Consider the following 121,896-nt stretch of genomic DNA (forward strand, 5'->3'; position numbering starts at 1 on the left):
AGAGAGCTCCAGCATCACACAGTCGTGGAGAAGATTCTCTTACAGAAGAGACTGGAAGGAAGCCAAGCCTGCCACAGAAAGCATCTAATACAAGCACGGCCCTTCAAGCCACCCACAGTAACCAGGACCCAGAGGCAAGCATAGCAAATTCCATAAAATAGGACCACGTGGAACAAGAGACTCCGAGTTAGACCCAATTATTTTTTTAACCACACATGCTATAAGGATTATTGTCTTTACTCCTCATTATGGAGAACTCCTAATATACCGTCAGATCCTACTGTATAACGTTTGCGAGACAGAATACACAGATGAGAGCTGGACCGTATTTGATACTAAAACTCTGACCCACATCCTCTGCAGTAACCTGCCCAGGTCGGTCAGCACTTGATCAGTGACTGCCGGCTTCCAAGTCAGGACCAAACAGAGAAAGCTGTAGGAGATCAGAATCCACCACCCTGAAATACATCACTTTGACATAACAATTATTTTGAGTTGGAGGTAAATGAGAATAAACAGATTCAGAAAAAAAGCCTTCTCAGAGTTTCCCTTATCTGACAAAAAGCAGAAACTTTTGAGAAATTGAGGATGCTATAAATTCCCTCTGTCAAAGAAGTCTTATGGCCACGAAGAAGACGGAAATTTGATGCCAAGATTTCTCTGCACATATAACCCTTTATCTTCCATTAGTTTCCCATATATTTACCTTCCCACAACTTGATGCCCTTAGAAGCCTAAAACCCTTCTCCTTTGTCTTGTTTCTTCTCTACAGATATATTGTTGCTTTGTGAAGATGCTAGATAAGCCCAAGTTCTAACCACTCTGAGTTACTCATCACTGAAGATTCTCCCACATATGTGCTGCGTGCATTAATAACCTGTTTGTTTTCCTCGTTTTTTTAATTAATTAATTAATTTATATTTGGCTGCATTGGGTCTTTGTTGCTGTGTACGGACTTTCTCTAGTTGCGGGGAGCAGGGGCTACTCTTCGTTGCGGTGCACAGGCTTCTCATTGTGGCGGCTTCTCATTTCGACAGCTTCTCTTGTTGCAGAGCATGGGCTCTAGGCACGCGGGCTTCAGAAGTTGTGGTACACGGGCTCAGTAGTTGTGGCGCACGGGCTTAGTTGCTCTGTAGCGTGTGGGATCTTCCCGGACCAGGGCTCGAACCTGTGTCCCCTGCATTGGCAGGCAGATTCTTAACCACTGCGCCACCAGGAAAGCCCCTGCTTTTCTCTTGTTAATTTGTCTTTTGTTGGTCTCATTTATAGGACCCCAGTCAGAGAATCTAAGTTGGATCAGAGGAAAAATATTTTTCCCCTCCCCTCAAATCAATTACTTAAGATGTATACTTCTAGTTAGCCCCACCTCCAGCTTCCCCCAAGCCAACAGCCTCCAGCCAGAGCACACCTAAAGCTTTCTCCTTCTTTTCACTGTATAACTTTCCCATTCCCCTGCCTGCCTTGGAGTCTCAGCCGGACGCAAATGATGGAGGTTGACTCCCTGCTTTCTGCAAGCTTTGAAGAAGTAGCCTTTGCTTGTTCTCATTTAGATGGTCTTCATTTATTTCCACATGTTAGAGTTCACTAGAAAGCGGAACTTTGATATGGGCTAAGAGACCTCTCTCCCTCTAGCCCTTTACAACTACCCAGCAGTGCAAAGGCCATGTTTTCTTGAGTTACTTTCACACCAGCACTGGAAGCTGATTGTGAAATTAAGTTCTCATCGCTTTACCTAAGTTAAAATGAGTAGAAAGGGGAAAGCAGAACTGGGCTCACCAGTTAAGGGCCAGGAACTGAACATGACTCAAAGACATACCTCAATGTACTTGTCTATTTAAGTTCTATTAATACAGAACCTATTTTGTAGGGTCATTGTGAGGACTAAGTGAGTTTATACAGGTCGAGAGCTTAGGTCAGTGCCTAGCACATACCAGTGCTCTGTTAAGATTGCTGCTTCAGAGTATGTGCTTATTAGCCTTAAGTTAGACTTTAGTCAATGTGATACAGACCTCAGCCAAGGCACTCCTATGAATTCTGCAGATTTGCACACCTGGACTAGGTGGGCCCTACTGGACAGGTAGAATTCTCTCAGGGGAATCTTTCTCTGGTTTTGCCCAGTATGAACACAGGTCTCTTGAGTTCATCTCAGTTTGACTTAATTCTTTCTAGGTGTGCTCCATGTCACGCAACTAGAAAGGGAAAGCACTAATGCTCTCTCACTGGGTGGCTGAGTCAAACGTGGGACCTGCCGTTAGACACAGGGGACAAGAAAAGAATTCTGTCCAGAGTGAGACAAAGAAAGTATTCTGGGGGCTTCCCTGGTGGCGCAGTGCTTGAGAGTCTGCCTGCCGGTGCAGGGGACGCGGGTTCGAGCCCTGGTCTGGGAGGATCCCGCATGCTGCGGAGCGGCTGGGCCTGTGAGCCACAACTACTGAGCCTGCGCGTCTGGAGCCTGTCCTCCGCAACGAGAGAGGCCGCAACAGTGAGAGGCCCGCGCACCACGATGAAGAGTGGCCCCCACTCACCGCAACTGGAGAGAGCCCTCGTGCAGAGGCAAAGACCCAACACAGCCATAAATAAATTAATTAATTAAAAAGAAAGAAAGAAAGAAAGAAAGTATTCTGTTGTGTGTTTTGGAGTGGCATGTTCTTATCTGTAACACTTGTTGTTATGGGCTGAATTGTGTCCTCACTCCAAATATTCAAAAGTTGAAGTCCTAACCCCCAGTACCTCAGAATGTGATCTTATTAGGAAACAGGGTCTTTGCAGATGAACTTAGTTAAGTGAGGTCATACTGGAGTAGGGTAGGCCCCTAATCCCATACGACTGGTGTCCTTATAAAAAGGGGAAATCTGGACATGGGTACGCACACAGAGAGGATGCCCTATGAAGACTGGGGTTATGCTGCCACAAGCCAAGGAACTACCAGAAGGTCGGAGAGCGGCCTGGAACAGATCCTTCCCCCAAACCTGCAGAGGTGGCATGGCCCTGCCATCATTTTGATTTCAGACTTTCAGTCTCCAGAACTGCCAGGCAATTAATTTCTGTTGTTCTGAGCCAAAGTTTACAGTACTTTGTTGTGGCAGCCCTAGGAAACAAATACATTTGTAGAAAACCTAGGTTACTGCAAAAAGAATCTGCCCACAGTGTAATAATATACTGTCTGAGATCCTGTTCCACTCAAAGGGAGAAAATTCATAAAAATATGAAATAAAACTTGCCACCAGCCTTTAATAACCACTGTATAAAGCAGGACTTCCTGCTCCTATAAATTGTTGAGGGGAGTATGCCCTGATACAGGCTTCTTGAAGGGCAGATTGACAGTATCTATCAATAACATACACATCCCTTTGACACAGAAATTTCATTCATAGGACTCAATCCTACACACATACTTGCGTTAATTGCACAAAGATATTAAATGCAGCATTTGTTGATAATAGCCAGAACATGCAAAAAAACCCCAAAAACATGTAATACATGTAATTTAGTAATTATGACCCACCCACACAGAATAATATGCAGTGGATAGGCATTCCCAGAGCAATTTCTAGGCTAATGTGGAAAACTCTCCAGGCCTAGTTGTTAAGAGGGGAAAACAAAGAAAATTGTAGATCAATAGGTATAGTATGTAACAATTCATGTTTTTGAAAAACAGTAACAAGGGGTTAAAGATGGTGGTGGACGGGAAGGGCAGAGGTGTGACTACAAAAGTGCAGCACAAGGGACATCTTTGTGGTGATGGAGCAGTTCTGCCTCTTGACTGAGGCAGTGGTCACGCAAACCTACACATGTGATCAAACGGCATAGAACTAAGTTGTACAAATGTCATTTGCCTGGCTTTGATATTGGGGGTGTAGGGTGGAAAAGTTTTCCCTTTTTCCCTTCTAGTTTCTTTGGCTGGTCTAATAGTTGAATGTATACAAGACAGATGAACAGGAGAAAAACAAATTTAATTTTGTGTATATGGGAGCCCCATAAAAATACGAGACTCAAAGAAGTGGCCAAAGCAGGTAACCTTTATATCTTTTAGACAAAGAAACAATAAATTTGCAAAGAATTGACAAGACAAAGGGGTTTGGGCTTGAAATAGTAAATTAATGAAGAAGTAACAAGGTTTGTTTTTTTTTTTTTTTGCAGTACGCGGGCCTCTCAGTGCTGTGGCCTCTCCGGTTGCAGAGCACAGGCTCCGGACGCGCAGGCTCAGCGGCCATGGCTCACGGGCCCAGCCGCTCCGCGGCACGTGGGATCTTCCCGGACCGGGGCACAAACCCGTGTCCCCTGCATCGGCAGGCGGACTCTCAACCACTGCGCCACCAGGGAAGCCCACAAGGTTTGTTTTTATACAGCTTTCTCGGACCTAAATTCCAGTCTCTGTTGATAAGGATGCCTTCCACCCTCCTGGTACAGGATTGGTATGTTTCACAGGGGAGATGTATTTCCTGTTTTCAGGGGGGCAAAGGAGGTCAGAGTGTCCTTCTTGCATCAGCTGTTTCCTAAGGAACTTTAATTCAAAATAATCAATATGCCAAAGTGGCATATTTTGGGGACTTCCCTGGTGGTCCAGTGGGTAAGACTCCACACTCCCAATGCAGGGGGCGTGAGTTTGATCCCTCGTCCGGGAACTAGATCCCACGTGCATGTTGCAACTAAGAGTCCACATGCTGCAACAAATAGCCCACGTGGTGCAACTAAGACCCAGCACAGCCAAAATAAATAAATAAAACATAAACAAACATCAAAGTGGCATATTTGGGGGTGGTATATTCTATTCCCCTTCAGGGGAAAGTGGGCTAGGGTACAGGGGACCTCTCTGCACTGACTCTGCAACTTCCTATGGATCTGTAATTGTTTCAAAATTTTTTAAATTTGTAAATAAAATAAACACAAAATAATTTTTAAATCATGTAGAACAATAGAAAAATAATAAAACTATATACACGTGTATATATACACATATGGATATGAGTATCTGTAAATGCACAGGAAACTGAAAGCATAGTCATCTATTGTTGGCATTCCTGAATCCTGGGAGAGGAATGGAGACGCATTTTACTCTATAATTCTATAATTCTATCAACTTCAGTATTGGTAGAATATTTTACAACAAAGCATGTGTCACTTATGTACTATTTGAAGTTACCTTTTCCCAAAAAAGTACGTCTTCCAAAGAGCCCCCTATTTGTCCATCTTTGAAGAGCACTACCTTTTGTTTTCCATCCTAGAATTTAAAATAAAGCAAGTTAAGAAAAGGGGCGAACATTTGAAATTGAAGACCATCACTTCATACACCACCCCTTCAGGGTTAAGTGAATGATGGGGCTTTTATCAGTTCCATAGAGAGGAGATTCAACACAAAAGAGACGAAACTAGGGCTTCCCTCGTGGCTCAGTGGTTGAGAGTCCGCCTGCCGATGCAGGGGACACGGGTTCGTGCCCCCGTCTGGGAAGATCCCACGTGCCACGGATCGGCTGGGCCCATGAGCCATGGCCGCTGAGCCTGCGCGTCCGGAGCCTGTGCTCCGCAACGGGAGAGGCCACAGCAGTGAGAGGCCCGCGTACCGAAAAAAAAAAAAAAGAGAGAGACGAAACTAGCCAGAGGCCCAGCCCAGCCCATCAACAGCACACAGGCCTCTCCCTGGGCATCTGTGATCATGAACTGCTCCCAGCTAAAGCTTCCCTGTGTATTATACTAATTGAGAAGAAAGTGTTTGCTAAACAGAACTATGCTATGAACAAGAAAGCAGAGAACTTGTTTTAATCTACTTCAAAGAAATTGTTTGTAAGGACTCCTGAAACCAACTGCGCACAAAGAAGAGTAGAGCTCCCTTTGTAAGGTAGTCTATGGTGCCAGCTTTGGGTTATGACAACTCAATGCTATATCGTTTACCTTATCAGGACCTCAACAATTGGCATTGGTAAGAATTTCCCTTTAGAAAAGTAGATCTTTCCCAGAAGAATGATACAGGAGTAAGTTCTCCCCCAACACCACCTTTTTTTTTTTCACTTGTTCCCTAATGACTTGATACCTTATGGAAGACTGAAAATCCTTAGAACAACTCTGACTACCTAACCGAAAGATAGCATTCCCTGCACGAACAGGATGTTGTCACAAATAAGAAGGGGTCAAAATAAACAACTGACCACGCTAGATAAGGACTAACCAAAGGACTAAACATCAACCCTCCCAAAGTTAACCTTTCTTTTTCTCATCAAAATCATTTATTGAGCACCAACTGGATATATGACACATTGGTCACCAAGATGTGACCCCTGCCCTCACAATTTCTTTTAATTGAGATATAATTCACACAGCATAAAATTCACTGTGCTGCCTCCCAATTTTAACTATAACTGTTATACTAACCAACTTGGACAGTGAATTTACTCATTGAGTTCCCTAAGGACATACTTGGCAACTAAGTCATTTTAAAGAAGACACAAACAAGATACAATGCTTAAAGTTGTAGACAACCAAGACTGTCTTGTGTCCTGCTAAGGTCCCCTCCGCCAGGCCTCCACTGCCTCTCAGCCTCATCTCACGCCTCCCCACACAGCTCCTGGGCTCCGGCCACACAGGTCTGTCCTCAGTGCCTTCACCATCGAGCCCTTCCTGGCTCTGTCCATACTCTTGTCATTGCTTCTTCCTGAAGGCTCTTTTCCCAGACCCTTGCAAGGTCAGTCTCTTGTTCAGTGCACAACCTAAGCGTTCCCTCCTCGGAAGGGCCTCCTCACCTCATCTTATCTTCCTCCGTCCAAGCCCTTAGCACAGCTTGTAATTATCATTTTATTTATTCATTCATTTACGTCAATGCTCTCCATCTTCCATCCACCAGAAAGCAAGCTCCATGAAGGTAAGGAGTTTGCCCTTATCATTAACACTTAGCACAGCACAGGACCTCAAAAATGCACACAGTGCATAGATCTGCTTTAAAGGCTCTCCTAGCTAAGACTGACATAAAATTTGGGGCCTTTACTCACCCATTATCCAGGTGTTAGAACACATCCTGAATTGCTTTCTAAAGAAAAATTTGGCCCTGCTGACAGGTACTTCTGTGACCCACCTCCGTGGGCAGGTGGACCAGCGCCAACTCAGGCACATGTCCTGGTCAAACTCTCAGTTTTCTTAAGAGGATGCCCACCCCATCTCCAGTCCAGGAATCTGCCCTTGAAGGATGACTTGGTCGATGCTATGTCACTACTTGTCAGAGGACAGACCATCAAACTCACTGCTAGCCTATACTTAGCAACTCTAACTTAATTGCAAGAAATAATATTGATGAAGGACTGCTTAGAGAACACACTGTTCATTCGTTCCTTTAATTTTAAATGCAACCTTTTGAGTCAGCCAGACCCTTAAAGAGAATAATTGAACCATTTTTGCTTCCCATATACAAGTTTTTACTGAACTATACTTTTCCACTATATTTGACTGACGTTGAAAGATACCGTGAGAAACAACCCTGGGAAGCGCATTATTATATATTATTATATATTCTAGCTGAATGTTTTTGACGACATTATCTGCTACATCACACTGGGCCTCCTACTGAAGACCCACAGGAGAAATGTCTCAGCTCTTGGTAACAAAAATAGGTGCACTTCTCCGAACCACTGGTTTGTTTTTAATCTTTTACCTGCCATGAATCTTGTTTATTCCTGAGCTTTGGAGGCTAAGAAGCACAGCCACACACTTGGGATCATAACAAAGGGCACTTTATGTGCTAACCTCACCTTGGGCTTTGTCATATCTTTCATACCCTTATTTTCCTTTGACCTCAATTTCTTTACTCATCTTTTTTTTTTTAAATCTTGTTAAACTAAATGTTTTATTATAAAGGTTCTAGTATCTTTTCTGGAATAAGGCAGGGAGTCTACACTTTAAAAGTTAAGATTTTGGCAGTTTGCTACCATGTTATACAAAAACAGTGATACGGGGGCACATTTGGGTGGCCTGACTTAAAATAGCATTCGTAGCATTCCTAGGGTTTGATTATGAGGTTCCTAGGGTCACCCCCCAAGACTACTGAGACTCAATCCCAGCAAGAAGTCCATGGGGTGATCTGTTGTAAAAGATGTTCCCTGAGGACTCCCCTGGCGGTCCAGGGGTTAAGACTCCGCACTTCCACTGCAGGGGGTACGGGTTCAATCCCTGGTCAGGGAACTAAGAGCCCACATGTCACGTGGCTTGGGCAAAAAAACCCCAGATATTCCATGATGCCACAAACACAAAAAACACACAGTGGCTTCTAACATGAGGACCAAGTCAAACTTTTTAGGTTGGAGGCTATAAGTTGCAGCTGTTGCTTTGTAAAAGGGCTGCTTCTTACACGGGCAACTCTGTGTTTAGCAGAGGCTCCATGTAAGTTTCTACATTCATTCTGCTCCATGCACGCCCCTCAACTCTCCATCCCTCACCTCACTGCCCCCTCCAGAACCCTTCTTCTCACGTCCATTATCAACACACCCCTAAATCCCTCAGCCTCTTCTCGGAACACTTCCTTCTTGTTCCTCGGGGAATCTGATGGCCTCTAATAACACCCCTTCCCTGAAGCCAAGCCCACCATTTGAGAAAGTTCAGAGGGTGCCATTCCTAGAGATGACAATGTGGTACGATGATGGTTCCACGTGACCCTAAGGAGGTAGCCCTGTCTGCAGCCCTCTCAAGTGGAGACCGCTTTTCCTCTGCACTTCACATCCCACAAAGCCTGGAGGTGCTGAAGCTCTTGGGAATAGAGCATCCATTATCAGACTTTACCTTTCCTTATGGCTTTCACCTACCAACCTCCGGGTCGATCCTCCCCATTCTCTGATGACTTGGGCATTTGCCTCACGCCCTTTCTCCTCCGCCTACTGTTACAATTATTCTCAGTGACTTCAACATCTATCTGGATGACCCACCCCACACTCTGACCACCCAGTTTCTTTCTTTTAATCTTAGTTTCAATCATCTGTTCCTCTACTGCATCGCAGTCTCACAACTGGAATCATCACCAATAATGCTGCCCCCACCAAAATCTCAATGTAACATCCAAACTCTTTGACCACCCCCTCTTATCCTTCCCCTCACCTTCTCTAGTGCTCCCTCTTTAGCAAAGACCTCGGGCAGTCCATTCAGCTGACCATTTTTTTCCCTATCCAGAACCCTCATCCTAACCTCACTTCCTTGCCCAGGCTAAATTCCACAGTCCAGCAGTAGAAACACTTCCTTGCAAATACCCTTAACTCCCTGGTTGCTCTTTCCTTCCGTTGTACTCCTCTTGCAAAACCCCAACCCTGTTTAACCCAGGTACATAGTGGGACATTTCTGGAGAGACTCACGTGGCGGGGATGACCGGACTCACTCCAAGTTTTTATGATCGCAAATATCAAATGTGCAGTCAACAGTGACAGGCACTCACCTACACTTCTCAGGTAAATGCGCTTTCCCACCCTCTGCGGTTACGTAAACTAAGACAATTCAGGCTATAACTAAGCATCACTTCCCAGGCTGCCCAGGCTCTGGCTGGCCACCAGTGGGGTCCAATTACAATATTCACTCAGATTTTGCAGGCTAGCGTGGGACCTCAGACTCTTCTGCATTTCTGGGGCTCCCTAGGGGTATCTCACGTGTGCTCTTGTATAGTCCTTGTAACATCATCTTCTGCATCCTCCTGTCATTGATATCTGCTCTCCAAAAGCCCCTTGAGGTAGCTCCTCCCTAGGGCGGGCCATTGACAGGACGCCCTTCAGGACAATGCTGTAGTGGAAATGTGTGTCTTGTCTGCTCAAGGCCCTTCCCCCATTCCCTATCGTGCTGGTAGAATTTCAGTCACAGCCACAAGACGGGGCAACCTGCCTGGACTCAGCCAACCACAGATCCCATTCCCCAGCAACAATGATTGGTCCAAAAGTGGGCACAGCTCCAACCTGGCCACTCAGAGTTCTTCTCCACAAATAACGGGAGAGAAAAGGTAACTTTCCACTGAGTTTTTTACCCTGGAAGGATGTTCACCTGAGCACAGCATGTTTCCTTAAAGGTGGATAAAGCCTTTATTAACGAGGCCAATCCTCAGAGAGATGGAGAGCCCAAGGGTCATCATTTGAACTTCTTCATCCATCCAGGCCCAAAGATCTGTCCTGGACTCGACAGATGCAAGCACCGGTTAGTCCCCTTTTGTGCTGGAGCCAGTCTGACGGGGTCTCTTCCGTTTGTAACCAAATCCAGCTAATGGAGTTAGTTGTCAATATGCCAAGAGTGCCATCACCTGGTGCTCTCAGTCCTGTGTCCCTGGAGGCGTCAAATCTGCTTGAAGGTCGTTGGGGTCTTCACCACATCCACGCCACACTGTTCCATGCAGGAGAGGGAAGTGCATCACACACTGAAGTGCAGCTTGCACCCCAGGGCCTCACGAGTTCCTACAGCTTCTGCCGGCAGCCACACTCTCTACGGGGCTGAGACTAAGTTCTTGATTCTGAACTGGAGACAAATCTGCAAGGTGTGAGCCTTGCTGTCCTCCTCAACCCAAGTTCTCCCTCTGCTCCAATGCAAAAATCTCTCCTCCCCCCACTTCCAGTCTATAGCCCTTTGCCCACCCATTATCACACATGCTCAGATATGTCTGAACACCAGGTTCAGCTCAGTCTGCAAACACACACACACACACACACACACAAATGCATGTACTTCTAAATTTAAAGTAATGAGAAAAAGCCAAGGGAAAGGATCGTAGAATTTTTTGACTGGAAGGGTCAAGGGAAAGGAGATACATGCAAAGAAAATGAAGAGAAGAATAAATATCAATATAATAACTTGAACGACTTTTACAAGACTCAGTAGGACAACAAGTTCTTCTTTTCAAATGACAATGACAACAACAAAATTCCAGCCTCTATTTAAAAACATAGCCAAACTGTACTTTCGTGTGGTCAAATTCATTGGTTTCTGCCCGGTGCCATTCTTGAGGGATTGCCCCCTCCTCTCTATCCATAGGCTTGCAGTGGGAATGGTCATGTTGACACAGAATGACCTCTCTCCCATCCCCCAACCACAGACCAAAAGCCTCTACCCCAGGGATTGGGATGAAGACCAAGAGAGGCCGCTCAGCCTTACTAGGGTGGGCGTGGGGAGTTACAAATTGCAGGAGATGTTGGCAGCAACCTGGCTCTAGTCTCTGCTGAGACCCCGTCATGTCCCTGTTCTTGGGTTGGTTCTGCCACAGGCCCCAACGCCCTTCCAAAGAATTCTGCCTGCTGAAACCAGCTCAAGTGATTTTTGTTACTTGCAACCAAAAGAGTGTTAATTAGAAGACATCTAATGAGCCAAAGATGATTATGAGAAGACCATGAAAGGAAAAGAGCAAAGGATCCTAAATAAATAAATGATAGATAGATAGATAGATGATAGATAGATAGATAGATAAACCAAATCTGTGTCTAGAAGGAAGCAGAGATGCTGGAGGACCATGGGCACAGAATTCTCCCCAAAAGCTAGAAATGTCAAGATGACAGAAAGGCGCAATTACCGTAAGAAAGGAAACCAACACTTGACAAGTGTCCTGGGAACATGCAGAAAGGGGCCAATTTTTAAAACTGAGGCTTGGGAAGGAATTAATAACTTCCTTATAGTAAGTGACCTGCTTCTAGGAAAGCAAAGAGTCAAATGAATGACATTTGATCTTGTGTCTACTCCAGTCAAAGGCACTGTCCCAGGTGTGGCCTCCCTTACTTATACCTCAAAAGCTCATTCCCAAATCTCTCAGCTAACAGCACTGTTCCTGGGAGGAGCCCATGACGCAGCAGATGGGAAGTTGCTTTGCAAAGCTGCAATCACTCATGCAGTGCAAGGGAGAGAAATCAAGTTAATTTTCATCACCCCATTTTCTTACTGAACATGTAGAAGGACAAAGAGAGAGAGGGAAACTGATGAAAGAGAAGCAATTTTCTAAAATTGAAGCAAAAAATTAACAGCGTCCAGAAATCTGACCCCAATGTTCCTGTGCGTAAAGCTTTTCTATGATTTCCTGTCACCTATGGATAGAGTTCAGGATTTGTACGTGTGGTCCCTGCCACTTGGCCCGCTTCCACTGTCACCACCCCAGCCTACCCGCCCTGTGCACCAGCAACACCAAATGCGCAAGGTTCACCTACTCACCACGATGGTCTTTGCCTCTGTTCCCAGTGGTCAGCCTCCAGCACATCTCCCTCCTTGGTAATGCAGATTTGGTTTTCTTTTTCTTTTTTTTTTTTTTTGAGCACTTTGTTCTTTTCACTTCAAGGTCCTCGAACAATCAACTTTTCCTCTTTGGATGCCTCTTCTAATTAATACTCTTTGGGCTGCAACTAACAAAAATTGCTGAGCTCCCTTCAGCAGACAGAGAATCCACTGGAAGGATCCCGCCTCTCCAACCCCCCGGCTTATTTACCTGCTTCTTTTCTTCAACCCTCAGCTCACCGGTACTGTTGGAGCCCAGAGTAGGCTGCCCCAAAATGTGCCTCGTGACATATTGATTATTTTGAATGAAAGTGACCTAAGAAACAGCCAATGCAAGAGGGACACACTGACCCTCCTCTCTGTCTCCCTGAAAGGAGGAAATAAATCTCTCATGTGAAAGGGACACTCGCCGCATCTGGAAGTAGAAGGACACTCTTATTGCCAGAGATAGGGAATTCAGGCTGAGAAGCCTATATAAACAAATAAACAAACCTTGTTACTTCTTTTCATTTACTACCTCAAGACCAAATTCTGTTTAAATTCATCACTAATTGAGCACCCAAAACCTAAGTTTTTGTGTCCTGTCAATTCCTCTCAAATGTACTGTTTCTTTGTCTAAAAAACATAGAAGCTTCCTGCTTTGGCCACTTCTTAGGTCCTATTTCTATAAAACCTCCATGCTCATGAATGAAAAAGGTTCTTTTTCTCCTGTTAATCTGTCTTCTGTCAATTTTATTATTAGTGCAGCTATAAGAACTCAACAGGGGTAGAGGGGAAATCTCCCCCTTCCCTGTGGTACCCTGCCTCAGGCAGCCAGCGGGGCCCTGCAGGGTTATGTGTACCACCGCTCTGTTCCAGATGTGTTCTGCACACAGTCAGATCACGAGCTCCTTGAGGACAGGGACTCTGCTCCCCAGTGTCAGTACTTGGCATGGCCGGTCTTGGGAATTCAATAAATGTCTGCTGGACACATATATGAATTATCAAAAAGGTAAATTCCTGCTGGTAACCTATGTAATGGCTATTGATCATTGTCAACCATATATTTTTTAAATTCCTGAGCAGTTGCTCTTGCCCATGGAATCCTATTTCTCAGTAGTCAATTTCACACACATTCATCCTGCTTAGAATCTCTTCCAGCAAAGCAGATTTTCCATTTGAATTTGGGATTGCTCCATTTATCCACATTATGTTGTTCTGGAATATAAAGCTACACTTGTTGTCATGGTCTTGATGTTACCTGGTAACACGAACACTTAATTATGAACCATCTCATGTGTTTCAGACGGATGTTTTTCTCAAAGAACTGAAGTTGAGTGACATGTTTGGCATTTACTTGAATAACAATAATATAGACCTTTTTACTGTACCTTGTTTAAGTAGCTAGGACAGGGCTAAGCATTTTACATATATGATCTCACTTAATCCTCACAATAACCCCTAGGAATTATTGCCACTTTATAGATGAGGAGGTTGCCATTTCGAGCGGCTCAGTAACTTGCTCAATGTGACGCAGATGGTAAGTGGTAGAGCTCGGAACCAAGGACATCAGATTCAAAATCACCCACGGTCCCTATCAATGGGCGCCTAAGAAAAAGATGGGCTGAGAATGGGTGTGATGAGAACCCAAAAGGATGGTGAGAAAACTGACTAAATATAAGTGACTACATTTCATTTTGTTCCCATGCACATTTTTAATTGCTCTAAGAATATCTGTTTCTTTCGTTATTCTCTTGTTACCTGTCATAAAATTGGAAAATGGAACCCGAGGCTAGGAGCGATTGGGAGAGCATTATTCCTCGTTTCTCCACTGGAATTTGACATGAGACCATATATCTAAGACCACATTAGGAATCTCTTGAAAGCAATAACTTTGCAAACTAGATTACCAGCAGCAAAGCAAACCACTTTGGGGTTCATGAGATCTGTGTTCTCTGAGACTAGAATGCAAACTATAAATCACCAAGACTTAGGAAGATAAAGAAGACTCCTTGGGGGCTCCCTCTGGAGCCGTAGACGAAACACTGTTCTATGCAACCCCACCTGGGATTCCTATGGACACATCCCTAAAAATTCCTATGGACAGACACATCTCTAAAAATTACAGTAATAATTACATCCCTAAAAATTATGCTCTAACAAATGGCCAGTGAAGATTTCCTTCAGATTAACTGACAAAGATTGGTAAAAAAGCAAAAACAAAAACAAAGAACACCGCGTCTGAGTCTGACCATGCAATCTGCCTGACTGGTTCTTATCGAGGTGGATTTCTCCATTGGGTCAGAAAAGGAAAATTTCTAAAAGCACTGAGTCCACGTATCTCAAATGAATCAAGAGAGTGTATCAAAATTTGACAGCAGAAAATAGGCCAGCTCCTATATTTTTTTTTCAGGGAAAAGTTCTCAGTGGTAAGGTCTTGGAATATGCCACACACTGAAAAATCTTGCCGTTAGAGGAATTAAAACTGAAGCCTAAGGGTTCCTCCATCTTCGACTTTCTGTCTCCATAAGTGACAGGAAATGTGGTTTATTTGTTGAATTTCACCGTGGATTGTTCGAGGAAAGTTGACTTGGAAAAAATCTTGAAATAAAGACAAATGTTTTGTGGCAGGCAAATATACAAATGAAAAGAAATGTTTAAGTTCTACTGAACTATGGATGATTTTTTTAAATGGTAACTGTGAAGCAAGGCAGGGCTGGAAATATTTCTAATTAGTGTATATTATGCCTTGTCTAATCAATCTTGAGAACCAAGGTAAATCAGGGGTGATAAAGCAGAGCCATTCCAGTCTTCATCATGGACTAGACAATTACCAGGAACGTTCTTCTCTTTCTGTCTCCTATAGAATTATCATTTCTCCCTTGCGTTGTGTACCATGGAGTGACTCTTCCATCAAAGAATCTTGCCACCATATGAGTTGCCACTTAGTGTCATATGCTCTGGTGTCTAATTCCCAAACAAAGCATTCAACCGAAGGTGGGAACAGCCCAAATGTCCATGAACAGATGAATGGATAAACCAAATGTGGCAGATCCACACAATGGAATATTATTCAGCCATAAAAAGGAATGGAGTTCTGATACCTGCCACAATGTGGATAAACCTTGAAAATATTATTCTAAGTGAAGGAAGCAACCTAAAAGCCACATATTATATGATTTCATTTATATGAAATATCAGAATAGATAAATCCATAGAGATAGAATGCAGATTGCTGGCTGCCAGGATTCTAGGTAGAGGGGGGAATAGAAAGTAACTGCTTAATGGGTCCAGTGTTTCCTTACGGGGTGATGAAAATGTTTGGAACTAGACAGAGGTGGTGATTGTGCAACACTGTGAATATACTAAATCCACTGAATTTTTCACTTTAAAATGGTTCATTTTATGTCCTGTGATTTTCACTTCAATAAAAAAATTGCAATAAGACAAAGCTTTTACTTTAAAAATGCCATGTGGAAATTTTAATACAAAAGTAAGAGTTACGACAGTGTGATAAATGCTTCTAATAAAAACAAAATTATGAGAGCAGGCCTCCTGTCCTCCCCAGCACTCAGAAGTGAAGCATAAAGCCTTCTGGATGGGTCATAATCTTCTGAGGAGATATGGATTTAATCAAAGAACCATGACTTTAGTTGAGCAGGAAAACTCCCAGCCACAATATTCTACCCACCACTTACTATGCAAGAAAAAAAAAAAAAATTGCAAATGGCAACACTTCCGAGAAGGTTCTTTCTTTGCTATGTCTGTCTCTTGTTGAGCCAGTTGGGGGTGGGAGGTCAAAGCTGTGTCCTCACCCCAGATGGCTCTTCTGGTTCTTGGAAGCACTGGGTACCACAGCACTCACAAGTTCATCTTAAGGCATAAACCTGGCTCTGTGCTCAGGGTCCAACTTCCCCACAGAGAGAAACCTGACCTTTAACAAATCAGGGAATCTGAGAACCTGGAAAGTTCACTTTGTGCTGTTTCAGGCTTCATAAGATTTGCTTTATGGCATGCCTGCACAAAATCCTACTCTAAGGAAAGGGTCTATACAAGAGAGGTGCATCGATTATGAATCCCAAGCTACTACTCCCATCTCTTCTCTCCCCACAAAGTAATACCCTGCAGTGCGAAACTGCTTGACTTGTAAATTGATTTATCAGGACTTTAATATAACTGCTGACCATGATCAGAATAGCAACAAATTGGCTTAAGCAGGTTCAAAGCTGAATCAGTGGAAGAAACAGTGGGTGTGTTTTCTAGTGGAATTCTTCCCACATGGAATGATCTGGGAGTGTTATCCAAACATGCGGCCTTATACACACACTCTTTTCAAGTCGAATATTTGCACGGGCAGTGGCTGGCAAATAGACATACCTGAGAGTACATACAAAGTAATCCCTAAGTAATTATACAAAGTTGAAAGCAGGAATGCAAACCTGAAAGCTACCAGGGAAGTCCGTGCACTCAGTTTCTTAAACAGAGATGGACCCCTGAGTTTATAAACTCTCTGGAAATTCTTTACAAACTGTCGTGTTTAACTGCAACATTTAAAAAGAGGGTCAGGGCTTCCCTGGTGGCGCAGTGGTTAAGAATCCGCCTGCCAATGCAGGGGACACGGGTTTGAGCCCTGGTCCGGGAAGGTAGCACATGCCGCGGAGCAACTAAGCCCATGCGCCACAACTACCGAACCTGGGCTCTAGAGCCTGCGAGCCACAATTACTGAGCCCACGTGCCCCAACGACTGAAGCCCACGTGGCTAGAGCCCGTGCTCTGCAACAAGAGAAACCACCGCAGTGAGAAGCCCTTGCACCACAACGAAGAGTAGTCCCCGCTCGCTGCAACTAGTGAAAGTCAGCGCATAGCAACGAAGACCCAACGCAGACAAAAATAAATAAATAAATTTAAAAAAAAAACAAAAAGCTTTCCATTTTGTACAACCTTCTCCGAGTCTCCTTCTAGCTGGTAGAATGGATGCTGCCCGACTCATCAGTCACTTAATAAACTCCATTAAATCTTCAAATTTACTCACTTGAATTTTGTTTTTTAACACTTCACAGATAGATCTAGCATTGTGAGAAGGTTAGAATTTAAATTTACATCACATGTATGCAGATACTCACAAAACTAAATTCAGTCATTAACATATGGTGGTTTCCCAAGACTCTAGTCCTACATACAGTTTTTTGACAAGCTACTGTTGATTTGTCTCACATGATTCCAAGCAGAACCAGTTCTGTTCTCCAGAATCTGCTCTGGCTAGTTTCTGTTTTATCCACACAAACCCAGCAAGCATGAGTCAGCTCTACATGGGCATAGTTTATAAAATCATGTTCCAGCATGGAGAATTCAGCTCTCAGTCCTCAGCATGTAGGTCCCATAGAGATCTCTCCCCATTCCCCAACCCCAGTGTGTTTCTCTCATTCGCTGCTGAGAGATTGTCTAGGCTTAGAGATGCTCAAGTTCACACAGAAAGCATCAGAGCTGGACGGGAACGCCAGCAGTGCTGCAGCTGCAAAACCCACATTCCTAGCCCAATGCCATCCTGGAAAGCTGCAGTTAGGAAAATAGAGGTACATATTTGTCCATAAAATGACTTAGCCACTCATAGGCCAGTTCTTCCCATTCCTCCATAACTGTTAGCCGTAATAATGAGTCAACCCCAAGGCAAAATTTCCAGGTAAGCCCCAGGCAAGACGGTGAGCCTGGCCACCTTTGGCTTTTCTCCCCCTCACCCCGTCCAGTCCCTCCCCTTTCTTCTTCTTCCCAATGCCGCCCCCCTTAACCAGTCACCAGAAGCCCATTCTTTAAGCAGATCCTCTGGGCTCTGAAAACTGCCCCAGCCCCTGGTGTGTCCTGACTAGGGTTCCTTGGGGCATATTCTCTGTCACTTCATGGGAAGCAGAGATGTCCTCCACAACCGGCCCTTTTCCCTCTCTCTCCCCAAGTAAAATGTGTGCATCTTCACCATGACCTTGGAGACCAAGCCAGCAGAGCAGGGCGGCAAACCCCCTCCGTGCATCTAAGCCACTGGCTCCAATCTCGCTCCTGCCATCCTTCCCTCTGCCAAGTTCCACACTAGGTATTAGCTTCTTTCCTCTGCCTTAAACCCTGAGGGAACGGTTAATGAATGGAGAATTGCCCAGAGAGCGTCAGCCACAGGCCGGGGAGAGACAGGAGCTGGAGGACTTCCAAAGGGAACAGGCTCCACCGGGCACCTGAAGAGGTGACACTTCCAGGGCCAGTGTGGGGCAGGGCCAACTGCCTGACGGCCCGAGGCTGTGGCACTGTTGGCAGGCACATGACTGAGTTTTGCATCTTACCAAGACAGTTTCTTGGCCAGAAATGTAGATGGTAAAAATTAACTATAATCCATGTAAGTTTCCACTCCCAACACCATGCTCTTCAAAGGCTCCCTGAAAGATAGCTGTACTCCCACGGGGGCTGTGTATTCCCGGAGAGGCTCTAGGCAATGGCTGGGATTAGAGTGAGGTGTTCAAACCGAGTCCCCCCTAAAGCCGCGTTTAAGATGAACCTCTCTATCTAAAACTTTATTCCCCTTCTTGTCCCCTCTGACCTCAACCCTGGGATAACTGAACACTAATCCACAAGTCAGATGACTAAAACTGCTGCTGTCGATAGTCATTATTGTACGAAAATTGCTGTTGTCAATAACATCGTTAATGTGCTAAAATTGCTGTTTAGATATCACCCTTAACTACAAATTCAGGTTGTTTCTCCAGGGCAAGATGAACTAACAGACCCCCAAGCCGTGGACCACCCCGCCAGAGAATCGTAAACCACAGACATCTTTACTCCAAAACCTCAAATAAGGAATGTCAAAGAAATGTCACAGGACATGATTAATCCCAGCCCCTTTGTTCTTTCCCTTTAAAAAAAAAAACCCCTAACTCAAAGAACAAGTTGGAATGGATCTGAGGCTTGTCTCCCACTCCCTTGCTCGGCGCCCTGCAACAAACCCTTACTTTGCTGCAAACTTACTTTGTAGCTGCCACGGGCATACAAGCTCTAGCCTGGTTACAGTGTCAGAATCACCCCGTGCCTTCCCAGGTGGGAATGAGGCTGCCTGGATTCAAATCTAGCTCTGGCGCCATCTGCTGGCCGCTCTGTGTGCATGGTCTCTGTACCTGTAAATGGCATGATTGTTAACAGCAGCCCTCTGGTGGGGTTGGGGGCGGTTGGATGAGTCCCGTGCTTAGAGCAGCGTCTGTCTGAGCAAGCAGTAGAGAAAAGGTTTGCCATTTCTATCGTTTCCGGTTTCTTCTAACAAACGTCGTGTCAGCTGTGTCCATCCCGTCACAAGACAGCACTACATTTTACTTAAAGTCACACAGCTAAAAATGAGGTGCCAACAGTTCACTGATTCCAAAGAGAAAATATCGTTTATTCACAGATACACAAGGTCGAGATGAAATAGCACGATTTACGTGATCACTAAGATTCTTAGCCTCAGTTGTCATATTCAGAGAAAACCCAAAATTCTTATAAGGTTTGTTAAGGTGAGGAACATTTCCTTGGTCCTCCTCAAGGAAAGTTCTGTCCATACTTCAAAGAAATCTATGTAAGTTTCAACCTCTTCTAACATAAATGGAGAAAGAGCAACAGAATTGAGAACAAAGGAAAGGAACTATACCACTTGGTAACCCTTGTTATAGGTTGAATGACATCCCGACCCCCAAATTCCTATGTTCAAGTTCTAACCCCAGTACTTCAGAATGTGACCTGACTTAGACTCATTGCAGATGTAGTTAGTTAAAATGAAGTCAGGTGTCAAGCAAGGCGGACAGGCAGCTTGTTGTCAAAAGACCCAAACTCCCAACGGCTTTCAGGGAAGGGTTTTTAAAGGCAACATTTGGGGTGAGAGTTGCAGGGTACATGACTTTCTTCTGATTGGTTGGTGGTGAGGTAACAGGGTGGTGTTTCAGGAACCTTAATCATCAGTTTCTGGTTCCAGCCAGTCTGGGGTCTGCCTGCTTGTGGTCAGCATGCAGTCACCATCCTCCACCTGGGTGGGTGTCTTAGTTTCTGCAGAACAACTCAAAGATAAGCATCAGATTGTTATATATATCCCTTGAGGGGGAGGCAGGACTCTGTTTCATTATCTGAACTATTTTTTATTTTTTAATTTTTTTAAGTTTTTCATTTAATTTATGTTTTATTTATCTGAACTATTGTTTAAGCTATCATTACTTTTCTTGCTTGACTGATTTCCCTTTCTGTATTCCCTCACTTCACTAATTACTTAACTGTTTGAGCCTGCTCTCTGAAACTCAGGGAAAGCCTAGGAGACTAAAGGCTTTTTTTTACAAACAAGAAACAGGCAACACAGAAGGGCTTTTGTACCCGGAAAACCCCTACAGGGCTCTGCTCAGTTTCATGGCCTCCAGAACTGAGAGACAATTTCTGTTGTTTAAGCCACCCAGTTTGTGCTACTTTGTCATAGCAGTCCTCGAAAACTAATACACCCTTCCACAGCAAGAAAGTGTAGAAGGTTATATGGAGGGTAATATATAACACTCAGCAGTCGATGGATATACATGGATTTGTTCCACAGAAATTTGGGGGTAGCTTTCCTGGGTAGGTGCAGCGCTGGGTCCTGGAGTTACAATGGCCCCATCACACAGGCACTCAAGCCTCCGCACTGAATTCCCTACCACCAGGGCGAGTGCTTGGAAAGGGTGGAGGGAGCTGTGAAGAGCTTGGACATGGCCCAAGAGGGATCTGCATGTAGCCAGTAGCAGCTGCACATAACTGAGGAAGCCAGAGGTGGCCAAGGCAACACATGCAACATTATCAGGAGTCTGGCAGTGACAGAAGAGGCTCCTGCCAGCTTCACATGCCCACGACAATGTTGCTGATGCAAAAATATGGAGGGAAAACAGAATCTCGTAGCAACTGGCACGACATCTTCTCTTGTGGAAAAAATGTTTTGCTAAGAATTTGGCATGGACCAGTATGGTAAAGGCCCTAAGGTTATGCTCTAGTAAAAGGATAGGGTTGCCAAACTGATTTCAGGTGAGGACAGGGTCTATTAACCGCAGGTTTTTACGTGGTTGAGCCAGTTAGGCTGAGCTCTGCCCAAGGAGGGAGAAACCCCTACTGGCAAGAGAGGAGAGATTTGAGGGACAGAATAGAAATGTCTAATCAGGTTGTTTAAGTTGTTTATGGGGTGAGGGAGGTACTTAGAGTCCTCTCCCAGTCTCCCCTGGGCACTTTCCAGTGACTGCCCCACTGCTGCTTGGTGGTTTGAGGAGGGTCTTAGAGGGGGCAACCCAGCAAAAAGGAAAAATGAATGGCCAACAGCTGGGTTAACCCAGAAATTACTTTATGATACTTTCCTTATTATCACGCTGAGTGCAACCCCTGAACACAAGGAAGGACACAGTCTGACTCCACTTGAAAACTATTCCCTGGAATAACACATTCCCCAAACGGCAAGCTGTTTGCTATATTCTGAAATCCACCCTTCTTTGGCAGGGAAACTTATCTTACTTAAGGCTCACAAACACCATTTAACAAACACCATCCTGCCCATTTTAAAGAAGAGGAAAGAAGGCCCAGGAGAGCCCAAGTCACTTGCCAAAGAGTGCAGTGATGAACCTGTGACCTGCATTCTCACACCCCCGACCTCCCATCCTCCCCCCCAAGCCAGGTCCCCTTTGTTCTGGAAGGTGCCTGGCCAGCCCTTCCTGCCCCACAGTCAGTCCACCAAAGTGGGAGTCACAGACGGTATTGTTTAAAACAAACATCCCAACAAATTTCCTGGGGGGATGGGGGGCGGGTAGTTGGAGTGACTATAGATTTTTCTAGAATAAAAGCACCTCGGGTTTATGGACTTTGTAGTCACGTTCTCTCTGTTGGGTCACATCCCCAGAAGCACTGCTGAATACCTTCTCCTCACTTTTGGACCCGTATACAGAAAGATGACCTTCAAAAGTTGCTTTTGTCACATTCACCCAAATCTCAATTCACAGGGTGATGATTTTACAGCCCAGAGGAGCCCAAATTTTTCCTCAGGTGGTGGAAATCTACTGAATGTCCAGTTTTTTTTGTTTGTTTGTTTTTGTTTTTTTTGGCGGTACGCGGGCCTCTCACTGTTGTGGCCTCTCCCGTTGCGGAGCACAGGCTCTGGACGCGCAGGCTCAGCGGCCATGGCTCACGGGCCCAGCCGCTCCGCGGCATGTGGGATCCTCCCGGACCGGGGCACGAACCCGTGTCCCCTGCATTGGCAGGCGGACTCTCAACCACTGCGCCACCAGGGAAGCCCTGTTTTGTTTTTTTAAGTAATTCAGTGAGGAAGGCAGAATAATTCTTTATTTTATTTTTGGCTGTGTTGGGTCTTCGTTTCTGTGCGAGGGCTTTCTCCAGTTGCAGCAAGCGGGGGCCACTCTTCATCGCGGTGCGCGGGCCTCTTCACTATCGCGGCCTCTCTTTTTGCGGAGCACGGGTTCCAGACGCTCAGGCTCGGTAGTTGTGGCTCATGGGCCTAGCTGCTCCGCGGCATGTGGGATCTTCCCAGACCAGGGCTCGAACCCGTGTCCCCTGCATTGGCAGGCAGATTCTCAACCACTGCGCCACCAGGGAAGCCCAGAATGTCCAGTTTTTTATGTTATATGGTTTTCATTCCATCCAACTCAATAATAATTCTGTATGTATTAAGAGTTGCCCTCAGTCTTCAGGCTGCTGAACTATGTTTTCTTAACAAAGTTCATGAATTATGGTTTATATACAATGGATTTCTATGTGGCTATTAGAGTGCAGTAGATCTATGCATATTGAAGAGAAAATATGTCTATAGTAAGTATGTCAAATGGAACTAAGTAAGGATGAGAACAGTATATATAGCATGTGCCTGTTTTTATTTACAAGACTTTCACACAACAGCACAAAGCTGAAACTCGGGAAAGGAGCCCCAAAGGACAGAGGAGTTCTGTGGTCAGCTTTCAACAGAGCATCAGGGAACATCCTGAGAAACTGCTACTTAGCCAATGGGCCGGCCAAACTGGCATCGTCAGTCTTCTGTTCACTAAGAATTTTTTTTTACCATGAACAGAAGTTTCATCAAATGCTTTTTTTGGCATGTGTTGAGATAATCCTAAAACTATGTTCCTTTAATCTGTTAATATGATAATTTATATTATTTTATAATGTTAAGTCAAACCCAACTTGTTCATGATTTACACATTTAATTGATAAAGGATTTTGCTAATATTTTCTTTGGGATTTTTATAACTATGTTTATGAATGATTTTCCTTTCCCATTCAGTCCTTATCCAAAGTTATCCAACTTTCAAAATGAGTTGAGGATTGTTCCCACTTTTTCTATATCTGGAATAATTTGTATAAAACTAGATTTATTTGTTTCTTGAATATCTGATAGAGCTTGCTAGTAAAAACCATCTGGAATATCCTTTCGGGGAAGATTTTTAACAAATGGTTCAGTTTCTTTAGATCATAAGCCTATCCAGTACACATTTCTTCTTGAATCAATTTTGGTTAGCTCTACCTTTCTACAAGTTTTCCATTTCATCTAAACTTTCATTTTTATAGACTTAAAGTGGTTTATATTATTTTATTACATTTTAATGTCTGCATTTATAATCTTTTTCATTTCTGATACTATTTGTGTTCCTCTTGTTTTTTTCTAGATCATTCTTACGAAAAGCTTGAAAATTTTTTAGCCTTTTCAAAGAAACAAATTGACTTTGTTGATCCTCTCTATAAAAATGTTCTCCTATTCTTATTGTTATTCTAATGTTTTCTATGTTGTTAATGTTTGTTCTTATGCTATTACTTCCATCATTGTGGTTCTTCCTATGAGTTTATTCTACTTTTCTTCTATTAACTTAAGTTCAATGGTTAGTTCATTCATTTTGAGCCCTCTTTTTTGTATATTAAATATTAATACATTAAATATATGATATATCATGTATTATTAATACATAAAATATATGACTATAGAAATATATCATATAAATAAACTATATTAATATATTATATTAAATATAGTATATTAAATATTAACACTATCAACTTCCTTCTAAGAAACACTAAGTAAGTTTTAATATTTTACCAGTTCCTCATGCACCACTTACCCCAAGTTGTTCTGGGGCAGCCTGCTGGGTAAGACTGACATCAGGGCATTTGGAGTGTCCATCAATGGCGTCCAAGTGCTTTGGCAGATCCTGATGCTTTCCCCTGCCCCTTCCTTGCTAACAGACCCCCAGTTTTGTTCAGGTATTGAGTGTCCTGGGCTTCACAGGCCATTCCCCAGCCCCAAGGGGTGAATGCTGATTCGTAAACCATAGTGGGAAACCAATTCCCTCTGCAGCAATTGGTACAACCCTGAATATGAGACTCCATCATGGCTGTTAGGATTGGGGGAAAGTCCAGGGTTGGAATGGGGGGATTCACAGAAAGTTTTCCTTCCAATAAAAAGACATGCAAGGGAGAAAACGTTGCTCCCCTTTTCTGAATGTTGTTGCATTCAGAACCCAGACCTCCCAAGGTTAACTTGCAACTATGGGGAGAAATATTACCAACAAGCTGAGAATGGCAGAGCTGAAAGGTAGGAAGCAACAGAGACTTGATGACTTCACTGAAGACCTATGTCTGCATTTCTTGTTATGTAAGATAAGAAGCTCCTTATTATTTAAGTTATTATTTGCAGCCAAAAGTGTCCTGCAGGTGCCACATGAGGCCAGCCTCCTGCCTGCTGAATGTCACTTTATGGCAGAGAGTTTTTCAGTGATACTGCAATGTGACCTTTGTATGCTTGCAATGGATCAGGCAGCTGGACAAGATACTCACGTGTTATTACAGCACTCCTTCTGTCATCCTGGGAAAAGCACATCATTCCACATTTTTCCTTTGTTCTTAGGAACTCAAGAAAAGTTTTCTTTCGTAAATTCATATTAAAATGATAGAGGGTCAGATTAAGCCTGTGAGAAGAAAAGAAAAATAAATGAAATGAGGCCAGAGCTTGTGCTTGCTACTGTGGCGATCCAGAGCAAGTGGGCATCTCCACGTGGCCTGGAAGGTGGGAGCTGTCCCTTCATGCACACGTCACTACCTGCCAAGTAAACACAGGCACATTGGAGTGAACTTGGCTAAGTCGCTTTCTGGGAGATAGCGTTTCCATTTTAGGGTCTTTCCTCACAAAATCTTAGAACATCTTTAAATTGTATTATTTAGGGCCCTTTGGTTGTGAATGACTGAAAAATTATCTCACACGTTTTAAAATAAATTTATTTATTTATTATTTTTGTCTGCGTTGGGTCTTTGTTGCTGTGCGCGGGTTTTCTCTAGTTGCGGCGAGCGGGGGCTACTCTTCATTGCGGTGCACAGGCTTTTCACGGTGGTGGCTTCTCTTGTTGCAGAGCACGGGCTTTAGGCACACGGGCTTCAGTGGTTGTGGCTCACGGGCTCAGTAGTTGTGGCTCGCAGGATCTAGAGCCCAGGCTCAGTAGTTGTGGCACATGGGCTTAGCTGCTCCACAGCAGGTGGGATCTTCCCGGACCAGAGCTCGAACCCGTGTCCCCTGCATTGGCAGGCGGATTCTTAACAACTGAGCCACCAGGGAAGTCCTCAAACATGTTTAATGGCTCATGTGAGCAAACCAAGGAAAGGTGAGTCTGGATGTAATGATCTGAACATTGTCAAGACTGTCTCCTCCTCTCTCTGCTTTTCTCTACTCCTGGGCTCCATTCTCTCAGACAAGTTTCTCCCCAGGCTGGAATCATCATGGCCAGCAGCACCATCACGATTCTCTCAAGCAAAAAGCAAGAATGTCCCCCAAAGCTCCAATTAGAACCTTCATGGTACCCAGTTTGGGTACCATGCTTATCATTGGACAAATCACTATGGGAAAAAAGGTGTGGTGGGTTGAATTGTGTCCCCCAAAAGACATGTTCAAGTCCTAATTCCTGGTATCATGTGAATCTGACCTTGTTTAGAAACAGGGTCATTGCAGATCTAATCAAGTTAAGATGAGGTCATACTGGATTCGAATGGGACCTAATCCAATGACTGGTGTCCTTATAAGATGAGGGAAATTTGGACACAGATATACACACACAGGGAGAACATCATGTGATGACAGAGGCAGAGATTAGAGTAATGCATCTACAAACCAAGGAATGCCAAGGATTGCCAGCAACTACCAGAAGCTACATGAGAGGCGTGGAGCAGATTCTCCCTCAGTGCCTCCAGAAGGTGCCAACCTTGCCAACATCTTGATTTCTGACTTCTAACGGTGAGAGAGTAAGTTTCTGTTATGGTAAGCCACCTGGTTTGTGACATTTTGTTACAGCAGCCCTGGGAAACTCATACAGAGATGCAGGGCCCAGGTTGACCAGGTGCCCACTGCAGTGGTCAGGAAGGTGGAGTACTATGAAGGGCAGCCCCCAGTATTACGGTTGCAGGGGAGAAAGGGCTGTACCCCAAGGAAGGGGGAGGTGGTCCATTAACAGAGGAAGAGGGTAAAGGGGGCCAGGCAGGCAAGAACAGCGGCCACTACATTAACATACACTGTCATAATTTTGGCTGGATTTCTTATAGGTGAAGAGAATGGAATACGGTCTTGCATTGCAGAAAATGTTTATTCCCTCTTCCAAAGACAGTACAGATTCCTTCTTCCAAAGTCAGGAATTTACAAGCCACTGCAATTTGAACAGTTTTATTCCTTAGATAAGGACTGAAGTAGTTTGATTTGCTTTGACACACACACACACACACACACACACACACACACACACACACACACACCCTATACAAACACATACCTATGCACATCCATACGAAGTTTTCTTATTTTAGGGGAAAACCTCATGCTACACATTATTTTTCATTTGAGATATAAATTCATTGGAAGTATACTCTAAGATAAATTTACTACTTGGTGGTTCTTTTTTCACCATGATTCGCTCAGAGTTTTAATGTTTCCTAATTTTACTTAGCCAGTCTTAATCAATTTCACAAAAAATGGGGGGCGGAAATGCCTTCAGAATAAACTGATTGATAACAATCAAAAGATAGTTTTCAGGAATGGTAACCCTCATCTCCCAGACATGCGCCTAGGGAAGGCTAGATAAGATAGGACAGGACACAAGCAACAATGGGACTCTGCTCTAAAGAACAAGGCCCCTGTTAACTGTGCTACCACGTTGCCACTTGAAGACGGGAGGGTAGAATTTTGTGTAATGGATTGATTGGTGAAGGAATGCAGTGCAGGACAATTCAAGTCAACAAAAATCTGTTAGCACGCTTCAATAAGTGGAACAAAATGGTTGTGAATGCTCCATTTCCCATGTTGATGTTGGGGAAGGGAACAGCTGAGGCTCAGATAACTTGCCAAGTAGTATATCATGTGACCCACCCACCTTTCCTGTGTGCCCTGCCGTGACACTCTTGCTCTGTGTTTTCCAAAGGAACCAGCGGCCAGCTTGGTTAATCATGTCTTTGTCTCCTGAAATAGACCATGTGCTCTGGGGAAATAGATTCAGACTATGAATACTGATGCCCTTCTGACCTGACTCAGCTTTGTACTCAGCTCCTGAGTTCAACCTGCTTCTATGGAAGGCAGGTGGCAAATAAATACACAATTATGTTGTCCTATCCACTGAAACTGGGATGCATCACAGGTAAGGGTCACACTGTCAATCAAAGACCGTAGAATTGGATCCTAGGCATCTGGTAAACAGAGCAATAAATATTTTTACTGTTCATATCAGCAAGAGGGATGCCTACTCCATCTTTCTTTACTTGCTAAGGAGTCCTGCAGAGAGATTGCAGTTTAACCCCAACACATCCCCTCTGATGGGCAGCAATCACTCACTTCCTGCCGTTGCATATCTCCAGGCTCAGTGTCATTGTTTAAGGTTTGATTTATTTTAGGTGTCCCTAAATACACAGGTACCCCTGAGTTTGGATGTCACAGAGCCCCCTTATAGAAAAACGTACCTGAAGGTTTAATCCCAGACTAGAAATTCTCTTCACTGCAAATGAGATCATCAGTGTGATTTGGGATGCCCCAAAGTACACACTGGCCACTTGTCATTCATTCATTCGAGTTTTATTTCTGAGGTCCCTGAGGCTTTTTATTCTCCTGTTTAGTATCTTCCCAAACTTCAGTCATTTAAGATAGAGTAGCATTTTCAAAAGGATAAACATAGATATCAATGAAATAAAATACTGGTCAGAATTAGACATATACATATATGATCAGTTGGGTTTTAACAAAGTTGCCAAGGTAATTCAATGGGTAAAAAGAACAATCTTTTCAGAAATGATCCTGGAGCAGTTGGTCATCCATACACAAAGAAAAAAAAAAAAACGCACACTTCAAACTTTACCTCAGACCACACAGAATAAAATAACTCAAAACATATCATAGACCTAAATATGAAGGCTAATGCTATAAAACTTATAAAAGAAAACACAGAAGAAAATTTTAGGGTTTAAACTAGGCAAAGATTTCTTAAGACACAAAAAGCAAGAACTGTTTTTTAAATTTTTAAAAATCAAGGGATTTCCCTGGTGGTTCAATGGTAAAGAATCCTCCTTACAATGCAGGGAACTTGGGTTTGATCCCTGGTCGGGGAAATAAGACCCCACATGCCGCGGGGCAACTAAGCCCACATGCCACAACTACTGAGCTACACACCACAACTACTGAGCTCTGCGCCTCAACTAGAGCCCGTGTGCCACAAGCTACAGAGTGAACGCGCTCTGGCACCCTCACTCCACAACTAGAGAAGAGAAAACCCGCACGCCACAACTAGAGAGAAGACTGCGCACCACAAGGAAAGATCCCGCATGCCTCAACAAAGATCCCACGTGCTGCAACTAAGACCCGACACAGCCCAAAATAAATAAGATAAAATAAATAATAAATACATCTTTTAAAAAAATACAGCAAACCATTTTTAAAAAATCGATAAAGGGGACTGCATCAAAAATTCAATATTTTGCTTCAAAAAACACTTTAAGACAATAAAAAGATAAGCCACAGGCTGCAAGAAAATATTTACGAAACTTATATCTCCCCAAATATATAAAAGAGCCCTTACAACTCAATAAGAAGAAGACAAATGGTCAAAAGATTTGAATAGACACTTCACCAAAGAGGATATATGAATGGCAGATAAGCACATTAATCATCAGGGAAATACAAATTAAAATCACAATGAGATGCCACTACACACCCACTAAACGGCTAAAATTTTAAAAGATTGACAGTAACAAATGTTGACAAAGATGTGGAGCAACTTAACACTTACACATTGCTGATGGGAGTGTAAAATGATATAAGACAGCTTCTTATAAAGTTAATATACCAGATACTATAAGAACCAGAAATTCCAATCCTAGTTACTTACCCAAAAGAAATGAATGCATATGTCCACACAAAACTTGCATGCAGATGTTCAAAGTAGCTTTACTCACAAGAGCTCAAAACTCATCATACCCAAATAGCCATCAATAGGTGAACAGATCAACAAATTTTGGTATACCCATGCAAAAGACTACTACTCTGCAATAAAAATAAGCAAACTTGGGAGTCTGGTGGCCTAGTGGTTAGGATTCCGGGCTTTCATTTCCGTGGCCCAGTTTCAATCCCTGGTAAGGGAACTGAAATCTGAAATCCTGCAAGCTGTGTGGCGTGGCCAAAAAAAAAAAATTAGCAAACTACTGATACACACAACATAGATGAATCTCAAAAATATTATGCAGGAAGAAAGAAGCCAGGCACAAAATACATATATCCTGTATGATTCCATATAATGTTAAATTCTAGAAAATGTAATCAAATCTATAGTGATAGAAACAGATCAGTTATTGCCTGGGGCTTGAGGTAGAGAGAGAAATTGACAATTAAGGGCACAAGGAAGTTGGACGTGATGGAAACGTTCTGTCTTGATCTTGGTGGTGGTTATTTGTATACATTCATAAAATTCACCACAATTAAAATTGCTGCACTTTATTTTATGTACATTTATCTCAATAAAATTGATTTAATTAAAAGAAAACATTAAAATCTGAAAATTAGAATTATTTTTATGGTTTCAAAATAGGGTTTTTTAATAAAAACATTCCAAAGTGGTGGGGGAGTAGGGTATATACAGACAAAATAAAACTTTTAATTAATGAAGATAAAATTTTTAAGTCAAAAGTTCTTAAAACTAGTCATTTGATTTTTTGAAAATGCAATCAAAGCATATTAAATATATTTTATAGAAGTAAAACTATTCATAATTCTAGCATTCAATTTCCATCTAGTTGCCTATATAAAAAATAGACATGCTTCATGATGTTATATCTAGACCTCCGTATATACAAATTCAAGAATATATGCATTGTTTTAATATTGCAGAATATTCCTCAGCTGCCGTGCATAACTACTGCAAATACTGCGCTAATTTGTGAGTACCTCTGGAAGCAAGAATTGGAACAGAAAGAGAAGCAAGAAAACAAATGTTGGCACTACTGGGAAACAGTAACTCTTTATGCAAGAATCCATTATAAGTTAATTAAAGACAAATTAATTAAATTGTCTCTTCTTTACCTCACTGCTCTGCTGCTCAAATCATCCTTAGGCAACAAAGCAGCTCCCACACAGGCAGCAGCACAAGCCTCACCCTTCCTAGCGTTTGGGGGCAGCTGCCTTTGTTCAAGGGCAAGAGGCATGGAGAAGCATTTCCCTGGGGCCTGAATGGAGCTAGTCACAAAAGCAGGTGTTTGGGTTTTTAATTAGCACTAAATCATACCATACCCATGTTGGGTACCAGTTCCTAAGTGACAGAGCTGCCGATGTGTTCTCTGAGATGCAGGACTCTCTAGAACACGGGGCTCAAGGCAGGATCCCCTCTGCCCAGGTCCCATGGCAGCCCTGCTTGTGATATCTCTCTTAAATTTTTATTCAATATATCTGCTTTTATGTTAAGATCTATTAAATTCCTTTTTAATTCTACAAGTAATTTGTGAACATATTTCTTTATTGCACAAGTATTGAAACATTAAAGATCAGGCTACAGTCCAATTCATCCACCTACCCCACCCCACTGTTACAAGTTTGGCTACAAGTTCAGTACAAGTCATTCTAAATGCATTACATCATAGTAATAGCTAACACTTGTGACATATTTACACTGTGCTAGACATTGTTCTAGGAATTTTATACCCATCATCTTTTTTTAATCTTCATAACAACCTCATGAGACAGCTACTTTGCATACATATATTCAAGTATTTACTTACAGAGGATCTATAGCAGTGTGTGTGTGTGTGTGTGTGTGTGTGTGTGTGTGTGTGTGTGTGTATCATACTTAAGGCTTAGTCCTGAAACTTATCTTGTTGACTTAATATATCTTGGAGATCTACTTATGTTAGGACATTTAGATCATACTTTCCTTCATAACAGAAAAAGGTAAATGTAAGCAAAATTTGCCTAGGGAGGGAACCAAAAGTTTCCTAAAGACTTTCAGAATGTCCCATTTACTGAGATTTCTAATTAGCTTCAGCTTCTGAGATCCACAGGCAATTAGCCACCAGGTGAAAGGTTAATGGCACAGCTGGCCAGGGCAAAAGCTTCCCTGTGCAAACCTCTAATTTGCTGTGCATCATTTTTTCCCCACCAGACAGCTCTCTAAATGAAAGGACAAAAGTCTCACAAGGCTATTTCAGGAGGATTTTCTAATAAACACACAGGATTACTATACATAGGATCTAATAAATACAAAGGAGCAGAAATTATAATGTCCATACAATTATTTCTTAATTAAACTTACGCTGGGCTAAATCACCAGCCTCCTCAACCCCCTCCCAGCGCCAGCATACCAGCACCACCAGCAATTCTCTGGTGCATTCTGAACTGCCAAAAGCTCCCCTATGAGCCACAACGACCCCTTCCCCACTCACAAATAGACAAATCTCTTCCTAAGTGTAGCTTTCAACTTGGTATTGGAAGAAAAATAATCTAAGTATTTCACACTAACAAGTGAGTGTCTGATACTTCCCTTTTCAGAACTGTCTCAAGGATGGCTTGGTTTTCTTGGTTTTTGTTTTTAGTTTTTTATTTTTATTGGAGTATAGTTGATTTACAATGTTGTGTTAGTTGCAGGTGTACAACAAAGTGAATCAGTTTTATATATATATATATATATATATATATATATATATATATATATATATATCTCCACTTTTTTGGGGATCCTTTTCCCATATAGGTAAGAACGGCTTGTTTTAATCCAAAGCCTCTATTTGGTGAATTGAGACTCATTTGGGGAGACATTTAGAGACAGAGAGAAGACCCAAATACTTCCTCCTCTTCATTATTTTCAGTAGGAAAGATTAGCTCATTAATATTTATGATATATCAAACAAGTTGGGCCCAGAGAGAGGTACAGAGTGGAGCTCAAGATAAATAAACAAAGCGAGCATCAGGAACTAATCAAGGCTGCTGGGACCATACACCTGCAGGCAAGAGAGGAAGAGAGAAATGGGGCACAATACGCAGAGATTTATTCAAAATGGATATTTTTATCCTTTCTTCTTTGCAATAGCAAAGTAGAATTCAACCCCTTTATAAATCAGGGGTTTGGTTTTTAGCATGCTAGAACCTTTCTGTTTCTTCATGAAAAGAAGTACCAGGATAATTTTTCTAACACTTATTTGCCCCCAGATTCTCACTGGGTGAGTTTTCCACCCTCACCCAGAGTCAGTTAGGAAAAGAAAATTCCTGAACACCTCAGCCATCTAGGTCCTGTGTCTAGGTAATTCTCCATGGTTTTAAGGCTCTCTCACCTTTATGCATTGTTGGGGAGGGAAAATTTCCCCCTCTACCCCTCTTGAGTCCTTGTGGCTGCACTAATAGTAAAATTGACACAAGACAGATTAACAGGAGAAAAAGAAACTAATTTTAATTTGTGCACATCAAGGTCTTATAGAAATGGGACCTAAGAAGTGGACAAAGCAGGCAGCTTTTATACTTTTTAGAGGAAGAAACAATAAATTTGTGAGGAATTGACAGGACAAAGAAACTTAGGCTTTGGATGCTTAATGAGTGAAGAATCTAAACAGAATTGGGCACGGGGTACTAAATTAAAAGAATTATTCAATACTACCAACCTGGGCAATTTGGACAAGTTGGTGAACTTCTGTACAGCTCTGTGAGAGAAAGAAAGAACAAGAAGGAGAAGATAACTCAACAATACCTCAGGGCTTCCCTGGTGGCACAGTGGTTGAGAGTCCGCCTGCCGATGCAGGGGACACGGGTTCGTGCCCCGGTCCGGGAAGATCCCACATGCCGCGGAGCAGCTGGGCCGGTGAGCCATGGCCACTGAGCCTGTGCGTCCGGAGCCTGTGCTCCGCAACGGGAGAGGCCACAACAGTGAGAGGCCCGCGTACCGCAAAAAAAAAAAAAAAGAAAAACAATACCTCAGGCTTCGTCCAACTCTAAAAACTCTACAATTCTCCATGTAGCCCTACCTAAACAGCTACAATCAAAAAACTCTTCAAGTTTGGGGTTGACATGCACACACTACTATACTTAAAATGGATAACCAACAAGGACCTACTGTATAGCACAGGGAACTGTGCTCAGTAGTATGTAACAACCTAAATGGGAAAAGAATTTGAAAAAGAATAGATACATGTACGTGTATAACTGAATCACTTTGCTGTACACCTGAAACTATCACAACGTTGTTAACCAATTACACTCCAATATAAAATAAAAAGTTAAAAAAAAGATTAAGCATAAAGTCAAGCAAGTAATAAACAGATTTTTAAAAATACTCTCCCAGGTAAGAATATATAACATGCTTAACTGCAAAAAATTTGATATCTTACAAACTTTTTTAAGAATGAAATTGCATCCTATTCAGGTGGTGCTAAAGAGAATGGAAACCAAAACCTCATTTTCAAGCGCCCTAATCTAGCGTTCCTCTAAAAGATTCCCAGGAGAAATGTAGTTCTTTTTCTCGATATACAGACTATCATCCTAAAGTATTACACATACTGTTTGAAATATTTGCCTTCAAGAATCCTGAGCTAATTTACATTACCATGTGAAGTAACTTTCTTTGTGCCAAGTCATAGTGAGAACCAGTGAAAAGAAATGCCTGTCAAATCTTATAGGACTTAAATGTTTCCAAGAACAGCCTCACATTCAACCCATTCCATCCAAAAATACAGATCTTAAAAAGCAGTACATTTCACAGTAATTCTTTGCTTCACAACGGGGCTCACCAAGCATTTCTTTTCTTTTCTTTTTTTATACATTTATTTATTTGGCTGCGTTGGGTCTTCGTTGCTATGTGCAGGCTTTCTCTAGTTGTGGCGAGCAGGGACTACTCTTCGTTGTGGTGCACGAGCTTCTCATTGTGGTGGCTTCTCTTGCCGTGGAGCACAGGCTCTAGGCACGCGGGCTTCAGTAGTTGTGGCATGCAGGCTCAGTAGTTGTGGCCCTCGGGCTTAGTTGCTCCATGGCATATGGGATCTTCCCGGACCAGGGATCGAACCCATGTCCCCTGCATTGGCAGGTGGATTCTTAACCACTGCGCCACCAGGGGAGTCCCTAAATAGACTCTTCTGTGGCATGATAAATGAAATTTTAGGTGTAAACCACTATATTTACACCACCTTTCAGAAACGTAAAATAATAATAGCTAATATTTATTCAGTGCTTCATGAGGTAACAGCCTAAATCCTTAATGTGTTTTCATTTATTTAATCTTTAGAAGAAACTCCCAAGCCTGGTACTATTTTTTCCCCATTTTACAGGTGAGAGAAATAGATTCATAGCAGTTGAAAAAATTTGAGTTCACACAAAAATTAAGTGGTAGAGTCAGGAGTCCAGAGGGTACACTATTATATAACATAAGGTGCCTACAACAATAGAACCTAAGATGCAAGATGGTAAAACGGGAAGCTAAGCTCAACAACTGACTTATTCTTTTCAGGCTCCATGTTAAATCATTAGGATTATCTATGTTAACCTTTGAGGTCCATCTAATCCTAATTTGATTGAAATTTTAAAGTTAAAAGGTAGTATCACGCTGACAGACCCAGTGAGACTTCATTAATTCAGTTTCTCATGCTTCAATCATTTCCGAACCATCCATATGATTTTTTATTTTTTTTTAGGCTGCGTTGGGTCTTCCTTGCTGCGCACAGGCTTTCTCTAGTTGCAGCGAGCGGGGGCTACTCTTCGTTGTGGTGCGCGGGCTTCTCATTGCTGTGGCTTCTCATGTTGTGGAGCACGGGCCCTAGGGCGTGTGGGCTTCAGTAGTTGTGGCACATGGGCTCAGTAGTTGTGGCACATGGGCTTAGTTGCTCCGTGGCATGTGGGATCTTCCCGGACCAGGGCTCAAACCCATGTCCCCTGCATTGGCAGGCAGATTCTTAACCACTGCACCACCAGGGAAGCCCCATCCATATGATTTTTGCTGTATTCGTGTATCACCCAAACCATTATTTACTTAATAATTTCATTTAAATCATCTACTTTATGTCAAAAGAATGATATAAGATCTGAATTCACTGGTTTGGTGTGCTAGTTGTATTTTTTTCAACTACCTTAAAATAAATATATAGCCACTTAAATTTAAAAAAGCATTCATATATCTCCTAAGATCATTTCTTGTTATATTAGTGGCAATATATATCACAGTAGGAACACACTGCAGTTGAAAACCTGTGACTTCTAGAACTATGATAGAGTTAAAAGAGCAACAAGAAAGTCTTCATTGGATGCTGATAGGAACCTTGTATTTAGAGAACGTCTTTACCAATAAAGAAAAGCGCAAGCACAAGTTCAGCCCAACCATCTGTGACTTTTAAGCCACAACTGATTGTCATGAAGAACTGTGAAAAAATAAATATGGTTCCAAGGAACAGGTTTTGTGACCCTCTAATGTATGGTTTGTCCTTACGCTAAATGTAATACTGCATATCATTCGGAATTAGATATTATTAAGCTCTACCCACCCCCCCAAAATTAGAATTTTTTTCTAATTGTCAGATATTCGAGTTGACTTTGGAAGGGAAACTTCCCATTGTTCAATAGAGGGGCACAGATTCAAGGTCTCCACTGATCTGGGAACTGAGTTACTGACACATGGAGCCTCCAGACTCCTGTAAAAAAAAATTCCCATAAAAGAAATGGATTTTATCATAGCGTGTCACCCCAGTGACAAGAACATAAAGCAGTGAAGCCAGCAACTATCGCCAAATACCATTCACTCATTTTTCTTATCATCTTACAGAATCAGACTTACTCTTAGTTCTTAGAGTCCTGAGAGCTGATTAATCGCTCCGAAGAGAAAGGTGATGAGCCAGAAAATAGATAAATCAGTAGTTAGTACTGACAGCTTGGAGACCACAATATATTTCCTGTGGACCCTGCAGGCAGTTTAGAATGTACTGAGGGGGACTTCCCTGGTGGTCCAGTGGGTAAGACTCCGTGCTCCCAATGCAGGGGGCCCCAGGTTCGATCCCTGGTCAGGGAACTAGATCCCACATGCCGCAACTAAAGAGTCCGCATGCCGCAACTAAGAATTCTGCATGCCACAACTAAAAGATTCCACATGCCACAACAAAGATCTCACGTGCCGCAACTAAGAGAAAGATATGGGGGTTGGGGAGCAGGTAATAGGGAAAGCGTCTGATGTTTTTCTGTATAATTGACATCTTTGTTCCACATAGAAAAAGGAGCTTTAGACTCTAATAATGGAAAAAAGAACTGAACAACCTTTCAACTTTGTCATGTATACTACCATTTTACTCTGTTCAAAGAGATAGCATCATAACACTCTTAAATCAGTGTAGGCTTGAATTTATATTATAGGAAGGTAACCATGCTCACTGATATTTCTATAATAAGTTTAATTTCCATTTAGCCTCTCTTTACAAAACCACAGAATTTGTTCCTTAAACCAAAATCCCTTTAGCATACATTAAAAGTATATCCAAAACAGCCACCTTTTAAGTGTTTTAAAGTCAGCCCCTTAATCCTCTTAAAGAGTCAGCTAAAGGGTGTTGAATATAAATAACTACTTAGCTGATTGGCCTATAAATCCCATGAGATAGGCAAGATAAGGACTTTGGGATTTCAGAGATTTTTTTGAAATTATGAAAAGACAATGTAACTTGAAGGATAGGGTGGAATTTAGCCCGCAGGGCCATAGATGCCAAATGTAGCCCACAGATGCGGGTTTTTTCTACCTGCATGGAGTTTTGGAAAATTAAGTTAATGGCTTGCATTTAAAAATTGGGAGAGCATACAGAAAAATGTGGATTTCCAACTACACTACCCTCCAGCATGTCAGAGAGAGGAAGGGAGGGGAAGCGGGGAGGGGCGGGGGGCAGTGAGAGAGAGAGAGAGAGAGAGAAAGTCACCAGCTAGTGACAGCATTAAGAGAGCGCTGGGAATCACCCGTTCTTCTGTCAGTGGCCAAGCCAGCATGAACACTTGCCACCATCCTTCTTAGGAGGTGGGTAATGTTTGTAAACAATGTGTTACCAGGAGATATTAGATTGTCCAACTTCCCCATGCTTCCAGACACCACCAATACTTTTCAGACACGTTAGACGTCAACTCAGAAGCTACCTTTCTAGAGTTTCTGAGAAGCTGTACAAGTTTGGAATACATACGAATGTGCAGCTACAAACGTTGAGACATAACATATCTTTCATTTCTTTAAATCAACTTAACTGCAGGTAGCCTCTGCTAAGCAAGCCACAATCACCACACAGAGGATCGCTGTGACAGGGTGGGAATTACTGAGCACGATGGCCGTGCACAGGGAGGACGGGGGTGGGGGACCTACCTTGCTCCTGGGGTCCTCTACAGACATCCCCGTGAGAAGTTCTTTCTCCCAGAAAGGAGAGTGGACTTTTGCTCTCTTCTCATGCCCTGGAAACCAGCCCATCCATGTTCGGTGGCCAGGCCACTGGGAGTGCCCGTATGGGCTATGATTCCAAAGGGCCCTAGCTGGGTATGGAACCAGTGGCCTCAGTCTGTTCAGCGTGGTGAGCTCGTTAACTGAGCCAGTCAGGCACCAGCACAGGGAACTGGAAGAAGATATTGGAAATCTAGGGCCAGGTGGCTGTGAGAAAGAATAGATAAGTGAATAAAATAATTTGCAGAGAGTACATGTGTGGACAAAACATCTGGAAGGATGCACATCAGATGTTGACGCTGACCCTCCAGGAGGTGGTAGGGGAGACTGCTGGCTTACACGGTCTGCTCTGCTTGAGTTTTCTACAGCAAGCCTGCATCGCTTTCATCATTATAAAATTTCTCTATATAAAATATTTATAAAATATTAAGTATAAGATATTCTTATATAATATAATATATGCTACATGTAGGAATATGTGCATAGATAAAAGCTTAGCTCTGGGTGGTGGAATGGTGGGTAATTGCTTTCTTCTTTATAATTACCTGTATCCTCCAAATTTTCTACTTTTATTATCTGGGGAAAATAATAAACATTAACAGTAAAATTTAAGGTACGTTTTGTACCTTAGATCATCTCTCAGCTTCATCCTCTCACTGCTAAAGATCTTCATTAAAACGGAAAGCACCCATTGGCCTCCTCTTGCCCCACGCCAGTGACTTTCAAATCCTGTGTCCCCCTACAACAGGTCATCATTCGCAGCTATCCGTCTCGTGACAACCTCTGTCGACATGGCCAGCAAGTGACAACTTTCAAACAGAATCTCAGCATTAAGACGGGCACAGAAGTAAAGCTTTAGAGGCAACTGGCTCAGGAATGTAGGGCTCATCAGGCTCTGCTCCTTGTCCCAAATGTCCACAGCCACTGTGTTCAGATCTGCGACTCAAAGCATATACTGAAGATGACTACAGACCATCAGTAAAAAGCAAATCCCCCCAGAGCAGTCCTATTTTGTGATATCCCCCAGTCAGGGGCTGTTGGAGTTTCACATGGCTTTATCTAGAGTAGATTCTGGATAAAAAGTGTATGGTAAACTTGCACTAGATGATACGGCTGAACGATGCACTACCCTCACTCATGAAACCTGCTGCTGGGGCTTGTCCTACATCCTATAAAGCTCTGACGAATGTGTTTGGTATGAAAGATGGCCTGTGGGCTCTTGGGAAAATGCCTCCAAAACTCTTTAACACAGAAAAATTCCTACTGGTTACAAAGTAAGAGAAACATATATAGCCACACTCGTTTCTGTACAAAGCTGCGGGACTCGGTGGAATCTGTCTCATCATTTTAAGGATCTGTGAGGCAAAGGAAGAATTGAAACACACACACACACACACACACACGCGTGCGCACACACACACACATACACACTCCAAGCAAAGAAATGCAGCAGGATGATCTTGTGAGATAGGAATCACGCCCTTTGGCCCCAGGCTCCCTCTATACAGTCTCTTTGGATCGTGAAAAGTGGCCCATGTTCATGTCCCAGGGGCTGTGATCAGGTCACATCCAGAGAATGGAGACAACAAATTACTTGCTTCTAAGTGCAAAGGGCACAGTCCAAGTAAAAGAAAAAAAAATCTGAAAAGAGGTGCCACCTGGCAGAAGCGGTTCCCCGTCCCGTGCCCTCCGCAGCCCTCACGCACTCTCTTACCCTGGAGCTAGAAAAGGAGGGTGGCAGAGCGCTGGAGAGAAAGGAAGGGAACCGAAACAGTCTGGCTTTGGGGTCTGCTCCCAGAAGACAAGGTGCTGAAATCTGCTGGCAGAGACCCAGATGGATTAGAAATCCCAGAGTGGAGAGAACGAGCGTCACCTGTCCCACCTGGAACCCTGGGCACCTTCTACCTTGTCCTTTGTGCCATAACAGCCAGGAAACAACAGCACAGGGAGGGCAGAGAGAATGGTTAGGAACTGAGAGGGTCCTCACAGTCCATCACAACCCTCCCAGAGACCCAGAAAGGCAAGAGAAAGAGAGCCATGCTTTCAAAGAGCTCCGGAAAAGTGTGGCCAACTCAGAGTGCTCTTCCCTATGATTGCAATGCTCCCAGTGACACCACGAGACTGTATGTGCCCCATGTGGGAGACACCACAGTAAGAGTTCTCCCACTCTAGCTGAGGAGGGAAAGGAGGTGCTTATCCCTAAATGACTGAGAGATGACCAGGGCCTGGAAGATCCAGGGGAATAGCCCCCAAGGGATCATCACAGGGTCTGGGATTATTTCGCTTGGGCACCTTGTGGGACAGTCGAAGGCTGTCAGAGGGGCGGGGGGGGGGGGTCTGCTGACACCCACAGGTGGGCAGGGACCTCCAGGTGAGTCAAGCTCACCGTCCACCATTCCTGCCTGTTTCCTTGGCCCTGCTATTGGCACTTCAGCCAGAACGAGACTGAACGGTAACTCAGAGGGTGTGTACAGTAAGTTCCAGGCCAGCTGGGTTACCTTCTCTGAACCTCACTTTTCTTGACCGTCAGAAGGGACACAGTCACCTCCCAGGGCTGTGGTGAACCACAGAGAAGGCCTCAATGAAGGGCAGCTACTCCTATTTCCCTCCCCTGACACCAACTGAAATTCTCTGTATCTTTGCCGCAAAATCCTTACAAAGATCGCCAGTGCAGCAGGGTGTTTAGCCAGACACTTACTATTTCACTTGTGCCCATGGCTTCCTCCCTCCCTCAAGTCTGCACTTAACAAAACTGCGTGTCTCTTTATTTGCCTTAGAAGTACATAGGAAATGTATGGGGAAATATACTTTGGAGACTTACTTCAAAAAGTGCTTAATAATGTGTTGACCCTACTGTTAAAACCTGGCATTTTGCAAGTGCTTTATAGACATAATCTTATGACCCTAATTTTATGACAAGAAGATTAGTATTATCACCTTTGTTTTACACATGCATAAAACTGAGGCCATTAAATCACAAGAAGTTGTGTCATTAAAAACAACAGTCACAGGTAATATTCATCGAGTAGTTACTATATACTAGACACTATTCTCTTTATATACATTAAATAAATATATAAATATATTTGTGTGCCTGGCACATACTAAACATTAAATATGTGTTAAAGACAATATTATTGGACTTCCTGGTGGCGCAGTGGTTAAGAATCCACCTGCCAATGCAGGGGACACGGGTTCGAGCCAATGCACGGGACATGGGTTCGAGCCCTGGTCCGGGAATATCCCACATGCCGTGGAGCAACTAAGCACGTGCACCACAACTACTGAGCCTTCACTGTTAGCCCATGAGCCACAGCTACTGAGCCTGCATGCCACAACTGCTGAAGCCCGTGTGCCTAGAGCCCGTGCTCTGCAACAAGAGAAGCCACCACAATGAGAAGCCCATGCAGGCAATGAAGAGTAGTCCCCGCTGGACGCAACTAAAGAAAACCCGCACACAGCAACAAAAACCCAACGCAGCTAAAAATAAATAAATTAATTGATTAATTTAAAGAAAAAGACAATATCATCAGGAGTTCTCCCTTAATCTCCTCAACACTCCTCAACCAGTCCTAAGAAGTGGGTACTTTCATCCCACGGGAAATCAGGTCACAGAGAGGTTAAACAAATTGCTGTAGTCACATAGGTCCTAACTGGTGGAACAGAGATTTGAACCCAAAGAGCCAGATCTCAGCTCCTACAGTCTTTTGCTCACAGCTGGGAGGTAGTATAGGCAGAATCTAAACCCCAACATTTGTCTGACCCCAAACCTCCTGACCACCTCGATAATTTGCGAGGGCTGTAATTCATTTACCTAGAGAAAGCTCAGTCGGCCTCTTTGTCCTGGTGCAGGCTGAGTGCACACTGACACCACCACCCATCACCCCAGACCCTCAGGAATATCTGTCTGCTTTTCCCAAGTCTGAAGGTGGCAACTGTGTGCCAGACAGACAAGGTAAGCCAGGCAGTTAGGGTACCATGAATAAGAATATCCATGGCCATCAGATACTAGAGTAATGCTCCTCTCAAAATTCAGATATCCTAGTATCTAAAGCACACCTGACTTGCTCTCCTGATGGATGTGGACCCTCCCTCTTCCAAACCCTCAGAGCATTTACTGAGCTCTCATAGAATTTCTCACATCCTGGCTTATATTATGGTTATTTGAGAACTTCTAACCCCTTCTAGAATTAAGTGCCTTGAGAACAGTATGGTTAAAAGACAGATCCGGCTGCTGCATAAGAAACACCTCCAAATAACAATGGCTTTAAAAAGATGGGAGTTCATTTCTCTCTCACATAATGGTACAGATGCAGTGTGTGGGGCTGGAGAGCAGGGATCCAAGCACCTGCCACCTGTGACTCTGCCATCCTCAGAGCATGGCCTTTATCTGTCTACAATGGCTCTACACCTTGTCTACATTCCAACCAGTAAGAAGGGGGAATGGTGGCAAGGAGAGGGAAAGTCCCTTCTTTCTAAAGGCAGAGCCAAGGTAAAAGTTCTTTCACTATCAAAGAAATGGAGAACATGTAGTGAAAGAAAATGAGCATCTCAAGTGACCATGGCTTAGGAAATACATTCAAAACGATGTTGCGTGCATGCAGACAATATTTTTTCATCCAACAAATATGTATCCAATGCCACTATATGTCAGACACTGAGCTAATCAATGGGACTCCAATGTAAAGCGTTTGCAAACAATGGGTGAATAAATGAATGAGCCCTTTTATGGAAGAGCAATCTGCAAGTAAGGCCATGAAAATTTCATGAGGGAAAATAATTTAAAATACGGACACATGTAATTTCTTCCCATAGAAGGTCATAGATGAAAACAGACATATTGAAAGATGAATTTTTGTGGCTTGCTGAAAAATATGGAAAATCAATTATAAAGAAACTAAACAAATAGACCTGATTTATTGGGCTATGCTGCTACTAGCAAAATATATTACAGAGTCCCAATCCTGAATTTTTACTTTAATGACTTTTCCTGTATTTTGCTCTGAAGCACATTTTTACTTTTCCCTACACACACACACACACACAGACAGACAAAAAGTGGTCACTCACTGCATTTAGATAAATATACAGGTCTAAAATTGAATTCTTTGTGTGTCTTCTATAAGATAAACATTAAACACTCAAGGGATTTAATCTGGGAGAGGAGCCAAAAGTCCAACTCCAATTTATTATTATTTCTGAATTATATATGAAGCACCATGTAAAGCTTTTAGTAATAATGTCAGTTGAGCTGCCACTGGAAAGCATTATTGTTTTCCGCCGTGGACACCACCAGCTCAGCTTCTCGTATTTCCCAAATTCCATTAAGATGGAACTTCCCAGATGGTGCCATCCGCCCCCCACAAGAAAGTCCAACAAATGATTTGCACTCTTATCATTTTAACTAAAACGCGAATAGTAACATGAATAGCAATACTAAAGAGTGAAATCTTAAAATTCAAACGTTAAGAGTTGGATGAAAGTTTTGCAGTGAATTAAAATGAAGTTGCATTTAATTAGAATAAAGTTTTCTGAACTTAGGCGTTAGGTTTCAAAGTGGCAGAGGTGAGTCCTAGGAATTTGTATTTTCTTCCCTTGTGATGTTTTTCTCTGCATACATTGCTCCTGAGAAACCGACAATTTCTCCTTCCACTCCGTGGCACCCGGACACACCATACTTAGTGTGCTCTTTCTAGGAGAGCAGCCGCTGTGCCCATTCTGACATCTTTCTTCTCTTCAACTGCATTAGGCTTGACTGAAAGGAACAATTCATGGGCATTAAATAAGAGCTCCTCATCTGGAAGAGGCAGAGTATTGTCTCTTAGAATTTTGCAATTCTCATTTTATGTAACTTAATTGTATGCTTATTTATTCAGCTAAGGTAGGTAAAGCATTTGGCAGTGTGTATGGCAAACAGTTATTATTTGTTTAGGACTTACTATAATTAAGGCACAATTCTAAGTCCTCGGAGGACTACTGAGGCTCATTGATTCATTAAAAATGCTTATGAGGCTTCCCTGGTGGCGCAGTGGTTGAGAATCTGCCTGCCAATGCAGAGGACATGGCAGGACATGGGTTGCTCCCACATGCCACGGAGCAACTAGGCCCGTGAGCCACAATTACTGAGCCTGCGCGTCTGGAGCCTGCGCTCCACAGCAAGAGAGGCCGCAATAGTGAGAGGCCCGCGCACAGCGATGAAGAGTGGCCCCCACTTGCTGCAACTAGAGAAGCCCTCGCACAGAAACGAAGACCCAACACAGCCAAAAATAAATAAATAAATAAAATTAACAAGCAAACAAACAAAACTATAAAAAAAAAAGATTCCTGTTCTTTAAAAAAAAAAAAAAAGTGCTTATGATGCGGGCTTCCCTGGTGGCGCAGTGGTTGAGAGTCTGCCTGCCAATGCAGGGGACACGGGTTCGTGCCCCGGTCCGGGAAGATCCCACACGCCGTGGAGTGGCTAGGCCCGTAAGCCATGGCCGCTGAGCCTGCGCGTCCGGAGCCTGTGCTCCGCAACGGGAGAGGCCACAACAGTGAGAGGCCCGCGTACCGCAAAAAAAAAAAAAAAAAGCTTATGATGGGATTTCCCTGGTGGTCCAGTGGTTAAAGTGTGGGTTTGATCCCTGGTTGGGGAACTAAGATCCCACATGCTGCGTGGCCAAAAAAAAAAAAAAAAACTTAAAGATCATTAACTCTGGATGTGTGCCAATATGTATAAGTGAACATATTCATTCAACATGTATTTATGGAGCAACTACTATGTGCCAGACATCATGCTGGGTTTACAAAAGCAAACATAGCCCCTACCATCATGGATCTTCCAGGCTACTGGGGAAGGCAGACAAACAAAGAATTGCACAAGTAAATACAAAACTAATTATCAAATGGGATAAGTGTTGTAATTCTTATAAAGCTCGGGTTCCTGTTGTTCATTTTCCTAGCAGTGTCACAAAGAAACACAACCCAACAAATGAAAGTAATTTCAATATAGCTCAGATCTCTGTCAAGGTGATGAAAAATAAGGAAAGACTGGGAAACTACATTTGGAGGCTGCAGGGATGTGATAACTAAGTGCAATATAGTATCCTGGATTTGGATCCTGGAACAGAAAGAGGATATTCATGGAAAAACTGGCAAATCTAAATAAAGTCTGGAGTTTGGTTAATGACAATGTACCCAAGTCAGTTTCTTAGTTTTGGCAAATGTACTGTGGTGATGTAAGATGTTAACAACAGTGGAACAGTTAACAACTGGGTGAGAGGTAGATGGAAACCTTCCCTGTCTTTGCAACTTTTTCATAGATTTAAAATTTTTCCAAAATAAAAAACGTATTTAAAAAAATAGTTCATATCTTTACTTGAATTCTCAAAAAATTCATGATGGTATCTAAATATAGGGATAGTTAATATTTATAAAAGTCTCATTTGTAATTTACCTCTTATATTAGTTGCCTGTTGCTGTATAACAAATCAGCCCAAAACTTAGCAGCTTAAAACAGCAAATAATTATTACCTCACACAGATTCTGAGGACGTGGAATCTGAGAGTGGCTTGGCTGAGTGAATCTGTCTCAGTGTCTCTCATAAGGTTGCAGTCAAGCTGTACACTCATCTCCAGCCTCAACTGTACACTCATCTCAAGCTTCAACTGGGACTGGAGAATCAAATTCCAAGCTCATGTAATTGTTTTTAAGTTTCAGTTTCTTGCAGCTGTTGGCTGGAGGCATTAGCTCTTCACCACGCCAGCCTCTCCATAGGGATGCTCACAAAAATGGCAGCTGACTTCCCCCAAAGCAAGTCATCCAAGAAAGCAAGAACACATATCCAAGACAGAAGCTACAGTCTTTTTATAACCTAATCTCAGAAGTGACATATCATCACTTCTGCCATGTTCTACTTATTAGAGGCAAAATACTGAGTCCAGACTACATACGAGGAGAGAGGAATTCAGTTCCAACTCTTGAAAGGAACAGTATCAAAGAATTTGTAGACATGTTTTTAAAACTACTGTCTCTACTCCCTCCTAGTAGACTCACTAAACTTACAGAAAAGGATCCAAAAAAAAAAACCCAGTATAAATCCAGAAGGACAAGGAAAACAGAAGAGACAACAGCAACAAAAATTCAGAACCGGGAAATCAGGAAATCAAATCCAACAGCAGATCAAAGGAAGTTGAATCCTAAGTCAACACTGGGAAAAACAATGATGCCACGTAATTTGTGCTTCAGAACCTCAAAAAGTCTCATGAATTGGCAGCACCAGGTACTCGTGGAAGTGGAGTAGAGGTTGAAAGTCTGTTTAAGAACTAGTGAGGGTAGCTTCCACTCCATAGGCCTGGGCTGTGCACGGTGCCTCCCTTCCCAAGTGCACAGTATGGAAATGGGGAGGGGTCAGTGGAAGAGTCACTTTACAGTAAAGAAAGCTAATAGGGACTAGCTCATCCATGTGATCACGGGCAGCAACAACAGTGACAAATCATGTTAATAGTACGTACGCTTGATATGATGCAATGAAAATGGCACTTTACCTGTGGTCTTCCTCCCAATAGCCAGTAACCCCAGCCTTATCATGAGGAAAACATCAAATTTCAATAGTGGGGCATCCTTCAAAACAGCTTACCAGCAGTGTTTATTCGAGGTCATCAGAAACCAGCGAAGTCTGAGAAACTTCCATAGCCAAGAGGAGCCTAAAGAGATATGACAGCTAAATGTAACATGGTATTTTAAATGGGATCCTAGAATGGAAAAAAGACATTAAAAAAAAAACTAAAGGAATCTAAACTATGGACTTTAGTTAATGTACCAGTATCAGTTTATTAATTGTAACAAATGTTCATACCAATGTAAGATGCTAATAGTAGTGGAAACTGAGCGCTGGGTATATGGAAACATTATACCACCATCTCAGTTTTGTTCAGGTCCCCTGGATGCTCTCCCCCACTTGATGTATTTCAGCAGCTGCTCCTGCCCCACCCTGGCAGAAAATGAGAGGTTTATTCACTGGAGTGGGTAAAAAAGATGGAAGCACCAACCATAGTTAAGGGACAGAGTAAGATACTGAAAATAAGATTAAGTAAGAATTTACATATTAATGTTGAAATATTCAGCTCCCCTCCCTGACTCAGAACCGAGAGGAAACAAGGCTTCTACACCCCAAGAAGGGTATTTGAAAATTCTTCTCTGGCCAACTCAAGAGAAAAGACACAAAGATAGTTAGGAGAATAGGAGAAATTCCCCGATGAAATAGTCCCTCCACCCATGGTGAGGCTCTCAATCAACAAGCCCAATCTCACTGGGGTTCTTAGTGTCTCAATCTTAAAAATAATTACCAGATATGTGAGGAAAATCCTTAACATGAAAGACACCCAAAACAGTAAAAAGCAATTGAGAAGAAACAGACACCACAAGAACAAAAGCTTCAAAGCCATATTTAATATTCTCAGAGCAATAAGAGAATAGTTTGTCTCCATGAAATTAGAACAGGATGCTATAAAAATGAGCACAAAGAAGAAAAAAGGGGAGGTGCTCTTGGAAATTAAATTTTTAGCAGCCAAAATGAAAAACTCAGATGAGAAAAAGCCAAAGGGATGAAAAAATATTAGAGAAATAGGAAGAATAGTCCAGGAGGTTCAACACCCAAATAAGAGGGGTGCCCTCAGAAGGAGAGTACAGAAAAACCAAAGGGAAGAAAATTAAGTTATTTATGTTTCAAGAACATTTTCCATAATTTAAAGAATGAGTCTGCAGGTTGAAAGGATCAACTGACAATGGATACAAATAGACCCACACCCAGACACAGGATCATGACATTCCGAAACATGAGAGACATGGTCTAGCCAAACATGTTAATTCCACTCCCCTCCTTGCCAATGACTGGCTCAGGACTGGGTGTACAGTGCAATTCTAGTCACTGAGACATGAAGGGAAGTGTGCATTAGCTTTCTGGGAAACGTCTCTTAATAACTCACATAGATGCGGGAAGAATGACTCCCTTTTGCTGCTTCTGGGTGTTCGGAACTGCCTTAGCCATCTTCGAACCACAGAACACACAGCGCAAGAGGACACACATTTGATAAGTGGAAACACTAGGTCTCAAGTCTACCTCCAAAGCCCACGTTCTTTTTTTTTTTTTCCCAAGGGGAATAAAAGGGGGAACCCCCCCCTTTCTTTTATTCTCTGTGCTCATAGTTATAGCATCCTGTTCTAATTTCATGGAGATAAACTATTCTCTTATTGCTCTGAGAATATTAAATATGGCTTTGAAGCTTTTCTTCTTGTGGTGTCTATTTCTTCTAAATTGCTTTTTTTCCAAGCAGCATGTGGGAATCTTAGGTCCCTGACCAGGGATCAATCCCATGCCGCCTGCAGTGGAAGCGCAGAGTCTTAACCACTGGACCGCCAGGGAAGTCCCAAATCCCATGTTCTTTATTTAGCTCATAGTCTACACTGAAAGACTATCCCCAGAAAACAGCCTGAGGGAAAAATCATACCTGTGGCTCCTATTATGTCACAATAGTTTATACATCAAGTGCCTCTAATTAGCTGTTGGCACTTTTCTGGAACCTCTGCAACTTGAATTTGTATACTTATTAGTGCTAGAAAGTAACCCTAGATCATAAATCTTTGAATATCAATAGCCTGGAAGTTTCAGCAACAGCAATTATCAGTTTAACCTACAACTCATTCAAAATGTCATCTAATAAACAAGTACATTAAGAAGGCTCTTTCACTTTCAAGTTCACTTATTTTCATGCCAGATACTGTATTCAGATATTAAATCTCTGGCTTATTAAAGCAATAGTAATAAAGAGGCCAAAGTCATGAATTTGAACCTCCAGGTAAACTGGTTTAATTATCTCCACCACTAACTTCAATCAGTAATATTTCAAAGAAATGAAGTTTGTTTGAAACAAGAGGCAAGTTTTATCATGTTACCAAAAAAAAACAAAATGAGGAGATGGTCAAATTGGGGGTAGAGAATCATCGTATTCCGGCAAAAAAAAAAAAAAAAAAAAAAAAGTCATGCCAGTAATCAGAAAGCACCTTTATGAACAAAGGGAGCTATTGTGTTTTATGGTTCAGGCAACAGTCTCACTGAATCAATGGTGTTAACCACTTCCTATGGAGTGATGACACCCGTAACCAACACCTCTGTCCAGATCACCCTTCTAAATGCCAAGCCTTCATAGCCAACTGCAGCTGTACATCTCCTCCGGAAGTTCCTATGGCTGTCTGAGCCTCAACAGAGTGAACCCTGATCTAGACTTTCTCCTTTCTCGATGCATGGCACCACCATGCAACAAGTTGCCCAAGACAAATCTTAGAAGCCATTCACAACCACTCCCTGCCACCCAACAAAGGTCTGTATATCCTTCCTTCTCTCTCAGTGTTTCTTCGCTTTGACCCCTCCTCTGTATCCCAATTCAGGCATCTCTTTCCTGGTCTATTTCAATGGTCTTCTAAGTAGTCATTCTTTTTCTAGTATCTTCTCTGTCCAATCTCCATAGTTATTAGAGTTATACTAAAATGCAAATCTGGTGGGAGGAAGCAAAGGAGAAGAGTGGAGAGGTGGGTGTGTGGTCCATCACACAGGCAACATGGGTGTGTGTTTTATCTCCTAAATAGGGAACCTCTGAAAGCTTTTACACAGGGGAGTGACGTAAGCATAAAGATTTTGTTTGTTTGTTTCTTTGGGGCTTTCTTTGCTATCAAATGGACATAGGATCCCATTACTATTTAAATTTGTGTTTTTCTGACTGATATTGAGCATCTCTTTGGATACTTATCATTCATTCAGGCTTCCCCTTCTGTAACTTGCTTATTCATATAATTCCCTTTTTAATTTTTTTCTCTGTTTCCCTTTTTTCCATACTGATTTTTAGATGTCTTTCTCCACACTCTAGAAGCTAAAGCTAATTTTTTTTCAGTCATAGATGTTGCACATACATTACCAGCTGTCACCTATTCATTTACTCTGATGATGGCATTTACCTGTTAACAGCAGCCCCAAAAAAGCCTATTTTTAATGTATTCAAATCTATTGTTTTCTTTATTGTATACACTTTGAGCTTCTATTAAGAAATCCCCCCCACCCAAGATCACAAAGAATTATCTACATTTTTTCCTATAACGTTGCACTTTTATCTTTAAATTTAGGTCTTTAATCCACCAGAAGTTTATTTCTGGATATGGTAGAGATGAGGACCCAACTTTATTTTTCTCCAGATAACAACCCAATTTTCCCAAGATTATTTACCAAATAATCCACCTCTTCCTTAGCTCTATAAAATACCAAATCCTCATTTATACAGAGTCAATTTCTGGATGCTTTTCTGTTCCATTGAGCCTGGTTTTATGCCTGGTTCTATATTAATATCTGGTAGTGCAAGTCCCCTTTCTTTGTTCTTTTTTTCCCCAAAATTGTCTTAGTTATTCTTGAAGTTTTATTCATCTATCTAATTTTCAGAATCAGTTTATTAAGTCCCCTTAGAATACTCTTGCAATTTTAATTTGAGTTGCATTGAATTTATAGATTAAGTGGAAATCAATAGTTTTATAATGTTTTCATCCCATCCACAGCTTTTATTTACATTTTATTTTATATCCTCTAATAGAGTTTCAGACGTTTCTTCATAAAGGTCTTGAGAATTTTTATTATGTTAATTCCTAGAAACTTTATAGGTTTGTGGAGTTTGAAGTTTTCTTCTGTATTTTAATTGTTTTTTTTTCATTTTATAATGAGTTATTTCTAGAGTAAGGGAGATGCTATTAATATTGATTTTGTACCCCATTTCTTTCAAACTCACTGAGGCTTTCTTTGTGGTATGATACATAAATCTCTTTGTGCCTGCTCTGTGTGTGCTCAAAAGAATGTATATTCTGTGTTACTTAAATTTATCTCTGCTAATCTGGGTTAAGTAATCATGTTATTAAACTCTTCTGTATCCTTGGTTATTTTTTCTGCTTAATTTATCAGCTTTTGAGTATATGTTAAAATCTCCAACTATAATTCTTGATTTATCTATCTCTCGTCTTAAATCTACCATATGTTGCTTTATATGTTCCAAAGGTATAATATCAGGGGCATATGTCTATGATCATTAGATCTTCTTGGTCTATTGTGCCTTTTATCAGCATGCAACACCTTGCTTTGTCTTTGATTTTTTTTCCATAAGTTTGTTTTGTCTGACACTAAAATTGTTCCTTGAGCTTTATTTGTCTGGTGTATCTATTTTCACCTCTTTATTTTCAGTTTTCCTGTGTCCTTTTGTTTCAAGTGCAACTTGGTAGATAAAATGTCACTGGATCTCAGGATTCTCTCATTCAGCCCACCTAGAGTCTCTGACTTCGGCAGTCATCCTTCTTTCACAGGGCTCCTGATCCCCAAATGTCTCTTAATTGTTCTTCTGCATTCACCATTATTCCCTTAAGACTATTCATTGGCCAGTGATGGCTCTCTGGTAGTGAGAAGAGGCCCTACCTTGAGCTTCTCCAGGTGAGTTGGAGGTACAGACACAGAAAGCCCCAACTTCGGCTTTCCAAGCTCAAGCAATTCCTGCCTGGGCACCCTGTGGTGTGATAGAAGCTCTGGACACATGGAGGTGGGAACTCAATCAATCAGTGTGTTCATCTGCCTGCTAGTTTATGAGCTGCTTTAGATTTTAGGGTTTCAAGCACCCAAAGTTCTGGTCCAGCCATACAATCAAAGGTTTGCTATTGCCCTGGTTTGGTGGTGTAAGAGAGAGAAAAAGCCCAAGTATAACCAGTCCCAGTCCAACCCTGGCTTTGGTTTCCTGCCCTGAACCCAACTCTCCCCTTTCTCCTGAGAGTTTAGGGTCAGTTGTAAAGTAAGGTTTTGAGCACCATTCCCTCCTATCTCCTCTCGGCATCTCCAGTGTCGGAATCAGAAGTTGTTGGTTTCCCTAACCAGAAGACAAATTCTGAATAGCCTGTAACAGACATTTGTTTTTCTTGCAAGATACTGTGCCACTGTTCGTTGCCTATAAATCAACTTAATTTAGATTTTGAGCCTTTCCCATGGTCAAGCTGGTGGAAAAATACAAGCCCTTTCTCTCTTGATTTTCAAAAGGTGATCTATTCACACGGCTCAGGAATATCTAAAAAGTGACACTGTGAAAACCTCCTTCCCACCCCCAAATCTAACCACCGATATTGGTTTATTATGCATATTCCAGAGTTTCACTATATATATACAAGAAGCATAAGAATGTATTATATGTACACGCACGCACTGTCTTATTTGCTCCCTTTTTCTGCGAAGGACAGCAGAAAAGGACAATCTACTCAGCATTTTGCCTTTGTTATTTCACTTAACTTTCTGGTAGATCTTTCTCTACTGAAAGGTTGAGCATCCTTTTTATAGCTCTACAGTCTCCCACAGTATGGAGGACTGTGATGTATCTAACATCTCCCCCTGACAGACATCGAGGTTGTTTACGGTCTCCCCTATTACCAACAATGCTGCGTTGAATAAAATAGAGCGTTTAAACAAAGGGGGGAAACAAAAAAACAGCCAAGGCATTTCATTTTGTGAGTGTTTCCCAGTAACTTATTTCTCCTGCTGCTGTTTCTTCCTGCTGCATTTTTATTTTCCTGGAAGCTTCATGTTGATGCTTGATTGCAGTTTCCACATTGTACAGGGTCATTTTAGCAGTTGGAATTACACAGTAAAATAGAAAAATGTGCATTTGTGGGTAGCAACGAGAGCAGCAAATCTTGCATTTGTCCAATGCCTTCTGCAGCCCCGAGTGCTGAGACAGCAGGCTGGTGGAGACTTCGAAAGCTCAACACACAGTGACAGTCAGCTGCAGACACCTCCTTTCTGCCACAGCAGCCTAAGATGCCCAGGGTGTGCTGGTCAGGCCATTCTTCCAAAGGCTACGGAAACCACAGAAGGCACACAGGAATGTTTTTCCTCAGTGCTTTCAAAAATCCACTGGCATATATACTGAAAAGAATTGAAAGCAGGAGGACTTCCCTGGTGGTCCAGTGGGTAAGACTCCACACTCCCAATGTAGGGGGCCTGCGTTCAATCCCTGGTCAGGGTACTAGATCCCACGTGCCGCAACTAAGAGTTTGCATGCCACAACTAAAGATCCTGCATGCGGCAACAAAGATCCCATGTGCCGCAACTAAGACCCGGCGCGGCCAAATAAGTAAATAAATATATTTTTAAAAAAGAATTGAAAGCAGGGACTCAAAGTGATATTTATACACCCATGTTCAAAGCAGCTCTATTCACAATAGCCAAAGGGTGGGAGCAACCCCAGTGTCCACTGATGGATGAATGGATAAACAAAAGGTAGTATATACATAAAATGGAATGTTACTCAGCTTTAAAAAGGCAGAATATTCTGGCAAGTACTACAATATGGATGAACCTTGAGGACATTATGTTCAGTGAAATAAGCCAGACACAAAAGGACAAATACTATACGTTTCCGCTTACTTGAGGTACATGCAGTCATCAAATTCGTAGACACAGAAAGCAGAACAGTGGCTGCCAGGGGCTGGAGGAAAGAAAGGAGTAGGAAGTTATTGTTGATGGGTACTGAGTTTCAGTTTTGCATGATGGAAAGAGTTCTGGAGATGGATGGTGGTGATGGTTGCACAACAATGTGAATGTACTTCATGAGACAATATTGTACTTAAAAATGGTGAAGATGGTAAGGTTTTGTTTTGTTTTTTGGTGGGGTCTTAGTTCCCCGACCAGGGATCGAATCCATATCTCCTGCAGTGCAAGCGCAGAGTCTTAACCACTGGTCCACCAGGTTAAGTCCCTAAGATGGTGAGTTGTATGTTATGTGAATTTTACCACAATTTTTTTAAAATTTAAAGGGTAAAAAAGATAAGCTATTGGCAGCCCCTTGATGGATGTCAGTCTCTCTGTATCAGCAGTTGTAAGCAGAGCCTTTTCCGATCAAATCATTTCTCCATGATCCATTTCTCCACTATCAGTGGAGTCGCACAGAAAAAGATCTTATCCTGAGGACGATAGTAGTGAGACCACAAGTTAATATTAATCAAGCCCTCACTAAGCTCGGCTCCTTTATCTCATTTAACCCTTATTAAAGCTCTGCAAGGTCAACACTATCTGCATTTTGCAAATGAGAAAACCGATGTTCGGTCAATCCAAAAGATAAACAGCAAAACTATTAGCACTCATTAGAGTGAGGAGTTAGGCAAGGGACATGAGATAAATGAAAAATAATCAACACTTTCCCATGTACCAAAAATTTCCAACTCAAAATTGTTTTTAAAAAATCATCCCATCCACAGCAACAACAAAAACTTCAAAATACTGGGGAAATATTGCAAAAAATCTACCGAAGAAATATAAATAAGAGAGGAATTGGGACAAGGGGACAGAGTGAAAAATTCACTTTTTACCTGGTGCAATGAACTGAACATAAATGTTCCCCCCAAATCCATATGTTGAAATCATAACCCCCAATGTGATGGTATTAGGATGTGGAGCCTTTGGAAGGTGAATAGGTTACGAGGGTGGAGCCCTCACAAAAGGGAATAGTGCCCTTATAAAAGAGACCCCAGGGAGCTCCCTCACCCCTTCTGACATGTGAGGATACAGTGAGAAGACAGTCTTCTATAAATCAGGAAGCAGGCTCTCACCAGACACTGAATCTACTGACAGCTTGATCTTGGACTTCCCAGCCTCCAGAAATGTGAGAGATAAATTTCTGCTGTTTATAATTCATCCAGTCTGTGGTAGTTTGCATAGCAGCCCCAACAGACTAAAACACTCAGTACTACCTCTGTATAATTTTATATTCGTGGGGACTTCCCTGGTGGTCCAGTGGTTAGGACTCCGCGCTTCCACTGAAGGGAGCATGGGTTCAATCCCTGACTGGGGAACTAAGGTCTTGCATGCCATGTGGTGCAGCCAAAAATAATAATAATAATAATTTTATATTCATATTAAAATGAAATTTCTGCCTAGTGAAAGAAAAAAAATGATGCCCTGGGCCTAAAGTAAAAACCTCTCCAAGTTGCTGTGAGGACCAGATTTCCAATCTTCTTCAATGTAGTTAAAATTACAATTTGATTTGTATAAATATATATTTACCTAAGGAGAAGGAACACAATGAGAATAAAATACATTGCAGTAAAATACCTAGTGTGTGTATATGTAAAAAATTATAGGAAAGATGTATGAATTCATATGGATATTTAAAATGCATTAACCAAGAACTTAACAGTAGTCAGAAGGCAGTTGAATCGGGAATACAGGAGTTAATTAATACAATTGTTAATAAAGAATTTTATGATAGAGAAAATGGTACATTTTATGCATTTTTTAAGGCAGAAATAGTAACTAAATTTAAATTGGGTGCAAACTCGATCACTAGCTCTGCATGATGTTGCAGAGGTGAGGGGAACCAGGTTTGCTAAAGTAATTGTGGTGATAGAAATGTATTAGCCTTGGATGCTACAGAGGTGGCCCATTCTATCCCAGTACATTGTAACTGTCAATTACTGCATTTTTTAATAGGCTAAGGAAGAGAACAGGTGGAACCGTCCCAAAATGTCACTTGCCCAGAAGAAAGATAGGGTAGCTAAGAAGAAGGCAAGCTTCCTTAGAGCTCAGGAATGGGCTGCTGAGAGTTAATAAACGAAACCACAATTTCTATGAAGATTTTTCAGATAAAGACAGTAATAAACTTATTGAACAAGTAAAAAAAAATTTTTTAATTGGGTCAGGGTAGTGAGAGTGGCAATATTTACTCTAAGGAAGAAAAAAAAAAAATCCTTTAACCCATCCAGGTGTTTTATTTGATCCAATCAGGGTCTGATTTCTCTGGTTCTTCAGAAACTTTTCTACCTTTAATGTTTACTTCTTCCTTTGAAGGGCGAAGTCCACCAACTCTTGTACATACTTAAGGAGATTAATTTTTAAGCTCTCTCCTCTGATATAAAATGTACACCACCTCCTCTCCTTTCATGTTAGTTCCCACTGGGGCAAGTCAGGCACAAAAATTTGAAGAAGCCTCAGCTATTATTAAGGAAGGAATACATGGCTACCAATCAGGCTGAAGACATGGGTCAAGGAGATTTAAAAAGAAACTCATTCATTAATTCCATTAATTCCTGTATGTTAAACACTTTACATCCATGAGCTCATCTAATTCTCATAACAACCCTAAAAAGTGTAAGTAACTATTTTAATCCTTATTGTACATTTTAGGGCTGTAAAGCTTCAAGAAGTGAGATTACGTGATGAGTAAGTGGTGGAACAAACAAAGGCAATCTCTTTCCACAGCCTGTGCTCTTAGCCATTACCCTATACGCCATCCAGCCCCTCAGTGGGAGACCTGCCAGGGCACACTAGGCAATGAGTGTTTTTCTCCTAGGATTATAGACAAAAGTGCAGCGAGAGGAGAACTCCAGCTCTGGGTGCACAGAGACCTTACTAAGGGCAAAAGCTGGTCCTTGGAAAATATTTCCCCAAAGAGAGATGTGTCTGGTAAGAAATTAAAGGCAAAGCTATGTAAGCAATTGTGGAAACTCATAGCCATGGTGCTGCCCATTGAGGTGAAGACATTCCTGTCAAGTAGTGACTTAAGCAGTGATTTTAAGCCACCCAGCATTTTACCACAATGTGCCTTAGTGTGTGGTTTTCTTTGTATTTATCCAGCCAGGGGTTTGTAGTGCTTATTGAAACCATTCATCACTTTTGGAAAATCCTCATTATCTCTTAAAATATTGCTTCTGCCCTATTCTCTGTCCTCCTTGCCTTCAAGGACTCCAATTACACATACTTATATCTTCCATCATATTCCATATATCTCTTACACTCTTTCCTGTGTTTTCTATCCTTTGCCTCTGTGAGCATAAGTCTATCTCTTTCTGACCTACCTTCCAATCCACTATTCCTCTCTTCAACTATGTCTTATCTGGTGTGAAACCCACTGCTGAATTCTTATCTTCCACTGCTATATTTTTCAGTTCTAGAATTGCCATTCAGCTTCTTGTATATCTCCAGTTCTGCAAAATAAGTCTCCAAATTGTCATCTAACTTCTTGACAATATTAATCACTGTTATTTTAAGTCTGTGTCTAATAACTCCAATGTCTGGATCTACTATACATCTGTCTTTACCATTTATTTTGTCTGTTTGGTTTTGGTTTTCAGTCATATAGATTGGTCATTAGGTATGAAAAATTATACAGAAAATTTGAAGCTCTGGGTGATGTTATCTTCCTCTCCCCAAAAATGTATTTTTCTTCTTGCAGGTAGTTCGGAGAGGGGTAGATCACCTTACAACCAAGGATTAAGCTGATTTAAACCTGGGCTTTAGTCTTTGTGAAGGCTGCTCTACTTCTGGTTCATCCCTATCTGATGGAATAGACTGTCAGAAGTCCCAGCTGAAATCCTGGAGGTATTTGTAAGAATCCCTCATCCCTGGTGTGCCTTAAACTTTAATTGTTGTCTCCTCAGTCATAAGAATGCCAGAAGAGCTCAGCTTAGTAGCATCTCAGTTGGCACTTTCTGCATTGGCAATTACCTCGAGGGGAGAAGTGGCACCAAATGTCAGCCTTCCCTTCTCTCTGGGATCTTGATCCCTCAAGTCCTTGCTTCTTTGGTACGTCTCTGCTACCTTCAAACATTTTCCCCACCTATTATATTTTCTAGTTGTTTTTGGTGGAAGGGCTGGTGTACAATAAGCTAGTCCACCGTTACTGAAAGTAGAAATCTCCCTCATGGCATTGCAACTGAAAAATGTGATGAGTTGGGTACTAAAAAACTCGGTGGGGAAAAAAGCCAAAAAGTAACAAGAATATTCTGGAAGGTAAGATTTCTTGTCAAGAGGCAACATTGGATGGGCTACTCTGCTCCCCCTCTTCCCCTCTCATACACATAAGTTGGATTTTTAAAAATTTTGGAAGGTAAATAGAGAGTCTGAACAGGTTTGTGAGGAAACAATACCTAAAGCCAATTATTACATTTCCTGAAATTAAAGTTTTATGTCCAAAGGCAAATTTCATTTTTAAATAAGTGAAATGCCACAGGTACTACAAAAGGAATTTAAAATATTGCTAATGCTAACACTGGCTACATAAGTCAGACCAAGTTCTAAAGTAAGACATATGACCTGAATGAAAACAAATAAATGCAATACAAATCATATACACAGCATAAACAAGACAACTCAAAACTTCCTGAACTAGGGAGCCTTTCCGGAAGATTCAGAAAGGTTCAGAAACTGGATCATTAGGTTTACATGGCATCCACTGATCAAATCAGTTTGTGGTTTAGACACAAAATACCACATTTGGTTAAAAAAAAAAAAAAGCCAATGTGTTCTAACAGAGGAATGCCTTTTAGAATTCACATTTCCTATAACTGTTTCATTTTTTTTTTAATTCAGCTTTTTAGCAGGATTTATTTTTGGCTGAAAAATAGAAAAACCACTTTACTAGATAGCTCAGTGACTGAGAGTTAAATCTACTTGAAGTGTAAGTCTGGGGGGATACAAACACTACCATTTAGGGAACAGAATCTTGAGGGTGATTTTGAGCCTGCAAAGAGGTTGTACAAAGACTCAAATAAAATCAAGTGAAGGAAAAAAAATAATAAATCAAGTGAAGAAAGTCTGATTTTCTTAGCAACTTCCTATTTCATTGGGCCTCAGAGAAATCTTATATCTGTTCAGTGATTGAATTTAAAACCTAATTCAAATGTTCACAAAGCTTTCTCTGAAAGGAGGTTCATCAAAAGGTTGATCTATCTGATGTATCTTTCTATCCATACACACACACACATATATACATACATATTTGGAAAATTGGAAACAATCAAAAAATAGGTGCCTAAGTAAAAACTGATTTGATTTTATAGAAGACTGTTTTCATAACATAGAAAAAACTCAAGATAATAGTAAATGAAAAAAGCAAGTTCCAAATATTATAATGTGATCCCATTTTTATTAAGGAAAAGTGCAAAATGGTGAGGGTGGAATACGTGTGATTGTTATCTTCTCATTTATGCTTCTTTGCATTTTCCAAATTTTCAAATCCAACACAATGCCAAGAGCTATTTCATATTTATACTTTTTTTTTTTTTTTTTTTTTTTTTTTTTTTTTTTTGCGCTATGCGGGCCTCTCACTGTTGTGGCTTCTCCCGTTGCGGAGCACAGGCTTCGGACGCGCAGGCTCAGCGGCCATGGCTCACGGGCCTAGCCGCTCCGCGGCATGTGGGATCTTCCTGGACCGGGGCACGAACCCGTGTCCCCTGCATCAGCAGGCGGCCTCTCAACCACTGCGCCACCAGGGAAGCCCCCATATTTATACTTTTTAAGGCCTGTCAGAGTTACCTATATTGATAAATGTACTTCCACACAGAAACAAAATGGTGCCACAGAAAGAGGACTGGACTTGGAGAAGAGTTGAGTTCAAGTCCCAGCTTCACCGCTCACTCCTCAGAGTCACTTTGGACAAGTCATAGCACCTCTGGGAATCTCGGTTCTCTCATCTATAAAGATGGAGGGACTTCCCTGGTGACGCAGTGGTTAAGAATCTGCCTGCCAATGCAAGGGACACGGGTTTGAGCCCTAGTCTGGGAAGATCCCACATGCCACGCAGCAACTAAGCCTGCGAGCCACAACTACTGAACCCACGTGCCACTACTACTGAAGTCCGTGCACCTAGAGCCCATGCTCCTCAACAAGAGAGGCCGCTGCGATGAGAGGCCCACGCAACACAATGAGGAGTGGCCCCCACTCACCGCAACTAGAGGGAGCCTGCGCGCAGCAACGAAGGTCCAACGCAGCCAAAAATAAATAAATAAATAAATTTATTAAAAAAAAAAAAAAACGATGGAGATGCTTATCCCTGTCCCGCCTTCCTCCCTTAATTAGTGCAAAGGTCAAACACAAAAAGTTCATGGAAAAAAAGAAGAAAAAAAAAGTTCATGAAAGCCTTCTGCCAAGAGGAAAGTGAGGTTCAATAAAAGGAATAATCAGGGCTTCCCTGGTGGCACAGTGGTTGAGAGTCCGCCTGCCGATGCAGGGGACACAGGTTCGTGCCCCGATCCGGGAAGATCCCACATGCCGCAGAGCGGCTGGGCCCGTGAGCCATGGCCGCTGAGCCTGCGCATCCGGAGCCTGTGCTCCGCAACGGGAGAGGCCACAACAGTGAGAGGCCTGCGTACCGCAAAAAAAAAAAAAAAAAAAAAAAGGGAATAATCAGTAACTACCAAAGATGCTCTTAAAGTTCTTCTGGATCTGACTCAAGCTTATAAAGTTAAAGGCTCTGTATTTTGTTTCAGAAAAAATATCCATCACTGCCACACACCTCACACACCTGTTCCCTCAGGTGGGACCCTGACAAAGCACCAAAGCAGGAGTGTTGGACAGGTAGGTAGTATCAGCCCATAGAGAGAAAAAACAAGATGTTTTCACAAACCACTGGAGTGAAGAAACAGCTGTCCCAGGTCCCTGGTGGTACCTTGTCAACAGTTACATGAAGCAGAAGAAGACAAGGTAAGGATGTAGTGGGAGAGACATCCACGTATGAGAATAAGGTAATTTTTTAAGATGATAACACACTCCCCTGCCTTCCAAATCCACTAAAAAAAAAAAGAATCTTGGGACTTCCCTGGTGGTCCAGTGGTTAAAACTCCGTGCTTCCACTGCAGGGGCACGGGTTTGATCCCTGGTAAGGGAAGTTCTGCATGCCGTGCAGTGCGGCCAAAAAAAAAAAAGAAAGAATCTTGATCAACAGGCTGAAAGAGTTTGTCCAAACATTGGAGGAAAAGTAAAAGCTTGAATTTTCATCTTATTTTTAAAATTTTGCTTTCTGTACTCTGACCACAATTCCACCAGTTACTTATTATGTAATCCTGGACAAGTCACTCCATGTTTCTGACCTCTGTTTCCTTATCTATAAAATGGGCCTGTGCCATTCCTATGCCACAAATGTCAGAGTGACCTATGAAGCTGTTACTCCACTTGGGATTCAAGGTGGACACAAATGGACTTGGGCACAGGAGACCAGGACTCCAACGCTGGCTTTGTCATTATCTGCAACGGTGACCAAGGCCCTTCCTCTTTAATCCTCAGATTGCTGGGAAGGGTTAGAAGGATTCCTGAGCTCCCAACCTAGCCACAGTTCAAGCTACGCACATCCACTGTTCTCCCAGACTGGGCTGTTTATATCAAGTGGCCACCCTCCCCCTGCAGTGGCATCTGTGCTAGGACACCACCTTTGTCTGACAAGTTGAACTTGTACAGATAGTGCTGCCATCCTGCCACTGACAGCGATTGGCTGTTTTTATAGTTACAGAAATACGTAGATTTACATCGAGCTGTCCACGGGCCCTTACTATCCGATAAGACTCCTTGTGGCCAAGACTAGAAATCTGTGAAATTCCAAGTCTTCCTCCCTTTTCTCCTCCAACTTCTTCCCAAACTGACCGTCTAATTTTAACAACACTGAACATGTGTTTCCAGATTTTCACTCTTTAACTCTCCCATGATGAACAATCCAGTGTATATAAATCTTTGTCTATTTTTTTAAGACTATTTCTCAAAGTAAAATTACTGGGTTAAAAGGTGCAGACCATTTTAAGGCTCTTGATACACACTACAACAAATTGTCTTCTGGAAAAGAACAAGCAATTGATATTCCTGCTAGCAATGTATGAAGCCGTGGGCCCATCCTTTTGTTTGTTTTGTTTTGTTCATTTGCCAGTATGAGCAGTTAAAAAAAGTCCCCCCTTTTATATTTTAATTTGTATTTTTGAGATAAGTCACAAGGATGAACATTTTATTTCAAGTGTACTGGCTTGTTTTGTTCTGTTTCAGTGAATTATCTGTTTGTGTCCTTTTCATATTTTTTAAGTTCATCAAAGAAAATCTGTGAAGCAATTCCTTCCATAGCTAAACAGGGTGGGAGACTTAACTCTAGACACAAAAATAGAAATGTGAAATTGATTAATGTGAAATGAAAACTTTAGCTAAATATCCTGTTAACACACATATTGGTTATAGAAATTAAAGCATATACACTTCCATTTTTGTAAAATATTTTTTACCTTAAAGCAATTTTAAGAAAAATTGATCTTTTTCTCTACTTTGCCATTCTAAATCCACTTTATGAAAAACTGTGACTTTTCTTTAGATGTGACACTTTCAGTCAAAATGAAATATAAAATAAAATTCAAAAGCAAAGTAAAATAAGATAAAAACTAACCACTTTAAAGTTGGCTGGGATCTGAACTATACAAAACTAAACAACATCCATAAAATGAAAACTTCTTTAAATATTCATTTCCCTTTGGGGCCTGGTAAATGGGAATTTAGTTCCAGCTTACTGCACATGATCACTCCTGCAATTCAAGAAAGCTCTTTCCGGAATTTTAAGATATGCCAAGAGTAGATGTGATGTTCCTCTTTTTTTAAAAAAAACAGTTTTCACATTTTTTCATTTAAATTTTATTTATTTATTTATCCATTGCAGTGGCTTCTCTTGTTGCCGAGGACGGGCTCTAGGCGCACAGGCTTCACTAGTTGTAGTGCATGGGCTCAGTAGTTGTGGCACATGGGCTCAGTAGCTGTGGCTCACGGGCTCTAGAGTGCAGGCTCAGTAGTTGAGGCGCACGGGCTTCGTTGCTCCACGGCATGTGGGATCTTTCCAGACCAGGGCTCAAACCCGTGTCTGCTGCACTGGCAGGCGGATTCTTAACCACTGTGCCACCAGGGAAGTCCCTTGATGTTCCTCTTTCAGTTCCAAAGAAAGTGGTGACAGACATGACTCTACAATCCAGCCAGCAGACTAGATTTAATTCTCTGCAGATCAGCAGCACATGTTGGACTGGAGACACCGAGGGTTCAGAAAGCTTCATCTTTACGTATTTCTTCTGGAGGAGACTGAGGCTCAAACTCATCAATTCAAAACTCATCAGATTTGACAACAGTCGAGGTAAACTATAATTTTCAGTTGGCAAAATATTTTACAGAGAATAAAACTCCACAGGCCCCAGGCAATAAGAAGTCATGAAAGAGGGAGAGAATCATATACAGTCATCCGAAGACCACGGCCCTACTAGAGATTCAGGGGTTTACAAAACTGATTTGGGAAAGAGGAAACAATGTGGAGACGGCGAGGGCTTGATTCTGAAATTTGTTGGAAAATGAAAAATGGCATCAGAAAATGAATTTTGAAAGAAGTTAAATGAAAAGTATTTGAGCTAAAAGATATGAGGTATAGTCTCAAAAAAAAAAGTAACTTCCTATTACAACTGTATGTTTCCAGTATAAGACTGAAGAGTTTGCCTACCGAAATGCTGAATAACAAAATCTCTCCCTTTCACGCACATGATGCAAACATGACCTAAATAAATTCTAATGAGAACTTCTAATGACAGAAAAGCTACTTCAAAACTGGCAAATTAAGAATTTCTGGAAGCCTGTCTAGTAAAAGCTATCATGGGTATTATTTGAAGAAACTAAGTATTTTGACACAAGATGAGGGGGTGGGGTGGATTTTATATGTATCTTTCCACTGGGAAAGCTTTGTTCTTTTTTATTCGGAGGAACAAAAAACATTAAATACAGATCCTTAAGGTGAAAGTGAACTTCCAGCCTAAAAAGGACACCTTGCCAGGTAACTGCACGTTTAGAAATGGGCATCTCCCTCCGTCGCCAGCTGCTTGCTGAAATCTACTCATGCAGGTGCCTTCCTCTTACCTAATGGATGTCCGCGAGGGTCCAGGTTTAACTATGAGAAACTCTCTCACGTTCTCACTGTGTTTGGGGAGGGGTGCAGGTTGAGGACAGCGTGGCAGAGGCTGTAGGTGTCAGGGAAGAGGATGGAAATGGGGTTCTTACTCGCGTTTCTGTGCCCTCGGGGTTTGCCTCCCTTTGAGGGCAGAGAATGGAATCCCGTTAGTCGTTTTCCCCTGTTGAACAGTGCTTTTTGAGTTAAGACACCTGAGACCAAACCAGGGTAAAACAAATGTCAATTGAACATCACTGAGCGGCACTGGTACAGAGGAAGCAGGCCCACTCAGGGTTTCTGGAGGGTGGAGGCTTTGCGGAAAAGGCGGGAGCCCGAGGTTCTGGTCTGCTGCAGCATCTGGAAAGGATGATAATGGAAGAGCAAATTTGGGAGGATGAATGACCAGCTTGGTTCATACAGAGGGAGCAGCAGGCAAGGCCGGAGAGAGGCTGGGGAAGCAGAGCAGGGAGGACAGGAAATTCTGAACCAGGGAAAGCCACCCAGAGGTAGAAGGGAGCTGGAGACGGCTTCTGAGGACAAGCTGGGAGGGGAGAGGATTCAGGATGGACTGCAGAGTTAGGACGGTGTCTTGGCTGCCTAGGCTTAAGGAAAGCCGGGGTGATGGCAGTGAGAATGGAGAACCAACCCCAGAGAAACAATAAAACCTGGGGTGTTCACTGAGACCCTCAGGAGGGCACACAAGCTAGGACACGTCTACAAACACTCTTTTGTAAGGACAAAAGACCATTTTTGCGTTTATCCCTTCCTTTTCAGTTCAAAGGGTAGGAAACATCTAGGTCCTGTTTAGACCAATACTGGGTAATCTTCATTAACACGAGGTTTTACGCCCCACATAAAAAAAAAAAAAAGCACTTCAGGCAAAAACAACAGAGCAAATTATAATCTACATCTCCTAAAACTTATCTTTTTCTTTCAAAGGTTATCCTTTGAAAATGCTTTTGCTTGTGAAAAAACAAGCTGGGGGGTGGGGAGCAGTGTTGTGACTGCCTAGGTGTTTCCAGAAAGAGGCAGACAGTCAACCTGCAAGCATCTTTCTATAGTAGAGGTTTCCCTTTATTTTTGAGGCTTAAGCGTACTTTATTCTCCCCTGCCATTACCTGAGTGGCCCTGGCAAGATGGCTAGCTTCTATGACCTTCAGTTCTCTCATCTGTAAAATGGGGAGAACAAACCTACCTCCATGGGGGTTCTGTAAAGATTACATGAAAGAGCTTGCACAGTGCCCAAAACACAACTGACACCCCAAAAGCACGAGTTCCCCTCCCCCGTTCTATTCCAGGGAGTAACATTCAGAGAACTACCACCTGAAGTTTCTTCAGGAGTCAGAAGTGCTGTTCAAAACACCTTTTCACCTCCTGGGAAAGAGAAGCAAACGAGTCTCAGAGATACAGCTGAGCACAGGCTTTGAGGGGCACAGGAAAGGAACGCCTCTTAGTTGGTAGTAAGCACTTCCCAATAGTCCAAACCATGCTCCTTTCAACAAGAGTGAATGCTATTAAGTGACTTAACAGAAAGAAAAGGCACCACAAGAAATGTTGTCTTTAAAACAACTTTAATGAAAACCATTCTCAACACATTCAAACAGCCCTTTTTGTGTTTCATGAACAACTTAATCTCGTCCAGTTGCCCCAACAGGTGATGCTGTTTCCCACCTCAGGTCTTTCCACCTCTTGAATGCACTTTCTTTCCCACCTTGTCCCTGGTTGCCCCTGCTTACCTGTCTTTTAAGTTACAGAGAGGCCAACCCTGGCACCCCTACTGAGGCTAGGGGAGGGGTACAGACAGGGGCATTCACTACCCATTCTCCACACTTTTGAGTATTTGAAAATTTCCACAATAAAACCTTTCAAAGTCACTCTTTAATATAAGAAATGAAAGAAAAACATGGTGGGTCATCCCAGGTACACCAATTCCACCTGTCCATGAACCTGAACTGCAGCTCACCCCCTAGCAAATACGCAGCACTGCCTACTTTCTCACGGATGCGTCCTTGCTAATCCCTGGTCTAATTTACAGGTCGCTGTAAGTTTCCTATATTGGACACATATTGTGACAGTTTACTGTCATATTAAGTGTGAATACTGCCCAAACGTGTTTCACTTGCTTTGAGACTGAAAAAAGGAAGCACTAAATGGAGAGGCTGCACTATCTCACGAGCGCCCACTAGTGTCAACAACAACATAAAGGCATTCTCAGAGTTCTGTGGGGCTGATAGGTTTGGGGAAACCTGCAATAGCGTTGATGTTTAAAGCAGGAAAATAAATACCAGGGTGAAAAGAAGGCAGAATTTAGGAAGACAAACATGTTTTCTGGATCCTTATCCCAAAAGGAACTTAGAGAATCAAGGCATGTAGAAGTTACTCAAAGTTGCTCTCCAAGAGTCCCACTGATCTGTGTGAAGACAGCCACATAAGCATTATTACCATCCCCCCGCGCCCGCCCCGACTGGCTCCACAACTCCTGTCCTCCCTTCCAGTCACCTGCAGACACCTGGGCCTCTGTGAAGGATGCTCAGCCCTCTCTGGCAGCTCTCAGGGACAAGAGACCTGGCCAACTGCAACCCAGGGAGGACTGGAAGTGGCAGTGACCTAGCAACAAAGACGTGGGTCTTCCCTGAACCTGAGTGGTCGTGATAAAAAGAGTAGAAGTAGTGACAGTTAGCTAATGTTCTGAGTGCTTACTATGTACCCAGCATTGCTATGTGATCTTCACTCATATTTTCATTTAAGCCTCACAATAACTCTATGAGGCTGAGGAATTTCATGAAAGAGGAAACTGACCAAAAATCAGAAACACTTTGACGAGAGGTTAGAGGAAAACAATCTTGCACGGGACCCACAGCTAAGAAGAGGTAGAGAGCTTGGACACAAAGGCAGGTGGGCACCAGAGCTCTTCAACATGCTGTCAAGTTTTTGGTAAGCTCACTTTAGGGGTGAAATAACAGGACAAGACTGACAACCTGTTGCAAGTCTTATACAAATATCAAGGAGACAAGTCAAGTGACAGTCCATCCAGCGCTTTGCAGGGAGACAGACAACAGCAGGAATGCCGTGTCAGCGCCTCAGCTGTAAAGAAATGAATTCTATCAACTCACCTTAGAGGACCCGCCCTGGGGAACTAACTCACACTGACTGGTAATTATTGCTACAATGAGAACCATTAACTTGGAGGAAAACCAGAACATTCAGTGTCTGCAGCTCAATTCACCCTGTTCCCAGATGGCAAAATCTACATGGGAAACAAGTCACCACCAGAACGCTGCTCGGTAAACACTGAGGCTCAGCGCTAAGGTATGACACCTCAAGTCATAAAAACCTGAAACAACGGTAATAGACCAAGATCAACCACTCTGGAATTTCCGGGACAGTCCTGATCTCCAGCACGCTATTTATAATATTGTGAGTTGCTATTCTGCATATATGATCCTCCCTGCCAGAGTAGTGGTATCTATGCTCTAATGTCCTCATTTTCAAGGGTCTACGTAGAGCACACCTTTCCAATAACATACTTAGTCAAAAATCAATATAACCTGTTAAGTCCTTCTACTATAATCACACTCTGGTTTTGAGGAAAATCCTTATCTGGTGGATTCATGAACCACACAGGCCCATCAGACTTGGAAAGGAGTTTCCTCTCGTTATGGCCACATTACCAAACCAGGCCCAGGCTGACCTCATTGGTTTTACGATGACTCCTTGACCTTCAGTTTCAGACACTGATGCTTTTTAACTCTAGTCCCAAACTCTGCACAGAAAACAATTTCAGAATAACCAGCGACTTGACTTTCCTCATCTGAGGAAGATGAGGGCATTAATCCAGGTTAGGGCTGGGTAGGAGGGTCCCAGGAGGCGACGAGCTACTGGGAAAAAGGAGGTCAAGCTTTACTCAGCGGCTATGCTCTCATCTATAGTTTATATACTGAAATTTGAAAAGGGTTCAGCTACTTTTTAAACGTTTGCAAACCACTGACCTGAATGGCCATTCTAAGGTCTATAAGTATTTAATTCTATTTCTGATTTTTAAAATTGTTTTATTCAACAAATATTTGGAAAGTGCCTTACTTTGTGACAAGTCTGTGGTAGGCATGGTGTTCACAACAGTGAACAGTACGCTAATAAACACAGACTCTGCCCTCAGACCTATGACTGTTTTGGCTTTGGTTTTGGTTGTTTTTTTTAAGATATTGAAGAGTGATATAAACGCTGTCCACAGCAGAGTTACCTTCTAAAATTCTATTTTATATTTTCCCAGGTGTTAAAATCACAAGATTCCTAAAACTGAGCTGGTACACGTTTCTACTATGGACACTGGTTCAAGTGTTTCTTCCCCTCTGCCCAATATTCAGAAGATACAGGCTGAATAATACAGACAAAACCAGTTGTAAGTTGAAAAATCAAACTGGATTTTATTAAAATATACATAAATAACCCTTATTTTTCTTTATTTCATCAGTTTGGGGAAGTTAAGAGGAAATTGGGAGGTAATAGCACTGGTGTAGAGAAATGAAGGCCAAAAGGGAGTCAGTGAAACTGTATTCCAGCCCAGATCTGCCACCCAGCAGCCTGAGAAAGGCATTTAGTGTCGTCGGCTGCATAATGAGGTGATTGGAATATATGCTGTCTGGGGTCACCTGCAGCTCAAAAACTCTACTGTCCTAATTCTGTCCTAATTATTAGGAGCAAATGCTACAGCTATGTATTAACTACAGAGCAGGTGTTCACAATGAAAAGTAAATGACCACTGAACTCACAGGAGTACTTTTAAGGAAGACAAGAAGAATACAGACGTTCTCTGCTTTAAAAAAATGCATTGATGTTACTGTTTTATTCACACTAACTAGAATATATACACAAAAAATGTGTATCATATGTGGCTTTCAAAAAATTCTATGTTCCATGAGAACTATGTAAACAGTGTAAAATGTTCCTACTGCATAACAAAAGAAAACCAGCATTTCCACGTAGTATTAGGAAAATATCTAGATAATTTGAAGTTACAGTAAAACGAAGTAAAATATCACAGAACAGTCTTTTCATGAAATAGTTATAGTCTAAAGCCAATACAGTTCATACTTTCAAATACTTTGGTAGAAGTGAAATGAATACAAAGCAAAAAAACCAAAATCCAAAAAAATTCTACTGTGGTTCTCATATTGATTGGAACTTTAGCAATGAGGCGACTGCACAGCTACCTTAGATGACAAATGGAAAAACTTCTCATTTGCTCCCCACTGCTGGTGGCAATGATGCTGGGAGAGCACTTCACAAGTCTTCTGTGAAGTGCGGAGCATCTCACTTCCTTCCACAGCTCTGCTCTCAGCAACAGCCTGGAAGGCTTCTTAAAGACAGCAGTTCAGCTTGGAATAGAAGTGATCTTGGTTACTTCCGCTAACAGATATAAATGACCCCGCATAAAAGCAGCTCAGAACTATAATTCACATTTAAAGTAGAACATAAATTTTTAAAAAACTGTATTATTATAGTTTCTCAAGAAGTCCACAGAACATACTACATTAATTAAAAAAAAATGCAAGTTCAATAGCCCACTGCCAATAGTTTTTTAAGAAACAGAAACAACCGTCTGCATGCTACAAATATTTCTTCATTGATATCACATATTACTTTGACAACTGTACAACTAAACTGATCTGAGGAGTTTTTAACTGCATCATTTTAATAATTTCTTTTTCTCATCTATACAGCCCAAATGTGGTACTGATTTATTTCACTGTCTTTTTGTTCTGTATGTTTTCTTTCAAATGAAGCCCTACATCTGAGAATTACAGCAGAGTAAGTGTCGGTGAATCACATTTCTGTCATCCATCACAGGAGCAGACTGGGGATGTCCTCTGAGGATTTTCTCAGCAATGTAATTTATACTGCAACTTTCTGTAAAGACAAGAATGTCTTTAAAAGAAGAAAAAGAATCCTTGGTCAGCTTTACAAACTTATAGTAGTAACACAATAATGCACTGTCGTTCCTTTCTGAAGTAAAAGAACAAACACACTGTCAAGTGCCAAACAAACACTGCAAACTGCCTCTGAAGAAGAACCTGCGAGCACAAGTCCTCAGACAGGCCTTCTGGAGGGATGAAAGGGCATCAGGGAGTGTTTGGTGAGATAAACTAGCCTGATAACCTTCATAACAAAATGAGTATAGAAAATAAAATACAAAATAGGAAGTGAATTATCTGTTGGGTTAATCTGAGGCTTTTTAAAGAACAATCCTAAAAAGGGCTAAAGGGCAGAAAAAAATTATTCAGCAAAATTGTCTATGCTTGAATGAACCAAGTATAGAAGGATTGTTAATATTTTAAATTAATTATTTTATAGTACCAGCATAACATTGGGAACTAACTTCTTGCCTAAATTTCACAACCACGTATAAGAAGTAAAACAATTACAGTGAACAAATCATGTGTGAAATAAAAGGTTCTTAATTTTTCATGTCAGATGTATCATAGGCCCAGGCAGGAATACTACTGTTTGGAGTTTGTTTTGCTTTGTTTTGTGCAGAGAGAATGTCAGGGGAACGTAAATCATTTCAAAATTCATTTGGAATAATAGCCAAGAACATAGTATACCAAGAACTTGCACTGCCAGATATTAAAAACTTTCACTGATTCTAAGACAGCATCAATTGTAAGATGCAATATTGTTTTATGTACCATGCAAAGAAAAGATGTCCAGGGTATGGAATCTAAAAGGAGACAGAGACCCTCACAAAAAGTGGGGATACCAAATGGCAACAGCCTCAATGAGGGGTTAAAAAAATAATAATAACAACGCTTCCTCCAGAAGAGAAGGCAAAGAAGCCTGCATACCACTTCCTTGACAACAGGAAGAGGGGGAAATAATTCCTTGATATTTGCACTGGTACCTCCACCCCAACCTGCCTACAAATTCTGTGCTCTGAGTTCACACTACCAGCAAAGGCCAAGAAAACCTCAAGCAGAGATATTAGCTTCAACAGACTCAGACTGGTAGTGCCCCCAAGTGACTAGCAGAAGAAAACTCAAACCCTCTCAGGGAGAACTCAACTTCAATTAAGGCAACAGCTGATTTTTAAGATGCACTCCATATTTAAAGATGCTAAAATGTGGAAAATACATAATATGAAATCAGATACATCAGTTATTTCTCTGGTAGGCAGATAAATAACTCAATAGAAGAGATGTCAGAAAGCCAAGAAAACAAATATTGGGCATATGATTAAAAAAAGGTCAAACAATAATAGCACATGATAAAAACATCAAGCCAACGACAAAAGGGTACACTGTCCAATATATGGCACAGACAAAAAAGATTAACTATTTAAGAAAAAAGTTCAATCCCTCTCTATACCATATCCTTCTAACCTATAAAGTTAGATGAAAAAACAAAACCATATAAGAACTAAAAGAGAATAAATATAATTATCTAAATAATAATTAATCTTAAAAGACTGGCCTACATATTTTTAAAACATGCTCCCCACCCCACCCCTCAAAAACCCAAAGCATAAAAATAAAAGGCAAATGTCAAACTGGAAAAAAAATTTGCAATGACCAAAGGTTAATACCCTTAACTGTCATAATTATAAATCAACCAGAAACAGAAATACCCCACCCCACACCGCCAGAAAAATGTACAAAGGTCAAAAACTGGCAACTGACAAAAGAAGAAATGGCCAATTAAATACATTAAACATGCTCAATTTCACTAGTAATAGAAATGCAAAATAAAACAATGATATAATAATTTCTAGCTATCAAATTAGCAAAACTTTAAAAAAAACCAGTAATACCCAGTGTGGGCAAAAGGGTGCAGCACTTATATGGACGGCCGCTATGAAACTTCAGCAACCTTCCTGAAATGCAACTTTACAACAAATACAGATCAAAAGCCTTTTAAAAATGTGACTATCCTTAGATCTAACAACGCTACGTCTAGGAATTTATGCCAAGCAAACAGTCAGAGATGTGCAGAAAGTATGTACAACTACATGTCAGAATTATTTATAACAGTGAAAAGTTGGAAAATCACCTAAATGTGCAACAGTGGTAGATAAATTAAGGATTTTAATAAATAGAACTATAAAATGAAATATAATGCAACTATTAAATATCCATGTATCTCTGAAGCACTGTTCATACTAGTAAAAGATTAGATAACCTATATGCCCATCGGTAAGGGACAGTTAAACAAATTACGGTGTAACAGTCAATGGAATACTACACAATCCCTGAAAAGATAAGGCGGCTCGTTTGTTCTGATATATATTCTTTCTGCCTGAGATGATCTTCCTCCCCCAGATATCCACCTGGCTCACTTGCTCAAATGACATTCTATCAGTGAGAATGTCCCTTGCCATTTTATACAACAGCAACTTGTTCCCATCCCAAATGCACTCCCTCTCGCCCTTTTCCTGCTGCTCTATTTTTAACCATCCGGCACACTGCCATTGTTTATTTACAGTCTGTCCTCCCCCAGAGGAAAGAAGATCCTTGAGGGCAGAGACTGTTTGGTCCACTGCTGTGAACCCCGGGGCCTAGACACTAGTACCTGGCACTTAGTAGGTAAGGTGCTCAGCGAATGATGCATAGATGATGGGTGGATGGATGGATGGGTGGATGGATATGGGAAAATCTCAAAGATACAAACATAAGAAGCGTGTCTTATTTTGCTAGTATTTGTCTTTTAAAAAGGAAAAAATCATGTATGTGTTAGCAGATGTCTGGAAGGATACACAAAACTTGGAACGCTGGCTGCCTCCGGGTAGGGACACTGGGGAAGAAGTGTAAAAGGGAGGGCCCTCTCTTCTGTCATTTCTAAAAGGTGAACCAGGGACCTGGTGTTCCAGTGGGTAAGACTGGTGTTCCAATGGGTAAGACTCCACGCTCCCAATGCAGGGGGCACAGGTTCGATCCCTGGTGGGGGAACTAGATCCTGCCTGCATGCCGCAACTAAGAGTCCGCATGCTGCAACTAAGACTCAGCGCAGCCTAAATAAATATATATATTTTTTTAAAAAAGGAAGAGTCTCTTCCTAAAAAATAAATAAATAAAAGCTGAACCAACTGTATGTATAACCCACTCAGAAAAACAAATAAAAATGGTAAATATACACACACCCATGTTGTAGGCTGAGGTGGAAAAACTATACAATATACTCGCAAGTGGAAAAAAACAGGCTACAAAATAGCGAATAATATGAAATACACCGATGAGGTGGATGGACCTAGAGATTGTCATACAGAGTGAAGTAAGTCAGAAAGAGAAAAACAAATACTGTATGCTAACACATATATATGGAATCTAAAAAAAGAAAAATGGTTCTGAAGAACCTAGGGGCAGGACAGGAATAGAGAATGGACTTGAAGACACAGGGAGGGGGAAGGGTAAGCTGGGACGAAGTGAGAGAGTGGCATGGATATATATACACTACCAAACGTAAAATAGATAGCTAGTGGGAAGCAGCCGCATAGCACAGGGAGATCAGCTCAGGGCTTTGTGACCACCTAGAGGGGTGGGAGGGAGATGCAAGAGGGAGAAGATATGGGGATATATGTACATGTATAGCTGATTCACGTTGTTATAAAGCACAAACTAACACAACATTGTAAAGCAATACTCCAATAAAGATGTTAAAAAAATATATGAAATACACCAAGACTTAGAAAAAGCTTAGAAGGATTAACTTCTAACACTTTTAGTTAGCAAGATTATAGGTGATTTCTGCTGCTTCTTTTCTACATTTTTCTTTAGTTTCTGTATGAGGCACTATCGCTTTATAATTTTTTAATGGTTTTTGAAGCACACAGAGCACTTGTTTAGCAGAGGGTCGCAGCACCCAGATCCCAGGGCACAGTGACTCCCTCCCAGCGCTGCCTCAGTGATCCTCACTTTGCGTCTCCCATCCCAACCTCTGGGTCACCCACTGGGAAACTCCTCACTCCTGTGATTCTCCGACCTCATCCTGCACTGACCTCTCGCTTTTTTCAGTCTCTATCACCTCCCTTAGCTTCCTTGTCTTTCTCCTCCTGTCTTGGTCACCCGGCAAAACCCTAATCCTAGTAAACCCAATTATCTCTTACTGTGCACCTCAACCAAGTAGCAGCACACGGCCAGAGAAAAGTCAGGCGATCGTGCTAACTGTACTCCAAATTTATGACCAAAATACCGAATGGGCACTCAAGCGTGCAATACAATCCTACCACACTTTGCTGGTAAATTCCCTTTCCCCACACTCTGAGGTGAGTGTTCTTCTGCTTCCCTCTCTCCTCACGTCTCCCACAGCCCCTGACCGTGACCTTACTCTCACACACTTAGGACAGGAGGCCAGAGAACCCCGGTCTACCCACCACCACCGTTACCCACTACCCATACTGTGCCCTCACTCTCGGCCTTCCTCCAGTCCCATGGAAGAGGCAGCCCTGCTCTTTTTCTAAGACAAAACCCTTCGATCTGCCCTGGCCCTATCCCCCATTGACTTTTCAAGTATTTCCTCCAATAATATCCCCTTTAGTTCTTGCATTCTCAACTTCTCCCTCAATACTGGATCACTGTCGTTAGCAAACGAACGCACCTTAATATCATAAAATGTCCCTGTCTTATTTCTGTTAACCTTCACAGCGAAACTCGTTCCTCTGATCCCTTACCTCCCCTCAGCCCACTGAGCCTCTGCTGTATTAAAACAGCTTTGCTCAAGGTCACCAATGATGTCCTATGTCCTCTTCAAGCCAGTGGCCCATTCTTGGTCCTCCTCTTACTTGACCTCTCAGTGGCATTTCACATGGCTGACTGCTCTCTCCTTGAAACAATCTCTCAGCTTCCCTGAGACCACGAGCCCCTGGATTTTCTTTCACTTCACAGACTTCTCTCTTCTCCACTGACACACTCCTAAGTGACCTCATCCAGTTTCTGGTTTCAGGTGGCAAGTATGTGCTGATGATTCTAAGGTTATTATTATCTTCAGACTAACATCATCCACTACCAACTCTCCATCCCCACAACCCCCGAAACCCTGCTCCCCCAACAAGCCTTCCCAGGAAAAGGTACCAGGAACCACTCATTTGTTCGCATCAAAATCCTAAGGGCCATCCTTAACTCTTCTTTCCCGCACTCCCCACACTGAACTCATCTGTAAGTCCTGGACATCGCTACCCCTGCACTAGACCTGAGTTCAATCATCTTTCACCATCCCTATCACTACAACCCTAGTCGGAGTCACCACCAGCCTCTTACCTGTTGTCCCTCCATCCCTGCCCAGCAGTCCACCCTCCACCCAGCACCCAAAGCAATCTTTCTAAAGTATAAACCAAATTATGTCACTCCTCTTCTTAAAAACGCCTGGTGTTTCCATTACTCTTAGAATAAAATGTAAACGTCCTACCAGATCCCTCGTAATCAGGCCCACCTACCTCTCTCCTCTTCTCCCCTCTGGCTACACGGGTCTGCTCTCTGTCCCTCAAACACAACACATCGGCTCCCATCTCATGGCCCTGGCAACTGCTCTTCTTTCTGCCTGGATTTTTCTCCCCGTATCTCCAGGTGTCCACCTCCTTCTCATCATTCAAATTTCAACTCACATATCATCAGCTTGGCAAGGCCTTTCCTGGAAGCACCCCCAGTCACTCTCAACCTCTTCCTATTTTGTCTTTTCCACAGAACCTATCAATAGCTGACATTTACTTTTGAATTAGAGTACAGGCTTACTGTAATCTCCTCCCAGCAGAAGGCAATTTCCTTAAAGGTGAGAATGCAACCTCATTTACCACTTATCCCCAGGATGAAAACTGGCGTCTGGCACATAGTGAGTGCTGAATAAATATCTGTCAACCAACTGAATGACTATTTCATAATTGAAAATCTGGACTGAGGTAACTCTTGACATTACATTTAGTTTATTTTAATATTATAATATCAGAAATGCTGAGAACTGATAAAACTGTATCAAAAGCCTGATTACAAAATGGCCTTTTATACCTCTTACCTACTCTGTTAAGGTTTTCTAATACACATTAGGAAATGACCTAAATATCCATGAACAGGAAGCTGGCTAAATATGATGGGGCATAGCCATACAATGGATTCCTATGTAGCCATTAAAGAGAATGAAAAAGATCTACACAAGTTACTATGCAAGGCTGATCAACAACATCAAGCTGCAGAACAATACAGTCAATGAGATCCCTTTGTTCTGACATGAACACATATTTGATTGGACATGCACAGGAAAATTTCTCTAAGGAAATCCTACTAAAAGTGGTTACCTCTCCAAAATAAGAAGGTGAAGACTGAACTTATCATTTATGATTAAAAAACCAAAAAGTGCCAGGAACTACTTTTGATTTCAGCAATCTAGAGCTCACCACTTTGCATTTCACTCTATCAAAGGCTATAAAAGTTCTTTTTAAAAAACACATTACCTGTTTTTTAAAATGATGTATAATCTAGTGAGGAAAAACTGGCGTCAGCTGTCTCAGGAGAACAGTCAGGTTACAGAGTGTGGCCAACTTGCAGGTTGGTTTATGCATTATAGGTTTAACCCCCTTCTCTATTCCTTCCCTTGATAATGACTGGGAATGCTTAAAATAAAACCTTTACAATCTTTCAAGCAGTTTGGGGTTGAGGGGGGACATGGGACATGTGACACAGGCTTAGTCAACAGGTGTGAGTAAATTTTCGGAGATGCTTCTGTTTTCCTAATTAAGATAGATAGATATAACCCATACTATCCTTTCTCACCTTCTTCATGCCCCGAACACAGATGTGATATCTAGAACTATGGGAGCTATCTAATAACTACGAGGCAACAAGAGCCAACAGGCAGGTGAAAAGATGCAAACGATCTAGTGACATCATTCAATAGACGAACCCTTCCTGTTATGTAAGAAAAATAAACCTCTATTTTTTTAAGGTATTGTGAGTTCGGTTCCTTAATGTCTCTACTCTGAATTTTAAAAAAAAGAAAGAAAGAAAGAAAAACACTCAGAGGAAACAGAAAAAAGAAAAAATTATAGTCAACATCAACTCCATAAAAGAGGCTTCAGAATGAAACATTCAGAATTTATACACACAATAAAGATAAACTCACACAGTGAAGCTGAAGTCCAATCAATGCTGGGGCTGCTCTGGACTAATGCTCATTGTTCGATAAATTTCTTTAAGTAATAACAGGGCAGTATCTTCAGATTCCCTATTACAAAGAAAAGCACATTTACTTAAGAGATAATTAGAAATTAACCTCTAGGACTTCCCTGGTGGCACAGTTGTTAAGAATCCGCCTGCCAATTCAGGGGACAAGGGTTCGAGCCCTGGTCCGGGAAGATCCCACATGCTGGGAAGCAACTCAGCCCGTGCACCACAACTACTGAGCCTGCGCTCTAGAGCCCGCGAGCCACAACTACTGGGCCCGCGTGCTACAATTACTGAAGCCCGCGTGCCTAGAGCCTGTGCTCCGCAACAAGAGAAGCCACCACAATGAGAAGCCCACGCACCCCAACAAAGAAAGCCCACACGCAGCAATGAAGATGCAGCCAAAAATTAATTAATTAATTAATTTTTTTAAAAAAAAGAAAGAAATTAACCTCTATGCATAAAGATGGAGAATGCAGCTTTGGTTCTATTCAATTCTACCTAAGAAGGGCAAATGAAAATAAAGTAGTGTAATCTCAGAGCTGTCCTTAAAAACTGGATGAATGCCAATCAGCTCCAAAATAGCTGTGCTGCAGTTCTCCTTGGTGATGGAGGATACACAAAAGGATGGCTTTCAAAGTCCCTACCATTCCCATTCTGTGAAAGGCATCCCTGCAAAAACGGTGTGCAAGTACCAAAGGCCTTTGGTCAAAGGCAGATGACATGCTGCCATCTTGTGGATAACTAAACTAAAGGGGGAAAATACTGATTTTGAATATATGGTCATTCAAATTGCAAATGGTAAATCAGCAAGAACCTCACTAAAACTGCTGTATGTGCTGCAACGTAAAGGCCACATGAATGTTATCAAAGATCAAAATACTTACCAATAGCATAAGTGACTCTGAAGAGCGAAAAGATATTCATTAAAACTCTCTATTGGCTTTTCTTGAAGAACATAGTCAATTCGGCGGCCTCCGTTTAACATTCCAACCTTTCCTAAGTAGTCCTCATCCTTGGAAAAATCTGGACTTTCAACAGTCTTTTCTGCTAGAATTTAAACCATTTCAATATCAAAGTCAATCACTTAATCATTATCCTTTGACTTTAGCTGACCTTCTGGGCTCAAGAGAATATTGCTTGACGCACGTAGCAACCTGGGGAACTACCAGGCTCACTTCCCATTCCTCCAAAGAGCCAGGGGAAGAGGGGCTGGTTCCCCGAGACAGAGGAGAAAGAGCCAACGAGCCGACAGAAGTTTTGAAGAAAAGGGGTGAGAGAGCATTGTAGAAAGAAAGGAAATAGAATTAGAATCTGAAAGAATCAAAAACATCACGGCACAACGACCTGACATCACGTGTACAGTCTACAACGACACAGTACAGTCAGACACAGTACCAGGAGAACATTTCTCACAGGGGGTTATTCAGATGCCTGAATACTAACTTAGTTCTCAACTCTAACATTCCACTCTGGCCTTATGAATCTCAACAAAATTTTAAGCCTGCAGGGTAAAAAGTTCAGCAACTATGAGCCCAAAACCTATAAAAAAAAAAAAAAGGATGACATGCATTTTGAAGTACAGTTTATCCTGATTTTCCTTTATAGGAAGAGCCTCTACACTTCAACAAAAAAGACTACAATGGAAAACCATCATCAAATAATTTATGTGTGCTATGTTCACAAATAATATTTGTACTGGAAAATGCCTCAAATGTCAAATTTACCTTCAACTACTTGCTTTTCTTCTTCTTCTTTGATTTGATTGGCTACCTTCTCCAATTCTTCTTGCAGCTGAGTTGAAGAGGTATGAGCACGGGCAAACTCATTTAATGTCTGCCAAGCACTTTTCAGTGAGCTAATGAAACCCTGCTTCAAATCAGATCCCATACGAGAGAGACTTTCTTTCAACTCTAAAGAGATTAAGAGGACATATCAAGTTATTAGTTACTGGGTTAAATTCTGCACCACAAAAATTAAAACAAAAGTTATACTGTTCTCAGACAGGATAAGACCTCTTACTCTTCTCTTTCTTTTTTTTAATTATTATTTAATTTTTTTACATCTTTATTGGAGTATAACTGCTTTAAAATGGTGTGTTAGTTTCTGCTTTATAACAAAGTGAATCAGTTATACATATACATATATTCCCATATCTCTTCCTACTCTTCTCTTAAATGTCAAATATATGGAGTTTCTCAGCCAAGAACTTCCAACGTATTAAAATGTTTTGAGGAGTCTTATTCTGTCATTTTTTTTTAACAACTAAACTTGATCCAGCCTAAACCTATACATTTTCTCTCACCAAAAAAAAAAGGAGTTCAAATACCATAAAAATATAATAAGCACATTTATGTGCTTTATTTTTACTGTAAGTTAAAAAATGGGCCCACGATATTAAAAAGATGATTGTTTTTCTAATACGTACTGGTGAAATGGTTTTGAGAATTTGAGATTCTGATATAACCACAATTTAAACTTCTAATTTAAAAATGAAGGAACTCCTGCCCCTTCACCTTTTCTGCTTTTGTCTAATAAAAAATACATGAATTCATAGTCTTAGCGTACCAAATTTCTCATTTAACTTCAAAAGAGTTAATTGTGTTTATAAAGCATGGTGCAGAAAAAAAAAGAAAGATATTTTAAATAAGAGGGCATGATCACTGTTCCTTCTTTTAAACCTATGGATAAGAAGTACTATACACCATTAGTAGGCATAAAAGAAACCTAAACCCTACTTGGAATTATTATCAATCCATTTTGTTTAATGAATTTTTTTAATAGGAAACGTTTGTTTAGTTAGCAAGGAAAAAACAGCTTGCTTGACTTATCATCAAATTTTTATTTCTTGATGGTTTGGTCATTAGTTCAAAAGTTACTTTGCTTCCCAATTCCAAAGACTATAACCAAATTCTATCAAAATCTATGCACCTCATCACTTTATTACCAACTTTCTCCATTCCTTATTATGTCAACAATTAGAATGTTATCAAGGAGAAATCATTAAGGAGAAGGAACTCATTCATAACTTTACAGCTCCTGCAAATAATTAGTAAACATGTTCTGAACAATGCAGGCATTTAAATAAATAAGAACTTAGTGTTAAAATTTTCATTAACTCATTACAAATGACAGGAAGGACACAATTCATTACAAATGACAGATTACAAAATGACAGGAAGGAAACAAGCTTTTATAGTATTTGTTTTTTACCTAAATGAAGTCTTTTTCTGCCTTTGTGATGCGGAATGAGAACTGCTTTTAGGTCCAAATCTGGTACAATCATAGGTTCTAATCTATATGCCACTGGATCAAGCTACAAATAGAAGAATTAGAAATCTATGAAAAGCTGTTTTGAGTTATATATCTTAGTTGAGTGAGAAAACAGGTATCTGGCAAACCAGAGATTTTGATTTTCTTTTCACACCTTATTCAAATACTGGTAATTATAAGAAGACTTCCAAGTTTGCGGGTAAAATTACTTGGCAAGCAAAGCAAGAAAATTATTTCCTTGAACAAAGTCTTTTTGGTAGAAAAGTTTATCGGAAAGTATCAGACTGTATTTTTTAGGTCAGAGAGCTGAGTTGTACAAAATCAAAATCAGTATTAATTCCTAAGAAATAAGAATCTGAGAATCTATTAGGATAAAGAGGACTGGCGCTTCGTCTTCTTCAAAATAGAAGTAAATGCAGTTCACTCACTGGATGATAAATATTGAAGAACCCTTTGCAGGTAGGAAGCCTGTAGTTCTCATCTATACTATCCACTCCTCGAATAGTGAGAAACATACCAATTGGAGATCCCAAGGCAAAGAAAATCTCTGGTTCAAAGTCTAAGGAGTTGTAAACAACAGAAACCTAGAAAGGATCAGAAAACAATGAAAGATGGTCATTCCAATGTCATGTAACACAAAATTCAAAAGTTCAAACTGGAACTGCACTTAATTAAAAGCATCCCAATATAGCTGATGCCCCTCAAGGTGTGGCTTCAGTGCTGATAACCAGTCACAGACAGCTGCTGCCAGCTGAAAAGGACCAAAAAAGTTCCTTTTGAAATCTTTACATACTAATACATCCTGTGACTATACTTTTACTTACTGTGTAAAGAAGTAAGTAAGAAGTAAGTAAAAACCATAAAATATAGTGTATGGAAGCATTATATTCATTTTAGTTATAAATGTGGTCAAAACTACAGACTCTAGAATCAAGCTGCCTGGGTTTGAATCCTGACTCCATTCCCCACTGTGTGACTGACCTTGGGCAAGTTTCTTAACCTCTCTTGCCTCCACCTCAGTTTGCTCATCTGTAAAATGGGGATCATAACAATGCCAAACTCATAATGTGGTTGAAAAATAAATAACCTAATCCACATAAAGTGCTTAGCATATTTTAAGCATCCAATGACTGTTACTTCTATTATAACTACCATCCTCATTCATTAGGCTTGTTTCTTTCCATTAGAAATGTGAGCGTAAGCTGTGACAAAGCGAGAGAGTGGCACGGACGTATATACACTACCAAACGTAAAATAGATAGCTAGTGGGAAGCAGCCGCATAGCACAGGGAGATCAGCTCGGTGGTTTGTGACCACCTAGAGGGGTGGGATAGGGAGGGTGGGAGGGAGAGAGGGAGATGCAAGAGGGAAGAGATATGGGAACATATGTGTATGTGTAACTGATTCACTTTGTTATAAAGCAGAAACTAACACACCACTGTAAAGCAATTATACTCCAATAAAGATGTTTAAAAAAAAAAAAAGAAATGTGATTTATCCCAGAAGAGCTCGTTTGGGGGAAACGTCTCAGTTCACTGAGAACTGCCTAGAGTGAGAGAAAGCACCCACATTCGGACAGCACTCTATAAGTTACAAAGCTCTTTTGTTTGTTGCTCAGTGACAGAATATGAGTCTTCATCATTTTAGTATCCTGAGAATGAAGAACAATGAATGGCATAATCCAAGTGCATGACAGAGGTCCACTGAGAGCGAAGGGCATGGCAGGAACCCTTGTTCCCGCTTATCAGACGAAGACAGTGAAGCCCAAATAGGTGATGTCACTTACCCAGGAGCACACAGTGAGTGGCAGAATGAGGATTTCTAACTCCCAAACCAATGCTCTTTCTACTAACTAGGCTGCCCTTCTAACAAAGTCTAGACTTCACATCCCTTTGTTTGCCCGTATATTTGCAAATTCAATAGTTTCTGCTACTGATGAGGGCCACAAAATACTCTCAAGATTATGTATCTTCCCCCAGTTCCAGAAAAAAAAAAAGAGAAGAAAAAACAAAGTTAAAAAAAATTATAAACTGGAAAAAATATTTACATCAAGGGGCCAATATCCTTAATATATAAATTCTTAACTATCAGTAAGAGAAAAGCAACCCAATAGAAAAATAGGTAAACCAGCACCTCACACACACACAAAAAAACCCCTAAAAACTAGGCGATAAAACATCTAACCTCTCTAGTGCTCAAAGAAATACAGTGAGGTACAGTTATCAAAGATATATATGAAATACTAAAAAAAAATTAAAATCTATTTTCATGTAAAAAATTATTTCTTTAGAAGAAGTTACACAAGTAAGAATACTACATATTTTTAAAGGAGAATGATAATATCAGTACTAGTGAGGGAGAGGAGAGAGAGGCAATCAATCTTATAAACTGCCAGTTGGAGTACAAACCGGCACAACCTTTCCAGGGGCAAGCAGCAATAACTATTAACATTCTCATGTGCACGTCCTTTGGCCCAGCTATAAATACTTCCAGTTATTTAACTGAAAGAAAGATTAAAAATGTACACGGAAAATTGGTTTAAAACTGTTTATCACTGGATTGCTTAAAAGAATGAAAAATTGCCTACATGTCCGACATTATGGGTTGAATGTGTTCCCTCCAAAAGAGAAATGTACCACTACCTCAGACCTTACTTGGAAATAGGGTCTTTACAGCATTACAGTGGGCCCTAAATCCAATATGACTGATTTTATTATAAAAAGGAGAAATCTGGACACAGAGACAGGCATGCACAGGAAAGATGATGTGAAGGCAAAGGGAGTCTGCCATGTGAAGATGGAGGATTGGAGTGATGCACACAGAAGCCAAAGGATGCTAACAACTGCCGGCAAACCAACAGAAGCTAGAAAGAGGCAAGGAAGGGTGCCTCTACAGGTTTCAGAGGAAGAAGGCCCTGCTGACACCTCAGTCGCGGAACTGTGAGACAGTAAGTTTCTGGCGCTTAAGACCACCCAGTTTGTGATACTTTGTTATATGGCAGCCTATTATAAAATAGGCTTTGTAGTAGATGATTTTGCCCAGATATAGACTAATGTTAAGTGTTCTGAGCACGTTTAAGGTAGGTGAGGTTAAGCTATGATGTTGGGTAGGTTAGGTATATTAAATGCATTTTTCACTTTGGATATTTTCAATTTACAATAGGACATAACCCCATCGTAAGTCAAGGAAGTCAAGGAAGATATGTATGATATTCTAGTATTTTCCATTTTTGTTAAAATATATATGTAAATATATGCTCAAATAAAAGTGTAGAAGGCCTTGTTCAAACTGCTAATGGTGATTAGTCCTGGTTAAGAGATTTTTTTTTCCCCTCTTCTTTTGCTTAAATCAGTATTTCTTGGCTTTCTGGCAATGAATGATGCACACTGTGGATTACCACAACACTTTGGGTAACAAAGGAGATGGCATGTGACCTGGGCTGAGTAAATCAAACCATGCCCCATTCCCCAGGCAACAAGAATTGGTCCAGAATGGACTTGAGACTCAAACGAGGTCAAATAAAATCCCTCCTTCAAAGTTTCCTAATTGGACCTATCGGGGTACATTCCTTTACCTCTTATGGTAATAAAGCTATAAGGAGATGAGCCCAGAGCCACTGACACCCACCATTCCAGGTTCACTGGAAGAGAAGGCCAACTCCCAGGGAGAGGCAGGCGGGTGAGAGTGTCCTGATGGCGCGGAGCCCCTGGTTCCACAACTCTGACATTCCAACCTTCACAGGTAGGTGAAGAAATACCTGCCTTTAATTTGCTAGAATCTGTTCAAGTTTGCTCATGTTTAAAAAAAAGACATTTTTAAAATGCAAATTTTGGGGCTTCCCTGGTGGTGCAGTGGTTAAGAATCCGCCTGCCAATACAGGGGACACGGGTTCGAGCCCTGGTCCGGGAAGATCCCACGTGCCGTGGAGCGACTAAGCCTGTGCGCCACAACTACTGAGTCTGTGCTCGAGGGCCCGTGTGCCTAGAGCCCGTGCTCCGCAACAACGGAAGCCACCACAATGAGAAATCTGCACACCACAACGAAGAGTAGCTCCCACTCGCCACAACTAGAGAAAACCCACGCGTAGCAACGAAGACCCAACACAGCCTAAATAAACAGACAGATAGATAGATAAATAAATAAATAAAATGCAAATTTGATGGATGAGTTAGGCTTAAAAGCTTTAACAGGCTACAGCAAACATCCAATAACATTTCCTGCCTTCTTTAAATCAGTCATGAACTCACTTAAGAGAATGGAACCATATAAACAACTATAAATATACTGAAAGTAATATTGTCTAAAAAGATTTTAATACTTTTAAGCCATTGAGAAACAATATATCATTAAATGCAGCATTATCAACTACTTGGTAGGTTTTTATAGGAATATTTCCCCCAGGGAAGAATTATGAGTAATAAAAAACGTAAGTTGAGGGAATGCAGCAAGCATCTCTCACAGAAGTTTAACTATATCCTGAAAATAATTTTCTAACCATCACCACTTCCATTGCTAGTGGCTAAGACACTAATGCTATAAAATTATGAGGGGTGAAAAAAATTGAATAAGGACAATTTCAAAAGCTAGGTGATATGTTCAGTACACATTCAGTCCCTCATTTCGAACACTGTGAAAGAAGCATACAATTTTTATTAAGAGCAATTCAGTTTTCTCCCCCCGACCAAAAAAAACTGTTGAATAAATATTTAAAGAATCTAAAGCTAACCCAAATAATACAGATATGTGATTACAACATAAAATACATGGCCCAAGTCAATACGTTAACTTACCTGTCCAGTGCCAACTTCAAAAGACTCATAATCAACGTGCACAGAAGAAACGCAAACTCCGAGTGGGAGTTTCCTCTTGGACTCATTGGATTCTGAGGGCGGAGAAGCCATTTCTTTAGCTTTCTGAGCACTTTCCTCTTGTCCTTTTGTCGAAGCAGCCATCACTGCCTTCTTTTCTGATGCTTTTTTCTGTTCCTGTGAAATACCAAATTTTCATAATAGAACTGGGGGGAAAAAAGTTATCAGCTATCACTATGAAATATCTATATCAATATTAAGGAATGATTAGTAATTTCTTAGGCATAATAATGGTATTGTGATTATTAGGGAAATGTCCTTTTAGACATACATACTAAATATTTAAGGAAAAAAATACCATGATGTCTATAATCTACTTTAAAATTCTTAAGAAAATGAAAATTAAGAACAAAAGCAAAATGTGGCAAAACAGCTACAGTTAAATCTAAATATTTGCTATTAGTATATTCTTTGCTCTCCACTTTTCTATGTAATTTAAAATTTTACTAAAGTTTTTAAAAATGCCAACTTCTTCCTTTGTGATCTCAACTTTAGCCAAATAGTTTAGAAGTACTTTATATAACTGTAAAATATATACTTCCTATAAAGACGTGTAACTTAAGAGAAATTTATTCATTCAACATCTTTACACCATTATGTCTACACAGAGCCACTGACAAATTTTCCTCAAAAGCATTCTGGGAAGAACAGATAAACACACTGTGGTACATTCATACAATGGAATAACTATTTAGAAATAAAAAGGAGTAAACTGCAAATAAAACAACAATTATATGAATTTCAAAAACACTATTTTGAGTAAAAGAAGCTAGGTACAAAAGAGTGTACAGTGTTGGTTCCATTTATATAAACTTCTAGAACAGGCAAAACTATCCTATAGTGATCAAATTCAGAATAGTAGTTGTATGGGAGGGGGAGTGGACCAGAAAGAAGCATGAGAGAACTATCTGAGTGACAGAAATGTTCTAGTTCTTGTTTTAGCTGGCGATTACACAGCCGCAAAAATTGTCAAAACTTACTGTAGTGAAAATCAAGATCTATGCATTTCATAAATAAGCAAAGAAAATTCTTGGGAGCGTCTCTAGATCAGGCGTACCTCTGTAGTAATGAGATAAAATCTGCTCGTGTGGGTTTGTGATCACACCCTGATACAGCAGCAACAATGTCAGGGGAATGTGAACAACCATCATGGTGGATTCATTCACTGGCCCTCATTCCCCAAGCTGTGAATGACTGTGTTAAGTCTCTGTTTAAATAGCTATTGACAGGAAATTCCCTGGTGGTCCAGTGGTTAGGGCTCGGCGCTTTCACTGTCGTGGTCCTGAGTTCAATCCCTGGTTGGGGAACTAAGATCCCACAAGCCTCATGGCGCAGCCAAAAATTAAATAATTAATTTTAAAAAAAGAAGAGCTACTGACAGTGCCTAAACAAAACAGCTGGCCAAATTGGTCTTGTCTATCAATAAATTCCAAATACTAGAAAACCTGGAAATAAGTCCAATTGGTTAATTCAAAGGCAATACAGAATAAAGAAAACTCTCCACCAGCCAGCTGGGAACTGATTCCACCATTAAAGTCTTGGAAGGCTTCGTTATCTCTGCCCTTTGGAGGAACCACAAGATTAAACCTAAAACCCAAAATGAAGAACATGTTCAAGGTTCTTCAGTTTAAATTTGTTTTCTCACTTGCAAGTACCTCCCATTATACTCATAGAACTTAACAATCTAAATTGTTAAGAGGGCTGTCTAAACAGATCCTCAACTGTCCTACTGCGAACTGCTGTTCTGTTTCCCCTCCTAGACACATGCTATAACTTTAAAACAAAGTGAGCCAAAATACACATACTTGAGTATCAATATTCCCAGCACTAAAAATTATTCCTTTTCAAAGGAAAATGAATAAGATGGCTTACAAAGGGGAAAGAAAAGCTCAGGCCACAAATATTTGACCTCTTTATTAAAATAACAAGCTAACTAACTTTGGTTCCATTATTTCGGTTACACTAAATCAATAGGACACACCATTTTATCTTATTATTGATCTGGCAGCACCTTGTTAACTAGGAATAACAGAGCAATCAATGGCAACACGGCTGAGAAAGTTTCATGGTTCATCCAGAGGCAATTACTTTTGAGTTTAAAAAATAAGATGACTTTATAGTTTTATTCCTTTCAAAACATTCTTATAATGCCATTACTTATATATCCAAACTACTACAGGAGCCAAAACAGGCTCCTTCTAGAGATTCTTCAAGAACTATAGAATACTTCTCTACTTTTTTCCTTTTATTTACAAAATAAAATCAGGGACAGATGTAGGACCTGGAAACATAGCTTCTCATTTGTTCTTTTTGTGTTTTTACAGGCCTGTGCTTCACTGATGTGCACATGGAGATGAACATGCTCACACTTGGAGAACACAGCCTGGCGGAAAGGAACAACATTGGCACGCTTTCATCATGGTTTTGGTGTGACCACTGTGCTCACCAGAGATGTTGCCTTTCAACTCAATCTTCACTGTCGCCTTCAATCAACCATCAAAAACACTATTTCTGTGTCTAAAATGTGTTTTGAGTTGTACCTTTCTTTTCCATTTCCTATTACACCCCTATCATCTCTCAATCAGTCACTGCATAATTACAGTGACTATGCCCGGTGATTCCTAACAGCCTCTAGCTTCATCCCCTTCCAACTCCATCCCCGCACTGTAACCAAGTGAACTCCCTAAAACACCGGCCCAGTCATGGAACTGCCCTCATTGCTCCACTGACCTACAGCAGTGGTTCTCACACCATGTCCCCTTAGAACTGAACCAGTGGTTTACACTGCTGCTAAAAATGTGGCCCAGTTCTCACACACACACACACACACACACACACACACAAAATTAACGTAAAATTCAAGTTGATAACAGAATTGTCTCAACTTTAAGATTTGTTCCAATTGTTTTTTCCTTTAGTACTCCTTATCAGCCAGTAGGCCCTAGCCAACAGCAAAAGACAGCAAATATTAATGGAAAAACCAGGAAGGAATCAATATGTCTAAAAACTCACTTATTATAAGCACATTTGCTCATGGTTGAAATTTTATGTGACTTACAGCACATAGTTTTCAATTTTAACATTTCTGAAGTAAAAATTAAACTTTAGACTAAACAGATGATTTGGTGCTAAATCATAATTTGTGATAAAAATTAATAAGTAAGTAAGCATTTCATGATGTTAGTTTAAAAGCACCATGACTTTCACAGCCATAAGAACATGTTTGCGGACCACTCCCTCGTAACTGAAATCTGCCACATCTGCCATTCGGGCCCTCAGAACCCTGTGCTCTACCTTATTCTCAGCTCGACTGCTGTTTCCGCTGCAGAAAAACACCTGCCCACTACCGGAAGGCCATTTCCCCTGGCCCTACCCTTCCTTCAAGCTCAAGTACCAACACCTTGGAGAAGTCTTCTCTCATCAGCCCCAGCCCCTTCTCTCCCGGGCAGGCCTCACCTGGCTCTGACAGCACAAGCAGCACTGATGCATCATCTGTGGTCAAATCTCTCCCCCTAACTAGACAGCATACCCTCAGTTCATCTCCAAATCCCAAGAACTCAGCACATGCCTGATCTAAAACATATACTCATAAAATACAGAACAACTCAATTGCTTAAGCTAATCATAACAAATCAGTCCTATGACTTTACAGTCATATTACATATAAAGAAGTGGCATATGTTAAGTTCCAAAGAAGTAACACAAATTAAAGAACCACAGAAGTTCAAAAGATGGAAGGATCAACGAAGACCATGTTAATATAATAAAAATAAAATAGCCACCCTAAGTGCTACCTAATTTTTCTAAGTATACAGAAAATCTCTGTAAAGTTAACTTAATGAAAATTAAACGAGTTATTCCCAATAGTTTTATTCTTTTGAAATGTTTTCTAGTTGTTGCTGTTATTGCTCTGATTTGGATTGTTGACAACTTTTTGGTTTTGGTTATTAATTAATGAAATGTATCTGTGTTCCTTCTTATCTCTTTAGATGGTGAGAAGGACTGGGAGAAGAGAAAATGCACTAACATTTACTGGATGATAAGCTACACATGCATTACGTCATCCTCACTGCAATCCTATAAGGAAGGCATTATCACTCCCGTTTTATAAATGAAGGAAACCACAGACCAGAAAAGTTAAGCAAATTGCTCGTGAATATGTAATTAATAAGTGGTTGAACTGGGAATCAGGGTGACCAAGTCATCTTTTTGTCCAGGACTTACCCAGTTGTTGCACTGGGAAATTCTCAAATACCAATTCTAAGGCTGAAAGTCCTTCATCCCGGAATTTGCTCAGCCCCAGGAAAACCAGGAATTGGCATTTAATTGGAATTTGAATCCATTTCTGGCTGACTCCCAAGTCAGGCCTTCCATCAACTCCATTACTGTGCCCTTGGGCAGGGAGCACAGTAGCTGACCTAACCATGATGGTATTAACAAAAACTTCCAAAATATAAACAAGCTAGTCACAGATGAGTTTTTTCTTTTAGGTGCAGAGATGAACTTTACCAGTTTGGCTGCTTTATGTTTTACAAAGTTAGCTATCTTCTTCCTGGGTCCAAGTGGTATCCCCATTTCCTTCAGGTCATCCACTGTACACATAAGCTTTAAAAGAAAACAAACAAGCACATTAATTAGTCAATCTAATGATATATGAAGTGAAATTTAAAAAAAGGAAATTATGAAAAGAAACCGTATCATCTAAGGCAACTGAATATCCAATTTGTTTAAAGTTAATTTCTTTTCTGTCCCCAGCCTCAGGTAATTTTTTTTAAATCATGAATTAATTTAGGTTGTAAAATTTTAGGCCTCCACATCTAAGTCATTCTTTTAATTTTTTTTTGCGGTACGTGGGCCTCTCACTGTTGTGGCCTCTCCTGTTGCGGAACACAGGCTCCAGACACGCAGGCTCAGCGGCCATGGCTCACGGGCCCAGCCGCTCCGCGGCACGTGGGATCTTCCCGGACCGGGGCACGAACCCGTGTCCCCTGCATTGGCAGGCGGACTCCCAACCACTGCGCCACCAGGGAAGCCCCATTCTTTTAATTTTTAACAGAAAATACATGCATGTTGTACAGAATTCTTTCCTCATACACAGGAAAAACAATTTTAGACAAAAATGAATCAAACTATCATCAGTTCCTATTTCCCCTCATCCTGGCCACATAGTATATTAATATCAAACCCTTAATATTCTTGCCAAACTAATAGCTTAAAAAAACCTCACTGCACTTTTTTTTAAAATAAATTTATTTATTTATTTATTTTTGGCTGCGTTGGGTCTTTGTTGCTGTGAGCAGGCTTTCTCTAGTTGCGGCGAGCGGGGGCTACTCTTCATTGTGGTGCGCGGGCTTTTCATTGCAGTGCGCGGGCTTTTCATTGTGGTGGCTCCTCTCACTGCGGAGCACGGGCTCTAGGTACGAGGGCCTCAGTAGCCACGGCGCACGGGCCCAGCACTTGTGGCTCACGGGCTCCAGAGTGCAGGCTCAGCAGTTGTGGCGCGTGGGCCCAGCCGCTATGAGGCATGCAGGATCCTCCCATACTAGGGCTCGAACCCGTGTCCCCTGCATTGGCAGGCTGATTCTTAACCACTGCGCCACCAGGGAAGTCCCTCACTGCACTTTTAATTTATATTTCTCTTAAGAGTTTTCATATGATAAGAAGTCATTTGTTATTTTCTTTTCTGAATATCATCTGTTCATATTCTTTGCCTATTTTCCTATTGTGTTGATGGTCTTTGTGTAACTAACTTATAGAAACTTTGAATAATAAGAAAATAAACCCTTTGTTTATAATGTGTGTTGCAAACAGTCTTCTTAACCTTTTGTTGGCCTTTAGGTGTTGTTTATGCCATCCCCTGCTATGCAATTTTTTTTCCATTATGGCTTCTGGGTTTTATGTCATACTTAGAAAAGCCTTCCCAGATTATTAAAAAAAGTTCTCCTGTTTTTTCCAATTTTTTTTAAATGTTTAAGTCTCTGCCTTATCTGAATGCACTGTGATATAAAAGTGTTTAAATCTTATTAATTTTCAATCTCATACAAAGGAAAAACAACTTTAGACAAAAATGAATCAAACTATGATCAGTACCAGAGATTCCATATCAATCTTTTCCTTTTCAAAAGTGCTAACGTATTCAGAGAGGCTAAGTGCTTCCAGAGTTTCTTGCAAAGTCAGGACTTCTTCATTTTCAACATCAAGGTCACAAGACTCATCCAACGTCAGCTTTGGCTCTTCAGGTATCTTTTAAAAAAAAAGTTGGGAGAACGTTACAAAGTTCCCATAAAATGTCTTCTGATCTATGGAAAAATCTTAATTCTGTCCTATACACAAATCATAATTTTTGGCAGTTTGCTATCCAAAGTTTGAATATTCTGAAAAAGTATATAAATTTAGTAAATCACGCATGCTCCCATTTCCTACAATAATTTACTTCACATTTTTTAAAGAAACCATAAACTGTCTCTCACATTTAAATTTATAATACATAAGGAAGACGAGTGAGAAACTCAAATAATGAGCTCTATGATTCCACTGCACTCCTAAAGCTCAGGGTATTTTGTTACATAGAATCAGTTCAGATTGTGGAAAACTCTTCAGCTCCAACTCTGAATCTAGAGGTCAATTGGGCCATACCTGCTTTTCCTGGAAATGTGGCTGCTTCACAACTCCATTAGCAACAGCTAAAGGCTCAGGAGACTTTGATAAATTCAAATCTTTTTGATTAGACAGGATGTCAAACAATATTAAAGAACCTTAGAAAAAAAAAAAGAAGCATTTTGCTTTATAATGTACTAGGTGCTTTTATAACACTAAATAAATTCTCCTCCTTTTTTTTGTTCAAAGTCCCAAGCAGAAGTCACATAAAGTTAGATGTTAATCAAGATCTGATAATAAATATTCTTGTTTTACCAAGTAGTAGAATAAATTAAAATATAAAGCATTCCTAGGTAACATGAAAGGCAAATAAGGCAGAATGTAAACTCAAAGCATTCATTTCTACCCTTTATAAAACTTAAAATCTATAATTCTAAGTCTTGAACTAACAATGTCACCCACATTGAAAGCAGGGATGACTCAACAAAAATTGTATTTAAAATGTGGATATTTGGAAGTTTTACCTAAACTGTGACCAGCAACAGAGACCCCTCCTTTGAAGTCTGGGTTCCGACTCATGAAGAGTGCATACAGACGGTTTATCTCCAATCCCACTTTCTCCACAATCCTCTGACAGTAGATGGGGCTGTTGTAAAATAAAATGTCTAGCAAGGTTTCATTAGTAAAGTGACGAAACCGACCAATACTTGGTAAAGTGATTTTCTTAATATTCCTGTTCAGAAAGAAAAAGAAGTATGTTTAGTCAGTAAGCACCTTAAATTTATCGGTTTCTAAAAGTTTCAATTTTGAATCCTGAAAATACACTAAGTAAAAAAAGATCCCACAGACTAATTATGAGTTGATTTTATAGACAGTTACTGTAAACAAATCAAGATAAACCAAAAAAGTTGTCATTTGTGCCTATAACTATACTATGAACTTGGGGATTCTCTGAAGTTATCATACAAAATAAGGCCAAAGCGAAGATTTTTAATTTATTTTTAAAGAGGAAAGCCTACTCTTCCATTTTTCTTCCAGTTTACTGGAAATCAGGATACCTGACAAAAATTGTGGGTGGCCAGGACAATAGAGAATGTAGCAAGAAGTAAAAAAGGAGCTTAATGGAATGAGAATCTCTCCTGATTTGAGAATGGCCATACTTCAGGAATACCCAAAGAGAGAGAAATCATCCCCATAACAGGGCTTCACATGGAGAGAACAGAATGTTTGTAGCGTTAGTTTTATTAAAGCATGTGCCCTGAAACATCATGATGTTCACTAAAATCCAAGTATGTCATTAGCCCTGTGTCCCCAGCATAAATATTTTCTAAATCTGTGCTTCCCAACTGGAAGCATTCCAAATTGAGTGGAGGCATTTTTAGTTGTCACAGTGCCTGGTAAGTGCTGCTGGCATTTAGACTAAGGATATTAAATGGCCTACAATACACACAACAGTCTTACATGACACAGAACTGTCCTGCCAGAAGAGTCTCCACTGAGAAACAATAATCAGTGGTTCTCAACCAGGGGCGATTTTATCCCCAGGGGACATCTGGCAATGACTAGAGACATTTTTGGTTGTTAAATTAAGGGTAAGGTCGTGCTACTCTTATCTAGAGGGTAGAAGCCTAGGATGCTGCTAAACATCCTATAGTGTACAGGACAGCCCCATGTGTGAACCACTATAGATGAGTATTCTAAAACCAGCTTAAGTTTCTTAGATTCTCTTAAATATTTACAATAGGAATACACACATACGTATGTACGTATATACGTGCATGTGCACACACACACAAAGTAGCACATAAACTTAAGTGTTTAATCATATGTCAGAGCAAGTATATAAAGTTTTTAAGTGTATCTGTTGAAGTCATAATAAACTACTTTATACTATAGTTTAAAATTTGAATCTAAGTTTGACTAATCTGAAAACCAAGCTATCAAAATCCACAAACCTGTCAACACCGGTGGCATCCCCACCCAAGGAACTATGCCAATGAACCGGAAGGAATTCCACTCTGCTTACTTTCCGATCATCTAAAGATTTCTTGAAATGTGTCTGCAGCAATTTGAGAGAAACCACCCTAAAATCATCCACTTAAAAAAAAAAAAAAAAATTTTAGAGAAATGCAAATCAAAACTACAATGAGATATCATCTCACACCAGTCAGAATGGCCATTATCAAAAAATCTAGAAACAATAAATGCTGGAGAGGGTGTGGAGAAAAGTCAACCCTCTTGCACTGTTGGTGGGAATGTAAATTGATACAGCCACTGTGGAGAACAGTATGAAGGTTCCTTAAAAAACTACAAATAGAACTACCATATGACCCAGCAATCCCACTACTGGGCATATACCCTGAGAAAACCATAATTCAAAAAGAGTCATGTACCAAAATGTTCATTGCAGCTCTATTTACAATAGCCCAGAGATGGAAACAACCTAAGTGTCCATCATCAGATGAATGGATAAAGAAGATGTGGCACATATATACAATGGAATATTACTCAGCCATAAAAAGAAACGAAATTGAGCTATTTGTAATGAGGTGGATAGACCTAGAGTCTGTCATACAGAGTGAAGTAAGTCAGAAAGAGAAAGACGAATACCGTATGCTAACACATACATATGGAATTTAAGAAAAGAAAAATGTCATGAAGAACCTAGGGGTAAGACAGGAATAAAGACACAGACCTACTAGAGAATGGACTTGAGGATATGGGGAGGGGGAAGGGTAAGCTGTGACAAAGCGGGAGAGAGGCATGGACATATATACACTACCATACGTAAGGTAGATAGCTAGTGGGAAGCGGCCGCATAGCACAGGGAGATCAGCTTGGTGCTTTGTGACCGCCTAGAGGGGTGGGATAGGGAGGGTGGGAGGGAGGGAGACGCAAGAGGGAAGAGATATGGGAACATATGTATATGTATAATTGATTCACTTTGTTATAAAGCAGAAACTAACACACCATTGTAAAGCAATTATACTCCAATAAAGATGTAAAAAAAAAAAATCAGGGAAGACAAATTAACTTGATTAAATTTTCCTAGCTTGATTAAGTAGTTAGCAATTACCTTTTATGCCAGTATTTTTTATAACACAAACTTTTCAAGAAAAAAAAAAAAGATGACAAAATCAGTCCAGAAAAGAAAAAAAACCAACCTTTCGGAAGTTCTTGTTCATGTTTCATTATTTTACAGGAATATATAAATGACTGAAAAACATTAGCTCAACTACCATTACTGGGAGGCAGAAATGCACTGTGGGTAGACTCTGGAATCAAATTACCTGCTCCAGAACCTACAGACCGTGACATGGGAGAGGTTAACTCATCCTCTGGGCCTCAGTTCCTCACCTAATAGTAAAGGTAACAGTAACAGCACCTACACCCCAAAGAGTTATTGTGAGGGTTAAATGATACAACTCATGCAACATACTTGGGACATACCAAGTATTCAATAAATATGAACTATTACTACAAACATAAAAATAAAACTTCCAAAATTTAAGTAAACCAGGCAGATTCACAGTTCCTTTAAACAACTTCTCACAACTAATTCACCATAAATCAGTTCAATGCACAGGTGTTCCTAGTGGCTGGAAGTGCTCAGGCAGAGGTTGTCAAAAAGCCTAAATTATTTCCAAGATCCCTTCTAATTCTTCACAATCTAGGATTTTATGAGTTATAAATGTCATAAGAGCAAATGAAGTACAAAGTAGTATTGCCCATGATCATTTAAATCTCCTCTTACAGTCCCTCAGCCAACAGTATACAGCTGGAAACCATCTTAAAAATGAAGGTTTAAAAGTTCTAGTAGTTCTCGAATCATTTCATGAAATGAAGTGACTAACGCTTACCACATTCAATAATGCTTCTAAAGCGCAAGTCACACACAGGTCCAATGCCATGCACCATGAACACCAAATGGTCAACCGGAGGCATTTCCCCTGCAAAAGAAAGAAAGAAAGACATTCATCCATGCATATATACATACACACACACACACACACAAGCTGGGGACTGTTTAGGTTTTCTTAATTGAATAGCAATATTCAATACCCCTTTTGTCATCATAAATTTGCCAAAATCAGATGAACGCAGCTCAAAGTCCACCTTTTGGCAAATAACAGTGAACTAGACCAAGGAGTGGAGGAAGCAGGCCATTTCTGATCCCAGAAGCTATGAGCCAATGACGATCATCAGTTTTGTACCTATAGAGGCTCCATAACCTTGTAATTTCTTCAGAACTCCCCAGGGCACTAAGCCCCACATGGAGATTCCACTTGTCAATATAAAACTTCAAAATCTTTTCCCAAAATCCTTCTCTGTGTTAGATTCACACATACTATACATGAACATTTCCAAGTTAAATCTACTATTTTACTCTGGTTATTTCATACAGATTCATAATATGAGTACATTTATTTCCAAATCCTGCTCACTGCCTGTTTTTATAAATAAAGTTTTATTGCAACACAGCTAGGTCCATTTGTTTGCATACAAATGCTTTCACACTACAATGGCAGAGTTGAGCAGAGATACAGCAGAGTCTGCATGGCTTGCAAAGCCTGAAATATTTACTACTTCGCCCTTTGCAGAAAAAATTCACCACTCCTGCACTAAAGTAATACAAACTAGTTGAGGCATGACAAAACAAGCCCAAAAATATTGCCCAAAGCCTAGTTTCAACAAGCAAAGTGCTTCTTCACAACAATATATATTTTAGAATCTATATTACATGGTTTGTGCACCTTCAACAGAATTCTAAATTAAAGAACAAACAGATATAAAAGTAATAAAAAGGAAAGATCTGTGCCAACCTAGCTGATTTCTGCACGTTATGGCAGGTAATCCTAATAACTATTTCCTTTTTTCATCATTCTAAAATAGAGAAGTCTAAAAATGACCTTAGTCCTAAACAAACTGTACGAACCATCAGGAATTTCATCAAGGTTATCATCAACTCCACGCTTTACAACCCTGGGCCTTGTCTGTCCATCTTGTGTGGTCCCCCATTCATCTGGCACTGATGAGGGCTGGAACTGAACAATAACCTTCAAGATACAAGAGAAGGATTATGACAGAGCTCACTATCAAATTCATTCCCACTATAAGCTAAATACATAATAAACTACTTCATAGTATAGTTTATAATCAGATACGTGTACTGTTCCTCCAAAATCAATTTTGTAACAGTCCTGCTAGCATTCAGTAACCATTAAAACTAAGTAAATCAATACCATTATTTCCAATGCTTATGTTGGAAAATAATACAACTAAATCAGAGGTAGTATGCCTTGATTTAAAAATATAACAAACAGGGCTTCCCTGGTGGCGCAGTGGTTGAGAGTCCGCCTGCCGATGCAGGGGACACGGGTTCATGCCCCGGTCCGGGAAGATCCCACATGCCGTGGAGCGGCTGGGCCCGTGAGCCATGGCCGCTGAGCCTGCGCGTCCGGAGCCTGTGCTCCGCAGCGGGAGAGGCCACAACAGTGAGAGGCCCGCGTACCGCAAAAAAAAAAAAAAAAAAAATTCAGGTTTACACATAAGAAATAAAAGAAGTAGAGGAATCCTTGTTTTATAAATACATATAAGGCAAAATCCTCTAAATAACAACGCGCAAATTCAATTTCAATGTCCAAAACGGATTTACCTACCACTTTTCAGGAAGACATATACTATTCTGTTAAATCAACTGTATTAAATTTAGTCCAGTGTTACATGGAAAAATCTCAAATAAACAACCTAACCTACCATCTAAAGGAATCAGGAAAAGAAGAGCAAACAAAGCCCAAAGTCAGCACAAGGAAGGAACTAATAAAGATCAGAGAGCAAATAAATAAAATTGAGACCAAAAAAAAAAACACACAGGAAAGATCAATGAAACCAAGAGCTGGTTTTTTGAAAAAAATTAACAATATTGATAAACCTTTAGCCAGGCTTACCAAGGAGAAAAGAGAGAGGACCCAAATAAACAAAATAAGAAATGAAAGAGGAGAAATAGCAACTGATACCACAGAGACACAAAAAAAACCATAAGAGAATACTATGAACAGTTATATGCCAACAAATTGGACATATTAGAAGAAACAAATTTCTAGAACCATACAACCTGCCAAGACTGAATCAAGAAGAAACAGACAATTTGAACAGACCAATCACTAGTAGTGAAACTGAATTTCTAATAAAAAGAACTCCCAGCAAACTAAAGTCCAGGACCAGAGAGCTTCCCATGGGAATTCTATCAAACATATAAAGAAGAGCTGAGAAGCTGATACCTACCCTTCTCAAACTATTCCAAAAATTGAAGAGGAGGGAACACTCCCAAATTCATTCTATGAGGCCACCATTACCCTGATACCAAAACCAAACACACTACAAAAAAAAGAAAATTACAGGCCAATATCTCTAATGTATATGTAAAAACTGTCAACAAAATGTTAGCAAACCGAATCCAACAATATATAAAAAGGATCATACACCATGATCAAGTGGGATTTATTCCAAAGATGCAAGGATGGTTCAACATTTGCAAATCAATTAATGTGATACACACATTAACAAAAGGAAGGATTAAAAATCACGATTATCTCAACAGATTCAGAAAAGCATTTGACAAAATTCAACATCTATTCATGGTAAAAAAAAAAAAACTCTCATCAAAGTTGGTACAGAGGGAACATATCTCAACATAGTAAAGGCCATTTATGAAAAAACCCACAGCTAACAGCACACTCAGTGATGAAAAGCTGATCATATTTCCTCCAAATTCAGAAACAAGACAAGGATGCCCACTCCTGCCACCTCTATTTAACATAGTATTGGAAGTCCTAGCCACAGCAGTCAGAGAAAAAGAAATAAAAGGTATCCAAACTGGAAGGGAAGAAGTAAAACTGTCACTATTTGCAGATGACATGACACTATATATAGAAAACCTTAAAGTCTCCACCAAAAAGCTATTAGAACTGATAAATGAATTCAGTAAAGTTGCAGGATATAAGATTAGTATACAGAAATCTGTTGCTTTTCTACACACTAAAAATGAACTATCAGAAAGAGAAAGCAAAAAAAGACAATCCTGCTTAAAATCTCATCATGAAGAATAAAATACCTAGGGGGAATTCCCTGGTGGTCCAGTGGTTAGGATTCTGGGCTTGCACTGCCAGGGGCCCAGGTTCGATCCCTGGTTGGGGAACTAAGATCCCACAAGCTGTGCAACACGGCCAAAAAAAAAAAGAAGAATAAAATACCCGGGAATAAACCCCAATGTTCATAGCAGCACAGTTTACAGCAGCCAAGATATGGAAGCAACCCAAGTGTCCATCAACAGACAAATGGATAAAGAAGATGTGGTACACATACACACACACACACACACACACACACACACGATGGAATATTACTCAGCCATAAAAAAGCATGAAATTCTGCAATCTGCAGCAACATGGATGGACCTAGAAAATGTGTGTAGTGAAATAAGTCAGAGAAAGGCAAATACTGTATATCACTTTATTTGTGGAATCTAAAAAATAAAACGGATGTATCAATAGATACCAAAACAGAAACAGACTCACAGATTAAAAAAAAAAACCAAAGTAGTGGTTCCAGTAGGGACAGGGAAAGGGGTAGGGCAAGATAGGGGTATGGAATTAAGAGACACAAACTACTACGTATAAAATAGGTTAGCAACAAGGATATATTGTACAGCACAGAGAATTATAGCCGTTATTTTGTAATAACTTTTAATGGAGTATAATCTGTAAAACTACTGAATCGCAATGCTGTACACCTGAAACAAATATAATAAGTCAACTATACTTCAATTAAAAAATAAAATTAATAGTTTAACATTAACCTTCCACCCCCCCCCAAAAAACGAATGCATGCAAGATGATATGTAAAATTTTGTGTGCTTATATAAAAAACAAAAGTTAAAAAAAAAATTAAAAAACAAAAGGGTAAGTGTGGTTACCATTAAGAGGCAAAACTAGGGGAATGCAGAGGTAAGAGGCTTTTGTTTTTCATTTGATACCCTTTTATACTGTTTAAACTTTGATGGCATATGAATGTTTTTATTTTTACTTATTTTAACATCAGTAAGGACTATAGAGGTGATTAGAATATAGGTTTTTGTTTTTCTTTTACACTTTTCTGTAATAAATAGCCTATGTTCTGAGAAACTACCATATTACTAGCATTATGCTAAATGCTTTTGCATAAATTACCTCACTTCATCAAAAATATGACCCTGGGAGGTAAATCTTATTTATTGCGAGTGAGGAACCTGGAGCTTAGAGAGATTAAGGATGGTAAATGGAAGACTCTAAACACCACACCCAATATCTTTAAAAAAACAAGAAAGGTTTCCAGAGATGATACAAATAAAGAGGAAGAACTTATTTTTACTTTAAAGGTTGAAACAAACCATCATCAAGGGCAAGGTAGGCAAACTATTGCCTGCAGGTCAAACCTGGCCCACCACTTGTTTTTATAAATAACATTTTATTGAAAATAGCCAGGTCCATTGGCTTACATACTGCCTGTAGCTGCTTTCAGAGACTACACGGCCTACAAAGCCTTCAATATTTACTCTCTGGCCCTTCACAGAAAAGTCTGCTGAGCCTGGATCAAGTACAAAAAATTATCAAGCTTAACTTCAACGATGCATACTAAGCTTCAGCTACTGTGTTACCATAAACAGAAACTTCATGAGACAAATTTAAATTTCATTTTAGTTTCTATCATTGATATGAACTGTAGTAAACTTAAAAGCAATGCACTAGTTATAAATATATCCCTACTGCAGAGTAAAAATGAACATTTATCAAACATTCAGTAAAATAATTATTTTTAAAAACCTAAACACTTTAATATCTTAAACAACATCACTACCTTTGGATTGTGCATAACAATTGTCTCCCCACTCGGAAACTCTAATCTGCGGTGCCACTGATTCGTGGTTACAGCTTTTTTATATTCAGCCTACAAGGGAAACAACATATGATCCAGTAAGACAAATCTATTAAGAGAAAGTGTGGAAGAAAATTATAACTATGATAGTAATAAAAATAATAGTAATAGCAGCTCTCCTGTACTAACTGGCTACCATACTTAATATCATTTTACATACAGTACCTCACATAACTGCTCTCAATCAGCCCTAAATAATATTGTCCCCATTACCTACAGGTGAAAACCAAGGTTTAAACAGTCTATTAATTTCCTAGGGCTGCCATAACAAAGTACCACAAACTGAGTGGCTTATAAAAACAGAAACTTATTGCCTCACAGTTCTAGAGGCTAGAAGTCTGAAACCAAGGTGTCAGCAGGGCCACATTCCCTCTGAAACTCATAGGGAACTCCTTCCTCGCCTCTTCCTAGCTCCTGGTGGTCTGTCAGCAATCTGTAGTGTTCCTTGGCTTACAGACGCATCACTCCAATCCTCTACTTTCACATGGCCTTCTCCCTCTATGTTTGTCTTAACATGACTGTCTTCTTATAAGGATGCCAATCATATTGAATTAGGGGCCCACCCTACTCCAGTATGATCTCTTCTTAATTATATCTGCAACAACTCTATTTCCAAATAAAGTCACATTCTGAAGTACTAGAAGTTAAGACCTCAACCTCTCTCTTTTTTTTTTTTTTTTTTTGGTGGTGGGGGGCAGACACAATTCTAATGCTAGCAGGCAGTTTTAGTTCACAGTTGCACAAGACCACACAGTGATCACAGAGGTAAGGAGCAAAAGCAGAACTGTGGTTCACTCCCACCCACGACCTTCTGACTCCAAAGACTTGACTGTCCCACCACTTTCTTACTCTCCTTCCAGAGACACTATTCTGCTCTCTATAAGGCAAAAGTCTGAGGGTCTCTTGGAGAAAGATTCAAGACCAGGTAAGGGGGAACCTCTGGTACACCCACTGAGTAACAGTGGGACTTCCTTGGTGGCGCAGTGGTGAAGACTCTGCGTTCCCAATGCAGGGGGCCCGGGTTCAATCCCTGGTCAGGGAACTAGATCCCACATGCATGCCACAACTAAGAGTTCTCATGCCACAACTAAGGAGCCCACTGCTGCAACTAAGGAGCCAGTGCAACCAAATAAATAAATATTTTTTAAAATGAGTAACAGTGATTATTTGACAATCACGTCAAAGTAGAAGTGTTTCTTTTTGTCTCCTGGGCAGTCATTCAGTAACAATTCCTCTCCATCAGCCTCTATCCAGCTGACCCTCTTCCTCACTACTTTTTAAAAAAATTTTAATATATTTGTTGACATTTTTTAAAAGCAAGATCACAAACAAAAATGTTTAAAGATTCACCATCTTAAGAATTATTTTCATTTCTTCATATTCCCTTTCAATCCACAGCTTTATAATAAATCTTGTCTGGTAGAGTATGTTTCTACTTTTCATTCTTCAAAATGGTCTTGATTATTCTTGATACTTTGATCTTCCATATAAAATTTAGGAGCAGTCTGCAAATTTTACTTAAAAAACCCTGATGTGACTTTGATTGGGATTACATACAATTTATAAAATAATTTGGGAAGAACTGACATCTTTATTATGTTGAGACTGTGCATCTATCTATGAATGTAATATTTTGGTCTATTTCTTTAAGGTCATCTTTTACATCCTTCAATTCTGCTTCATAGTTTATTCTCCAGAAAGTTCATATATACCTTTTGTTGGACGATTTTTCTACTTAGCCTGTAGTTTTGTTAGTGTTATAGTCTTCTTTTATTATTATGGTTTCTAATTGGTTATTTCTATTGCGTAGGAATGTTATTAATTTTTATATGCTGATTTTATATCCACAGACTTGCTGAACTCTTACACTGGTACTAATGGAATTTCTAGAGGTTCTCCTAGTTTTCTATGCAGACATTGATGTAATTATCAAATTAAGGTGTTTTTTGTTTCCAACTCTTCTATTGTTTTGTTTTAGTGCTCTGATAGGATAGGATCATCTACAACACTAGCAATATGTATCACTTGATTCTCATTTTCTCACTGGCTTTTTCATTTCCTAAACTCCTCTGCCTCTTCCCTGATCTGGCTTGAGTTTCCTGGGTAGAGGCTGAACAGGAACTAAGGTCTCCTAAAGTTAAGAACAGCTATGTGCTATTGAGACGGTCAATACATGAATTCCATCCTCGAAGCCTGTGTCACCCATTTATAATCAAATATAGTATACACTTTCAAATACTGCTTAGACTTGAAAACATATACTTTAGCTTCAAAATAATAGGACTAAACATTCAACCTTGGGATGCTATACCTTCAGTAGGGTCTTGTCAAGGGTACCAAAAATTATAGTACACATTTGTTTGTTTATTTATTTAGGTCTAAAATTAAGCCAAAGATATCAGCATTCCTTTACATATTTTATTCCTTATTCAAATGATTAAAATTATGTTTTAGTAGACTGGTGCCTCCTGATATTTGGTATTTCCAGGAACAAAATTAATTTTATGCCTTCTTTTCAGTCTTTGCCCTTACCTGGGTTCTGACTCAGCTCTAAATCAGTGTTTTTCAAACTGTGGGTCATGACCAGCAACAAATTGTAAAATTAATATTTTCAATGACATAGAAAATATCTAACTGAATGACACCTAGTGAGGTAAGTGTTGTTCCATGTACCTTTCTTTGTTTCTAATGGTGCGTTAGAGCTCACTCATACCAGCTCACAAGAGCTGATCACACATACCGCTTCCCAACTCTGTGTCTAGTTACATCATGTTGCTAGCTTACTATTGGCCATGGTGGGAGTATTTACACCATGGAAATCAGCAAACACTATAAATCAGGGTTTTTTTCCCCTGGACAGCCAGTTTACCAAACACCACTGCCTCTGATAAATAAACACACATACTCATGGGTGTGTATGTGTGTGTGTGTGTGTGCGTGTAAAATGTGTGTACTAAATCCAATCTAAAATGTATTCTTACTACACGTTGAAATGAAAAACATTTGAGGCCTCTGTTCTCAACAAGCTTCTTTTCCAATTTACTTAACCCCAACTAACATCTGTCTTAACTTCAGGCCAATATTCACCTTTTTGTACTGTTTTGGTTATAGAACAGTATTTCATAGTCACTATTATAGAGATTAATATTTCTAGGGCAGGCACAATTGATAATGACTATGACTAAGGATTACATTTACAAATTTTCTTTTGAAAAAGCAAAATACTCCACAAAAAATCTGTACTATTATAGCTATAAGAAAAACACACACACACACAAAAAAACAAAAACACGTATATGAATAAAGAACAGTTTAAAAAAATATTTTTAAAATGTAACATTTTATTTGAAAGGATGACAAGATTGTGATTTAATTTTTTTCTTATTTCTATTAATTATATTATGATGTTCTTCAAGGACAAAAAAATTTAGTAATTAACAGTCAGTTGCTAAACTTGACTGTCAGCTCCTAAACAGAACATAAAGCCCAGTCCTTGCTTGAAGCTTTCAAAATATGAATCTAGGGAAGATTAACATTTTAGAGGTCCCTTTTAATGTCAATATTAGTATTGTTTTAATGTTTAATGTTAGTGTTGGTTACATAAGTTTTAGTTAATACATTAAAAAATAGTAACTAAAATGTTCCATACTCCATTTCCCATGTATGCAGATGAATTCATTTAACTTATTTCAAATATTTAATTACTCAATTATTAAGCAGAATTATAACAAGAAATTAACACAATTATGTAAAACAACATTAACCACCAATTTTAAGATGGCTAAAAAGTCTCACAATATTTGTTCCTATTCTTATATTTGTTTTCATAAACCAGAGGTGAATTTCAAGCCTTTTACTGAATATTAATTTGAAAAGCATCCATCTCCTTGGCATGTGTTGTCAGCAGCATATCACAGCAGCCTAAGCTCTTCTAAAGATTTGATATAAGTACCTTATTATATTAGATCTGTGATGTTCCCCTGAAAAACATTCTATCTTTAGACACCAGGCCACAATTAGTACCTCATGAACGATGACACCAATTAAAAGGCAATCTTCTTTGCACACAGGATCAAGATAGGCTGTCTTGTAAATAAAGTCTGCTCCACTGTGAGTGGTGTTACATGAGGCTCCAACGTATACAGAGTCTATATGTTTTAAAGAAAAGCATAAAGGAATAAAGCCCACGTACCTCCAGTTTTTCACTGAACTCCTCTGTATAGGGAATAAATCTGCTGTCTGTGTCCCCTTTGTAAAACCAAGTACAGCGTCTCACTTCAGCTGGCTCCTCTTCCCAGTACACGGCTTTCCTCATCCGGTCATAGAGGTAAACGTCGTAGCGCCCTCCATCAGTGCCTAGAACCACACTCTCAGGGTCTGGCTGGACTGGAGCACAAAGACCACATTTTAACTCTACAGTTACAAGGTACATTTAAAAGTAATAAATAATGAATATGGTGACTTGTCTATCCTTAAAGACAAAGAACTAAGCTCATTTTTTTAAAAAAACAGAAGTTTAAGATTAATCTGTGCTGCTCAAAATGATGATTCTTTTAAGTGGAGAAGAAATAACGAGAGTAAAATATAAAAGCATGATCATGAAATAATTCAAATAATTGGTAGTTTTTTGTTTTTTTTAATCAAAGCAGCAATGCTCCATGAAGCATACTTCTAAAGAATAGGTGATTTTTAAGTCCCAAGATGAACTATCATCAGGATAAACAAAGAAACCTACTTCTATAGTGAAGACTTCTCAGAGTCTTAACACACTCTTGTGCACTATCTCAAGAGATGGATGTAGTTACAGCACTTCCAAAACTCATCTGACCATGGAACACTTTTCACAGCATCTTCAGTAACAAGAGTTCCATAGAAAATGCTTTATAAACGCCCTATAGCTACAAACAAATAAGGGAAATAAGAAAACTGACACCTGGGTTATATGAACGACTCTATTTCTTGGATTTAAACTACCTTTAAACAAAAAGGAAAATTACTAAAACATTTCTTCAAATACCTTGCTCAAATAACTCAGAACTTACATTAATATTATCATCTTAAGGTACAGAGACTGGCAGGCTCTACAAGGATTAAAGAATTTGACATTCATAAAAAGTAGGCCATGGATGAATACTCTTCATTTCTCTCTTCCTAAAATCAGATACAAATGATGCAGGATTTGTGCTTACCTGAGTTATAGATTTCTTCAAGATTCAAAGAGTCAAACACACTGAAAGGCATCCACAGTTGCCTGTATTCTATCTCCTTGCAGTAAAACCAGTGGGGTTGGACAGGTTCATATTGGTTTTGAAGTAGAAAAAGAGATGACGCTTGCACAGAGGGACCCGCAGGTCTAGCAGGTGCCTGCTGTTGGGTTGGAGGGGACAGCCCTGGCTGCACTGAAGGAGGAATCTGGGGGGGACAAAAGTTAGGACCATCATGTCTGTCCAAAGGAACAATTCTGTATATGTTTCACACACAAACTAACATAGTAATGATTATCCTAAATATTTCTCTAGACAACTATTTAATAACCAGGCTCCAAAGCAAGTAAAACTTTTAAAAATCTAACAAACCCCAAAATCAGTTGCAAAGTGAACAGGACTTTCTCACACTGGTGGCAAAGTAAACTAATACCTTTACAGAAATCAACCTAGCAGTATGTCTCTTGTGATTTATTTAATCTTTAAAATATACATATTCCTTGGGAATTCATTGTTGGTCCAGTGGTTAGGACTTGGCGCTTTCGCTGCTGTGGCCCAGGTTCAATCCCTGATCAGGGAACTAAGATCCCACAAGCGCCATGGACAAAAATAAATAAATAAATATAAATAAAAATAAAATGTGCATATTCCTTGACCTAGACATTCCATTTCTAAGAACTTATCCTAAAGATATAATTGTAAAAATTTACCCATAAGAATGTATATCAAAAAGTTATTTATAATAGACAATCGGTGGATACAATCTAAATGTCTAATAGAAACCTGATTAAATAAATCATCTTTTACTCATATGGGGAATTCTCTAGAACCATTAAAAACGTTATAGAAAAAATCTTAATAACACCTAAAATATGTTCACAAAAAACATACATAATGCTTGCTTGCTTGTTCACAAAAAACATACATAATGCTTGTGTTGGGACTTCCCTGGGGGCACAGTGGTTAGGCATCCGCCTGCCAGTGCAGGGGATACGGGTTCGAGTCCTGGTCCAGGAAGATCCCACATGCCCTGGAGCAACTAAGCTCGTGCACCACAACTACTGAAGCCTGCGCACCTAGAGCCCATGCTCTGAAACAAGAGAAGCCACCGCAATGAGAAGCGCGGGCACCACAACGAAGAGTAGCCCCCACTCAGGCACAACTAGAGAAAGCTCATGCACAGCAACAGAGACCCAACGCAGTCGAAAATAAATAAATTAATTAATTAAAAAAGAAAAAAAAAAAAACACTATGCTTTTATCTTGAAAAAAGGATAAGAAAGACATAAAACAAAATAAAAACAGGGTTTTCTAGCGGCAATTTCTATTCAGTTGGCTATTCGGCATTTTTCAAATTTTCTGTACTGAAAATACTTTTAAAATCAGAATACAATTATTTTTTTTAATTTTTATTAAAAATCATTTTAGAATATTCTATCAATGCAAATGTACTGAGGTTGATAACTGTACTGTGGTTATGTAAAAAATACCCTTATTCTCAGGAAATACACACTGAAGAATCTAGGAGTAAAGAATCATAATGTATTTAACTGATCTTCAAATGTTTCCCCCCAAGATTGCACATATACAGAGTGAGAAAGGAAGGGAGGGAGGGAGGGGAGAAAAGGATACTCCAACACGTGTCAGCGTGCACGTTCACAAATGATAGAACAAATGTTCATGACAGGTAAATCTGGATTAGGGTACTGGGGTGTTCTCTGTCCTATTTTTATTTTTGCAACCTTTTTTTTTTTGCTGTACGCGGGCCTCTCACTGCCGCGGCCCCTCCCGCCGCGGAGCACAGGCTCCAGACGCGCAGGCTCAGCGGCCATGGCTCACGGGCCCAGCCGCTCCACGGCATGCGGGATCTTCCCAGACCGGGGCACGAACCCGTGTCCCCTGCATCGGCAGGCAGACTCTCAACCACTGCGCCACCAGGGAAGCCCTGCAACCTTTTTTTATATTTAAAATTGTCATTTTAAAAATTCTTAATTAGGAATCTTTACAAAATTTCATCAGCAAACAAAGTATACTAACTTATATTACATGCTACAAATCTGGTTACTTTCCAATATGCTGAAATCCAACATTACCAAGAGTTTGTGTATTGGTAAGATTTAAATTAGATGGTAAAATGGAACCCATTCTTCATCCCCAAGAGAGAAGTCAGGTTACACTCTGATCGAAATACTATTATCTCTGCCACACTGGGCTGGGTTCTTAATTCTTCCTTTCAGTCATTTCCCTTTTTTTTGATTCAGTTCACTTCCCTTTGGAAGTCAGTTGAATAATTAGTGGGGAAAAAAGGCATAAAGGAATTTCATAAAATTTACCCAATGCAAAAGTTATTCCATTCCTCCCGAGACAGAGTTTGACTGTCTAGATCCAAACTCCATAAATGTAAATAAAAGAAATTATTGGAGTAATCAATTTTAGTCCCACCAATTGAGTGTTTTGATTGAGTAGTATAATTAAAAAATGAGAAGCTGGCAGTCTGCTAATAATTGCTCCGACTTTCACATGTCCCTAGATGACATTTGTTATTGGTATGTTATATTAAATCTGGAAATATTGGCATATGGTTAACTCATTAAAATCAATTACTACTTCCATAAATAGATAATATAAACTGAAATATGAACCATTCAATGAGCTATCTTTAAAAGATTGTTTACTTCAAAGCATGTAGCTTAAAAAAAATACCCTCTGAAAATAATTTGTCATCATATTGATTATTAAAAGCACAGTGTTGGGCTTCCCTGGTGGTGCAGTGGTTGAGAGTCCACCTGCCGATGCAGGGGACACGGGTTCGTGCCCCGGTCCGGGAAGATCCCACATGTCGTGGAGTGGCTGGGCCCGTGAGCCATGGTCGCTGAGCCTGCGCGTCCGGAGCCTGTGCTCCGCAACAGGAGAGGCCACAACAGTGAGAGGCCCGCATACGGCAAAAAAAAAAAAAAAAAAAAAAGCACAGTGTTTTCAAAAACACAGGTTAAGATGAGAGCGATTAAAAATTACAGTGAATAATTAGGATATAAAAAACATGTTTCCATACCGATGGCAGAGATCCTGGAGGCATCTGGTACATCTGAACAGGGGGTCCAGAGGGCGGGGGATGGGTAGGATGGGCCAGTGTTTGGCCCTGCTGCAGCTGTGGCGGTGCAATATAAGGATTAGCCCTGCTGCTTACAGCTGTGTGGCGATATGGATTGTATCCTTGTTGGGGCGTTCCTTGGGGTGGGCTCCCAAAATTTGAAGGAGGGAGACTACTAGGCTGAGAAGGCAGATAAGTATTTATTCCCGTTTGTGAAGCAGGTGGAGCACCATAGTGAGCCTTCGAAATGGATGGTGAAAATGCATTCGACATATCTTGGGATCCGGTGGTAAAAGGGAGAGCAGTTGGGGGCTTGGAGAATGCTGACTGTCCAGCCGATGTTGCTGCAGTTGTTAACGGTGACTGTCCAATATTCCCAAAAGGATCACTACTGCTTGATACCTGAGAGAAGTAACTAAATGTCTGTGGGGTAGACGTGTGAGCAGAAGTCTGACCAAGGAAGCTGTCCTCCTCACCCACATCTGTGGAATCCTCTGAAAGGGAACAGAAGGGTACATGGTTTAAAGGTATGCCATCACTCTGTAGATAAGATTCTATACCGCAGATCTAGCAATTATACCTCTTATTTTGTTGTTCAAACTTACATTTCTGCATTAAAGACAATAATGAAAAACTTTTTTTTCTTTGAAATAAATAACTAGAAAACATGAATAAGAAACAAGAGGGAAAAATACTAACTCATTCGTAAGCTCACCTCCCAGAGACAATCACTGTTAACACGGTTAATATTTTGATAAATACCTTTCCACACTTTTAAAATAAATATAGTTATATACTATTTATTTTGTAGACATGTATAAATTATGTAGACATATATGTATATAGGAGAAGGTTTTAAAAATGGAAACAAAATCTATACTCCTAGCTTTACATGTTATTTTGAATACTGTTTTTTCCTGGTAAGAAACAATTCAAATACTGTTCTGCTACCCAAACACACAAAACTTTATTTCTACAGTAAGGACAAGAAACTAAAGTACAGATATTAACTCTGTTGACAACAAGGGGTGTGTCAGGGCTCTTACCTACAAAGCACTCATTATATAAGTGAACATGTGGTATTTGTATTCCTGAGGCAAAGTAGGTCAACCGTTAATTGCCATCCCTAAAACCACACAGTATCACAACCAGATAGTCATTAGAGAATGCCAAGTCACTGGAAAAGTCATTTTCTAACTAAGGGAAGTTCTCCTCACTTCCCTTTGCCCAACTTGATCTTCACTGTGGGTATTATTAGCATCAAACTATTTATGCTCTCTTCTGCTACCAAGTCCTAAAATAGTGATAAAAACATTTTCCTTCTACATGGCCTCAAAAGTCCAGTCTGGGCTTCCCTGGCGGTGCAGTGGTTAAGAATCCGTCTGCCAATGCAGGGGACATGGGTTCAAGCCCTAGTCCGGGAAGATCCCACATGCCGCGGAGCAACTAAGCCCGTACGCCACAACTACTGAGCCTGCGCTCTAGAGCCCACGAGCCCCAACTACTGAAGGTTGCATGCCACAACTACTGAAGCCTGCACGCCTAGAGTCCGTGCTCCGCAACAAGAGAGCCACCGCAATGAGAAGCCCGTGCACTGCAACAAGTAGCCCGCACTCACCCCAACTAGAGAAAGCCCGCGCGCAACAACAAAGACCTGACTCAGCCATACATACATACACACGTACATACATACATACATAAATAAACAGAAATAAAAAAGCCCAGTCTACCTTTCCTCAGGAAACTTTTAGGAGGCCTTAGCTTCTAACGTTGTCTTCCTCTTCCTAATCTTTTCCTTCTCCCATCTCATTCCCTCTCATTTCCAATTCCCTCTTATCTCCCACTGCTGGAGGCATAGAGCAGATCAGGAGGGTGGCCCCTCTCCCAGCACACAGGCACACTAGTCCCTGCCCTTGAGACCTGCCAAAGGGTGGCCTTTCAAGCTCTGAGCTCCTTCTTGACCTTTACTGAATGAGGCCTTCAGCTCTTAGACTGCTCTCATTATATTTCACACACATCAATTTAACTGAGATACTCCACTATTCAAAATACTCCTCTGAGTTGTTTCTTTGTAACTAAAAATATCTTCCTGCACAAGGGCCCCCCCCCCCCGCACCCCAGGCACTGTCTGCTTATATCGTTCTACTTTTCTGATACATTTCCGATTCCTACCCTCTCTTTTCAGTCACATGAACCTCACTTGGACTCAGATTTCTTAGTTGATGTCTTAACATCTAAAAGCAGAGGAGAAAACCTCTGTGGTGTCTTTCATCCTTTAAGACAACTTGGGATCAACCTGATCCAAGAGACTTTTTTCTGATTAGCATTAATTACAAACAAAATACTGATCTCAACAAGCTGCCAGCCTCACCTCAGGGGCACTTTCTAATTACATGTGGACACATCTGGCATCAAGAACCATAACTTTAATAAGCACCTGTATACTTGTGACACTCCCAACTCTGTCTCAAACTGAGACTGATCTTATGTGTCCCAGAACCTATCTTCCAACTGCCTCCTCAATACTTTTTGACAGGTTCAGCCACATATACCTCAGACTTAGTAAGCCTGAACTGAATTTGTCATCTTAACTGTCCCCCTTCATGTCCCCCCTTTTACACATATCACTAACCTCAACAGATGTCTGCCAACATCCATCCAGACACTCAAACCAGAAATCTCCTCTCTCAGACTGCTCCCTCCCCCTCACACCCTTCATTTAATCATTCAGATCCTCATTAAAGAAATACGTACACAGTATCCATTACATGCCAGGTGGTGCTATGTCTTGGGGCTGAAACTGAACAAAGAGAAGGGGACTCTGCACTGCACAGCCTGGACCCCCGTGAGTCACTAAATACCATCAATTCGACTGTGTAGAAATCTCTCATATCTGTTCCCTGCTCTTCACACCCAGTGTGGCTGACCAGGGCTAGAGTGCCACAGGCTCCTGCCTGACTCGCAGTGGCTTCCAGATCGGCCGCTCTTGCTACGGTCAGCTTCACTCTGGTGCAATCTCTGCAACCTCAGGAAACTCCAGTCTTTCTGAAACACACCTCTAACCCCACTGCCTTGTTCAGAACCCTTCAAGGGCACCCTCCACACCCCACAGGGTAAACTACAAACTCCTCAGTGTGGTGTCTGAGGCCCTTCGTGATCTGGGCCCCGCTGACCACTTGAAGCACGCCCCTGCATTCACTCTAGTCACATGGAGGGGTGCAGCGGGGGAGGGACGGGGCGAGAGGGAAAAAGCACGGGATGGAAAGAGAATGTGAGCACCTACCACCAAATCCCACCAAATCAGCAGGTTTCTCTCACACCTCCAGACTCTCACATGTCTGTCTCCCCAGACTCCCTAATTTCTATGTATCCTTCAATATTCAGCTCAAGAACTGCCTCCTCTGTGAGATCCTGAAGGCCCGAGGGATATCCTCTCCCTGGTCAGCCAGCCTGACAGCCACAGCTCTCAGAGCAGCCTATCAATCCCTCTTTCCAGCCGTCATAAACCTGTATCACAATTACTTACACAGCTGGGTACACTGCGTCTGTATATACTGTGCAGTCGTGAGGGCAATGCTCTCTGCTCCTCTGTGTCTCCCGGACACCGGGAACAGGGCCTGGCAAACGGAAGCTGCTCAATCCAGGTTTGTGAAATGGAATTGCTTCCTATGTGTCTCTTTCACTGACATGATTAACTGTTGCTTCCAATGTGACAGGTTCTCCTTTTGTCTCTGGAAATTATCTGAATGGGTTTCTAATGATCAAATCTTTTTTAAAGGTAGAAAAATATTTGTTACAGAATTTTAGTTCTAAAAAGTATTAATTTTCCTATTAAAAAAATAAACCAGGCTTCCCTGGTGGCGCAGTGGTTGAGAGTCCGCCTGCCGATGCAGGGGACACGGGTTCGTGCCCCGGTCCAGGAAGATCCCACATGCCGCGGCGCGGCTGGGCCCGTGAGCCATGGCCGCTGAGCCTGCGCGTCCGGAGCCTGTGCTCCGCAGCGGGAGAGGCCACAACAGTGAGAGGCCCGCATACCGCAAAAAAAACAAAAATAATAAAAAAAATAAATCATCTCCAAGAAACAATAGTTTTCAAGACAGGTAAGTTATCCTGTTACTTAGCAATGAAGATGTTTAGCATTTACGGACAGTAACAGACACAAACAAATTATATAGCAAGGAAGATGGGGCATGAATCAAACATCTGTGAAGCAGAGGATGACATGAAAACCCCATGTACAGCCTTATTTATTCCTGCAACCTCCCAAAGCATTCTGCTCCAGCCATGCTAGTCCTCCACCAAAAATGGCAATGATGAACCTTTCAGCCACACTATCAAAACAAGACATACATATTCCTGACTGCCACCCTTTCATTTATTCAATAAGTTTCTATTGAAAAATCGGTCTACAGCATACCAGACACTGTTCTAGGCATAAGTTCCTGCTCTCATAGAGCTTACATGTTAGTGGGATAAGATAAATATGGGACTTCCCTGGTGGTGCAGTGGTTAAGAATCCACTTGCCAATGCAGGGGACAAGGGTTCGATCCCTGGTCTGGGAAGATCTCACGTGCCACGGAGCAACTAAGCCCGTGTGCCACAACTACTGAAGCCTGTGCGCCTAGAGCCCATGCTCCACAACGAGAAGCCACAACAATGTGAAGCCCGCGCACCACAACGAAGAGTAGCCCCCACTCACCATAACTAGAGAAAGCCCGTGTGCAGCAACTAAGACCCAACGCAGCCAGAAATAAAAAGTAAAATAAATTTAAAAATTTTAAAAGGATAAACAAATATTTGTACACATCAGGTGGTGATAAGTACCAAGAAGAAACATAACACAAGGGAAGAGGAACCATCATGTATTGTCTCTGATTTGCCTTTCTTCACTTCTCCATGAAACTTTCCTCAGTCTTCCAAACAAGAATAAATTATTCAACAGGAAAATATTCAACATTTACTGAGGATCTATGTGCTAGGCACTAAACAAGATCCTAGAAATAAAAAGGTAAATAAGTTATAGTTGCAAACTTCAAGAAGCCCACAGTCCAAATAGAGAGGCAGACATGTTTATTTCTCAAACATTTATATAACACTATGTGCCAAGCACTATATTCCGTGCCTGACAAAAATCAGTTCACTTCTCATCACAGCCCATATGGAAAATGAAGAACAGAGAGGTAAAGTAATATGCCTGAGGTCACACAGCAAGTAATTGGCAGGACTAGGGCTGGAATACAGTCTGTGCTCCCCAACACCAGGTCTGGGTTATGCCACGTAATCGTTAAAAAGCAATCTCCCTAGACAATAATAAAGATATGTACAAAGTGCTAAGATGCACACAGGAGTAGGGACTTGAGAACAAGCAAGGGCTCCTTAGAGAAAATGATGCATCGCCTTGAAAGATGACTGCGTTCTGTACCTCTACTTTGCAAATACTACGTGTCTATCCTAAGAGATATCCTACAGTATCCTAGGAGAGGAGGAGGCACTAATTTTTTTGCATTCCCTGCAAGCACCTGAGTGTCCAACAGGAGGTGTTCAACAAAAATCTGTGGAATGCCAGTTCAGGAGTGTCCAGCACTGGGAACAGTTCCTTCCACGAAGAGCTTGGCCCCCGCCCCCAACATCCCAAAGTCCTCAGGACACTCAAACCTGGCCACTGATGGCCCTGGCAAGGTACCAGAGGGTCGGGTCCAGGCACAAGGAAAACCTCCCCTCCGACCCTCGCCACCGCCCGCCGCCCGCCCACCTCCCCGCACACACTTGCCCCACCGGATCCTCATCTTATTACCTCCGGGCAAGAGCAGGGAGGCCGAGGCAGCGGCAGCCTGGGTAACTGGGATAAAGGGCACGTTGAAGCTGAACTCCGTGGCCGAGGAGGAGAAAAGTAAGTTCGTGCCCGACGAGGAGGTGGAAGCTGCGCCTCCGCCACCGTTAGGTTTCCTCTCAGCCATGGCTGCGGCCCACCTTCCGTTACACGTCTACTGGGGGCCGGTGCGGAACCACCAGCCGGAAACCGGTCACGGTCGGGGCCAACAAACTTCCGCACTTGCGCACAAGGGCCGGAACTCCGGACGGCTGGTCAGCCTCCCTCTGCCTTCTCCTACGATGGCGCCAGGAACCAACATGGCGGCGCAGGCTTCACGCCCGAGTCCTAGCACGTGACACCCTCGGCCGCTGCCGGGGCCGGAAGGGAGGCAGAGGTGGAGGCCGCGACTGAGGTTGGAGCGTGGGAGAGGGAATGCATCTGGTTGTGAATCAAAGTACTAATCGGCACTGAAAATCTCGGCTTGCGGGGGGCTCTCTAGGCTTCCTAAAAGTACCCACAGAAGCGTCTAACTAGATAAAATTTTGGAGGAACAGGGAAAGCACGCAGGCGCAGGTAGCAGAGTGCTAGCTGCTGACAGAGGGAGGAAAAGGTGTGGGGGCCATTTGCAGCTAAAGTCTAGCCAAACTCACCAATTGTAACCAAACACCCGCATCTAACCCGCCCACGTTGTTTTGAACTGAATTGAACTCTTGTTTGTCATTCGCCCAGAAATAGAAATGGTAGAACTTTTGAAGTTTTGAAGCCAAAGAGAAGAAAAAAAAGTTTAAAAGTGAAACCAGGGAATTGACATTTAAAATAGGCGTGTGACTTTTTTAATAGATTTCTACACCTGTCTAAAATAATCTGACTAGTTTAATCCTAAAATGCACTATGGATAATTTGGATATAATTGTCATCTTTCACATAGTTAGAGATTATGAAAGAAAAAATAACAGATAATCAACTTCTTGGAGGGTGGGAGAGGGATAGAAGAAACCCAAAAGAAGCTTTCAAATAATGAAACTACCCTCTCTCCCAGCTGTTCACACCTATATAGTATCTGTTTATTTATTAATTCAACAACTAGGATGCTTACTGTCAAAACAAAACAAAAACAAAGCCAGATACTAGTTTAAAGCAATAAGGATAGATTTTTATTGCATTAAGGAAGTGGGTTCATCGTGAACTGAACTTCCCAAAAACAAAAGGCTGGAGACTTTAAAGACTGGTGTGTGCTAAGGCAAAGGCATCGAAGGGTGCCAAGGGGTGTTGGTCCATGTGACTGGGCTTGTTAATTGGCACTTATATGGAGCAGAAATTAACTTCTCATATCTTTATGACATGCAGTGGTACAAGTTAGAGCAAGGTACCCACCAGGCTGGGAGGAGACAGCTCTCAGGTCCTTGAGAAGGCAGTTCTGGGTGACAAAAGATTTATATCCGAAAGGGGTGGAGAAAGGTTTTATAATCGCAAGCTTTCTAAAGTAACTGCTTTAAGGGAGGTTCAGGGCCTATATGCCTATCACCTGGTTTGGGTTGGAAGAAACAGTAAATTCTCCTGGCAGTGTTGAGCTTTCTCAGGCAGGCATTTTAAGGGGGACAGGGTTCATCCTGGGGACATAGCCTTAAGCTGTTGGTAGCCATTCTAGAGTTTGGTCAAGGGGGTCTTTGTCATTACTATGGGTGGTCGAAGCAGTATACTAAACATTGGGGTACCATGGTATACAAGATAGACACAGGACCTTTCCTTCTTGGAGCTTACAGTCTGGTAAGGAAGACAGACAACTAAACACATAATAACAATAAACTGAAGTGTGATGAAAATAATGTACAATTTCTCAAAGTGTGTTGTGTGGAATACTGACACCATCAGGAGAGGGAGGTGTAACCCTTTTAGGGGAGGGATAGCAACTATTTAGAACAATCAGACCATCAACAAAGGACCTACCTCATCTGGAGTGACATGAAAGTCTTTCCTGAAGAAGAAATATTAAAGTTGACACCTGAAAGCCAATGAGTAGAAGTTAACCGGAAAAGCTTGGAGGAGAGGGACCGGAAGAAGTGGTGAGAGACAATTACAGATAAAGTTACAGTATGTAGGGTTACCTTAAGATACCATATTTTTTTTTTTTGCGGTATACGGGCCTCTCACTGTTGTGGCCTCTCCCGTTGCGGAGCATAGGCTCTAGACGCGCAAGCTCAGCAGCCATGGCTCACGGGCCTAGCCGCTCCGCGGCATGTGGGATCTTCCTGGACCGGGACACGAACCCGTGTCCCCTGCATCAGCAGGCAGACTCTCAACCACTGCGCCACCAGAGAAGCCCAAGATGCCATATTTTAATGTTAAAAGAAACATGGGTTACCCCATGGCTGGAGCCTAGTGAGCAACTGGGAGAAAGCTGGGAGATAAGAATGAAAAGTAGACCAAGGCCAGATGATACAGGGTCCTTACAAGTTAAGAGCAAAAGGGACTGAAAGAAGGATTTAAAGGAAGGTGGAGAAATAACATTTGCTCTGTAGAAAGTTCACTCTGTCTTCAGTGTAATAAAATAGATAAGGAAAGAGCAAGCTTCGGGAGCAGAAAGAACAGTTGGCCGACTGATGGAGCGGACCAGCTGAGCAATGATGGTGGCTCAAATTAGAGCGATTGGAGTAGGAATGAACAGAAACAGGAGTAATTTCTGGGGAAAGATGTCAGATTGAACAGCTGTATCTTCATTTTCTTCTTCCTGAAGCTCTGTTGAAAACACAGATGGATTTGCTTGTTTTTTTAGGCATAAACCCATAAGGATGAGGAAAATGGGAGAAGATTTGGCAGCAACAGATTTTGGAAGGCACCAAAAAAATAGGCAAGTAGTAGATGATTTAGCAAACCAGTAATGGGGAACACTCAAAGGCAACATTATTTGCACCACAGGATCACCAAAAGATTTAGGACCTGATGACCTCAGGCACCTCTGGAAGTGGCAGTCCAGTGGAAGAGAGAGGTCCTATAATTAGGAGGATTGGTTAAAACTGTTTAAGAAACAGACCCCCTCCCCCACTCTCAGTAACTGGACTATTGACCATCCCCCTTAAAGGAAAAAGGCTGGGGCTTCCCTGGTGGCGCAGTGGTTGAGAGTCCGCCTGCCGATGCAGGGGACACAGGTTCGTGCCCCGGTCCGGGAAGATCCCACATGCCGCGGAGCGGCTGGGTCCGTGAGCCATGGCCGCTGAGCCTGCACGTCTGGAGCCTGTGCTCCGCAGTGGGAGAGCCCACAGCAGGGCGAGGCCCGTGTACCGCAAAAAAAAAAAAAGGAAAAGGGCTGAGTTTTCCCTTCTGGAGAGGGTAAAACAGAAGGAAGATTAAGCAAATACATACATACTGAGTAATAAAACACCCTGTTCCACAAACCCAGCCCAATTTCTTCACTCAGCTCCAAAAACACTAGCTGCTGGGTCTTCAACCTCTAGGCAGGAGATTAGAAGCATCTTGTTGGGGTCAGGGAACAAAAGATCTAGAGAGAATTAAATCCGGGTTTCGCAATGAGACAGCCCAGAGCAGAATCACCCCCTAATTAAGCTCACAATCAACAAGCCCCAGGAACACACCCTCCACTAACCCAAGAGCCTCTTCTTGGTCACTGATTTGCACCTCTGGTGTCAGCTCGGCTCACAATGGACCCTAAGTGCCCCTGAGCCACTGGTGGCTCCTGCGCCTATTGTAGCTCCTGCAAATGCACCTCCTGCAAGAGCTGCTGCCCCTGCTGCCCCGTGAGCTGTGCCAAGTGTGCCCAGGGCTGCGTCTGCAAAGGGGCCTCGGACGAGGGCAGCTGCTGCACCCGAGGTTGCGAAAGCCTGCTCCAGGTGTAAATAGAGCAACATGTGCGAACCTGCCCTTAAAAGTTGTTTCCTACTACCCTGACCGGCTTGCTACATTCCTATTTCCATGAAATACTTGTAAGAAAATAAACTCATCTAGACAAAAAACCAACAAGACCCATGTATATGCTCTGAGCTCCCAATCACCTTTTTAGTCCCCATGCTTTTTGTTTTGTTCAGATATTCATTCAGCAAATATTATTATGCTCCTATGCCAGACACGGGGGATACAAGAGTGGGAAAATGGGCAGAGCTGTGACAGTTCACACTCTAGGGGACAGCCACCCTCTCTTGCTTCCATACTCACCTCCACCTGGCAAGGCAGGTGAACTGGGAGGATGAGACACAGGTGACTGAAGGGAAAGTGTGCTAATTTCTGATTCAGGGAACACAGTGGAATAGGAGGACAAACTGGAACCTAAAAATGGAGATGCCTGGCCATTAGATATACGGCTCTGAAACTGAAGAAAGAAGTCCAGGCTTAAAATGAGATGTAGGAGGCATCAGCTCGCATGTAGGTGATTCAGAAATTGTGGGAAAAGAGCCTTGTGTTCTGTCACTGTCAGAAATGGCCATTCTTTTGGAGGAAGGTTTGTGTTGCTTTCTGTACAAGGTGATGTGCTGGGCACCAAGTCAGGTTGACAGATGTGATCAGAAAAAGCACAGGTGGGAGGTAGTCCCCACACTTTAAATACGATTACCACATACTCGAGAAGATTCTTTAACCTGGAAGATAGTGATTCAAACAAGACCCACAAAAGGAACAAGAAATGGCAATTTAGAAGAAATTACCAACACAAGAAGGCAAGAACTTTCAAAAATCTATCAATAATATCTTCAGAGGGATCTGCAACCAAGAAACAAGATCAGGGTGATGTGTAAGACAGAAAAGAAAAGAAATATTTAGGGAACAAAAAAGAAAGTCAGTAGAAGGAAAAAAAGTATGAGGAAATTTCTCAAAAAGTAAAGCAAAAAGACAAACAGATGGAAGCTAGGAGAGAAACCTAAGAAAATTAGATTGCCATGCAAGAAAATCCAATATCTGAATTTTAAGAGCTCTGCTAAGAGAGACAGAAAGTACAGGGGAGGGAATCATCAAGGGAAAAAAAATTTTTTTTAATTCCCAGAAATGAAGTATACAAGTTTCTCATTGGTTCCCAGCACAATGGTTGAAAACATACATACTGGAGCATTGGAGACAAAGATCTCTAAAGGTTCCAGAAGGATAAAAACAGGTCAAATGCAAAGAAATTCAGCTCCCAAAATATTTACCTCTCAAGCACACTTTCTAAGAAAATATGAAGGACTTGCTCCACCAAAAGTAAAAGAATAAGGCTAAGAAAGTCTTCCTATGGGGGATGCGGGTAACACGATAGCCAACACAGGTGTACAGGGGAATTCAAGCAAATTCCCAAACAGACCCCAAAATGCAAGGACTCAAACAAATGTTCGTGTCTCACTCACACAAAAGTACATGTTGGTGACCAGCCCTTGTCTTCAACATGGGGCTTCTGAGGCTGCTCAAGTTGTTGCCACCCAAGGAAGTTGGAAGGGGTCAGGCAGTTCAGGGACAAATGTCCCATCTTAACAAGTGAGACAGAAGTTGCACACATCACTTTTGTTCACATTCCACTAGTGTGAACTTCGACAAAATGCACTCCTTTGGGGTGCAAGAAGAGCTGGAAAATACACTCCCCGCCTGGGTACCCACATCGTAACTACAATTCTGTAACTATCGAGGAAGAAGATTTTGGTGGGCAAATGGCAGTTGCCATGGCAGTCTGTCCATCTGGCCATAATGTACCCACCCTTATTCCCAAATAGAACATAGTCATGCCCCAAGGCGTAACCAGCTGCATCCAGCTTAAAAGTCCAGGATCTCTAGGCAGCTCAGCCCTTTCCAATGCATCTGGATGTAGTTCCTCAGGAGCTACGACTAAAAGACACCCAATAGACAGTTGTGGAGCAAAAACAGGGTAACTGCAATGGAGACTCCCACTGGGAAAAAAAGAGGAATGGAAAACACAGTAATCACGGTTCCATAGAAATGACTGAATCCTGCTAGGCATAAATTGAAAATACTCCTTGCCCTGACAGTGGAGAATGTTTGTGGTTAGTCCTGACTGTCTTTGGTTTGGTCCTCTGTAAATAACTCCCCAGTGCGCAGTTCTTCCTGGCCCTGGCTTTGCCCTCTGGGGGTTTCTCCTTGACCATGGTCATCCAAGGCCATATGTGAAGTAGCGCTGGGAAGCATGCCCTCTTTGGGGGCTGTACAGCTTTGGCAATTTACTTCCTGCTGGTATGAGTTTGGGGCCTGAGACTTGCTTTCAGGCTTGAACAGTTGCAGACTTTTTCAGGCCAGGCTTCTGTTTTTTTTTTTTGTTTTGTTTTCTGTTTTGCGGTACGCGGGCCTCTTGCTTTTGTGGCTTTTCCTGTTGCGGAGCACAGGCTCCGGACGCGCAGGCTCAGCGGCCATGGCTCACGGGCCCAGCCGCTCCGCGACATGTGGGATCTTCCCGGACCGGGGCACGAACCCGTGTCCCCTGCACCGGCAGGTGGACTCTCAACCACTGTGCCACCAGGGAAGCCCCTCTCCTGGTTTTTTTTTTTTTCCAATAACTTCCATGTCTGACCTGAGCTCTTTTTTCTCTCAGCCTAATGTTGGTTAACTTGAGGTCATCTGAAACCAGGCTACAACCTTGATCTGATCTTTGCCACAGGGCTAGATTCTCTAGTTTACCTGAGAAGTCTTCAAGGACCCTTGAAAATACCTTTGAGTGAATCCTCCTAGGGTTTGAACACCGAATTGATTGGTTTTTCCAGTCCTGGAAGGCCCCAATTTCTCCTATGCTGCCTAATCTGGTAGCAGTGGCCACCTGTGGCTATTGATCATTAGAAATGTGGCTGTCTGAATTGAGATGTGCTATAAGTGTAAAATACACTCCGGATTTTGAAGAATTAATTTTAAAAAGAGATCAATAGTCTTCATATGGATTATTTGTTCAAATTATAATATTTTTATATGTTGGGTTAAATATTTTATTAAAATTAGTGTTACCTGCTTTTTACATTTTTTAATTTAACTTTTAAATTACATATGTGGCTTGCAAGGTATATCTGAGAGACTGAATACACAAACAATGGCCAGACCATAGTTAACAATAGAACCTGTATCCTCTGACAGTAGAGCAATTGGTTCACAAAGGTCAGGACTTGGTTGATGAGTGCCAACTTT

General features: G+C 41.2%; 1 protein-coding gene and 2 non-coding genes across 8 annotated transcripts; 2 read left to right on the top strand and 1 right to left on the bottom strand.

Moving 5' to 3' along the window:
* Positions 1 to 25,009: 25,009 nt before the first annotated feature.
* Positions 25,010 to 115,009, bottom strand: SEC23IP (SEC23 interacting protein). Of its 6 annotated transcripts, XR_009559286.2 has the most exons (20): positions 114,784 to 115,009; positions 108,950 to 109,482; positions 105,884 to 106,106; positions 104,887 to 105,080; positions 100,617 to 100,706; positions 96,658 to 96,778; positions 95,582 to 95,671; positions 93,677 to 93,818; positions 92,246 to 92,454; positions 91,761 to 91,879; positions 91,215 to 91,367; positions 89,634 to 89,729; positions 85,047 to 85,241; positions 80,685 to 80,840; positions 80,197 to 80,299; positions 78,711 to 78,896; positions 77,871 to 78,033; positions 76,943 to 77,044; positions 46,711 to 46,777; positions 25,010 to 25,133 (listed from the first exon to the last, which is right to left on the bottom strand). XR_009559286.2 is itself a non-coding variant. In XM_030839410.2 (19 exons), exons 1-18 carry the CDS (start codon positions 114,944 to 114,946, stop codon positions 76,963 to 76,965), a joined length of 3,015 nt encoding a protein of 1,004 aa, XP_030695270.1. In that variant the 5' UTR covers positions 114,947 to 115,009; the 3' UTR covers positions 64,742 to 69,754; positions 76,943 to 76,962. The 6 variants fall into 6 exon arrangements, 5 of the variants coding, with proteins under 5 accessions (XP_030695270.1, XP_030695268.1, XP_060142126.1 ...); XM_030839410.2 differs by lacking the exons at positions 25,010 to 25,133; positions 46,711 to 46,777 and adding an exon at positions 64,742 to 69,754 and having other exon boundaries at positions 77,871 to 78,030; XM_030839408.2 differs by lacking the exons at positions 25,010 to 25,133; positions 46,711 to 46,777 and adding an exon at positions 64,742 to 69,772.
* On the top strand, positions 55,459 to 55,591 carry LOC115843445 (small nucleolar RNA SNORA66). Its single transcript, XR_004035753.1, has one exon. It is a non-coding gene; the product is annotated as a small nucleolar RNA SNORA66 (small nucleolar RNA).
* TRNAA-UGC (transfer RNA alanine (anticodon UGC)) lies at positions 98,847 to 98,919 on the top strand. The gene has a single exon. It is a non-coding gene; the product is annotated as a tRNA-Ala (tRNA).
* Positions 115,010 to 121,896: the final 6,887 nt, after the last annotated feature.

Source organism: Globicephala melas, chromosome 16 (genome assembly GCF_963455315.2).
Source record: "Globicephala melas chromosome 16, mGloMel1.2, whole genome shotgun sequence".
Lineage (NCBI taxonomy): Eukaryota > Metazoa > Chordata > Mammalia > Artiodactyla > Delphinidae > Globicephala > Globicephala melas.

Excerpts from the sequence above, each read along its gene's own strand:
- SEC23IP (XM_030839408.2), bottom strand. The coding sequence starts at position 114,946 with ATGGCTGAGAGGAAACCTAACGGTGGCGGAGGCGCAGCTTCCACCTCC. Across the intron at positions 91,880-92,245 it reads TGTTGCTGGTCACAGTTTAG|GTTCTTTAATATTGTTTGAC; the intron begins GTAAAACTTCCA and ends TTTTTTTCTAAG. Across the intron at positions 78,034-78,710 it reads AGAAAAGCAAGTAGTTGAAG|CAGAAAAGACTGTTGAAAGT; the intron begins GTAAATTTGACA and ends TTTAAATTCTAG.